This window comes from Pseudonaja textilis, chromosome 3 (assembly GCF_049901715.1).
Source record: "Pseudonaja textilis isolate UNSWEBS1 chromosome 3, rPseTex1.2, whole genome shotgun sequence".
Lineage (NCBI taxonomy): Eukaryota > Metazoa > Chordata > Lepidosauria > Squamata > Elapidae > Pseudonaja > Pseudonaja textilis.
This window is the reverse complement of record NC_141992.1, coordinates 36,772,215-36,894,110: the sequence shown is the minus strand read 5'-3', so window position 1 is coordinate 36,894,110 and position 121,896 is coordinate 36,772,215. Positions and strand designations below refer to the sequence as shown.

The 121,896-nt window shown below is 37.4% G+C and overlaps 1 protein-coding gene across 1 annotated transcript; it reads right to left on the bottom strand.

Moving 5' to 3' along the window:
- Positions 1-1,812: 1,812 nt before the first annotated feature.
- TSPAN2 (tetraspanin 2) lies at positions 1,813-58,578 on the bottom strand. The gene is made up of 8 exons (XM_026712996.2): positions 58,390-58,578; positions 40,010-40,112; positions 17,881-17,978; positions 16,970-17,044; positions 16,309-16,404; positions 13,192-13,263; positions 9,810-9,893; positions 1,813-8,506 (listed from the first exon to the last, which is right to left on the bottom strand). The coding sequence occupies exons 1-8, from the start codon at positions 58,456-58,458 to the stop codon at positions 8,441-8,443; spliced, it is 663 nt and encodes a 220-aa protein (XP_026568781.1). The 5' UTR covers positions 58,459-58,578; the 3' UTR covers positions 1,813-8,440.
- Positions 58,579-121,896: the final 63,318 nt, after the last annotated feature.

The window sequence follows — 121,896 nt, the reverse complement described above, 5'->3', positions numbered from 1 at the left end:
ATTCTACCAGTTTGCACCTATTCGCTAGCACCGGTTGTTAACATTCTAAGCAGTTCGAAGAACCGATTGTTAGAAGAAATTACTGGCCTAATCCTGTAACGAAGGCCTGAAGGAAACATTCTGGTGTTGCTTACAGAAACTGCCTCTCCTTATTACATTCTTGGCAGGACTAGACTTCCTGTCTCAGGAACGTCTCTGGAGTTTTTTCCCCTCCTTTGCTGGTACTTTGCTTGTGTGGAGTGACCATTCAAAGTTACAATGGCACTGAAAAAAGTGACTTATGACCATTTTTCACACTTACAACTGTTGCAGCATCCCCAGAGTCATGAGAGGCCAGGCGAGGAAATGCATGCCTCGATGTGAGTGATATTGAGTTGGCCACACCCAGCCAATAACATGACCACCAACCTATGTCCACCCAGTCACATGAGCACCAAGCCACGCCCACCATCTAAGCCACACCCACAGAACTGATTGTTAAAAAATTTGAATCCCACCCCTGCCCAACTTGGTAATGTCTTCAATGCCAGAAGGGAGTGGGGTTTGCTGTTTATATACAGTAGCTTGCAATGAGTTAGGGATGTTTTCTTCAATATCTGTATAGAATATTTAAGGGTACCTTAAAACTTGCAGTTGTGTGGTCTACCAAGCTCCATTTAACAAGGCATTCTATAAGTACAGAGTTATAGAAAGGTTCATTTTCTTCTTTTAACGTAGGGTTTTTAATGGTACTGTAGATAGCAGCAAACAGAATTTTCTGCCTTCTTATAAGCAAGGCAAGATAAAAGAATAATTATTTCTGATCTTAATAGGTGGACAGGTTGATACCAAACAATATAAATGAAAAATGATTAACAATCTTCTAGGAAGTGTAGAGAAATGCATATATACAAGTTTATTTCCATGTTGAATTAAACATTCCAATTACAATTATCTGCCTCTGTTACCTATATATTTGAATTCTAGTAGGAAGAAACCAAGAGAAACTTCTGCAATTAGTTCATGACTTCTCTTTTTTGTCGATTATAAATAAGAGTGTTTTATATTAACCTCTGTAGACATTTGTCATTTTATAGATAGAATGTATGTTGAGGAACCATTCATTTGAAAAAGAAGCACCCAGCTTGACTTCTTAAAATAATTAGTGTATTTGAGGGGAATTGTGCCACAATTTTCTTAAGAAAATGGCAAAGCAAAACATTCAGGTAATTTATGTTGAAAGAACAAAGATAATAAATGTAGCACACCTACACCTTAACTAGTGTAAAACAATGTTGCCCCAATACTGATTGTAAAAACAATCAGCTCATTGTCATTTTGAATTTACAGGAGAGCAATCAAAATGAAATTGTTAGAATAAAAGCTTGAAATGCCTGTGAGGATCTTGCACAGCTCTATAGCATATTTATCATAACACATCTGCTCTCCCCTAACTTGTCTTTCAGCACAGCACATTATATCTTAGGAGTCCTGGTGGTGAGATAGTTAAAATAAAGTATTGCAGTCTAACTACCCCCAGACTGTAGTTCAGTCCTAACACACTCAAGGTTGACTCAGCCCTCCATCCATACAAGGTCAATAAAATGAGGAACCAGACTGTTGAGGACAACATGCTGGCACTGTAAACTGTTCAGAAAGTGCTTTAGAGCACATTGGGACAGAATATAAGCCTATGTGTTATTGCTATTTCTATCCTCTTTCATCCCCAGAATATTATCTTTTATGGAAGAATACAGTGGATATATCTGAGAAAGGAAACTGCACATGCGACACATCTTGTAAAGTAAGCTAACAAATACCCCAACTCATTACTTTTTATTCAGATTATTTTTATTAGATTTTTGCATCAACTTCAGTAGAGAAACAATGATAAAAATGCATTAAGAAAACAGAATATGTTTCAATAACATCAATTGCTAATAACATTTACACAATGATTACATGGGAAAGATGCTTAGTTCCCCCATGAAAACAGCTTGATGCATGATGCTGCTAGACAGCAGAAATATCAGAAAGGAGTATGTTTATTTACATTTCTATCAACATTTGGAGAATTAATGAAGTCTTTTGCACAAATTTCAAAATACACATTTCAAGGAGTGGAAATTCTAGTTATGTACAACTACTGCAACAGAAAGTAATGCATTATTAAATAGAATAATGGACTCCACAAAGGAAATCTGCAGAGTAAGCATACAGCTATCTTCAGATACTGTATCTTTCTGGTCTTGCTTGATCCATGCATAATTGCTGGGAGGAAATGAAGCCCAGTTTTCCAGCAGATATAATCCACTACTCCCTAAAGACAGTGAAAGGTCTGGAACTCAATATAATAATTCCCAGAGTTACTGAGAATTTGTATTAAGCAGGACAGAGCATCTATTAGATGCATAATGTGCCCATGGCTTTATAAAGAACAAAACTAGGACAAGCTGCTATTCAAAAGAAGGTTTAGTAAGTGCTTTTAAAAGGCTCCTCAATTTATTTGCTTTTTCTCCTATAATAAGGCACTGCTTTACACATTTGCAGTGTCATAGTGCTGAGGTAGCCTGTATATCTATAGGTGTAGGTATAATAAGTGCTGTTTTTTTTCCTGAAGAACTTTGGAAAAATCTAACCCTACAACCACCACATTTTTCTAAAACTGCTGCCTCTAGTATATTTATAATGATCATTTGTTAGAATATAGAAAGACTGTATTCCTTAACACAGTTGAGATAAAATAGGAGAATGTCAAATTTCAGTCAATGAGATAATAATTCAAAGGGTGTATACCTTACAAAAATCAAAACAGCATCCAGTAGTGAATTATCTGGAATATCTATATTGTATCACATAAACTGGAAGAGAAGCTGTAGGCTAGGTCTCATGGCTTTGGGCCATTCTTAGAATGTCTGACTTGGTCCTCTCAATGAAACAACTCTGAAAATTTAAATGCCAATAGCGTAGATACATAATTTACATACCATAGGAAAAAAAATGTAGCCCAAGAATTAATCCTGGCCAACATTCAAGATATGATATTTTGGAGATGTAATTCAATGTAAGGGACTCCCGCACCAAAATGACACTGGAAATTGCAAGATCAGGAGAATAGAGCAATGGTGTTTTTAAAGGCACTGGTAATATTTTTTTGACACCTAAAGAATATATTTAATTCTGACCTGCATGTCAAACACATATTCTTTTATTATTTTTAGGAGCAGATAATCTTAAGACAAGTGTTAACAATCATATTCATAAAAATAGTGTAATTTATGCAAGCAAGGAGATGGGAACTCACTTCAATAAACTTCATGTTTGATTTCAATTTCAAAATCCTATTGATAGAATTGGTATTTTGTCCTGTCCCTCAAAAGGCACTTAAAGATAAAGAAGCAGCCAAACAATAAGGGATAACGTTTTAGAAGTAAGACTAGTTTCTCGAATAACATGAGTGCAACAACAACATTTACCATATACTGTATATATTTAAAGAAGCAATGGCATGTATGTATGGAGGAAGGTCTCTGCTGCTGTTTTTCCATTAACAGACAGTGCATGTGTTTTCAATCCATCTTCATAGCTATCATATTCCTCTCCCTGCCTTCCCATCCTGGTGTTTAAGCCACAGCTTACTTATCAGCATTGTTCAGTTAAGGAGGTCTAAGGTCTACAAAATACAGTCATTTTATGAAAATCATAAAAGGTCACCACCAGACAATTTGGAACAATTTATGACCTGGTACTTGCTCAGTATTAGTATTTTTGGGCTAGTACAGGTAGTTGGTGTACTTTCCCAGCATAATAAAGGAGAATATTTGTAGTTCAGGGTTCACATGAGGGGTCCTTGGTGCTCTCTGAGCTTTCTTGTTTTCTTGCATACGTTTCATTACCTGAACTAGGTAACATTGTAAGTGCACTGATGATGTTATCTAGTTTGGGTAATGAAACAGCTGAAAGAAAACAAGCAAGCTCAGAGTTTCCCAGTATAAAAATGCAACTACCAAAAAAAACCCAGGGTTCTCTTCTTGCCTGTATTTACAGCAACAGCTTACCCATCTCTTCTAAAACCCAAATGAAAAGAGAAAAACAATAAAAATGAAAAACAGGAGCACAGATTAAATAAACTTTGTCTTCTTCTGGAATATTTGGAACATAGAAGATTTCTCAAAGTCTTTCCCAAAGAATTTTCCAAACTTATCTATACCAATTACATAGACTGACATGAAGCAACTTCCCAAAGACATCTGAAAGCTGGAACATAGAATGGGAAAGTAGTGCAACAACATTGCCATATGCTGATGCGTGATTTGGCTGAATGAGCCCTCAGTCTGCATGAAACACAGGATGGCAAACAGAAGAAGCAGGAACAAAGCAGAGCTGAGGGTTGTAGGATATCTACAGAGACTCAGAAAGTACTGATTTTTCCAATGTTTTCACATCCTGTTTTCATTTTTAGATTGGTTCTGGTCTCATTTGAGAATGGCTGGCATAATAATGGAAGAAATGGTCTGTTCTTAAGGACATTTTATAGGTAGTCCCCATCTGACAGCCACAACTGAGCCCAATATTAGTGTTGCTAAGTGAGATATTTGTTAAGTGAATTTGCCCCATTTTATGACCTTTCTTGCCACAATTGTTAAGTGAATCACTGGACTTGTTAAGTTAGTAACATGGTTGTTAAGTGGATCTGGTTTCCCCATTGACTTTGCTTGTCAGAAAGTCACAAAAATCATACGACCTTGGGACACTGCAACTGCCATAAACATGAGTCAGTTGCTACCACCTGACCATGGGGATGCTACAACAGTCATAGAAGTATGAAAAAATGGTCATGTCACTTTTTTCAGTGCTGTTTAACTTCAAATGGCCACTAAATGAACTGCTGTAAGACTAGGACTAACTGTATTTAAAATAAACCCTAACTTTATGGGGAAATCACTAAACTAAGTTCCATTTTAAATTCTTCAATTTTCAAAAAATCATTTTCAAATCAAAAAGCTAGCAGAAATTGATTCCGGAGTCTTAATTTTATGATAGTTCATACCAATGACATTTTTAAATTAACAATTATTATATATTTATTTCTGTTTCTGTTAAACTGTAAATTCCTGGTAAGAACTACTTGCAGAACTGATGAAACAGCTTCTTAAATAACCAGACAGTCCGTTTAGTTACTCAAACCTCTAGTGATGTCTTCTCCATTAAGAGATCCTCACCAGGAGCTGCCAGCATCCAATTGGTCTCAAGGGCAGTTGGTGAATTAGGCATTTGATACTTCTATTTAGGTATATCCCCTATCGCTTGAGTTATTTTCTAACGGGTTCAAATAACTTATCTGGGCAAGCAATAGAATTGAAATTTGTTGGAGAGATGGGAGTATACACACAATAAAAGGTTGAGAGAATGCAGGGAACAATTCACACAACTTGGGGCACTTGCCCCTTTCTGTCTTTGGCATACATATTTACACACACACTTGAGTAATTCCCTTTTTACAACCCTGTAATCCCTTAATTCGGGTAGAGTCAGGCAATTGGATGGAGCTAAGCATTTACTGGCCAGATGCCTTTTCTGACATCTAAGTAGAGTTCTCAGTACACTGAATTTCAAATGAAGACCTTAATAAAAAGGCTTCCCCTGAAATTATATATGCTTTAAATATATTTTGATGAAAAATGTGCATGAAACACATAATTAAGACAGTGTCTTATTAACAACTGAAAATTTCCTAACATATTGTTTTAGATGGCCTATCTATTTAAAAGGAAATTAAAGAACTATTTAAAAGAAAATTAAACAACTGAATAAAAAGAGACAGACTGAATTATTGCTTGAGTTCTGATTCCTAAAATGATAGCTTGTCAGGAAACGGCTATTTAAAAGTTCCCACAATGCACTTTCCATTTAAGTCAGTGGTAGAATCGCATTGATTGTAATACAGTATATTAAGACTGCACCACAATAATTTCCCCATCTAGCTTAATTTTGCAAAATTATTTTTAATGTAATTTAGCAAAAATAAATATAAATAATACAAGCACAGTTATAATTTGTAAACTTAGCCCTGAGGTTTTTTAAGGGTATTATATCATTTCTACATTTATCCAATTTTAAATAGCCATGCCATGACTGGATAAAAGTTTGATGTTAAAATAACATGGAATAATTAGATTTTTAGAGATAATAAAAATGGAGATGTATTAAAGTACAGCTGCTCACTTCTCAATGTTTTAACTTTAGTTCTATAGCCAGAACACTAAAAACAGGGTTTTAATTTTAAGACCTTTTGGCATGTGCTGTACACATTTCTGGCAGGAACAAATAGCTTTTCTTTGAGCATTAATTGGCTGCACTGACTTCTATCAGTCTGAGAACATAGAAAAAGCAAAAGACTGACCTCTGAAGGTTAATTTGTCTGGTATCACTTTTTTTTAGGTACAGGATGTAGGACAACTTTAAACACGTAGGGTTTCTCATCTTTCAATATCTGCTTCATTCCAAATGTGTTAGTGCCCACAGTTCAACTAGAAGTGTGAAGCTTGGCATGAATTCTGTGCCTGGGATGGTTGCATAACTGTCACCATTACTAGTTATTGTTCTTGACATCATTAATGACAACTCCTCCTTATTTTTAAATGTAATGCTGAATATTTGTTCAGGGTCTTCAGGGACTGTCTGTATTCTCTTATACACATAATCCTGTTCTGAAGTACTTGTCTCATGCTTTTGAAGTTTGCTTTGAACTTCAAAATGCCACACAGCTGCCTTGCATTAATTGTGGATGGATATATTATTTTAAGGACATTTCTTTTAAACACACAAATATGCATACACAAATTGAGTTAATTTTTACCCAAGCTTGAGAAGTATTGATTTCAATGAAAGCACATGGCTAACTTTGACTGGAACATGAAAACATTTACAAATATTATTTGCATATTAGGTATGTTCCCTATTGTGTAAAGCCAGCATGCAATTGTTATAACAACTAAAAGGTTGCAAACAGCATGATGGTTATTATGGTCCCTGCAGCAAATAACTAAACTGCATTTCTAAGGGCACTAATGAAAGAGGATGAACAGGAAAGGACTTTTATCAACATACTTTAACAGATATGCTACAATGGCATGAAAAGATATGGTGTGCATTTGGGGACTGAGTAATCATCATAATAACCTTATAAATAATTTTGGCATCAGATTTAGATTATGTTACAGTAATAATAACTTTTTGGTCCATATTAAAAATAATTAGGACAATAAATACTAAATAGCATTTGGAAAAAAACCCAAGCAAGAAACAGTTTTCTGGGTAAAATTAAGTTTCTCAATGAGGTACCTGGACATGTTTTAGATTGATCCTACATAAAATCATGACTGGACAGGATGTCTCAGTTGTAAGAAAGTTTGTTTTGAACCCAAAGCTTTAAATGCTCTCTGCTAGTTTGGTACTTCCTCTTGGTTTTTGCTCTGCTTTTCTTTAAAAAGGTGAGTTTCCCATCAATCTCTATCATATAAATAACTATGCATATAAATAAATATATAAATCACAAACACACACAATCCTCCAAGAGAAAAATTGCCTAGAAGCAGAACACATTTCTTTAAATATAGGTATCTGGAAGAGGAGTGGCAGAACCTGGGGGCAGAGTCAAAAGAGGAATCAGCCTAGAGTCTCTACATACCCACAAACGGACTAAGTGCAACTCTTTTGACTTCCTTTGATCCTTATCTAAAGCCAAAACAGTGCTAACCATTAGTTGAGTAGATTCCTGTGCATTGGCAAGAGTACTAATAAATAGCTTTAACTACAACTTCACATGTCGTCCTGGTCTTTTGCCTGGCATTATCTTAAATGGGACATTCCAAAGACTGAAAGAAGATAGGACAGAGTACTTATTTTCCTACAGGAATATGCTTTTCCAAAAATGATTAGTAAGGAGGATTCCATTTTGAAAAACCCTTCATCAAGAAATGTACCAGTTTGTGTGTGTGTATGTGTGTGTATACACACAGATGTGCATACATGATATATATAATGCAGAAATATGCATACAGATAGAGACACTCACAAAACATATATACAATCAGAGGGACTGTATATACAGCTATAAGTGCATCTGCACCAAAACAAGCACACATACATGCAGGGCCTATTCCTCCATAGCTGTGCAAAGTCATACTTCAAATAAATTTTAGTTTAGATGTCATTGTTGGCCTTGAAAAGGCATTGTTAGCCTATCTTACTTGTTCATGTCATAATTGTTTTAAAATTTTAAATGCAATCACAGGAAACTCTTGAATTCACCAAACACTTCCCTTTACTGTCAGTTGATTAACACCTAATTAAAAAATGGATTACACTTGTTAAGTTGAGTGGGCAAGCTCTTCTTCAGAACTGTGTTGCAGCTTTTCCTTCAGTCCTGGGTTCAAAATAATGTGACACAGGAAGCATTCTAAAGCATGTCTCTTGTGTTTCGGATTGCACAACAAAGGACCATGCTGAAGACCATGCCGAAGATCTGCAAAATGAGAACATTATTTTAAAGGATGCAACTTTTGTCACATAAGAACAATGCTTCAGAAAATTTGTGTGATTGTTCTTCGGAATGAATCTCTGTTCACTATACATTTTAGTTACTTCAAGATCACAGTATGATATCAAGTATTTCATAAAGTTTTTTTCTCTTTACTTTTCAGGAAAAAACAAAAACAATTCTCCAAGTATCTACTTAATTCTATTTTATTACTATTATGTTCCCAGCCAGGCCCATGTGAATCATTCTGACTGGCAAATAAAACTCAGGGGGTTCTTGGTGTTCTGTGAGCTTGGTTGTTTTGTTGCAGATATTTTATTACCAAATTAAGTAACATCATCAGTGCTACTAGGGATTTTGCTTTAATGGCTGATTTAATATCCCTATCCCAGAATCTACCTGCATAGATAGATAGGTAGATAGATAGATAGATGAATTAAATTGAACAGCTAAAAGAAGTTAAAATATATTTTTTATTTATTTGATCTGTCAATTGCTTACAAGATAATTGGTATAAGAATAAACATGAGTATGAATACAGGAAATAGATATGAATAAATGGGGACAATAGGACAGGGACGGTAGGCACGATTGTGCACTTATGACGCCCCTTACAGACCTCTTAGGAATGGAATATGGAAAACTTTGAAGAAAGCCCTTTTAACTTTTACTTCCTAGGTCCTGCTCTTGGTTGTGTGTGCGAAATTAATATCCATATTTCCCCCCTAAAATATGCATTTGCAGAGAAGGAGCAGGATTGCATATTTTAACTTATTATATGGGGTATATTATATGGCATATGTTTCAATAAAAACACAAGGGATAAAAATACAAAATATGAAAAAAGTTCTAAAATATTATAAACATATATCTTCAGATATAATTTTTTGCTTCATTTGTCACAGCCAGAAAAACCATCAGTTTCACTATTGGTTCTATTTTGGCACTCTGACACTATGTGTTGAACAGTTTGCTGTTTGACCCCACAGTCATAATTTGATGATGGTATTGTGACTACAGTGGAAAAGGAATCTAACATCTTGCATTATTTCACAAGCAGTACTTTTCAATCTCAGCAACTTTAAGATGTGTGGACTTCATCTCCCAGAATTCCCCCAGTCAGCATGCCAGCTGAGGTCCATGCAGTGATTCTCTGTTCTCTTTAGTAATCTGCTATAATTTAAATGGCTTGGAAAGATTTCAGGTTTGTGTAAATACAATGTTGCTGTTGTTGTTGTTGATGATGATGATGATGACAACAATAGTCAATACAATCAGAATTACTTACTGTGATTCCAGCAATTGCAATCCCAACAATGCCAAGTAAATGAAGATTTGAATTAATGAGAGTCTCTATTTCAGTCAGACAGTTCTGTTCAAGACATGAAAGACATTAAAGTCTTCAATATCTACTAATATGAATTCTCAATAACCACCTCTACCTGTGGCAGATATATTTTTAAAAATCCCGCACCTTATTATCTCCATTTCCTTTTTTCCTTTCTCTGATTCTAATGGATGCTAGAACATCCTTTCTACTCCGAATTTCTTCTATATTTTGCTAAGAATAATAATTTCAGCACTGTCCTGGGAACAGCCATCATTATTTCTGTCTGTATCCTCTCTTCCATCCTGCCTTTGCTATAGCTGCAATGCAAACCCTGAGCTGCCAAATATATGAGGAGGGATTCATTTAAAAAGTTGCACATTTCCCCAAACACATTTGAATTTGTGTAGAATTGAAGGATCAGATGATGGAATGTATATACAGAGGAGGCCCTGGGGATCAGAGGAAGGGTCATATGTGGCTATAGGACCCAGGTATGGATGGAATGGACACGAGAGTGAGTAATATGAATTCTGATAAAACATTTTCTCTTGTCTTGGGCAAGCCTTGCTCCTTCCTATCTTCTCTTTCTCTACAGAAGGAGGGGGGTCGTGGAGTGGGGGTGCTACCTCAGACAAAGTTAAAACTGTTTTACTTTTCTCTATGGAAGGAGGGGGGTCATGGGGAGTGGGGGAGCTACCTTGAGCTGTTCTGCAATAATAGAAAAGCGGTCGGAACTGCAGATTCTTAGCAAGGCAGAAGTTAGCACTTTAAACCACTAGCCAGGATATCAGGAACAAGAATAGTTTGCTTATAAGAAAAACCTCATAAACCACATAGCTGGCCCATGAAACTAGGCCACTTTGCAAGATATCTGTGACCTGGGGTGAAACACAGGTGATGCGACATTTAGCTATGTTGGAGGCTGAGATCCAAATAACCAATCAATATTATCTGTTATGCATGCAATATTAGGGGAAGGGCAAAGGGCTGAATGTGACCACCCCTTGACTATAAAAATTGCTGTAAGATTCTCATCGAGGCCCTTGGTTAGCTTTTGAGCCAGGGTCCTTATATCTTGGTACCAAAATAAAAGTATATTGTATCACACCTTGTGTCCGGTGACTTATCAGCTTCGAAACCAAGCAAGAGCCCAGTTTTGGGGTCAACAGAATCATAAATACTTAGCAGTTTTGTGGCCCTCATGTCATATATAATTTCATTAAAATAATTTCATTAGTCTTTATTTAAATCAATGCAGTTTGTAAAAACTACATCCAAAAGTTGGTTTAACATAAGGATTTTTTTCCCAATGAAAAAGGATTGATAACATGTATATACAAAGATGGAAAAATACTGAAATCCCCACAAAGGAAGGATGGTTTAGAAAGATGGAATTTGTGGAAATTGCAAAATTGATCTGTTTGATCAGTGATAAGATAATACTTTTAGTAAAGATTGGAAACCTCTTATGCACTTTTTACTGAAAATGAAAAAAAAGAACTGGTGATTTATTGATTTGTTGAAAATGGTTGAATATGGGATGAAGGGACAATGAACTAATTTAATGAGGGAGGAAAGATAATAGGTTTGTTCGTCACTGTTGTAAAGAAAATCAGAAATAATTTCTTTATATATATTTTCTATTTGTATTTATTTTCACACTTTTTGTATATTTTTTATTTTAAAAAAATCTTACTGTTTATTGTTTTTTATACTGTTGTAAAATCTTTATTTTTTAAAAAATGGGTCATAACAAGATGGCTTTTGTTTAACTTTGCTGCTGTTCCTCTTATCAACACAGCAAAGCAGGCTTGAATCATTGGAATAGTTGTATACATGGGCATCTGCAAAATACTGTATGATGCTTTTATCAGAATGACATAACTATCACAATGTCAGGGTGTAAGTTGTGCCTCTTACGTTTTCAGTGCAAACTTCCACATTTGCCTTCCCTGCAGATGCCTGCAAATTCATTCTCTTCTTTCCCTGGATTTCTGCCTCTCTAGTTATACAGTGCAATCTCCAGGTCTCCACAAAGAGTCAGTTTATTAATAAAAACACTGGAATACAGAATTGCACCGCATCACAAAGTAGTGTAGAGAAGCTATTTTTTCAGGCAGGAAAATTGGTGAAGAGGAACTGAACTATATAGCATACATTATCTATGTAACTATGTAAGTTATGTAACAGTCACATAACTTAATTCTATTTTCATTGAAAATAAAATTAGACTGTCAACTGTATGTTTGTCTGGTTTATCTTGTCTGAACTAGTATGAAAGTTCACATAACCAAAATTCAGTTCATTGGATTAGGTTTGCCATATAGTTCTATTTGGCCCGAGCTCGAACTGGTCTCTAAGAAAAGGTCAGCCGGAAATTTTGGCTAAGGAGTGGAAACCAGATTAAGGTAAACCTCTCAGGAAGCCACTCAGTAAGGATGAAGGAATCAACAAGGTCTTTTAATCCAGCAAGCTGCATGAATAATGTAGGCATCCTTGCATGTACAGGTAGTGCTTGATTTACAATAGTTCATTTAGTGACCATTCGAAGTTACAATGGCATTGGAAAAAATGAAAAAAAAATGACCTCATAATCATGTGATCAAAATTCAGACACTTGGCAACTGACTCATATTTATGATGGTTGCAGTGTCCTGAGGGTATGTGATCATCTTTTGTGATCTTCTGACAAGCAAAGTCAATGCGGAAACCAGATTCACTGCACAAGTGTGTTACTAATTTAACAACTGCAGTGATTCACTTAACATCTGTGGCAGGAAAGGTTGTAACATGGATCTTAACCACTGTCTCACTTATTAACAGAAACGTTGGGCTCAGTTGTGGTTGTAAGTCAAGCACTACTGTACATGGTTCGTATTAACTGAACAATAGAATGTATGTAATTATTTTCTTTAAAAAAATTTTAAACTGCAAACTATATATATGATCACACTGGGGATGTTAACCTTTTCTTCTGCATTATGAACTTGATAACTCTGCTAAGGTTTTTCATTTTATGGAAACCAGGGAATGGTAATGACCAGTTCTGTCATCCCAGAAGAGTTGCAAGCAAATCAGAAGGGCCGAAGAAGCAAGTGGACTGCAATAAATACTGCTTGTTTTATTTTGCAGTCTTCTTCAGATATATTTATGTGTGTATAATTGGCAAAGCAAACAAATTGCTTAAAAGTCATCTTGCTGGCATGTTACTGTGGTGCCAAATGGCTCCTGTTCAAATCTCCTCTGGCTCTGGGGATGATATTCCTACCACGTCTTATCCCATTCCTAGGCTATTTTTGACTTCACTGTCAGAATGACATGACACAACAGAGACACTTACTTTAGACGACCCAATATCTTTTGGACAGGTGGGTTTCACTTGAACGTCACTGTCTTTCCCACAGCATTGAAGCTGGAGGGAGAGAGAGAATATATTACAAATCTTCCCAAAATAATCATTTTCAAATGATCCAGAAAACCCAAATATGTTTACCCCAATTTATTATTCTGAATTCATACTTATCACAAAGTATAACATGTACTAATAAGTTCAATTTATGGATGCAAAGGAACTAACTTCAGTTCAAACATGTCAGTGTGATTATGGATATTAGAGCTGCCTAGGTCTGGATATATTCCATCTTTAACTTTGGAGAGGATAGCAATTCTCCATTCAAGAGCTCTGTGCAATTCAGGGGATCCTTCAGGACTCGTATCTCCTACCTGTTGAGTAAGTGGTGGCTGTGGCCAGGAAAAGTGGTGGCTGTGGCCTTTGCACAGCTTTATCTGGGGTGGTAGTTGTGTCCTTTCCAGGAATAGGAGGTCATTTCAACAATCATATGCCCCCATTATCCCATGGCTTGATTTCTATGACACACTGTATATGAGGCTGCCCTTAAAGAGCACTTGGAAGCTTTAACAAATCCAGCATGTAGCAAATGCCCTCTAGATTTCTATTGGTATTGTGAACATTTATTTGCTTCCCCATAAGGCCATAGATTTTTAAAAGCAAGCTGATAAGAATCCCCCTTCAATTCCCCTGCTTCCAGTTGTTTCTCATTTCTGATGTAGCTGCCTCAAGAGGGACATCTCTTCCTTTTAAAAAACCTTTGCTAATTTGAGGTTCAGTCAGTCCTGGAAGGGTTTGAAGCATGAGCTACCAGCATCTTGTATAAACTATTGATAGCCAACAGAGAAATGTATAAACATTCAAAAAATTTTCAAAGCACAGGGATGACCTTCAACACAAGCCTGCCCAGGAAATGAGCTATACACTAACCAATGTAATAGAGGAACATTAAGCATTGCCTGTGATTAAGGATGGGGCTCCCAACAGCTGAAGGAACATGAATTTATGTATTCACATTCGTCTTTTGAATGTTATTGTTTCTTGGTTTTTTGCTTTATCTGTGAATATATCATGTATATTAAACTTTGCAGTTAAAGTTATTCTTTTGGTCTATTTTATAAAAAAATAAAATAAAAATCCCCACCTCAGCTTCTATCTCATTTGTGGTTCTGTCATTTTTGAATCCAGTAACCTGTTGTCTATATATTGCTGTGGCAAAGCAACATGCTATTTTAAATTGTATGGCACTGAAAATAAAGGAATTGGTGTTTCTACCTGAATATTAGCTACTGAGTGGCAGTCCAATATTATGCAGTAGAATCAGGTTGGATTGGATTAAGTTCAGTTTCTAATAAAGTCTCTTAAAAACTCAAGCTCAGCCAAGCATACAAAAGAAATAAACTGTGGGCTCTCTTGGGCCTTCCCTAAGTCTTGCCCTCTGCCATGGATTTACTAATTTATCACAAATAATTGAGAAGGATCAGTAAATGGTCACATGTGTGATAAGAGGTTATTTTAAACTTGGTGTTATACTTGCTTCTGTGGTTAACAAGACTGAAAAACCTACCAAGGCATAGATCAACTGATCAACTGACAATGATTCACTGGGTGTAAAGAAAGACACATATTTAAGACTCAAATAAATACTTAGAGTTCTACTTATATTAACCCTTGCATTGGATAGACTTGAAAATGCTGATCAAATCTTTTGTATGTGTTCTTTTAAAAAAATATGACTGTGTTTAACATGTTTATCTTTTTAATACTTTTCTGTTCTACCCCATATATCTCATTTCTTGGTGAGTTATAAGGTGACCTTATGACTATGATCTCTCTCTTCTATATGTCTGTCTGTCTATTCCACCATCTCTTCCTTCTGGAGCTCAAGGCAGCTTACATGGGACCACCTTTCATTTTTTTTGCCCAGTAGTACCTTGTTTGTTTTGTTTATGTTTTGTCAAATCTGGAGGATTCCAGATTTCACCTGCACAACAATAACCTGTGAGGTGGCTTTTGCTGAGTGTGTGTTACTGGTCCTTAATTTCTATGCTGAGGAAGGCCTTGAACCCCAATTAACCTACTATTCCTAGAGCCACATAACTACCAAACTATACTGGCTCTCATATAGGTGGGTGCATATGTGCTTAGTATACAGTAACCGTAAGGTAACAATATGGATAAAAATAAGCATTTAAGCCCTCTTTTAATTATAAGGAAGACAGCTCAACTCCAAATCTAAATGTGGAAGCAAATTTGTTGTGGTGTTGTTTGTCTATTTTTTTTAAAAAAAAATCTTTATACAAACTGGGGGATAGACTATTGCATGCACTGAAGTGAATTTGTAATACTTAGCAACACTCTGGGTAGAAACTTCAGAGAAACGTTTTCCACTTTCCCTCTCAATCAGAGTGTTTGGCAGACAGTATCTAGCAGTTCTCCAGAGAAGGGAGAGAGCATTTGGGTTTCTTTTCTTTTCTAACAACTGTGAGCAACAGACCTCGCTTTAGAAAACATTGATCTAGGCCCTGCTTTGGAAAAAGTAAACTTAGCAACTGATGCCAGAAATACACATGGCAGCGCTTTATCTCACCATAATCATGAATAAAACAGACTATATTGGTATAGATAGTCTTGCAAAAACCAAGAGAGTTATAATAAAGATTTGTTTTAAGGAACGGTGATGACTTTGACTTTGAGGATGATTATAATAAATAAATATAGCCTCTGTGCCAAGACTCTCACTATGCCTTCCTGCTAATGATGCCCACAGTGCTTCCAAGATATCACATGTGATTTAATAAAACTTCAATGTTTTACTAAGGTCTTCTAGAGGGAATTTCCATATTTAGGAAGTTTTAGAAAGATGTGTGTGCCAAGCCTGGAGATGTTGCTGACCATTATAGTAAGTTAAGAATCCACAGAAAGGACTGAGAAATTGGGTGCCACATTGAATCTTCCTTGATTTCAATACAAATAAAAACTCCAGAAGAAGGAGAAACACAAGCATTAGGCAAACTGAATCATTGGATTGATTGTCCAATCATGGGTATTCTGAAATCATCCAAATGCAATATTGGTGAGCAAAATTTCTGAATTCATTTTACTCACCGCATCATGAAATTTGATGAGTGTTTTGTTTTTGCTTTGATCACTGATGTAGTTTTCATAAGCTTTCTCATAGATGGCTTGGACTTCGTTGACAGCCTGCAGAAATAACAACCACAACAAGCAGACATCCTAATTACATATGAAGGATTGTGAAGAAACCAGCAGAATTTCAGTAACAGGAAACTCATAGCTTTCCTCCAGTCCTCTTGTTCTTTTACCACTTGAGAATGTGGTAGCAAAAAAGAGGGCTGAAGTCAACCTTAAGGTAGAAAGATTTAGCTATTTACAGAAATAGAAGATTGAACCCACAGCAATTTGGAAGAACAAGAAAGCAAGCTCTAGGCTTTGGCCCATGACTAATGGATGGGCCATGGCTGACAGGGTACAAAAGGAAATTTGGGCAAATTTCTGGGCAACTTGAGCAATAAAAAACATTACCACACTAGAATATGAAGTTAGGAAATATCAGATATGTAAATTAGCCTAGGAAGTAAAGGAAAATGTTCTCCAAAGAAAGCAATAAAAACTCTTTCTGTATATTTGTCAAGACACACCCATGAAATCACTAGGGGTTGTGCTTAATTTTAAAGTGATTTTACTCTTTTAAACTATTTTTCAATTTAAGATATTTAAGGTAGCACACATTAAGCATTTCACTTACCGTTTTTTTCCCCAGAAAAGCAAAAACCCCTGCAGCGATTTCAGCAGCAAAAATCACCAACAAGCAAGTAAAAAACTACAAAAGAATGAAGATAAGATTACAGATTAAATTTTTATGGATATTTGAATGCAACATGTAAATCCATTCTCTGACAATTAGAAATAGCCATTTTAATAACAGAAATACTTTACATAGGACAAGATTAATGATGCAAAAGGTAAGGTTCTAATTCAGCTTTCCTTAAATCAGAATAATTTCACACTTTAAGGAAAGGATGGGATAAAAAATATAAAGAAGTATTTCTAACACTGCAACATATCCAAAGCTTTTGCAATAAAATTCTGTTTATGCTTTGCTCAAGTGGTAAATCTCACAACATTGAAAGAGGCTGCATTCTAATAAACAAATACAGAATTGCAAATTAATGCTTCATGAATTCTTAGATAGGAATATGTCCTGTCTAGGACTTAAGGATCATTAAGGGTAAATAATAAAGGAACCTCCAAGTTACTGTATTTATACAAAAGTTTTACATGACCCACCTTCCTCTTCCTTCTAATGTACAGCAGGCTGATTTCAATATAGGTGTCCTGGCTTAATAAATTGTAATTTATTTAGCTGGATATGATGTTAGATCGACCCACTCTTTTTAAAGTCTCTTTTCCTTTTATGCCAACTTTGATCTGTTCTCTGTTATGTCAGAAATAATTCTATTTTTAATACCAGTCTGCTAACTGCAATCTTAATTGACAGTTTGATATTTGAATTTAAAAACAGACTTCCTTATTTTGGACTTAGAATAAAGCAAAATACAAAGACTTTAGCAAAGGGATTTTAATTAATGTTTGACTTAATGATTTTGTATTTGAGAGAGGCCTCATATCACCTTAGTCTACATGTCCATTACTTACTGCTCCAAGCAGGCACTGAGATTCTCGTGCTGCTCCACAGCATCCAAAAAATCCTACTGCCATCATCAGCACTCCTGCTCCTATCAGTACATACATTCCTGCAAGGAAAGACAGAATGATCATATTATTTACAAACTCCCATGTGTTAGTTGGGAATCAGATAGCGCTTTTGTCGCCATGGAGACCCACAAGTCCTGTTTTTTTGTAATGAAATCATTCTGAGCTACCCAGTTACACTGACCAGTTACACTGGACCACTGACCCAGTTACACTGGAAGCACCATGTGACCAGTTTCCTCCTTTACTGGGACTTTTCAGGTGCAGTTGCCAAATTCCATGGGGTTCAAACCCTCTACTGGCAACTGAATGCATCAACCTTTAGATCAGGGTTCTCCAACCTTGGCAACTTTAAGCCTGAAAAACTTAAACTCCTAGCATTCCCCAGCCAGCTGACTGGGGAATCTTGGGAGTTGAAGTCCACCAGGCTTAAAGTTGCCAAGGTTGGAGACTCTTGCTTTAGATAACTACATGCAGTTCATTGGCTTTAGGAGCAACTCACATCCTGTTGCTCAGTGATAGCAAGAGGCAATATCTAGAAGTTGTCAAGATGTATATCTAGTCCAACTATCTGGAACAGAGAAATACATGGGGATATTTTATAATGTAACATTTGTATCTAAAACCATTATCATTCTCACCCAACAGAACAGAACAAGTTCCTCATTTACAACTGATCAGTTACAACGGTAATGAAAAAATAATCTTACAAATAATTCTTGCAGGTATGACCTTTGCAAGTCTGTAAAAGCTGAAGGAAAGCTGAAGTAAAATCATAAGAACAATCCAGATTTCACTTGCTGACTATTTCGCTTAACAAACAAGTGGCCAGCTCCAAATGTGGTTACTAAAGAACTGCCTTGATATATATTTAAATGTATTCACAACCATGACAGACAGCCTTTCCCATCACTTGAGTAGTTAAAAAAAATTACAAGAGCACATTATAATATTCTAGATCAGTAGTGTTGCTGTTGGTTTTTTATTAAATAATTTTTGTAGCAACAGTGGTATCTTAACTCCCTTTCTCTCCTGAAATAGCTGAACAGAAGACAATAAAACCATTCTCAGCAGCAGGGCTTGGTGAAATAAGAAGGAAAGGAAAGATTTGATAGATAGTAAAAATCTTTTTATTACAACCAAACAGTTTTAAATAACTTTTTAAAATTCCAGAATTACAGACACAAGAGTTGGATGGATGATTTCTCCAAGGAAAGAAGACATTTTCCGATAATTTCTATAAGGAGGACCCCGCTTGTCCCATTCAATCAACACTACGATTGAAATTTGAAAAAATCCAGTGGAAGCCCGGTGTCTTCCTAATGACTTGTTTTGGGATTTAATCGAAGCATGGAGAGCTAGGGAAGAACAGGTCAGTGAAAGACAGGGCACCCAGGCATGCCTCTAAGGTACCTTCTTAACTGAACAATTCAAGACCACCACTCTGCATCCTTAAAATTTCTCTGTATTGTTCTTTCCTGCAACTCAAGAAAATAGGGCTATGAAGAAAATATGTCTGCTTCAAATTCCTGCTGACTAATATATAAAATATAGCTAAGAAGAACCCACTAATTTTTTTTCATAGTTCTGGCTTCCATCTTTACAATTTATTTAATGCTCTCACTTGAGTAGAACTATAGATCTTAATTTTTTCCTTCAGCTTCTTTTACCAAATATATTGTTCTTTAGACCATTCAAATATATTTTCTCAAAAAGAGAATAAAAACATAGTGCAGAATTTTAAGAAAACAAAACTGGTGAAGAAAATGTTCAGGAATGTTTTTACAAATATTTTAGTTCAACCTACAAATAGGAACAAATGTCAGTATTCTGCCATTTAGAAAGGAAGTGAAGTCTTCTATGTGAAATTAATTAAAACATTTTTAATTCTGCAATGTGTCCCCATAGTTAGTTCTTGCCAATTTATTGTATTGTTGTATACCACCCAGAACTTATTTGTGAGATGGGCAGTAATAAATTAATTAATCACTCTTTAGAGAGAAAAAATATGACAAGTTGTGAGGAAAAAAAGATAAAAAGTAAAACATTCAAGATAATTCAGAGACTATATAAATTAGATAAAGGCTCAAAATCTGTCTTGCAATAAAAAGTTAGCAAAATTATTCTGAACAGAGCATGTGGTTCCCTCTAGATATATTCTGAATAATCAAAGTGAGTTAATGAATAGGCCCCAAACACTTTTCCTAATAAGAAACATCTTAGTACTAAATATTTCTGAAGCATAAAAGTAAAGCAAGCATTAAGGACTTGCAGGAATACAATTTATGGTCTTGGACATGAATAATGATTAATAATTAACTCACTTGAAATGAACATCTCCATCCACAATTTTAGGAATTGAATGGTTCAGCAACTTGATTTAGGATATACAATAATTATTTTTCAAAATCACATAACTTTGGAAAAAATGCTGCTATTAAGTAAATGACAAACCATGTTTTCACTAATCAAATTTCTAAGAGATAATTTCAACTTTCAATTTGCAATTATGCTGAATATCACTGCACTTACTTGTTCAAAAGAGTCATGTGGTATTTTCCTCCTGTTAATCACATTGAATGGAAATATGATAACTGAGCTGATTTGGGAGTATACAGATTGAAAGGTGGGTGATTAATCTAAAAATACCTTTTGTGGTTGGAGGTGAAATAGATGCAAGGCTCCATTGTTCCGCAAGAGGGTGCAATTTACTAACTCTTTAAGAGGTTATTTTCATGATTCTTTAAAAATTATAAATGAATTTGTTAAAATTATGTCATTCTTTCAAGGACTAAACTTGTTACTGTAACACAGAGAATTTATTTTGATCCTTCAAAATAAGTTTTCTATCTACCTACGTTATGCATCAATTAAATAAAATTATTCTGAAAATGTAATGTAGAGAACTTTATTAACTAAATGCTTACAACCTGAGTTTTGAAGTCACCTTAAAGCATATGCTTACTCTATTAGATATCTTTGGTATATGTATACCTTGTTATTTTCCAAAAAGGTCTGATCTTTACAGAATGAACCATTTTTCAAGACGTTTTTACCTCTTATCCTCTTTTCCTCCTAATTACTCTGTAGAATCAACGGCACAAACTTCTTTTTAATCACATGCTCTCTCTAATTACCAGAGACAAAACCATGATATATGAAAGCATATAATTCGACCAGATTTTTAAAAAAATAATATTTAGTTATTTAAAATATGATGAATCTTGGACAAGGATCATGGGAGCTATTAATGAAGGTAATTTTTGTGCAGGTGTTATAACAGTCATGCTCACAAAGAACGTATTTTAAAATATACCCTGCTTTTTGCATTCTGTAAACCAGGGAGCCCAAGATGACTCCCTTATCAGCAATTTCATTTGAATCCAATTAATTCTTGAAAGCCAGCTATGGAGCATGGCACTCCTTATATGGAAGAGAGGTTCAGCTTGAACAATCTTGCTCCTCGGCCCTTCACTGTGGCCTCTTAGAATACATAAGCTCACCATCTGTGGTTTAAACACACTGTGAATGATAAAAACAAAATGTATGGGTCCAAAATGACTTTATCTTGTTTGAGTAATTCTCTCATTCATATTTTCCAGATGATGTCACCATGAATGAAGGGAGGGATGCAACTCAGTACCAGGCTCTATTAGAACTTTGCAAGGCAGGGTCAAACCTGTTCAAGAGTGCTAATTTGCCATTTTTTTCCATTTTCTGGAGGCATAGAGCATCAGACCCCTGCATGCCATTTGTCAGAAATGGTGTAGGGTCTCCTGCTTGGGTGGGTGGGGGGTTGGACTAGATGGCCTACAAGGTCCCTTCCAACTCTGTTACTCTAATCTAATCAAATCTCCCTGATTCCTCCTAATTTCTTATGTGTCTTTTCTTCCAGGAGAGAATGGGGTGAATGAGATTCCTATTGCTTCCTGTTAGCAAGCCTTAAGAGAAAGCTTTACCTAAAGAGGACAGTTTGGCTTAGTGACTTGTACCAATGAAATGCCAACAGCTCCACCATTGAATGTCAGCCTGGTAACTAAAACTCTGAGTGGAAAGAGTGGATAGAGCAGGCTATCCTGCATTAAAACATCATTCAAGGGAAGAAAAGAACCCCTGACTGTAGGGAAACCAAGGTAAGCCTAAGAGGTTTGCAGGGGCTGCCCTGAGCAAGGAGAACAACATAGGCCATTGAGCAATTAAGTGCTATACTTTCTGTTCAATGTTTCATAGATTTAATGAGCTAGAAACTATTTTCTTGAGCAGCTACCTTTTCGTGAGCAGTACACAATCAATAAAAATTATTTGATGCATGAGAATAACATTATTTGTATTTAATAAGTTTAATTATATTCAGATTTTAATTTAATCTAAATAGAATTAAATTTAATTTTTCATTTGCCCATTTCCTCATTTTTTTTTGTCCTGGTTAAATCTTGCTTGAATATTTTTGGCTCCTTTCATTCTATTCAAGAGCTGAATGTCTCTAAGTAGGTCGCTATGGTGAAGATGCATACCCTCTGTGTGATAACATCCTTAGAAGAGCCTCTACAGTCAAATAAAGTTGCCTCATGACATGACCATCTCAACTCTGTTTTTTTCCTCAAAATTTGCCAAAAAACAGGGGCAGGGGTGGCTTTATTTCTTCTTATTTGAGGTCAAAGCTTTTTCCCCTTTGATTTGCTCTTAGCAATAAGAGAGTCCCATCTGAGTATGGCAGAGACATCAGTTGCCTTGCAACAAGGCTAAACATCTAGCAAGAAAGAAAAAGAGTACATTGTATGACGATTGAAGATGAAGACTGTCTTTGTCTCAAGTGGTGAATGAAGGATTCCATCTCACTGCACTGCATATGGGTTGGTTAGAGAGGACTCTGCATTTGCGCAGAGTGTGTAGCATTGTTGGTGACATGAACTACTATATTACAGACAGAAAAGCTGGGCTTTCTTTGTTTCTTCTCTGCTTCAGAGCCCTGTCTCTAAGGTGACATGCAAACTTTCAGCTAGTGTTTCCACACATAATTAACCTCAGAGGAAGTTTCCTTGTTTATGCAGCTGATATCTAATTTACTTAAATCCCGCAGCACCAATTACACCATGTCTAATGATGTAAGTCCTTCCCAGCAAAGCTAGTAACTGCAACCATTATGAAGAGACCAGACAACAGACAACTAGATAAGGAGCTCTCTGGTTGGTTTATATACAAGATGATTTAAAACAAAGAAAAGCAAAGGTGAAGAAATCATAAGACATACAATATTTATTGTAGCACCTTTATAGATGCTTGGAGACAAACACCAACATCAACACTTCCAGTGTTCTTATGTTCCATCAATAGAAAAAAAAATGGAATATGAAAGGAACCATTTGTCTTTGTAATTTGGAAACAATTTGAAAATATTGGAGACAAGTTGCTCAGAGATGGGCATTGCAACCTATTGACTTCTTGGGGCCTTCAACTCATCATTGTCATCATCAGTTACTATTATTATTTCAGTACCTGCTGTCTTCAGAGTTTTCAGCATAAACCATTAAATAATAAAGATACATTTTCCAGCCAGTTTTTGGATTGAGTAAAGAATGATAATTTAAGGCACAAACCACAAGTCCTGAACCCACAAACCAAAAGGGTCTCAAGTCTCATCTTAGTTTATCTAATGACATCAATATGTCACTGTCCCCACAATGGCCCTTGCTCCGAAAATGATGCACATGGAAAAAGTCTCCACATCTAAAAAGTTCCAGGGGGCTGTAGAACATTCACTTTTCTTGTTAGACCAGCTATTCAAATTGTAAAACAAAACCTTTCCAGAATTAGACATCTGGAATAACATGTTATTCAAAACATAATTATGGATATGCTTGTAGGTCCAAACTCTGCAGAGTTACCTACTACTATTCTAATAGCCACTCTGTAAGGTCAAATAGCACTGAAGAATTGATGCTTTTGAATTGTGGTGCTGGAAAAGACTCTTAAGTGTCCCTTGGACTGCAAGAAGATCAAATCAGTCAATCCTAAAGGAAATCAACCCTGATTGTTCTTTGGAAGGACAAATACTAAAGCTGAAGCTCAAGTACTTTGGCCACCAAATGAGAAGAGAGGACTCACTGGAAAAGACTCTGATGTTGGGAAAGATGGAAGGTAAAAGGAGAAGGCGCTTAGGAGGATAAGATGGTTAGATAGTGTCATTGACTTAACGAACATGAATTTGGGTAAACTCTGGGAGATAGGAGGCTTTAGTGTGCTGTGGTCCATGAAATGGACACAACTTAGCGACTGAACAATAATAACAAAAGGCCAAATTGAATAGAAAATAAATTGCTCCAAGCCACCCAGTGAAAGGCTATTTAATAAAAGCATCCAGACTTGGAAAGCGCACAGCTTTAAAAAAATCTTTCTCCTGCCCAAAACAACATAACAAAACGATCAAAATCCCCAGAGGTTTGAGGCTTGAACACAAAAGGTTTGTTTTTGCTACTGAGACAAGAGGTGTATTGCTTTCTTTATGTCTGAAGTTCTGACACTGGAATGTCTCAGGCAGCAAGAGCGATAGAACTATAACTCCCTCCTGAGTTTTTGCACGCTCATGTTTTATCATGGCAATGCAATGAAGCTGAGGTTTGCTAGTAGCATGCCAAGAAAGAACTGATACTAGTATCTTAAACTACAGGTTTCAGCAATTATTTTCTTTGTAGTGGATACTTTTCCAAGTTTTATTGCCAAGAATTCTAAATAGGTTTTTGGAGCACAAACAGCTCCCACAGATGCAATTGCATACAAGAAGCAGATATTAAGAGAGAAATTAAGATTAAGATTCAAAATGATTCCTCATTTTGAAAGAGAATCCAGAGACTTAATGCCTCAAGATAATTAGAAGCAAGATAATTATATTTCTTTTTTCTTGTCCCTCACAATTTTGCCAGTGAATTGGAGAAAAGGATTATATAGATTTATTTAATTGCAGCAGGATTTGAAAGCATTTTACAGGATCAGATCACAACTGTAGAAAAATATTGTACACAAATTATATTAAAACTTCTTTATGCCTACTAAAATGTCTCCAATATAATTAAAAATTTGGAGTATAGGACTCTAGCATGTGTCCTAGTTGAAGTGACTTGATAGGGATGAAAGTATCTGATTTCTCTACCTAACCAGTTTTATGGCAGCCAGATTTGCTCTATTAAAAAAAAAGTTGGACCACTGAGAACTTTCTATATCTCTGTGCTGTTATCTAGTAAAGTGTTTTTTGCAGCACAAAAAGTCCATAAGGAAATTTCTGCATTGTAAAGTCACCACATAGTAGTAGCTTTAAATTATTAATTAATTTTTATGTAGCTCTTTCATTGTGGAAAAGAAGGAGGGCAGACTGGGACAACCTTAGCAGGTTTCATCTCTTTGTTCATCACCAATCAGAACAATTCAATCCATCTTTTCAAGTAGGCACTGTGACCCAAACAGCATGTTATGTACATTTGTTTGAAATGACATCATTTCTCCCTCCCATCCATTTAATTGATTCTCAGAGACTGCCTAGACAAGTCCCTGCAGTTTGCTTGGTAAGATTATTTAGAAGAGATGTTGCCTCTTTCCTTGGACTGAGAGAAAGTGAGTAGCCCACAATCACCCAGTTAGCCAACCTAGGACTCATGATTTCCCAACTTACAGAGCCTGGGTTAAATCTCAAATGAAACTTAGGTCCCAACCAAATACCTTGTTTCTTTTCAAAACACTCCTGTTATAAAATATTAGATTTGTTCCTTATTACCTAAAGTAGAAAACTACTAATTTAAGCATATGTCTACAGGAATTACCCTCAAAACCTTAAAGCTGATTAAATGTAAAACAAGTATGACAGTGGGAGATCTGAAAGTAAATAATATTTATTACCAGATTCAGATATTGTGCTAAATCCTGCCACACCACGAGCCAATGAGTTCCCAAACTGTACATAATACAGAATAAACTCAGACTGCCTGTTTATTGATGCCACTTGCTACAATTTGCAATCTATAGGGAGGTAAGTGAGGAACCCTCTACCTTTATGAAAAGGCAAAAGGAGGGAGACAAACATGGGTGTTTTTTTTTTCCTGAAGTAGAGGCACATTGGTTGAAAAAGATCTGTTTACTGGTGGATTCATTTCCTCCTTTCAAAATGCCATCACTGCCACCATTGTAGGTGGTAGCTAAAAATGCTAGGAGTTCCCTTAGAGGTCGATATTGGTTTTTCCTGCTTAGCCTAGCATGTCATAGCATATGACTTAGTGTTGTATGTTCAAATGTTCTTTCAGATTTCATTCTCTTGTACTCCATTTTTATATGCTCCTTTCTTATAGCAATGTTCCCTTGATATAATTCACAATCTGGGTAGCAAGAGAGTTGTTTCTTCTTCTCCCCTGCTGATTTTATGTGTAACTTCTTGACTTCTTAGAAGAGCCAATTCTAGTTTCTTTCCCTTAGTATTGGATTTCATTTGGCTTTCACAGTTTGCAAAGTCAATAAGCAGGGTTTAATCAAAAGTAGTAAAGCACAGAATATAATTTTAACTTCACAAGAGAAGGAAAGCTGCAGCGGGCCTGGATGAAACAAGATGAAACTTGCTCTTATTTTAGCTACACTTTTGTGTAGGCACCTACTTCTAAGGAGGAAATCTTCTAGCTTTGAGGGCAGACATGACTTCATATCCTAAAAGCACAAGCTGTCCCATTAAGATTTTTCTAAACAAACAGCAACAGAACAGCCTCAGAAAAGAAAGGGTAGCCACTCCCTTCCTAAAGTTTTACCCAGAGAAAATTTGGCACCAAGAAATAATAAGGTGGCAGAGAATCATGAGGATTCTTCTCAAATAAAACCAACAGAGGAGGTAAGATATGTTAAGGAGGCTAAGAAGAAGATTGTTTCTATTCAAGAATTACCAAATGTTTTGGTTTGGTTTGTTGTTTAATGCAATTTACATCTTTCAACAAAATGGATACCCACACAACTTTATCAAAAAGTGCCTGACCACTCAACCCCCCAAAGCACAGCCAACACAAGCTGTCAAAAAGATAATACTGCCATATATCGAAAACATTTCAAAAACAACCACCAGACTATTACAACCACATGGCATCACCGTAGCACACAAACCAAGTGAAGACTTCATTATAGTTTCAACTAGGAAACAGTGAGTATCCTAGACTAAACTAATAATAGAGTGGAAAGTTTGGAGAGTAAGACAACAGTTATAGACAGATGATTGGAGAAAGAATTGGGTAATTGACAGGAAGAAGACAAGGATCAAATTCTGCAACAGCATATTAATACAAGATTAAAGACTGATAATACAGAAATAATTGTCCTAAACAATATTCCTATCAGACTTCTGTAAAAGAGAAGAGAAAATTCTCTGATTATAATCCTGTGAGTTTAATTTACAAAAAGAAATTCAGTTCTTTTAGAGGAAATTAAATGAAACATTACAAAAATAAGCAAGGCAATGATTCAATAATGGTTTGGGATACAACAAAATTTAGATGAAAGGTTACTTTATACAACAAAAACTAAACTCAAAAAGAAGATGCAAGAGAAAACTGGCTATTTTGGATGAGATAAAAAGAAAAAAGAATTAAAGAAATTTGCAGAGAAAATAAGTATCTCTTATCAAATTAAACTTTTATACAGTGATGTTAACAGTAAGAGAAATGGAAATAACAATGAAGTGTGTAAAGGTGTGAAGTGTGTAAAAGGAATTCTATTTTACAGGAACTTTGAAAGAGGCTAATATAGTACTCATGTCTAAAGACTGATATGATTTGTCTTTAATAAGAAATTACATATCAATATCATTACTGAATAACGATAATACGTTTTCCACAACAATTGTAGATGACAGATTCAAAATAATTTTTCAGGAACTTATTCAGGAAGATCACGGTGGGCTTTTAGCCATATTGTTAACTGTGGTTTTTAGCTAAAGGACCAAGTATAATGTTAGAACTGTGTTGGACATTCTAGAATATTTGACATACTATAAAACAAGTTGCATTCCCTTTTTTCAATGGAGAGAAGCAGAGGTGGCATTCAACCTGTTCGCACCAGTTTGGGCAAACCGGTACCGATGATTTGGCATAGGTCGCTGAACCGTTGGTGACGCCTGGCTGGACATGCCCCCGACCTGGTCACCTGGTCACTCACTTGTCCCGGTTGCTCTCCTAGCTTTCCTTACCACGTGGTAGCTGTGGCGCAGCTCGGGTGGATGTCCCAGGGCTGCTTCACATGCACATAGCATCTGCAGCCGCTACACATGCAGTGAACATGTGCAGCAGTCTGGAACATACTTCCGCCTGCCCGCCCTCCCGGAGCACGGTTTCTTCCTTATCCCAGCAGACATGCCTTTTTGAGCCCAGCCCAGCCAGCCAGCAGGTGGCCATGTCCCAGGGCTTCTCGCTTCCCCTTGTCACGAGATGCCTGCAGCTGCTGTGTGCTTTTTTTTGGTGTGGCTGCAGTGCAGCAGCCGCACTAAAAAAGCATGCCCTGTTCTATGTGCCGGGCCCGGCAAGTCTGAGCAGCCGACACATAGAACAGGGCAGTGCTGGTCTGTTGGAGAAGTGGAGCAAAGCTGGAGATCAGTAGCTGCCTCTTTTGCAGCTCAAAAAGCCTCCCTGAATCAGCTGGCTGGTGTGTCCTCTTTCTCTGCCTGTTTGTTCTGTATGGCCGAGGAGGAGGAGATCAGTTGGCTGGTTGGAGGAGGCTTTCTACACTGGAAGAGGTGGCTGGAGGGACCCATCACACGACCCTGTTAGCCCCACTGCTGCTACTTTTGCTCTCATTCTCAGCTTCTTCCATGGGGGAGCTCTTAAAGTCAATCTTTAAGAGCTGGAAAATGTTTTGTTAGATCACCGCCAACTCATTGTTGGGAGAGGTGTAGCCCTTGAATACATGAGAAGTTTTGGGCAAAATTCTCTGACTTTTAAAATGCATCCGTGCGGTGTCTGCCTCCCTTTACGCTCCATGTGCACACCAGGAGCACCTAACTGGAGCGAGAGAAAGCAAAGTTGTCTACTATGAGGCGAGTGCCTTGGCTTCCCCTCTTGCTCCTCACAGTTGCTTTGAGCCGGTGTGGTTTAGTTGGGCAGCCAGATGGCCGCAGCAGCGCCCGCAGCAACAACAGGCAGCACTGCAACAACGAGGTACAGTAAAATTTGGCAGTGCAAATTTATCTCCCAGGAGCTTCTGGCAAAAAACAAAACAAAAACTACCCCAAAACAAAACCCATTCAGCAGGCAGACTTGGCAGGCAGTCACGATCTTTAGTTGGGCTTTTTTTTGTCAGCCCAAGGGCAGAGGAGTGGGGGAGAAGGTCCGCAGGAAATCACCCTGTCTCTGCAGAATCGTTATGTGACTGAATGGGCATGGCCAACTCAATGTCACTCACAGCAAGGTGCTGCACCACCTTGCCGAGTTGGCTACGCCCACCCAGTCACATGAGCACCAAGCCATGCCCCCAAAACAAGCCACATTCACAGATCCGGTAGCAAAAATTTTTGAATCCCACCACTGGAGAGAAGGGTTTCGGCAATTTGAACTGGACTTTCATCATTAAAATTTTAGAGAACCTGTTTTATTCAGCAATGCTCTTGTGTTTTTTTCCTTTTTTCGTGACATCTTTGTATTGTTTGTTAATCTTGAAACCTGCTAATGATCCAAATTCTTTTTATTTGCTCATTATAGTTTCAATTTCCTTTAAAAGATTTTCCAAAACCCATACGAAATTGTCATGTCATCACCTTATTTAATTTTTACTCCTACAATCCCCTCCACATCGTATATCCCTATTCAGAGTTTTAGGAACCAAAATAAAGAAGAGAGGAGACAATGGGCAGCCCTGTCTTATTCCTTTGGATTTTTTAGATCTCCAATAACAATAATTTGTGCTTTCTATATCAATCAACTTCACTCATTTCATAAATTTGTCTCCAAAGTTAATATTTTAATATGGAAAAGAAAGTAAAATAATTGGCTATTAGTATGATAAATATGAATTGTATATTATTTCAAAACATACATGCTATGTTAAAATAAGGTAAATGAAGTAAAAATGTAAGGTAGGAGAAGATACAATTATCATAATTGGGGAGAATTTCTGTGATTAGGATGAAATTTTTGTTATTTTTGTTTCATACCTGTTTTGACAACTGATTCATAGATAATCCTTGACTTATGACCAAAATGGAGCCCAGAATTGTAAGTTATTGTGCTTGTAAGTTGAGGTATCACATGATTGGGTTCAATTTTACAATAGTTGTAAAATCAGTTGCTGTGGTCAGAAAGGAGATCATGTAATTGTTAAGCAAACCTGTTTTTCTAAATGTTTTTTTATCTCAGAAATTGGCAGAAAGCATAGGAAACTGGCAAAAAATGCTTAAATTGTGATAATGTGACGGTGGAATGCTGCAACTGGTAGTAAATGCCAGCACCCGAAATGCAATCACATTACTGTGGGAGGAGGGGAGGAATTGTAACTTCATGGATGTGCTGTAAGTGGATTTTTAAAAGTTGTCATAACCTTAAATGGTCATAAAATCACCAGTTGTAAGTTGACTACTTGTATCAGTTAATGGCAGAAAGAAGTTTTGGTTTGGAGCAGAGTAAGACTCAGTTTAAAATGTACATATGATAAGCATGTTATTGCTAAAATGTATAAACTTCAAATTAAAATTTGAAACAGAACAACTGGAAGAATATTTGATAAAATGGACTAAGAATTTGGGTTATAATATACAAATAGAACAGTGGGAACAGATGTGGTTGAAAGGACATTTATACTATTATAAATATTATGTTGTAATTTTTGTAAAATGATGGTAAATCATTGGAGAAACTGCTAAAATGCATAAAGGTACTTCAAATTTATGTTGGAATGTGAACAATGTGAAAAAAACTGTTAGATTTAAATACATACTAATATATTGTATTAAATAGATAATAATTCCGGAGATTTGAAAAACTAATATACAATTAAATCAATCTTTTTGGGACTGATCAATAAATATTTTTAAAAAGTCATGGCATTTTGTTTTGATAGATAATAACTGCGTCGAGGTTATTGTATGGACAAACTTGGAAACACTTGAAAGGCCCCAAAGACCTGGTTTTGCTAAAGGCCCTGGGAAATCCAGAGTGAGATGGAGCCCATCAAATAGCTTGTTTGATTGCTTGTTGTCATCAAGGGGGATGGGGGTTTTACTCTTTGTATATTGAGTTTTTATTTTTTGTAAGCCACCTAGAGTCACAGAAAGTGAGTGGGAAGCAATATAAATTCTCTAAATAAATAAATAAATTCTCAAATTAATTGAATAAACCATAGAGTAAGAGATAACTTTATACTTTTAACTTCTGTAAAGTAAATGGAAAGTTATTTTTATATATATTTTCTTTCTTGTTTTTTTACATTTTGGGTTTTCTATTTTTTCTTGCATTTTTTCTTTTCTTTATTCTAGATATTAATTTCTTTTTTATCTTTATTAAAATCTTAATATAGTTACATCAACAAAATAAAGAGCATCGCTTCTAAGGGACCCCAGACCACATAAATACTGGTGCCAATCTTCCACTCTAATGATACCTATAGTTGCCAAATTATGAATAAAATTGTTTCTGCTTCTTGAACTGGCAATCAGTTGTTTACTCGAAGTAGGGTTAACATACTTGGACTGCAAACCTGTGGAGTTTTCTGTCTCCCTTTGCTGCCATTTCATGGATGTCCAGATCTGTGCAGCCCAAATACAGCAGCCTTTATTTCAACATCTCTTTCAGACAGCAAATGAGAAACCATGAGTGCAGGGTGGAGTCCTAACTGGTTTATAAAAAACCAACTTGTGCTCCCATAATAAAGAGTTGAAATCATGATGCTGTTGTTGTTACCAAAAACAGCTTGAAAGTGGAGCTATGTGCAAAACGGGCGAGTCATTTCAAGTCAAGATTCATAAACTGGAATGACCGTATATGCAAATCCAAATGTATAATTTATCATTACAGTTCTGTCAGTGGTTGTCTCTGGATCAGAAATAAATGCTCAGAAACAATATCAGAAAGGAACTATCACAAAGTTTCGTGAGGTTGGCTGTTGTGGGTTCTAGAAAGTTGGACTAGCAACACTAATATTGGATTAACAATGAGTACAACACTAATATTGGATTAACAATGAGTACTACCTCCTCGGATTAGTGTCAGATCTTTGGAATTTTAGGAATAAAAGTTTAACATCTTACTCTGTGAAATCTAATTTAACTGTTAAATCATAAGCTCCTCTGACATTTTAAAGAGCTTATTAGAATTGGTTGGGATGGATGGCTAATTTATTTATACCCATCTTTCAGAAACTAAGTTTGCAAAATAATGTATAAGCACTGAGACTCTGTAAGTGGGCATGAGAGTCCTAAAGCATTGATGATAGATAGCCAGTTTAGCATAAGTTTGTTATTTCCCAAACACAAATCTATTCGTTTGTAATCTCTGAGGTTATAACTCGCACGCCGTTGACAGGTGGAAAGATTATGCAGAGATCAAATGGTGGGAGCTCATACTGCCGGACAATTTGGGTGGAATTTAATTGAAGTCAATAAGGAATTTTATTTCACCTGGCATGGCTTAACTCCTACACTGCAATGCATGCTTGAGCTATTAGCACAGCTGCCAGCCTGTTTCCAAGGGGACGGAGCCAGTGGATGGAAAAGATGAGCAGAGACCAGGTTTTCAGAATAAGACCAGGAAAGAGATCCAGCAGCAAAAGCTACCCTGTGGGCAGTGATGGGATTTAACACAGCAGGCGTGTGCCAAGTCAATGGAAAATACAGGACTATAATTGTAAATTATTGTAAAGTTAAAAATAGGGCTGATCTAGCAGAACCTGTTCAAAAATGCACAAGAGACCGAAAGGAGGAAGAAAATTCCATGCAGTTTCTAGCAGTTATAGCCAAGTCTTCGTATTGCTAACCAGAGAGTAGCAAAATTGACTTGAGCAGCAGGAAAAACTACAGGTAGTCTTTGACTTACAATAGTTCATTTAGAGATGGTTTAAAGTTACAATGGCACTGAAAAAAGTGACTTATCACCATTTTTCACACTTTGACCATTGCAGCATCCCCGTGATCATATGATCAAAATCTGAATGATTGACAACTGACACATATTTATGATCCTGGGGTCATGCGATCACCTTTTGCAACCCTCTGACAAGCAAAGTACTTAACAACTGTGGCAAAAAAAGTCATAAAATGGGGCAAAATTCACTTCATAAATGTTTCGCTTAGCAACATAATTTTTGGGCTCTATTGTGGTCGTATGTCGAGGACTACCTGTAGTAACTTTTTAAATCTCACATACCAGTATCTCATTTCATAGCTTTTTCTGATAGCTGTGTTTTGTTTTGTCCTTCAGCCATAGAAGTTGCTCCAAACTTTTATTAGCAGACCAAGAAAAATTGATAAATCTGCTTATGATAAAAAAAGAGCAGAGAATCAATAGCCCCAAATGCCAGCATTCCTCAATTACTGGATGTCTGAGAGTTCAAGTTCAGCCTTTGGATTGCCATAGTTTTCCCATCTTGTAGTAAATAGAGTAATGGTTCACAGCAACATGTGAAATTCTCTGCAAGGTTTTGCAAATGTAAAACTGCATTCATGCCAAATATCAGCATACAATTTACAAACATTTGTAAGATTAAATTCAGTCTAACCTGGACTGTATTTTTTTAAGAAATAGATGCTTTTGTTGGTTTATTAATTTATTTATTTCTTGACAGTCCGGAGGACAAAGGCACAGGTCTAAGTGTAGAAAGAGTTATAGTGAAAGAAAGCAATTGTCCCAAAATTATCCAATGAACTCTGTGGACATGTCTCTATGGGAGATTCAAAGTCAAGTTTCCCTTTTCATAGGAGTCCAGAAAAAGATACAGCTGCTTTAATGATTTGGAGAAATATGGTTTTATTTTTACATTGCAATGATTTATTTCAAAGAATTTGGCCAGCTCTACTTTACTAAAATAGCTACTATGAGAAAAGTTCAGGTGGAATATACATATTCTCCAGATACTTCCATGAGTCTTCAAATGGCTAATAAAACCAGGCACCTGACAAATTTGTCCCCTCAGACCCATGTTTTTGTGAGATGAGTGACCATATAAACATGATGGGTGCACTACCTTGTAAGATACCGGGCTTGTTGACCAGAAAGTTGGCAGTTCGATACCCAAGCACCACATGATGGGGTGAGCTCCTGTTCTTGCCACAGCTCTTGCCAATTTAGCAGTTCAAAAGTATGCAAGTGCAAGTAGATAAAATAGGTACCAATTGGTGGGATGATAACCACCAATTGATAGCATTCCATGCACCTCAGCATATAGTCATGCTGGCCACATGACCACAGAAGCATCTTTTGACTACGCTGGCTCCTTCAGATAGGAAACAGAGATAACCACTGCCACTTAGAGCTGAACATGACTGGGCAGGGGAAACTTCTACCTTTACCTTTATAAAAGTATGATACATACATAAATTCTGCAATGTCCGGACCACTTCTGCAGTTTTTAACCTATTTGTCTTTAAGGATAATGGAACTAGAACCCAAAACTTCATTGTACACTATTGCTTGCCTTGGGGGGGGGTGGGGAGAGACTTTTCATGCAAAAAAAGGTGGGAACAAATGAAATATACCCAGGATTTAATTTCCCTTTTGAGGAGTTTGCTTCAGAAAAGTCACACCGTATCAAAGAGGATCCATCTAAAACTAATCCATCTAAAACCAACCGTATAAATATAAAGTCTGTGATTCTTGAAAACATGTATCTGATCAAAAAAGATGCCCAAAGAAGGAAATGTAACATTATCTTGGCCTAATTTCATTGGAGGTGTTTGGCTCTGCGAAGCCAGTGAATACTGTAACACTGCCAATGTAAATAACTAGGAAAAAAGATATTTAATATAACTCAGCAGAATTACCTCTCTCTCTCTTGCCTGGATTGCCTGTTTTTCTTTCTTTCACCAAACTTTTGAATAGAAGCCTTGCAGAAATGTAACCACAAATAAGTCTTACATCAGGCTGTTGTCAGTTGTAATGGGCCAAAGAACATGAAACAGCACTGGCATTAACAGTGGTAAAATAGTAATCTTGCTAAGTTTCCCATTCAGATGATGAATGGGGCTGTTAGGTTCCAGAGAAGAAACAATAGTAGCCTTGGTGAATTAAACAGGTGGCCTCAAGACACTGAATGCAGCCAGCTTGCCCAACTTTTGCGGGATTATGGATTGTGATAGCCATCATGTGTAAGCATCCTTATAGACTTTTTTAAAATAGACAATTTTATAAAGCCTTGCTTCAATACAGCTAATAGTCAAGGGCAAATTTCTAAAATTGCTGTTGATGGAGAAAAATGTCAAGAGATGAATTTGATTTCTAATTATGCTTTCTTCCAAATTTTCAACGTTGATGAATTACATTAAAACAATTTTCCTCCAGGGAATCATTAAATAGCAATCTTGCCAGATGGATCACTATGACCAAAATGAGACAATGCAGGGAATATTTTTTTTGAACCTAGTCATACTAAAATCATTTTAAAAGAACCCCGTTCACTATCTCAATGGATCTAATGCCTATCAAGTTATTGATTTCTTTACAAAAGTAGTCTGCCAGTCTACTATTAAGAATTTTGTATTTCGTTCAAACTTTGCCGCTAATACATTTTTCTTTTAGTTAATATAAAATCTATTAAAGGAGCTACAAATCTGCTTGTTGATTTTCTATACTTTATCTTTTTACCCTTAAACATTCCTATCAAATACAAAATTAATAGGACTATATTAGCTCTGACATCTTACCTTTAGATCTCACTATCAAATTTATCAAGCATTGTTTTAAAAGAATCTCACTTTTTAGTTGAGTTTTATCCTGTTTTAATTTTAATTTTTTATTATATAATTTTGCTTATTTTTAAAACATCTTCTTAGTTATCTCTAGTGTCTCTGGCTAAAAGTAAGGAGAAAAATATTTTAATAGTTAAATACTATCTGGAGGAAGTGTAATTACCCTGGACTCCAAAGTATAGTCCACAATATAGTCCACAATAATAGAGATGCCCTTTGCTGAGCTTGGATGACTTACCTTGCTTAAGAATAAAACATTTATCAAGCTAATATCTTTATTTTTGTCAGGAGTGTCAAGATACTGAAATGATTTGCTGCCCTAAGACTTCTTTCTGCAACATCACAGCCTGGAGAATGAGCTTTTGTGCTCTGACATACCTATGAAATAATCAGGTATTACATTTGATTTTGATCAGCACTTAATATTACATCTGAACATTAATGACATCTATAATACCAGCTATAATCCATTGGAATGTCACAAACTTGCCTCAGAGGGATGGAGGGATGGAAACAAACGTACCGTAGCCATATAGTAAAACCAAGCCAATGTGTGTTACTCTCCTTTTCTTGTTCTCAGATTTTCCCAGTAGACTTCCCTTGAGTTAAAGAAGGTTTTCAGTCTATAGTTCCCTGAAAGCAGAATCCTGCTAACAGAGTAAATAGTCATTGCTGTGAATAAATTTCACAGTTCCTAACAAAATATGGCTAGAAAAAATATTAATAGAAATGGTTAAAATTGTGGAATCTTGAATTTAAAGCACCTTATTTTGGAATTTCTTTGGGGGCTACACTTAAGAATATCTATATTGTGTGTGTGTGTGTGTGTGTGTGTGTGTGTGTGTGAGAGAGAGAGAGAGAGAGGGGGTGGGCGGGTGGGATGTTTGCTAAAGCATGAATGCCTCTAAAGATATTCACAGTAGACATACAATATTTGGTAAATAAGGTGATATACAGGGAACCGATTGTCTTGTGCAGCACACCTCCTTTACAGATAATCAAGTAGAGGTATCTTCTAGAATCACCATTTTACCAGTAAAATAGGTCCCCAGGTGTACTGGGCTACAATTTGCATCAATCCTCAATTTGCATCAATCAAAATGGCCATAGATGTCACAGAGCAGGACCAGCTGGAGGTGCATCTGGTTTTAATCTGGAGATCAAACAATCTGCATCTAGGGAGGGAGGGACTTTTATTCAAAATACTCTTGCCAGCAATGTAGCTCTCTGTTTCAATAAGGCAGGCACAAAAAAAGTAAGCAAGCAAACAAGGAAAGCATGGGTAAAATACAGGACAAAAAAGGACAAACTTCAGAATGCCTGAATGCTAACAACCAGGAGTGGGATTCAACGTTTTTAACAACCGGTTCTGTGGGCATACCTAGGTGGGCATGGCTAGGTGGGTGTAGCCATGTGACTGGGTGGGCATGGCCTTTTTTTGCAGCACCCCCCAATTTTTTTTGCTCCCTGGGCCTCAGGGAAGTCTCCTGGGGGGGTGTTTTTGCTCCCAGAAGACTTCCCTGGGGCCCAGGAAGGCAAAAAATGGAGTTGGGGGGGGTGCTCCATTTTTGGGCCTTCTGAGCCTCAGGGAAGCTTCCTGGGGGACAGTTCTGCTCCCAGGAAGCTCCTCCCCACACCCCTTTTTGCCTCCTGGGCCTCAAGGAAGCCTCTTGGGTGAAGCAGTAAGACAGCGAGGGGGATCTGGCACAACTGATAATTGGAACAGCTGATCATCAGGAGGGAAAAAAAAGAAACACCTTATAAAGAGTGACTGGGCGGGGAAGAATGCAGTCAGTGATGTGGGGCATGCATGCGATGTCGTGTATGCACGATAAGGACTGACTGGGTGGAGAGGGGAGGGGCGGGTGGAGAAGGGAGGGGCCAGCCAGGGGCATGATTTGCCAGTACTCTGAACTGTGCAGAATCATAACAACCGGTTCTACAGAACCAGTCTGAACCAGTAGAATCCCACCCCTACTAGCAACTACTAATATATTCTAGGGACTTTATATATTTCTCCCTGCCAGAAGGTTTACAGTCAGATTTAGAAAGATATAGAAGCTTAAAGTGATGCATAATAACGGTCCATGTCTCTGTATGGCTATTTAAGTCCCACTGGGTTCAATGAAGCTTGATCTCTAGCATATATGTATGGGACTGTAATTTCAGGCTCAGATAATTCAAGGTGTTAAAAGGAGGGAGATTTATTTGAGGCTTAATTAAACATGGAATTCAAGAACTGTGTAAACACCCCCCCCCCAAATTAAACAAAGCATATCTTACACTACCATATTGATTAAAAATATTTGGACTACAAGACATTCTAAAACAATTCAGTTCAATATCTGCCTATAAATCAAATTATGTCGAGAAACTGGTGCTAAGGGCATATGTTAGAGAGGTGCCAATTATTGGATATTTTGGTTTGTGTAATGCGTCACATCTGATGATCTTTATCCCTGAAAGGCTGGGCTATGAGCCAAGACTTCACTCTGTAAAAAACACTTAAGCGCTCTCAACAGTGCTTAGAATTGGGCAAGAGAAAGAAAGGCTTTGTTATAGATGCTTTAGTGTATTTTACACCCTCCGTTATATCAGTCTATCCAGGACTCACTGGGCAATTTTGCCTGTTAAGAAAGCTGGTTTATACATTTTCGTTCAAGCTTGGATTAAACAAGTAAACATTTAAACAATCTTTAAACAAGATTATGCAATTTTGCAAGATTTCACATTGAGTGAATGTTACTTACATATTTAAGTGTCTAGATCAGTGGTGGCTAACCTTTTTGGGCTCCTATGCCAAAAATTGTGTGCGCACTTGCACGCTCATGCCCGTGTGCCAGCACCCAGAAGGCAATGCCCCCACACACACCCTACACATGTGCGCGCAATCCACCCACCCCCGCTGCCCCCTTACCTGCACTGAGCCTCACAGCTGATTTTCGGCTGGTTTGAGGCCTTTTTCAGCCTCCCAAAGGCTTAAGGAAGGCTTCTGCAGGCTTCTGCAAGCTTTGCAGGCTGAAAACTAGCCCCATTTCATCACTTCCCATTTTCCAAAAATACTGGAAGTAACGAAACGCGGCTAGTTTTCGGTCTGCAAAGCTTGCAGAAACCTTCCTCAAGCCTTTGGGACGCCGAAAAAGGCCACAAACTGGCTGAAAATCAGCTGTGAGGCACGCACATGTGCAATGAGGTAAGTTTGCCTGCAGCTTGCATGCCGGCATAAATGGCCCTGCGTGCCACCTGCCATAGATTTGCCATCACGTGTCTAGATTCTAGTGCTCATTAATAGCCTTGATATTATCACTGTTCATTATTTCAAGATGCCTAGTTTTAAAATCCTAATTTCACTTTATTCTGCATTGGTCAGAGTTGCTCTTCAGCAGAGTGTCCAGTTCTGGACACCACATTTAGACATGTTCAGAGAAAGAGTAATGAGAATAATCAACAGACTAGAAATTGTCCTATGAAAGTTCTGATTAAAACAGGGAAGATAAGAATACGATAGAATTTTTAAAATCCTGACAAAAGTGTCATCTTGAAGAAGGTGAAGATTTTTTCTCTATTATCCCAAAGGACAGGATATGGAATAATGGATGTAAATTACAGGAAGATGGATTTAGAGCAATTCAACAATGAAACCTATTACTAGGAAGGTGATAACTTAAGCTCTCATAGAGATTTTAATCTGGATTCCTGCACTGAAAAGAAGTCTGAATTTAACATTTTAAAAGCTATCTTTCACCTCTATAATTCTCTGTTAGTGGTGACAATCTCTACACATTAATTTCATTGCCTTAGGTAGAATTAATAATCATAACCCAGTTTTGATTTGGTGCAGGCACTTTATGTAGGGTCATATAAGTAGTTTTGTTTGTTTGGTATTCAAGAGGACACCTCATTTTTAGGTCTCCACAGATATTTCAGTTATACTTGGTGTACTGGATGTGCTTCAACAACAAGTTTTCGTATGTTTCTTTCATGTGTGCAGCATAACCAAAAGATATTATGTTTACAGCCATTGTACAAAACAGACGATTTGATTAATAGCCAAAAATCTATAAAATATACCCCAAAGTGTTCAGGAAGCAAAAGCTTTCTTGTCCAGCACGATTATTGTTGGCTACTGAACAAAAATTATAGTTATACTGTAATACTTGATATGAAACTTACCCATATAAAAATATTCTGGGGAGGCCTCATCAGTTGCTAAATCTCTTATAACATTTCCAAACCGCAGCCATAGCCCAAATGCGATAACAGCTGAACCTGCCAACTAGAAAAGGAAAGCAAAGGTGAAGTGCTGAAGGAAGATGGGTGGCAAGCACAGAAAAATCTGCAAACAGTTCCTTGTTTTTCCTGGAGATTCCCCCAGCCATTATTCCAGGGCCTCATCTTCTCCCTACAGTACACAGATGGTTCACAGGCCAAGATCATGCTCTTGTGCTCACCAGGGTTTATTATCCTTTTTGGTCCAGAGTATTCTTTGAAATTCTGATAAAATTATAGTCTATGCAGTAGATAAAATATATACTGTATATACAATATATACAATATATACAGTAGATAAACCCATCATAGATAAGCTGTGGTGGCGCAGTATTGCAGGTTAATTCTGCTGACTGCCAGCAGTTCAATTCTCACAGGCTCAAGGTTGACTGAGACTTCCATCCTTCTGAAGTTGGTAAAATGAGGACTCAGATAATTGGATGAAATATGCTGACTCTTTTTAACCATTTAGAGAAGGCTGTAAAGCACTATTAAGAGGTATATAAGTCTAAGTGCTAATGCTATAGCTAAGCCAATCCTCTAAATGTTCATATAATTTTCACAATTGCCTTATCTGCAAGAAAACCACAGATTTTTCATTTTTCATAGTATTTTGATTAAAAATTTGTGTGTAAATTTAACTATAAGTTGGGCTTAGGCATGGGATACAAGCATGTATGGGATATATGGGTATTTCAAAAAAAATATTACAGTAAATAGTATACTTGCAAAACTCATACATGGATAAAGTAAACCCAACTTTGGAGATGCATTTTGGCACCTAAAATTATTTGAAATTATATAATATATAGGTTAAATTTGTATTACAAAGGAAACCAACTGCACTGTTAAATATTCTTAAAAATGATATACATGTAACACACAGTAGTAATGTGTCTGCTTCTTTATTACTCCATTAACTGAATAACTCTATTAACTGAAGAAACATGGTAGCTCATAAGGTTAGAATGTTGTGCTGAAGATTGACAGGCTTGCACTGCTGTGAGGTGGGGTGAGCTCCTGTCACATGCGCCAGTTCCTGCCGACCCAACAGTTTGAAAGTGGGTTTGAAATACACTGCAAGTAGATACACGGGTAGTTGCCTTTGGTAGGCAACTTCCCAGGGACACAAAAGGAGCCTCGAACTGGGCATCCCCCAGGCAATAGTGATATCACTGGAAAATCCTTTAACCATGGAAACACTTTGGTGCTTCCAACATGGTAATAGTAGTAGTAACTGAATAACAAGACTATAAAGGTAGTCCTCAATTTATGACCATAATTGGGACTGGAATTTTAGTTATTAAATGATGAGGTCATTCAGTGAGTGATCATATGAGAGGACTATTTTACAACCATTTTTACTGCAGTTGTTAGGCAAATCCAGCTCCCCCCACTGACTTTCCTTGTCAGTAGCTAGCTGGGAAAGACACAAATTGCAATTGCGAGATGCTGCAACCCTTATAAATTCGAGCCAGTTGCTAAGCACCCAAATTGACACCACATGTCTGCAGCCTGATGCAGTGGTTGTAACTTCAGCCACAGGTTGTAAATCACTGTTTCTCAGGCCATTGTAACTTCAAACCAAAATTATACATATGACTAAATTAACTGTATGTTCCTTTTAGCTATATAATCTTTCCTGCAGCAGAAACTAATCTAGACTGGATTTGCATTTTTATCCATCAAGTTCTTCCCAAGGGTCTGGGACAGGCAAATATTGTTATTCAGTAATAAAAGGTATCAACACAGAATATAAAGCTGCCTTTTGCAATTGACTGATGGTGATTTTGTCAAATGGTGATCCAGATGTTTTGAGATTGCATCAAAGGTGTCTATTACCATTGGTACTATGCTCTGACCGCCAGTGTGATTAGCTCTCGTTTCTTTCGCCATAATTCTATTTCTGTTTGAAGGTCTTTATATTTCATGATTTTCTCCAGTGTTTTCCCCTTTTATTCTGTGCCTCCACCAAACTGTTTCTTGAAGCTAAAGCTATAAATACAAATTTTGTTGGAGCACAGAGGTTGATTCTGTTTTACACATCCTTTTAAAGTGCCCACTGTACTCACACTGGTGGTCAGAGCTAATGCCTCTGCTCTTGAGTTTGATAAGCTCCACTTATGAAGAAAAGACTGAAATCTTCTTACTAAATGATCAGTACCCAGGTGCCTGGTTTTATTAGCCAGTTTGAAGACTCATGGAAGTATCTGGAGAAAATGTATATTCCACCTGAACTTTTCTCATAGTAGTTATTTTAGTAAAGTAGAGCTGTGCAAATCCTTTGAAATAAATACATTGCAATGTAAAAAAACACATAGTTCTCCAAAGCTATTGCCTTTATGGATATTCCTTTCTCATTGTCAATAGGGCTAGCTTTGATTTTTTCATTTTGCTAGGAAAGCCCAGGCAATCCTTTGATTATCATAAGGACTTCAGACAGAGAATATGCCTTTTCTAATCAAATGAAATGGAGGAAGGGGGGAAGGAAAGGGAAAGAGAAAAAGAAGGCAATCCCATTTGCTCTCATGGCACAGGGTGACTGAACAAGAAACAATGGCTTGTGCTTTTGCAAAGCCAAACAACACACCACTTTGTGCTGCTGTTGGAATCCCAGCTGCAGCTGAGTGACACCAACCTCACAAATCTGTACTTCTGTACATTGCGGTAGAGTTATGTCTTGCCCCTTTGAGAAAGGACGGCATCACCCACTGAGGTAGGGATGGGCCTATAACTTGGAATATGTCCTTTTATTTTTACTGGATTGGTACAAATACAGGATCACTAGCTCTGTCCTGAGGCCAGGAACACATGATGTCATCCTCCATGGCTTACCGGAGACTAACAGATTTTTCCATCTATGCATCAAAAGTAGTGTTTTATGACTTGTGCCAGCACCAGCAATGCTGTCTGGCTCACCCTCTCCATTTCATTTCATTGTAAGCAAATGCTACCACTCCGGTTGACTGCCTTGTGCTGTGACAGGAAACCTCTTGTGTCTAGTTGTTATCCCCCAGGGCCATTTAATGGTGGCTGTCTGACCCCTGCTGAGTGGATCTCAATTGGTGAGCTTCTTTTTTCCTCCTCACTTTACTTTAAACTTATTGCAGAAGTTGGTGAAAAGTGAACAGCTTGGTACAACTTGTACAATCTGATACAAGTTGCAGAGTGGTGAAATGATGTATGTTAAAAAAATTAATAGGTGGGTATCAAAAGATGGATTATTCTTTTCTTACAAGATTACTTGTAATCTTGATGCTAGTGAAAATATAGTCCTCCCTCCCTCCTGTTTTAGCCCAAATGATCAGAAGAATGGAAAAACAATAGCTTCCCCCCCAGATCTACCAGTAGACATACCAAACAGGAAAGTGGAGTTTCACTACTCAACTAGGTAATATCTTCAGTGCTAGAAGGGAATTGGGTTTGCTCTTTTATTTATATACAGTGGCTTGCCCTGGCAGCAAGGGTGGACTTCAGGGGTGGGATTCTACCAGTTCGCACCTATTCTCTAGAACCGATTGTTAACATTCTAAGCAGTTCAGAGAACCAATTGTTAGAAGAAATTACTGGCCTCATCCTGTAAGAAAGGCAGGAAAGAAACATACTGGTGTTGCTTACAGAAACTGCCTCTCCGTTAACTCTTATTGTATTCTTGGCAGGACTAGCTTCCTGTCTCAGGAATGTCTCTGGAGTTTTTTTCCCCTCCTTTGCTGGTACTTTGCTTGTGTGGAGTGACCATTCAAAGTTACAATGGCACTGAAAAAGTGACTTATACCATTTTTCACACTTACAACTGTTACAGCATCCCCACAGTCATGAGAGGCCAGGTGAGGAGATGCGTGCCTCGATGTGAGTGATATTGAGTTGGCCACGCCCAGCCAATAACATGACCACCAAGCCACACACCCCAACTAAGCCATGCCCACAGAACCGGTTGTTTAAAAATTTGAATCCCACCCCTGGTGGACTTGTATTGTTTTCTCCTTGGTATCCTTGATGGAGCCATTGTTCCCTGCTTCATTGTTTGTCTGGTGTTAATCCTGGCATTAATCCTTGTTTAACTGGGTGTTGATAGCTGGTGAGGAAATGTTCTTGTCTTTATGTTTTCTTTTTAACTTTTAAAAAAACGTTGTATATACTGTATGCTTTTTAATATCTATGTGCCTGTTGATGGCTAATTTGTCTCAGTTCAAAGCTTCCAGGAATTCTCTAGGAGTTTGGGATTTAGCTTGGTCTAAGAGGCTCAGTTTTCCAGTTGAAACTATGATTAAACCTGTCCACGAGCTTTGAAATTAAGGAGCTTCATAATGTCTTCTGATTGCTAATTAGTATTCATGGATTTGCTCTGCTAATCTTCTACATATCTATCCTACACAGTGACTGTTTTAGTCCTTACACAATATGTTGTAGATGACTTCTGTTTTTTTTTTCTTGGGCTACTGGGCCTTTTAGTTTCTTATGATGGTTGGAGGGTTTAGTTGATTTTTTGTACTATTATTATACTATGTGGCTGCTTGCTTTGATCTGAGATATATAAGTTAACTTTTTCATAGCTTTAAAAACAAGCACTGTCATACATGAAAAACATGATTAAAATGATGGCTTCGGTTATATTATTCATAAACCATTCATACATGAATTTGTGAATAATTATTTATTCCTATTATTCTCCAAACTTATGAACTCTATACTTATTCTCCAAAGCATCTGAGGGCAGGACAAGAAGCAATGGATGGAAGCTTGTTAAAGAAAGATCCAACCTAGAACTAAGGAGAAATTTCCTGAAAACCATTTGTAGGGACTCCTGTCTTGACTGGGGAAGGGGAGATTGGCCTAGAAGACCTCAAAGATTTCTTCCAACCTCTTTTGCATATGAAAACCATTCCTGATTTTCCCTAAGGTTTCATTATTCCAGCACTCAGATTTATAGGGCTTACATCTTTATAGTTTTTGTCTTACAGGCATCAGAAATCATTGTTGATCCAGATTTACCAATATACATTATAATCTTCCTGTCCACATGAAGTGGAACCTCATTTTTTTCAAACATACCACAGCACTTCAACTGTGTCAGGTACCATATTTTTTGGACTATCAGACGCACTTCCCCACCCCAAAACTGGGTGGAAATGTCTATGCATCTTATAGAGTGAATACGGACCTGTTTTTTTGCCTCCCAACCCTCTGCACATACTGTTTTTGTCCTCCCTGGTGTCCAGAAACACTCTGCAGGCCAAAAACGGCTCCCATTTTTGCCCTCCCCAGCATTGGGGAAGGCAAAAACGGGACATGCAGAGGGTTTGAGAAGCCAAAAATGAGCCCATTTGTGGCCTGTAGAGTGCTTCTAGATGCTGGGGAAGGCAAAAATAGGATACACAGAGGCCAAAAGCTTGTTTTCCTTCTCTAAAGTTAAATGCATCTTATGGTCTGGTGTGTCTTACAATCTGGAAAATATGGAACATTGTATGAATGGTTGCTATTCCTTGAGAAATGGATTATGTTCCAAAAATAGAAATATATGTTATTGTCTATAAAGATGACCCTCAAAATGACATAATTCTAATGGAACAATACATGTTTGAATCCAAAATAATCTTGTTGGCTTATCCAGGCAGAAACCTGCTTGGAGAGCTAAGCTTTTCTAATGCCTTCAAAAGATACTTCTATTTTTCACCAGCGATGATTACTAATTCCCTGAACACAATAAAAAAAGCCCAATTCCCTCAACTGCAACTTAATATGTTTATTTTGCTTATAGGAACAGAACTCCTTGGTGGGTAGACACCCAAACATTCCCTAGTTGTATAAGCAGCAAATTTGTCTAAACGGATTATTATTACTACTATTTCTCACACAACACTATGGTTCTTTCATACTCTGCTACCCTACTAAACTCTAAAGGCAACCAGAGCTTCCCTACTATGCAAGTTATTTTGTTTGGCCCCAGGGAAGTTTTGATAAATTTTATCTAAGGGAATCCTTGTTAAGGAAACTGCAAGCAAGTTGCTGAAAATATGTTTGTTACCTTTGCCAAGCACTACACTGAAAGGAATCTCAGATTTCCCAGGAAAATGAAAGGTTTATTCATTTAATGATTCCAATCACCACAATTCTCACAGGATTCTACCAAGGCAAATATGTGGTCCATTTAAAGTGCAGCAGATTTCAAACCTCTTCACTTAGACTGTTTTTCAACCCTGGCAACTTCCAAATTTATGTACTTTAACCCCCAGAATTCTCCAGCCAGCACTGACTGTTGAATTCTAGGAATTGAAGTCCACATATCTTAAAGTTGCCAAGATTGAAAAGCACTGTCTTAACATCTGAGATGTAAAGATTCTCTTTCTTTTAATACAAACTTTTCATTACAAAGAGCTTTAAGCAGATTTTTGCTTCAATCTTCTCATTAATACAGTAAAATGGAAATTAACTACGGAAAGGGCAAGCCACTAGTATATAAAATGAGAGCAAACCCCTTCTAGCACCAATGTTACCTAATTTGGTAATGAAATGTCTGCAGGAAAACAAGCAAGCTCAGAGAGCCTCGAGGATCCCACAGTTCATTCCTGAGCTACAACATTATCTTACCTTGGGAGATTTAAACTCTGATAGTAATAGAAAAGACATAATTTCCCTCACACAGTCCCATTATTCCTGTTTGTGATAAACCATATTGTTTTGTTTCTTTTTAAGCTGGCTAAATCTTCCACTCAAAGAAAGCCCTGTTTTCTACTAAAATTTCAGGCACAATCTCTTCATTCTCATTCCACAACTCCTGCACACCAATTGCAACTAACTTTGTGTGTAATGCCTTTTCTTCAATGCAGCATTTTCCCCCTCATATTTTATCCTCACAAAAAGCTTTTTAAAGTAAGCTATTGGTTTATCCGTGAGAATTCAGATGATTTAGGAATGGGTCTATTGAAATTGGTATTTTCAACAATAGCCAAATATTCTCCCCGCCCACCCCTTCCCCTTTAAACATACTAATGAGGTGCACTTTGAGAAGTCAAATCTGGTCCTGCAAAGACCTTACATTACAAATATCCATATCCATCCATTTGAAACTTTTAAAAATATCATTTGGCAATATTATTTTCTGGAACTTTATTACTTATTTTATAGAATCTATTTCACCACTTATTTAGAACAGTTTGTCCTTCCTGCCTCTTCGTTAATTTGCACAATTAACCTATTAAACATAAGAATATGACTGAACGTGGAAGAGAAATTTTTTTGCCAATAATGAAAGATTCCATTACATCATCTCAAATCAAGCAAAAAATAAACATTCTTTATGTCAGTTTTATTATTATATTCTTAGAGAAACTGAGGAATCAGCAGGGGCTAAACCTTCTTTTCTGGTAGGCTTTTGTACAAACCCAGTGTAGAGTCATTTGGGCGAGCACTAAGTGGGGGAGGGGCTGGTTAAATGTCCAGTCAGCTCCACAGCAAGTACTCTAGGCATGTGTGGACATATAATAAACCTCCTTTGCAGGCCTGAAATCATGGGGAAGGTGTCTCTCTACTCAGTTGCACCTGAAATAAGCAGAAGTTGAAAACTTACTATCTTTAATTTTATTTCAGAAAAGCTCAACTGAGGGAATGCTGCTCTGTTTATTTTTTTTATTTAAGGCAGTATGTGTCTTTAGGTTCAGAAAAGGAAGAAAAGGCAATCTGTAGTCCCCACCTCCCCTCCATAATTAAAGTGAGGTAGTATGCTCATGTTTCCAGTTAGATTTTGCAAAAACATTTGTTTTTAACTTTTCAGAAAAGACTAGATTTCAATTATCTTTCCCCCCATTTTTCAGGCACTGATTTTAACAGTTAAAATATAAAGTTACAAAATATAACTTTATTGGGGCTTTAGTTATTTCAATAAAGCATAAAACAATGTGAGGATTATCCATGGATGATATATTCAAGAAGAGAGTTATGTTAATCATTAATTATAGGGCAGGTTTAATGGCATTAATTAGGGTTAGGCCTAGTCAAAAATAAATAAATGAATAAAGGCTGTAGCTTTATTTTTTCATGCATTGCAGACACTGATTTTAAAACCTCCACAAAAATTAAGATTTCATTAGAGCTTTCTTTATTATAAAAGTGCAAAAAAAAAGGGTTGCTTAAACATAAAGGCTTTCAATGCAGCTAAGCCCTAATGTTACTAGAGGTCAATGTACTGCAGGGGAAAGTTAGCTTAATCATTAACTTTAGGGCTGGCAAGCAGCTGTTCTTGATGGCACTGAGTGGTGCTTCATATCCAATAGGCATGTGACCTGGTAGACATGGCATTAGATGGAGTTTATTTTAATGATGTCACTGATTAAATAAACAGATAAGCTCTATATACTATACACTATTTAAGAATATATTTTTAGAGAAAAAAGCAAATTATACCTCTGTTCGCTTAGTATAGGTAGTCCTCATCTTACAACCATTTGTATAATGATCAATCAAAGTTACAATTGCACTAAAAAAAGTGACACAACAGTTGCAGCATCCCAGGGTCATTTGATCGCCATTTGCAACCTTCCCAGCTGGCTTTTAACAAGCAAAAGCCAATGGGGAAACTCTTTAATGACTGCATGATTCACTCAACAACTGCAGTTATTTGCTTAACAACAATGGCAAAAACGTTCGTAAAATCAGTGCAACTCACTGGTAACTGTGGTCATTAAATCGAGAACTACCTGTAACTCCCTTGATATATTATTATTTTTCTTATGTGCCATCCAATTGTTGTGGATTCTTAGCAACTATATAGATAGATAGATTTTCTCCATGATGATCTATCCCTAACTTGTTTTTTCAGGTCTTTTCAATTGGGTACTCATTGCCATTGCAATTGAGTTTATTCACCTTGCTGCTGGTCATCCTCTTCTTCTCTTCCCATCCACCAATCCCAGCATTAGAGCCTTCTCCAGAAAGTTATGTCTTCACATAATGTGTCTGAAGTAGGATAATTTGAGCTTGGTCATTTGTGCCGCAACTGAGAACTCTGGATTGATTTTTCCAATGATGCATTGACTTGTTTTCTTGGTGGCCATGTTATTCTCAAGAGTCTCTTCCAACACCAAAGTTCAAAAGCCAATATTCTTCCTATCATGTCATTATATCAACAAACCTTCACTTCCATAGGATATCACAGAGAATACCATAGCTTGTACAATTCTGAACTTTTGGTACAACCTCAGGCTTATTAAAAAGCAATCTTTGTGTGCCAAGCAGATACAAAGGGAGCATGCCAGGTCAAACGCACTTAAAACCAGCACTTTCGATTTGGAAGCAAAAGATTCTTTGGAACAGGTGGGGATATAAATCTATCTTCAATTCCTTAACAGAATCTATCTGCAACTTCTTAAATAAGAGACATCTTTTCCTGGAATCATGTGGCTGCTGCAGTATTATCCTGGGAAAGGAAATGGTCCATATAAGGACTTAACCATTAGTGTTGTGTGTGAGTCTCCACACACTCCAGAATACCTTTTTGCTTTTGAATCCTAACACAACAAACAGTATAAGAAACAAACATTAATGTTTAGTAAAAAAAAAAACGTGATCTCAGGTAAAAGAGAAAAGGCACTGTACAAAAATGTATTTCATCAGATCATAAACCAATAGGATACAGGCATCTTTCCATACATACATAGTAGCAATAGCACTTAAGACTTATATACCACTACACAATGCTTTACAACACTCTAAACAATTTCAGAGTCAGCATATTGCCCCCACAATCTGGGTCTTTATTTTACTAACCATGGAAGGCTGAGTCAACCTTGCATATCTTTCTAACAGTAAAAAGAAAGATCATAGATTTACACAATCATATACTTTGAGAATATGCAAAATACTCCAAATTGTATTGAAGTGCAACTGAATGACAGAGATAATGATTTGTCTAACACTGCATCATGGTTATTAAAAAAACAATTGTACAGATAATCCTAGTTTAACCACCCTAACTGGGATTTGAGCATTCATCACTAAATAGTTGTTAGATGACACATCATGTGGCCACACCATCTGTCAACAACAGCTTTGGTACTCATGAATGAAGGCAAATATACATGTCCCAGGATAACGATGCAGGATCCAATCTGAGATGGACTTGGAAGTCCAAAAGCTCAGAAGATTAAACCTGTGGCCCCAGTGACCCATCCAAATTGGATCATGCAGCATTAGTACTCTCAGTTGCGATTGTTAAGCCAGGATCACACTATCATTAGGCTATGGCCTTATGTTTCTCCTATCTTGCTGCATTCACTTCCACTTCAAGTCCTTGCAACCCCATATCTGACCTTTTGGCTGCCCTATGCTCTGCCTTGCACCCCTACTACACTATGCTCCACCACCCCTATTCATGGCAATCCATGAATTATAAAGTAGGAATTTGGGTGGCAGATTCTTTTACCTTCAGAATTAAGAAGCTTTATTCTCAAAGAAGATGAAAAAAAAAATGGCTTCATTCCTTCCAATGACATCATCCTATTGCTAAATGCTTTCCTGTAGCCTTGCAGAAGATCAGAAGGCCCTAATCCTCAAATGATGCCCACATTTGTTAGCATACCAGGTGAACCAGGTTATTATATGAATAATGTAATATATTCCCCAGATAGTGGGGGCTGGGGGAGCATTTGGATGTCCTTCCTTCTTATCAGATCTTCAGGTATAGGGAAACAATAAAAAAACCCTTCTGGAAATCTTTGGTCATCACAATAGTTCCAATAATATTCATCCATCCATCCATGGGTCCATCCACCCATTCATTCATTCATTCATTCATTCATTCCTCAAAGTCTTAAATGTTTCTATGTGGGTGGCCCATTTTAGTAATAAGCTAAGTAGAAAGTTTGAATTAGTTCTTACATGTTTTTTTTTCTTAAAAACAAACCAAACTTGACTTTTTCAAACCTTTTTACCTCCCAGGTTTCTGAATATCACATACTATACATCAAACACATACAACTTCAGCTGAGTGCCTGCTTCTGAATGTTTTATAGTTCTAGGCGTGCTTAAATGGATTAATGTCATTATTTGAATGAGGTGTTGCTGCTCTTAAAGCAATGTAATTAAAGGCTCCTTTGCCACAAAATATGTAAAGCACTTTGCTTTCAAGAACATAAGAAGAACCTCAATGAATCAGGTCAAGGGGTCCATCCAGGCTAAATGTCCGGATTCACACTATCTACCTGCCCTTTAACAGCCCTTTTCTACTGTCACTTTCTAGCAAAGATAATCTGAAGAATGTTACCTGTGATTAAAGCTAATTATCTTCCAGGACAGCCATGAAGATTTCAAAACATGAGGCTTCACAAATAACTAATAAGTGTCATAAATGCTTTGATTTATAATATTTTGTGTAAAGGCTCATGCAGACTGGTAGTGATTTTCTCAGTATATGCTTTGAGAAAAACAATAGAAGCATGTGTGAGACATGTGTGAGAGTCATTTTTTTAGCAGCTACTCAGCAATTTCTTTTTTTCCTACAGGCAGTAAGTCTTGGTGCTCTAAGTGCTCTAAGATTTAGGACAGGGGTCCCCAAACTTGACACCTTTAAGACTTGTGGACTTCAATTCCCACAATTCTCTAGCCAGCTGGCTGGAGAATTCTGGGAGTTAAAGTCTACAGGTCTTAAAGGTGCCAAGTTTGGAGACCTTTGATTTTGGATGTCTCCAAATGATACCTAGAAACCTTCTTTGGAATTAAAGTAACTTTACCAAATACTTTAAAAGCACAGGTGGAATTTATTCTCAATCCTAGTGTCTAATTTGTATTACCCTATTGTTTCATAACAATTCTTGTTGAGACTTTATTAGGAATCCTGTTCTGAGAGTTAGACTTTTTTCCCTTTTTTTTCAAAGAAGCATATCCATTCTGAAAAGATATCTGGTATGGTTTAGTGGTTAAGGCACTGGGCTAGAAAATAGGAGACTGTGAGTTGTGTAGTCCCTCAGGTGTGAAAGCCAGTTGGGTGGCTTTGGGCCAGGCAGCCCAATCAACTTCACAGAGTGATTGCAGGGAAAATAGGATGAAGAGGAATACTATGGATGTTCACTATCTTGAGTTATTTATAAAAAATAATAAAGGTGGATAAAAATAAATACAATCCAAAATATAGATCAGATATGTATACAACTTCACCATAATAAAAAAGATCATTTAGAGAACACCCACAGAACCATCAACAACATCTTTAAAGCAGCTCTGAACAGCAGAAAAGGGAAACAGAGCATGTATATAACATATTCTAACAAAATAGATTTCCATGCAACTTTATCAAAAAGTGCTTTACCACTCAACCCAATATAGAAGAACCAACAGAAGTGCTAAAAAGAATAATACTGCCATACATCAAGAACATCTCAGAAACCCACTACAAACTACTACCATGTTTCCCCAAAAATAAGATCCTGATTTTTTTGGGGGGGTGGGTCTAATATAAGCCGTACCCTGAAAATAAGCCTGGGGGGATGGGCGTGGCCAGCACAAAAGCTGGAAAGCATACAGGGGCTGACGGTGTCTGGCACAACTGCAGCCCTCCAGCCCCTTGAGCAGTCCAAATACCAATAAGTCCCAGCATGGAGGCAGAGGCGTGGAGGTAGCAGACAGGTGATCAGGATGTGCTGCACAACTGCCTGACTCATGGGAGGCTCACGGGAGGCTTCCATGGTGGCACCAGCAGCAGGCAGAGGCAGAGGCACTGGGGATGGGGAGGCAGGTGATCCCAATGCCCCGTGTGGGAGGGTGTTTGGTGTGCCTGTAGGCAAGCCAAGAAATGGTGGGACGGAGTGGGCAGCAGGTTGGGATTGCCTCTGCTTCTGCCTGGCTCTACTGTGCACTTTTTGCCCCCAGGCACACCAAGTCTGCTTACAAAGGGGATGCTAATTGCTTCATTTCAAACCATCCTTTTTGCAAGCACACGAAGCTTTGAGTCTCTGTCAATTCTCCATCTGGGTGAAAAGTGTTTAGTCACCTATGGCAGGGGTCACCAACCTTTTGGACCTCAGGGACCACCAAACTCATAATTTTAGACCCCATGGACCACTAACTGGTTCTGTGGGTGTGGCCTAATTTGTGGATGTGGCTTGGTGGTCATGTGACTGGCTGGGCATGGCTTGTATGTAAATATTATAAATATTTATATAAATATTGAATGTTTTTATTAAAAAAGAGCAACTTTTACCCCAAATCAGGCAAAGCAGGCAGGCAGATAGAGTAGCTCACAGAATCACAGATTCATTCAGAAATCTATCTATGTGCCATCACTAGCTCAGTCTGTCACATAAAATTTGCTTGCAAGCAAACTCACAAAATTAACTCACAACACACCATGTATGTAAATATTGACTTTTTTATAAAAAAGAGAAACTTTTACCCAAAATCAGATAAAGCAGGCAGACTGAGTTGCTCACAGAATCATTCAGTGATCTATCTATCTGCCATCGGCTAGCTCAGTCTCTCAAATTTGCTTGCTGTGAGTCTGCACTGAATTTGCTTCCAAGCAAACCTTCAGTCCTAAGGGAGGTTCGGCTGTACTCACAAGCAGAGCCGAAGAGCTAAAGACTAGCTAGAAAGCAAGAAATCCAACCATTTTCTGCTTCCTAGCTAATCTAAATCTCCTGGCACAGCAGAACAGCTGATGGTTGGAAAAATAGCAATTTAGCAGGCAAGTTTGCCAGGTAAGGAGTGAGTGGGTGGGGAGGGCTCCTGCGGGCCATGTGGGTGGGGCAGCCTTGTGTTTCTGTGCAGCCTGGATTAATTGCTTTTGGGGGGGGGTGCTCTGGGGGGTGAGATTTCTCTGCAGCCCACCAAAAAATTTTTGTGGCCCACGGCCTACCAGTTGGCAACCACTGACCTATGGGGTGCTTGGGAATGGACCAAATCACTTTGTTCCCAAATGCCCAACAGACAACCAAGCACATTTTGCCCAGATGGAGAAATGACAGAGACTCAAAGCTTCGTGTCTTGCAAAGGGGATGGTTTGAAATGGAGATATTAGTTCAGTTCAAAGTGTCCCCTTTGAAAGCAGACAAGCTGGGCGAAAAGTGTTTGGGCAGCTACCACCGGCTCTGCCCTGTCCATCCCATTGTCTGCTTGTCTGTGGCCTCAATCGGGGCCAAGCTCTTGGCATGCCCCGCCCTCCACCCGCCCTGCCAGGAGGGAGACGAGCCCCTCCGAGGCCAGCAGCAGCATGGGCAGCCGCTTGGTGGCCAGCACGGTGCCTCCCATGGCCAAGAAGTGCCCAAGCTCTGCCAGTAGAGACAGGAAAAAAAAGGGAAGAGGTGGGCCTACTGCTACAAAAATGTGACAGTGGGCAGAGATGGACAGCTCATGTTTTGGACAGCCCCAAAGTTACTCCACTTTTGGTACATTATGGGACCTTACAGGTATTTTTTTTCATCTGAAGGAAACAAAATCCAAATGATTTAAAAGCTCAAGTGGCAATAAGCTGATCTAAAAGTATTAATATCTCTCTACCTGACCAAGGCTTCCATAAAAGCACAAAGTAAAAATAATATTACCTGTTGTTTTCAAACTACTAGTCCCTGCCATGTTATCAGATTACATAACTTTCTAATTGTTTCCATAGCACAATGTTCTTCTCCATGCTATTATAACAGTCTGACTGTAACATATTGTCAGCTATGGTTCAATGGCAAGTTCTTCTCCTGTCCACACTGCTGTGAGGTAATAAGATCAAGCTGAGCAGTCATTCTCCATGTTTTTGTTTAATGGGGTGTCAAATCCCACCTACAGCTTAAACTTCAGTCTTTTTGCTTTCAGCAAGGCTTTGCAAAGAACAAAAGGAATGACCAAAAGCCTTTGCTTTACTCCCATATTTCCTCTCTGCAGACATATATTTCAAAAAAGCTGTTGAAAAAAGAAAGGCCTGGGTTTTCAAAGGGATAGCTGTGATTGCTTCTGAAAGCAGAAACAATGTGGTGTCTTGTATACCTTAACGATAAACAAACTGATGATGACAGTGTAAAGGTTTGTGATTGACATTCCACTTCATCAGATAAATGGAGCAGTTAGTGAACAGGAGAGAGGATGAATACAAGAGCTACTGCCAAGTTTCCAAGGAGGTTAAATGAGAGCACTGTCTGTACATTAAGCAGAAAAGAGTTCTTACGAAGAGAAAAGAAGAAATAGTAACTATTAGGAATCCTGGAATGATCAAAGGATGTAATTTTGTACATGGCAATAGTAGGCAGAGCTCTGGAAGACTTTACATTCATATTTCAAAACACCAGCTTTCTAGACTTTTTGAGTAGGACTGTAAGCTCAAAATATATGGAAAATAAATTGTTAAACAATCGCAACCAGGAATGCCATGCAGGATTTCCACATGTGATGTGCAGGGGATTTGGTACATTTTCCCCTCTACAGTAGAATAAGCTGTATTACCTTAATTGGCATCACTAGCTGAGCAAACTTAAGTCTTTGTTTAGCTTTCTAGATTTGGGGTGCCTGTAACTGTATGTGTCTATGTGTGTCTATAAAAATGCAAATCTTTGAACAACTCCTGTTTAAGATGTCATTGCAACTGCAGTTCTCAGCTAACCTCACCACTGCAAGCCCATTTTCAAGAAGGGAAAGACAATACAATAAATAGAGTATATCAAAGGTCAGGTCCCATAGACTAATCACAATGTTTTATTATTTTTTCAGAGAAAATATTCCTATTTTTAGGAATGATCAAAGGCCATCCACTAAAGGAAATTCATAGAAGAAAATGGCAATGAATATAAATATTGAGTATAAATAGTTATGGTATTCCCTTTTGGTATATACCCTTTTGAGATCTTAGAAAAAAGTTTTGCATATACATTCAGGATGTTTTTCTTTGTTGATCCTAATCTAATTATCTACTTTTTAAGGGGTAAAAAGGGAATAATAAACACAGATTCATTTTAGTTTACCTGTGACAAAATACAGACTTTTCTGGATATGGATCTTGGTTTATTGGCAATAGCATGCTGAGCTTTGAGATATTTTATGTTCCTATTTTGTAAATAGAAAATTAAGGCTATAGTCCTATATCAATGAAAATGTTCCTTTGAATTCAGCGGAGGTTACATTTGATTAGACATGCAAAACCATATTCTGTCAACCTGTAATATTTCTATTTACTCCATTGATCACTGATATGATGCAAAGAGCCACAATCAGGGCCTCCAAATCTAATTATGTAATGAAAAAGTCACACTGGGCAAGTGCATATTTATGCAATCCATACTTATGTAATGTATAACCATATTTATAAATTCAATGATGGCTTCCTTCAGAATTGTTTGTTTTTGTTTCTCTTTAAATTGGTGATTAGCTGCACTGCTCAAGCACAAAAAGCCAAATAGCTGCGGAACATGTTAATAGAAAAGGGTGTCAAGGATTAACAAATGCGCCCCATTGTGGTTGTTTATTTCCTTTGTTGTTTCTATGGTTTCAGTGAAAGTCCCCCCAAGGTTGATGTTAGTATGAAATAAGATGAATACACAAGTTATAGAGTGATGTTTCCCAACAATTAAAGTGATGCCTGTTTCTTCAAAATTGGGGATAAAAAGTGAAAAGACATTCTTTTATTAATAGAAACAGTCTGGCTGAGATTTCAAAGCACTGGATTCTTTCATGCTCACTGGAAAATTTCACAAGCTTAAGTCCAACACTTAGCAAGATAAAAAGCAAACTTATGTTAATTATATAACTTAAAATGAACTCGGCCTCATGGTTATTCCTCTACTCTGTCAATAGAGCTGTTGAAATTAGCAGATCAGAAATGTGATCATAGTGCCGGAGGCAGAATATTAGTCCACCGAACATACGATTCTTAAAAAAAAATCTTGCTGTCCCCAAAAGCTAATAATCGATAACAGAATTTGATTGCAGATTATAAATTAATGATGTTATCTGGGGGCTGAATAAAGATAACCAATTGATGCTACTCAAGGAAAGAGCCTTGCATGCTTATTCTTCTCCTTGATCCAGAAACCCCTTTCAGTTTACATAAAAAAAAAACCCTACAAAAATCTAAAATTTCAGTTTAAAAATGCAGAAATTTTAGCTAATGTGGGTGGGTTAAACAGTCATGATGGTGACCACTTGATCGAAGTTCCACCTCTTTTTTTTTTTTTACTGCATGGGAACTATTGCAAGAACTCTGTGCAGTTGTGGCTGCCATTTTGACTTTTTTGACCCCTCAAATATACCCTTAACAGAGATATTTTGGACAAGAAAGTATAGTAGTAAAAGGCACACAAAAATATTTCGTGCCCAAACTTCCAATAAATCATAGAGCGCTAGGGCAGTTTTCCATATCTACCCTTCCCTTAAGTTTTAAACTATAATTCACATCATCTCCATTTAGCACTATCTTAAGGTAAAGTTATTAGTCTGGGTTAGCATTATTTAAGAGAAAAACAGCCATCAGAAAGAATCACCAAGCTAATAAATTGTAGCTTGGCTTCTTTGTAGCGTTTTGACCAACACTTAGATACAACGTATTTCTATTTAAGACTTGTAAAAGTGACTTTTGACCACTTTCAGATAATAGGAAGAGTAATCCTCTACTCCAGTATTTTGGAAACACACCACTATTGGGTAGGTGTTGGGAGGTCTTGGCAAACTGACCTATATTGCCCTATGAGGATATTATTGTTAATGCACCCAGATTCTTGGCATTCCCCCTTACTGAACTGGCAAGCATACCTGTGCCCAGCATCTTAGGCAGCCTCTCCCTGCCCTGGCTAGGGAAGATGGGAAATGTTATCCAAGACAAGGAGGCTTTTGGCATCTGTGGGATCCCCGGTGTTGCTGGCTTCCGAGGAAGGCCACTGCACACATCTCAGTTCACCGTATGCAAACGCTTATTTCCAGTTCACCCCCTAGTCTGAGTGTGCAACAGCTACCCTTTCGTTTATTCCCTGCGGAGTCCCGAGGTTCCAACATCGCTCGCCTTTGTTGTTCTTATTTCGGATTATAACCCAAAGGCGAGGCTCCGGGTGGGGAAGGATGCTCGCCTGCAGGGAGCAGCGGGAATTCGCGGAGTACCTGCACAACGGAAAGCGCCGAACAGGTAAGCCCGATCAGCAGCCGCCCCACGCGGAGGAAAAGCCTGGCACGAAGTCGTCTCTTTCAACATCACAAACGCCACAGTTCCTGCTCAACACCGCGCGCACACGCACGGATACACATCCACAGAGCAGAGCTGGCACCCTGTTCCCTCACCCCCTGAATCTTTAGCCCCCGGCCGCCTTCCGCTCCTCCGGCCCCGCACTGACCCAGAAGATGAAGTTGAAAAGGAAGAGCAGGAACTTGACGCAGCGCATCCCTCCTTGCACTCGCCCCATGGCAGCAGCGGCTCTTCCTCGCGGGCTTGCTTCCTCCTCCTGCAGCAGCCAAGAACAAGCCCCGCGTCCCTCTCGTCCAGAAGCCGCGGCAGGCGCCTTTACCGCTTGCCGCTTTCCAGCCGGGGAGGGCGCAAGGGCGGAGCCTGCGAGGAGGAGGCGGGGCGGAGCTGCGGGTTGTTGAGGGCCCTTTGACCTTCCGCTCCCAACAGAGACTTCGCCGGGACTCGGCTTCTAACGTTAAAAAAAGGCTCGAGGGGGCCGAGAAATGTGCCAGCCTTTTCTTTTGTCTTAACCGAGACGAGACGGGACGAGATGCGCTTTGGCGGGAACCGTGTCCGCCTTGAGGCAAAACTCTGCTCGTGGGAACCGCCTTCAAGATTACATTTTGGCGCTAGACTCGTCCCTTGATATCGCACCTCCTTTGCTCTCTTCAGGATCCGTTGAAAATATATATATATGGTATTCAGCTTTGTGCGAGTATTTTCCCACGTCATTATAGGTGTGCTTTTAAAGTTGTAGCAACGTTTCGGCAGAATCTCATCTGCCATCATCAGACTTCTGTATTGTGGTTGTCTGTGAGTCAGACTTTCACAGCCGTTGTGTGAAAGGCTGTGAAAATGACTCACAGACGAACACAATACAGAAGCCTGATGATGGCAGATGAGGCGGGGAATAAAAGCTACCCAGTCCACATAGCAGTTGTGCTCCCACAAGACAGTCGAGCAAAACAAATTCATCATTTTAGCCTATGCTGACACCGGGAGGTTTATAGCTCCGAGCTGCAGAAAACTGGATTATTTAAACAGACCGTAGTTAAATTCACGTGTCCCAGGAAATAGAAGAAAGTTTGCAGCTGCAAACCTTGATGCTGTTTTAAAGTGCTTTTCTCATATTAAAAATAAAAGCTTTCTGCAAACTGGATTTTATTTTCCTAGGGAGAAAAATTGGTTTACAGCATTATGCACAGCATCACTTTTCTATTTGTAACAAATTTTCATTTTACCCTAATACTGGATAGTACTAAAAGAGGTCACTGCTTTTAATGAATGTTTTTAAAAGGGGAAATAGTCTCAGAATATAGTTGGATTTGTATGCCTAATTACCACAATAATATATTAAAGTCTGTGGTTTGATATCTAAATTAAAGCAGCAATTGGAACACTATTGGTTTATTTGGGGACTTATAATAGCATTTGGGGAGGGTGCCTTTGAATCGGTATTGACTCCTAGTGATTGCTTAGACAAGTCCCTGCAGTTTTCTTGGAAAGATTTTAAGAAGTGGTTTGCCATTGTCTCCTTTCTAGAGCTGAGAGTGACTGGCCCAAGAACACGCAGTTGGCTTTGTGCTCAGTGCAGGGTTAGAACTTCTAGTTTCTTGCCTGGTACCTTAAACACTACACCAAACTGGCTCTTATAATAACTTAATAACCACATATTCCCTAATTTAAGAAAAACTTGACCCATGAAGACGAGTTCTGCCACCATGCTTTATCACAAGGGGCTGAATTACGACTGCTGAATCAGCCTGTTCTCACCTCCGCTGCTTTTAAACCATGCGCTTGGAAGGCAGGGCATAATGGCTTGAATTTCCTCTCAAAAGGGAAACACAGGACAGGAAAGAAGGATGCAACTGCTTGTCTTTCCATCATCAAGAGGGAAGAAAAAAAAATCTCTGTGGTGGCTGCACAGCTGGATAATTGGACTTGCTTGCTTCATGGTGGGACATGGTACTTCCTGGATCAGGTGTGGCATTTTCCCATCTCCGAGAACAAGCAATTCCCATTTAGGAATCAGCTGTACTAAAATGTTCTCATGCTCACACATCCCTCTTAAGTACTGTGGCAAAATAAAGGCTAGTATGGAGCTTGTTGATATAATTTTTAAGGGACTCTGTAAAACAGATTATTTTAAAAGATACTTCAAATTGTTATTTTTCAAGGTCATAGAAGGCAGCTCAATGAGAATATGAGATGGCATGAACTAGATGGCATGAGGACTAGAATGCCTCAGTATAGTTTAACTTTTGCTTATCTCAAAAAGCTATGAATTAAATATAGAACACATGCTTTGCTACCAAATTAAAATTCCTAGAAGAAGAAATGCTTTCATATATAAGATATAAGTATTTGGTGTCTGCACATAGAAATGACAGGACATAATCTGAAGTGGTTTATCTAGGAGTTTTGTGTTTTGTGCTCTAACGGTTCTATGTGGTTTGCTTCACAGAAAGGTTTTCTGATAAAAGTGTTCTGCAGTCTGGAAAGTTTCATCATCTGGCATGTAAACTTTGTTTACAGCCACATCCTTATACAAACTAATTATCATTAAAAGATCAACTCAGTCCTTGGTGTTCCTGTATATACATGAAAAATCATTGTTGGATTATTCTTAGTAAAGGCACAATTTTAAAAATACACCACCCTTCTAATTTACAGTTTAAATTAAAAAAAGTCTTGGTTAAGGGAATTGAAGAAATATGAAAGACATGAACGACTTGCATCAGTTACTGATATTTAATTTGGTTCTAATAAACATTGCTGAACAACTGAATTTGGTAGATAAATTCTATAACTTTTCCCACATGATGAAATAATTAAAATCCACTTTCTGAACCCAAAAGCTTATTCAGATGATCAGTTACAGAATACAGAATAACAAAGTTGGAAATGACATTTTCTAGTCCAAAGCCTTCCCAAGCAAGAGACCCAATATTATTCAAGAGAAAAGGCTGTCCAATCTCTTCTTAAAAACTTCCAGTATTGGAGCACCCATAACTTCTGAAGGTATGCCATTCCAACGATCAATTGTTCTCACTATCAGGACATTTCTCCATAGTTCTGAGTTGGATCTGTTGTCATCCGTTACTTGTCTTGCCCTCAAGTCCTTTAGAGAGTAGGTTATCCCCCTCTTCTCTGTGATGTACTAATTAGTGGTACTAATACATCATGTGACCTTGATACTAGTCTCTGTTGATGGACTCATTGACTTTTTTGGCAGCTGTAGCACATTACTGGCTAATATTTAAGTGATTGTCCACTAGGACTCCCAGATCCTTCTCACAGTTACTACTATTGAGCCAGGTACCACTTATTTGTACCTGATTTGGTTTTTCTTGCCTAAGTGTAACCTTTCTTTCCATTGAATTTCATTTTGTTAAATAGGGGGCAGTGTTCAAGTCTGGCAAGACCTTTCTGGATCTTGACCCTTTCTTTTAAAGTGTTGGCTATTCCTCCTAGCTTGATGTTATCTCCACATTGATGAATTGCCCTTCTACCTCTTCATCTAAATGGTTTATGAACATGTTAAAGAGTACTGGGCCTAAGATTAAAACCTTGGGGTACCACACTGCATATTTTCCTCCATGTAGATATAGTTCCATTGAGGAGTATACATTGAATGTAGTTTGTCAGCCAGTTACAAATCCAGCTGGAGGTTGGATGCTGTCTATCCCAAATTTTCTATCTTACCAAGAAGTAAGTTGTAGGCTGTTCAGTAAGTCTACTTTGTCAAATGCCTTATCAAAGTCCAAGTATACTATGTCCACATTATTTCGCTGGTCACTAATTTATTCACTTTGTCAAAGAATACAATAAGATTTTTTGACATGATCTGTTTTTGATAAACTCATATTGGCTTTTAGTAATAGCTTTGCTTGTCGTCGCAGATCTGTTGCTTAATTACCTTTGCTAGGATCTTGTAAGTGCTAGAAGATGCACCATTTCTTATCCTTAATACAAGTGCTGAGTCCTATCATAATAAAGTGAAGTAAACTTCTTGTTGCATAAAAAGAGAACATGAGAGTCAGTTCAACAGGAAGTTGAAAAGAAGCTGAATATGAAAGTTTCCTGTTAATGAATGTGGTAGGACTTTCCAGCCCTTTTAGTTTGCACAATTTATGAACTATCTTTTGAGAGAAATCAATGCATTATCATGCCTGAGATGGAAATATAGAATTGTTCCTTCCTTAAAAGCAGGTGATACATTTATTCAGATACAACACTTCAGAATAAATTCTGTATACCTACTGAATCTTTCCTGTTTCTAATTATTTGATTATACCTTTTCATTCTGCTAAATCTTTCAATTTGATACTTATTTTATTTTATTTTATTTTTTTTATAAATTTTTATTATTTTTTTAACATAAAAAACACAACAACAAAACATAAAAGTATCAGCTCCCCCATATTTTTGTACACACCGTAAGTCGGTTGGTCCATCGGTTTTGTGCATTCACCTCATAGTCACAATTACAGTTACTTTATATAATACTCTTATCAATACAAATTTATAAATCCTAGTATCGCTATTAAAGAAAAAAAAAAAATTTGACTAAACTTTTATTCGGTCATGCCTTTATGAGATAACTATATTTTAAATATTTTATTCTAAAACAAATCTTATAATCATACCAATTCTATCCCAAATATGAAAAAGAAAGAAACAAAGAAAACTATTATATAGATATAGTATCAAAAACCAATAAAAGGAAAGGGAAAATAAAGTCATTATTATTCCTTATTATCTAACTTTTATATTTTAATATTTCATCATTCAACCATTGATAGAAAAGATCCCAAACTAAATAAAATTGTTTATCTTCTTGCTCTCTAATTTCAAAAGTCAATCTACTCATCTCAGCACATTCCAAAATTTTCTTTACAACTTCTTCTTGCAATGGAATTTTCTCATTTTTCCAATTTTTGCAAATACAATCCTAGCAGCAGTCAATACATTTACAATCAAATATTTCAACTCTTTACTATAAGTATCTGGTAGTATTCCCAATAGAAAAACTCCGGTTTCAAGTCTATATGCTTCTTTGTCATTTTTCCAGCCACATGTGGATTTTAGTCCAATATTTTCTAGCATCCTCACAAGTCCACCACATGTGATAGTATGAACCAGGTTTCTGATGACATTTCCAGCATTTTTCGGATTTGTTCTTGAACATTCTTGCTATCCTTGTCGGGGAAAATGCCACCTGTAAAACATCTTATACAAGTTTTCTTTATAGGCTGTAGACATTGTCATTTTATAATTTTGCGACCATAATTTCTGCCATTTCTCTAAATCAATCCCATATCCAAAATTCCTCCCCCACGCAATCATAGTTTCTTTAACTTGTTCTTCCTCAAGCTTAATTTGCAATAAATAACCATACAATTTTTTAATCACCTTTTCATCAGTACCCATCAAAATCTTATCCAAGTCAGTTTGCTTATCATAAAATCCCTCTGCTTTGGAATCCTCATAGTACTTTGAATGTATTTGCAAATATGAAAACCAATTCATCCGTATACCTTGTTCTTCCAATTTTTGCATCGATTTAAGTTCACCCTTTTCATCTAATAATTCCCCATAGTTAACTGTTTGTTCCTTTTTATAAATTATAGGATAAGAAAACGCTTCTATCGTCGATAACCAAACTGGAATTTTCAAATAAAACTGTTTTTTTATCTTCTCCCAATTCAACCACAGAGACTCCCGTATATAATGCCTTCTAAAATACCCCCGTGTTTTAGTTCCCTTGTACCATAAAAAAGCATGCCAGCCCAACAACAAATCATGACCTTCTAATGTCAACAATCTGGTTTTCCTTAATGTTATCCATTCTTTAACCCACGTCAAGTTTGCAGCTTGGTAGTACAACTCCCAATTAGGCAGTCCAAACCCTCCTCTAAATCTAGCATCCTGTAAAAGCTTTAACTTTATTCTTGCTTTCTTGCCTTGCCATATATACTTCAAAACAATTTTATTTAAATCCTCAAAATATTCTTTTCCAAGCCTAATTGGTATTGTTTGAAACAAAAATAAGACTCTGGGTAAAATGTTCATCTTGATTGTTGAAATCCTTCCTATTAATGACAATTGTAAGTTCTCCCATTTTTTCAAATCTTGAGCTATCTGTTGTTTAAGTTTAATATAATTATTCTCCTTCAATGTACTACATCTTGATGTCAAATATATCCCCAGATACTTAACCTTGTTTGTAACTTGAATTTTTAACAGTTCTGCCAACTCTTCCCTTTGTTTCAGCAACATATTCTTTGACAAAATCTTTGTTTTATCTCTATTTATTTTCAAACCAGCCACCTCCCCATAGACCTCTATCTTTTCCAACAGTTTCGAGGCTGTTTCTATAGGGTCTTCCAAGATAAAGACTAGGTCATCTGCAAAGGCTTGTAGTTTAAATTCTTCCTTTTAATTTTCATTCCTTTTATAGTTTTATCTTCTCTGATATTTCTATTCAACACTTCCAAAGTCAATACAAATATCAAGGGAGAAAGAGGGCAACCTTGTCTTGTGCCTTTTCTTATATTAATAGGATCTGTAAATTCTCCCTCCATCATTACCTTAGCTGTTTGTTCATTATAAATTGCTTCTATTGCCTGAATAAATCTTCTAGCAAAGCCCATCTGTTCCATTAAAAGTAACATAAATCTCCAATTCACGTTATCAAATGCCTTTTGAGCATCTAAAAATATCAAAGCCATTTGCTTTTCAGGATGTGCCTCATAGTATTCCAGGGTGTCCAGAATTACTCTCATATTGTCTCTGATTTGTCGCTTTGGCAAAAACCCATTTTGGTCTGGGTGGATAAAATTATTCAAGTACTTTTTAAGTCTTTCTGCTAATATTGAAGCAAAAATTTTATAATCTGCATTTAGTAAAGAAATCGGTCTATAATTCTTGATTTGCAGTAGGTCCGCCTCCTCTTTTGGAATAAGTGTAATGTAAGCCTCTGACCATGTTTTAGGTATCATCTTTTTTAACATAACTTCATTCATAACTTCTAACAGTGGAATACACAGTGATTCTTGAAAGATTTTATAAAATTCTACAGGAAACCCGTCTGGACCTGGTGCCTTTCCATTATTTTGTTTCTTAAGTGCTTGACTTAACTCCATCATTGTTATATTACTTTCTAGCATTTCTTCAATCTCTTTAGGTATCTTAGGTAGATTTGCATTCTGTAGGTATTGTTTAACTTTCTCCTCATCAATGTCTTCTTTCTTATACAAATGCTTATAAAAATCATAAATAATCTCTTTTTTTCTTTGCTGCCATAACAAATTTTACCTTGGTCGTCTATTAACTGCGGTATTTTCCTCGACTCTTTCTCCTTTCTCAATTTGTATGCTAGCCATCTACCTGGCTTATTTGCATCCTCAAAATAATTCTGTTTAGCATTCCTAATTTTCTGTGCCAGTTCTTCTTTCTCTATTAAATCCATTTTATGTTTAGTTATATCCAGTTTCATTTTAACATCTTTTCTGTGTGGCATTTTCTGTAATTCTTTTTCAAGTCCCTTATATTCATCATCCAAGGCTTTAAGAGTTCGCCTTTTCCTGTTGTTCTTTTTTCTTGTATAGTCTATTATCAAGCCTCTAACATAGGCCTTCATTGTGTCCCAAACATTCTGTATTGAGGTGTCTTCTTTTCTGTTCTCTTTAAAGAAGAAGGCCAATTCTTTCTCCATCCATTGTATAAATTCCTTATCCTTTAAAATAGAATTATTTAATGTCCATCTCGATCTTTTCCTTTGTCCCTTCCATTCAATTGTCAATGGGTTATGGTCAGCCCAAGTACTTGTTTCAATATTTACTTCTTGAATACTAGACATTAAATCTGTTGAGATCCAAATCATATCCAGTCTGGACCATGATAGATGCCTATTTGAATAGAACGTAAATTGCTTAGATTTATCATTTCTTTCTCTCCATATGTCTTTTAAAGTTAATTCATCTATCATTTTAAAAAGGATTTAGGAAGAGTTTTCCTGTTATGCTTTACTGTTGTTGCAATATAGTCAAGTCTATTATCCACAATTCCATTAAAGTCTCCCATCATAATTACATTAGCATAGTCAAGTTCGGCAGTCTTAGTATGTAATTTTCTATAGAATTCTTCCTGTTTATCATTCGTGCATAAATTGCAATCAAAAGTATCTTTCTATTATTGTCCATTATTTCTACCATTAATATTCTCCCATCATCATCTGTATAAATCATTTTTGCTGGAATGGCCTCTTTAATATATAAAACCACCCCTCTTTTCTTGGATTGTGTCAAAGAGGTAAACAATTTCCTAATTTTGGTTGTAATAACAATTGTTCATGTTGCTTTTTAATATGAACTTCTTGTAAACAAATTATGTCGAACCTTAATTTCATTAATTTATGGAAAATCTTCCTTCTCTTAGCAGCTGAATTCAGTCCATTTATATTCATTGTAATCAATTTTTTTTCTTCCATAATTATGTTTTATATTTAGATTTAACCACTCTCGTGGGTCTTGCCTCACGTTGATCTTTAATATCCACTTGTCCACCTACTGCACCTTCTTCTTTTCCAACCTCCATTTGTTCCTCTTGGGATTCAATTGATGGGACCTCCTTTCCTGCTCCTCCTTCTCTGCCTCCAAAACCTCTGCACAAAACAGTTCTGCTTTCTCAATTGAATCAATTCTATGTCTCTGTTCCTGCCACGTAAACATCAATCCTTCTGGAATCAACCACCTGTAAGACACCTCTTTTTCCAATAACCTTTTAGTCAGGAATCGGTATTCTCTTCTCATCTCTCTCACTCTTCTAGGTATTTGTTTTAAAACCAAAATTTCTTTACTTTTGTATTTCAGTGGCTTCTCTCTTGCTACTTGCAATATTTGTGTCTTCAAAGATTTTTAATAAATCTAATATGAACTTCTCTGGGTAGGTTATTTCTCATCGCATATCTTGTAAAAACTCGATATATCTCATCAATTCCATCCATCATCTTCTCTTCTGTTATCTCGAGCGCCTCCGCCAGAATTCCTACCATTATCGCAACCAAATCTTGTCCTTTTTCTTCTTCTATATTTTGGAATCTAAGATAAAATTCTGATCTATCCAACTCCCACTTCAACATCTCACTTTTTTCTTGTTCAATCGCTGTTAATCTATTGTCGATATTTCCAATTTCTCCTCTCTTTGTTTGCCTCCCTCTTCAACATTTTGGAGTCTCTCTTCATATTTTTCCATCATCTGTTCCATCCTACCTGTTCTTTGTTCAATAGTATCCATTTTTACCTTAAGATCTTGAATTCCTTGCATAATCATCTGGAAGGATACTCTTTCTTGTTCTTTTTCTTTCTCTTTATCTTGCTTTAACAATGTCTGAATTGAGCGCTGTCCAGATGGTGGGGAGGCAGAAGCAGACATAGAGGCACCCAAGATATAAATTTCTTACTCATTTTAAGTGGTTCCAACTCTTCAAGTTTTTTCAAATTTTAATCCACAAAAAAAGAGAAAAAAATATGAAATTATAATCCAAGGTAAAAAGGCCAACAATAAAAAAGCCAAAAGTGAGAGAAAAAAAAAAATTCTTCAAATTCTTCCTGACCTTAGTCCAATAAAAAAAAAAAAAAACCATAAAAAAAAGTAACAGTAAAAATAAAAACCCAATAATAATAATAAACAAGACAAAGCCAAAAAGGAAGAAGGGAAGAAGAAAAAGAGAAAAAACAAAAAACAAAACAAAAACCAAGAAAAATAAGTTTCTTCAGATTCCACACCTTAGTCCAGCCAGAAAAAAAAAAAAAAAAGAAAAAAACCTCAATTAAAAAAGAAAAAGAAATAGTCCGCTAATGTACATTAAAAAAAAAAAGGAAAAAAGAGAAAACAGGATCCAAATAGGCAAAAGAAAAAATAAAATCAGTTAAATCAAAATAAAATATAAGTAGAAAAAAGAAATTCAGAGGCTTCCCTTTGCAAATAAATCAAGCTTAAAAGTCAGGACCTTGATGTTAGTGAAGGGGTTGGCAGAACTCAAAAAAAACAACAACACTGCACTCTATTTAATTATCCAAGGCTCTAATTATAACTCCCTTCTCTTTCCCACAAGCTTCAAAGCTGAGCCATGTATATCCAGAAAGACACCTGTAATAATATTCCACAAAGTGCTTTCCTCTATCTTATCAGGGATGTCCTTGAGAAGAAGAGTCTATTTTTTTTTTTAAATATTTCCGAGCCTCTAGGTGGCAGTGTTACAAAGTATCATAGTTCTCACTTTCCCCCCTCCTCTCTTAAGGGAAAGCCGGCTTGCAATACACAAAACAAAAACCGAAAAATCAAACAAAATCAAGAGAAGCCTCTAGCCCAGAAAAAAAAAAATAAAAAGTCCAGAAGAAGAATAAAACATATGAATATATAGAAAAAAGAAAACAGTCCAGTTATCCAATAAGTAACAATAGAGTCCGGAAGCAAAGAAAAGAAAAAAAAATGGATTCTCTCTTTGACGTTTCCCTAAAAAAACGCCGCTAAATCAATTTTGTCAAAAAACAAAACAAAAATCACACAGGTTTCTTCAGATAATTAGAGTAAACTTTCCAAATTCAAAAAATTAAATAAAAAAAAGAAGTTCTCACCCAACCGACAAACTCTTTCTCAAACTCTTTCCGTCTGGAGTCGCCCCGGCCTCAGCAGCATGGGGGCTGCCTCTCCGCCGCTGGCAAGAAGAGCTTCACCCGGGCTCTCCAGGGATTTTGCGGTATCCCCGGAATCCTCAGGATATGCTCTTCACGATGGCTGTCCCTACGGGACAGCGTAGGTCCGTTGGACCGGCCAGTGGCGGAGATATCGGCTGCAGACCGTATCGCCACGGCGCAAGCTCCTCCCATCTCCATACTTATTTTATTTTATTATTATGCACTGCTTTGAATATCTATATGCATGAAATAATACACAGATTAGTGTAAGTATAACAAGGTAAACAAGTCTGAAATTTCAATTGTGGTGGCTTATTTAATTTTTTTCTCACATTTTCTTCAGCAAATGCTGAAGGGAATGTATGTGCCTTTCTTCTCCATAGTTGATCCCTGTTAACAATCAACGTGTTCATTAACAGAACACAACTGCTGCATTTTCATAACATGCTATGTTCAAGTCAATAAACCACAGTATGGCTTCACAAAATGGCCTGATACACACAAAAAGCTAAATCAGTTGCTTAGTTTCCACACAGTCTGAGGTATATTTAGCCCCATTTCACCCTGATTGAATATATTGTATGAATCTGGGCATGTATGCTTTTTCCTTTTAATAGCCTATGAGATGGAATGGTGGAGATGGAGAGGGAGATCCATAGATTTACCTAGTGAGTCTAGTTTCATGACTGATTAGATATTGATTCTGGATGTGGATCTGATTGTTGCCAATCCTGGTCTAGTATTTCAGGCACCACTAGTAATTCTGGTAATGAATGGGATGCAAGACTTATCATGAAAAAATATGAAAGTGTTAGTTTCTTAATGTGGTGTTGTTCAGCTCTGTGGTGGTCTTACTACTCTGAATCTCTCTACATATGACAGATTATAATTTAGACAGTGCAGATACATCTGCTAAGTAATGTATGTAAATGAGACTTTTCAGATTTTATTCTGGGAATAAAATTATTTATGAAAAGGCCTATAATAGCAAAGTAGTTTTCCCAAAATAAAGTTTTCCCAATTACCTTGTTTCCTTGCTTATGCACAAGGGAAGAAGAATTTGGCTTTCCTGGAAGAAATGTACTTAGGGTTTAGGGAACAGCTATAAGCACTTCTCATTACCATCCGCTTTTTTTATTCCTTTCAGAAATTCTTTGTGAAATGTGGCCTTTAGTAGATACACTAATGTTGAAAGGGCATAGTAAAGTCAAATTAATACTATTAAATATGGGCTGAAAAACTCTGGATGCCCACAAGATGGCAGAAAGAGATGCAGAACACTTTTAATTCCTCATTTGCATCAAATGTGCCACCCACTCCTTGCACTTGAAACATATGATGGTATGAAATTTGTTGCTTTGATGTCAGGGCTGGTGCTGTCTTTTTTATTTTAGTGTGTGGGGAATTAAGAAAAGCAACAAATGGATTGCTCTGGCTGTTTCCCTCATGCCAAGCATTACCTGCTAACCGAAAAAGAATGACCAATCACTCTTCCCTAATGGGAGGGTGCTTGGAATGACATGTTTCACCCCCACTAAATTGCCTTAATAATGAGAAAAGTAGTTCATACTTATGACTTATCTGGCTGTTTTTGAACACAAGTAAATTTTTGTTCTAAACTAGTCTGGCTGACAGGTTGCAGAGTTGGAAAAGACTAAGCCTGACTAAATCCTCCCAGAAGATAAGGAAAGGCAATTGAGGATCACTGGGGGAATCTCTTGCTGGAAAGATCATATCTACTGTAAGCATCAGAACCTGCAACATGTTGTAGCCTCCAAGCCTTTGACGATGGTGTCATTGCTCAGTGGGAGAGCAATGCCTTAAATGGCATAAAAGCACAAGCAAAAAGGCTGGGCTCCTGAAAAGCGAAGGGATTCCTCAGAGCGGATCACTCCCTCTTAGGAGGTTAAAAGCACCAGCTGTGGTGCCTCTGCATAAAAGACTTGGGCAGAAGGCAAGTGATAGATTTGTATTAGATATGTTAACTACTGTTCCTTCTGCTTATGTAAATGCCTGAAATTTAGTTTGCTTTTGGACTCTTTACATTTGTTGTGATCTTCATTCTGGTCTCTGCTGTTTTAAATCCTGGGTTGGACTTGGATCAACACTACCGCTTTCTCTACATCTATATTTGCATTCTTGGTTTTGTTTTTTTATTGCATCCCTTAAAATTTTTATAGGTTTGGGAATATGTTGGGGTTCTGAGAACAGAGCTATTTGCATTTACTATATAGATCCCCAATCCATTAATAAGCAAATGCATTTAGTATTATATATGTATCTATGTATGTGTACATATATATGTATATATCTGCATATCTTTGTTATTTAAGCCTTTTTAACCTCTTTTTTTAAATCAGCTTTGTGATTGGATGGGTAAAACATTTTTACTGGCCTTTGAGAGTTTCCTAAGAACTGGGCATTGCGCCATTGTGTCAAATGAATAATCCAGTCTTGTCCCTTTGGCAGGACAAAGGCCACCTTATTCTTTCAGTGTGTCTTGGCTTAAATTAATGAATATTAATTCTAAATGCATGTAAAATTAAAGCTATAGCTTTTCTTCCTAAACATAAATAAGAATTCGATAAACTTCTTAGATTGGTTTCAATGGTATAGAGCTATACCTCTGATCACATGTATTTTGTGCTTATTTTTTCTTTAAAAAACAACAACCACATAATCTATAGCTATAAGTTACCACTAGCATTGTTATCAAGCAAAGGAATTTGTGGTTTTAGTTTCCATTTTTGTAAGGCAGGCCAACCAGATTGTTATTTCTAAAAATAATACCTGTTTTCAAAGCCTGCCTATGCACATACAGTGTATCACACCTCACTAGTCTTCAAGTGTGCAGCAGGCCCCACAGGCCAGATTTAAGCACCCTAAGGGCTGGATCCAGCCCATGGGCCTTGAGTTTGACATCCCTGGTGTACAGGCTTAGGAATCTGGGTAAGGATTCCTGTCCTATTTCTTTCTGTACATTCCAAAGAACAGGTTTTTGCCTAAGCATCCAAAGGACTGCATCGAAATTGGGCGGAAGGGGGTCTCAAAATGGAATTCTATCATTTAATTTTCCTAAATCACGAAGACATTCTGCTTTGTTCGGGTATTTTCCCATGTCATTATAGTTGTGCTTTTAAAGTTGTAGCAACGTTTTGGCAGAATCTCATCTGCCATTATCAGGCTTCTGTACAGTCTTCGTCTGTGAGTCAGACTTTCACAGCCATTTCAGTTTTAAATTTGGGGCTAGCCCACTGCTGTGCCAGAATGTTTTTTTCTTCATCCTGATTGGTTGGGAGTCTTGGTCTGTGTTTATTGGTCTTGGAGTTTGTTGTGTCCTGCTTGATTGGTGTTTCTAATATCTTCTGTCTGTTTTGTAGCTTTTTTTGTCTTGATTGGCTAGCAACAAACAACAAACTCCAAGACCAATAAACACAGACCAAGACTCCCAACCAATCAGGATGAAGAAAAAACCATTCTGGCACAGTAGTAGGATAGCACCAAATTTAAAATAGAAACGGCTGTGAAAGTCTGACTCACAGACGAACACAATACAGAAGCCTGATGATGGCAGATGAGATTCTGACAAAACGTTGCTACAACTTTAAAAGCACAACTATAATGACGTCGGAAAATACCTGAACAAAGCTGAATACCATAAATATAAATACCCGCAAAAACTTAAGAAAACATGTAGATAGATAGATAGATAGATAGATAGATAGATAGATAGATAGCGCACACCAGCCACCACCATCAGTATTTATAGAGAAATGGCAGCTCCGATCACACACTGCTTGCACTGGCATGAAGCCGAAAGCGCCAGCCTGAAGATGGCGAGTGGGACCTCGCCGAAACCTCACCAAGATACTCTTAATCTGCCTCCATTTTCAGGAACTGGATACCAACCTTTGCTAGTCTGGTTTTTAGCAGACTTGCTGCATTTAGTCTATGGCTAAGAGGTTGTTCACCTCTTTGCAGTGTTGTTGGAAAATGAACATTGAGAGATAAGAATAAGATTTGACAAATGTTTCAAAGATTTGCATGTATGTGTGTGGGAAGGGATAAATTTAATATTCAGGAAATTAGGGGCTGATCTTCTTGACTCAATTTTAAGTTAATATACTTGTGTTAACATTGATATACAGTTTCTGTCAAAATGTCCCTGCTTCCAGAATAGTTAATGTTGGAGAACAGGACCTTCTTACAGACGATCACTTATTAGGGATATTTTAGCTGCACTAATCTTGAATACTCTTTAATACCGGAACTCCATAACCATTGCTGAAAATTCTGGATGTGAAATCCACATATCTGAGGGTTGCCCAGATTGAAGAAGATTGACTGTATTTTTACATTCAAAATGCTAATGATGCAAGTCTCATCATTAAACAAATAATTTAATTTACTTAATTTTACAGAGGAACATTGCTCCCCCTAATCTTCATATATTCATATTTCTCTGATGCAAATCATTTGGTTGTTCACATGTGTTTTCATAATACTTCTTTATACTGTAACTAAATAAAGCAAGAACCTCATTCTTTGTCCCTAGAGATTTATTTTTAAAAATTTTCTAAATGAAATTCTCCTTTGTGTAATGAGTGAGGAATAGTAGATAAAACATGTGAGAGCTCAAGCCAGCACCTGTTTTATTTTACTTGTGTGGTGAAATAGCATGAGGAGAAAGCAATTGCCCCAAGGTGGACCAGAGAAGCTCTTGGCAAGATAGAGAGATGGAGAACTGAATGTGGCTCATCTGAAATTCAACTCCGTGGTGCTCTGCACTAGGAATATGTCACATTTTCAAGGCCCCAAAATTTGATCAAAACAGTACTGTATAAAATCCTGTATTATATAATCGTTAATAGTAATAATATTATTATTACATGAGACACACTTGCTAAGGAATGCATTTCTTACTGCTTTGGAATTAAGGCTTCTTTTAGCTTCCTTGCTAGATACCAAAGTATAAATTTGTTCCTACACTCAAAAACTTAGCAGGGACTTTCAGGCCATTTCAGACTATGCTTGATCATATATAAAGCAGGTCATTGGAGGTATCCATTCTGGAATCCCTGGAGCTGCATAAGATTAAACTTGTTTAGTGGGATGAAACAAAATTGTATAGGATTAATTGTCAATGAGATAAATGTTGGTTGATTTTAAAACAGAGCAGTGTAATGTTTACATTTATGTAGTATTTCTTAGAATGTAAAGAATGGAGGAGATCTTGGAGTTCATCCAGGTCAACTCTTCCCAGCGTAGGAATCTACTTTTATAGCATCCCCAACTGATGGCCATCAAGCTTCCAATTAGAGCAAAAGGAAGCCCCTGGCCTTCCAATGTAGTTTTTTTTCTTCCTGCTAGGAATTTTTCCTGGTGTCCAACTGAAGTAAGAATTTAAACCCATTGCTTCTTCCCCAATTTTTATATGACAGCCCTTGATCTATCATGTTTCCAGCCAGTCTTCTACAATCCAAACCATATCCAATACTTCTGTTTCTCATTGACTTTTCCTTCCTTCTTATCATTTTGGTTGCTCTAATTAAATGTAATGTCAGTAACTGGACAGGAGATTCTAACATTGATCTGACTGCATCAAAATAGAGAGGAATATACAGTATAGCTCTGTGATACAGAATTAGAATTGCATTTTTTTGTGTGCAGTTGCATACTTGCTGGATCATAATCAGATTATGATCCATGAAGAGACCCCCATCCCAACATTTTGAAAAAAGTATAGGTTAGGTCAGTAAGGACCTAACCCCCTCATCAATGTGCAAGCCTTGTTCTTTCCTTGTCCAATGTTGACTTCCCTGATTGTGAGTGTAAAAAATGTAACAAACACATTTTTGGATTCTCTTCATTTGAGAAACCACACGATAGCAATTTTTGCAGAAACCTTTGCTGTTCTTTGGTGCTAGCAAATATCAAAATCACTCACAAAGCATTCCAGTTCAGTTTGACTTTTTAAAAGGATTATAGTTTATCTCATAAGTTCCAGATAGGCTTGAAAATGCCTCCCTTCAAGTCATGTTGGGACTTCAGCCAATGTAAACTCTATGACAATAAACAACATAAACAACATAAACATAAGCAACATAAACAACACTAGTATTCTTTCTAATTTTAAACCTTCCCACTAGTTCTTCTTTAGTGATTTGTAGCATCAGTCAGCCAGCCTCTTTCAAATTGTTATATTAGCACAGTGATACTTTGATGCCTCCAGAAGGCACTATGAATTATCATTGGTTTTCCATTGTAGATGCACCAAGGAGAACCGAGGCATAAAACTGCAGACTGACATTTTACTTAATCTATTAAGTTGGATATGTTTATTATGTAGCACAGATAAAAAGCTAATAGATTATAGCAACAATTTTAGGTAATTTGTTCAAAGATTTGAGTATCTTGCATCAGATATTTATTTGCAACATATATACTATATTCTTCAGCTCAAAACTGTCCTGGAGCTGTAATGTCAACAAGGGTTAGTAAATGAACAGTGGGTTATTCATGTTTTTCAGGTGATGGCACGAAGATAAGATCCAAGAGTGATCACAACAAAAGAAATCCTTCTCACTGAGATGGATCAGAGAGTGATAGGTGTTCCTTGACTTTATTCACATTGGGACTGGCCTTCATTGGGTCATTGTGGATTCCTTCTTTACTTCCTAAAACTCTTAAAGGGAGTGATAGCTTCCTAGTTGTCTTTGCAGTGGCTGGGAGAGGATATAAAAATGATTGGTTTCCTGTGTGACAAGAATCATGCCCTTAGCACTTTTCTTAATATAGAATAAGATATAATCATATGGTTAAGGCTGCAGTGTTAACATACTTAGTAAAACATAACTTTATATGAAGCAGTTCAATATTTAGGTTTAAGATTAAAAAATACTAGGTTGCACATGAGATCTAGCAATGAGCAGCAACAGAATAAAGGGGAAAATACAATAATAAATAAAATTAGAATTTCAGGAATAGTGGCAGACAGAACATATACCAGCAATGTAAATGGCATTCAGATAAGGCAATTTAGGAATAATATTCATAGAACAGTTATAACTTGTCTAATACTGATCTGCATAAGCACTGCATAAAACATGTATTTGGAGAGCCAAGATGGGCAATAGAAAGAAATATTACTTTAAACAAAAAAATAAGAGGGTAATTCCTTCAAAATAAAAAAGTTGGAGTGACAAGAAATTCTGCATCAAGAAAACTGTATTGAAATCTGCATGTTTTCCCCAGAAAGAAAATGTAAAAGAAATAAATTATGGTATTGGGTAATTAATGAGAACGTATATGAAATTTTGAAAATGGGTCCTTGTTATAGGCATCCAAATCTAGGTCAGCTGAAGATCTCTACTTCTGGTGTGTTAAGAAAGTGTTTTGTGTTAAGGTTCTTACTTTTTCCAGAAGTGAGTGTAAACAGCCTTGGTGAAAGCAGCATATTAACTTTGTACATCAGCAGGGTGTATTGAAGATAATTTAATGCTGAGAGCAGGTTATGAACATTTATATTCTGTCTTAAAGGATATTTACAACACATTAAGAAGTCACTGAACAGTCAGTGGTGAGAAAAATTAATCCAGATATTTCAACATAAAATAAGTATTTTTCCACAAGTCTGAACCTCTTTAATTTTAAATGCAGCTTGAGATTTGAATTTTTCTCTGATGATCCACACTTTAACTGCTGAGCTCTGAATATATAAGAAAAGGTTGAAAAATATTACATTCTTATACCTTTCTATTTGTTTTTTATGTGTTTGCAGTATCTGTTTATGTGCAAATTAAGCTAGAAATATTTCTGTGTGTCTATGGGTGTTCTTTTTATCACCTAATTATACACCTGAGACTCAGTAGATGTTTGTTATAATCTAATGCTAAGCTTATTAACTTGAAATTAATCCTCATTTCCCTTCAACTTTTTATCTAGTGTTTCTAGAAATGCAGATATTAATGTTTACTTAGTTGTAAACCCATTATGTTCAGTGAACATACTCTGTAACCATGTCTTTATTGTATCAGTCATATAAAAATGAAGTTATAATTTGCTAAAACTAGATGTTAACTTTGAGAAACAGATGCTTCTTAAAGTATAATAAAACTGAATAGATAAGTGTGTCAGTGGAACAACAATCTACACATCTAAGCCTATTTATCATGACTTCCCAAGGGCAGAAATATACATAGAGGGGATTAGTTAACTCAAGAAGCTAAAAATGCAGAAAAAATGGCATTTGTTTTGAATGTTACAGCTTCCTTGCCTACATTTTAGCAAATGGTTTGATCAGGTGTTGCATATATATTTTTTCTGAAGTTCTCTGAAGTTTAATACTATACTAGTGATTTTACTCTCACAACAGCTCTAAGGGTAGGCTAAAGTCCTTCTGTTTTACAAATAGGTAAGTAATACTGAAAGGCTGCAGTTTGTTCAATGGCATGTAAAACATAGTTTTCTCAGACTTTGTTTGATTTCAATAGCAGAATTTCTCAGCCTTGGTTTGCTGGCTGTGGAATTCTGGGAGTTGGAAGTCCACACACCTTGTAAAATCAAGAAACACAGCTCTATAGATATCCTTAATCAAGAATCTTATTCTGTAGAATATTTTCTGATGTAATATGTCAGATTTAACTTTAGGGCAGACTAGAATGAAGTCATAAATGCACAATTTTGCCATTTTGAGTTTAAATTCTAGGTTTTGCCTTTCTGAATTAGCAGTTTCTTGCTATTCTCTTGATGGTTTGTAAAAAAGGTTGATCTGATCTAATAGTTTCTCTAGCCTGAGAACTGCTCCATTTCTTACAGACTCGCAAGTACAATAAATGTGATTTTAGAATGGTTTTATGTATTCATTTTTTTTTGACCAGTAATTTCTGGGAATTTCTGAAGTTACACATTAGCAATGAAATAAACATCTGTGTTGTTACCCATATGGGAGATTTGCACACATGAAGCAACTCTAGATTATCCTGTATATGTGCACTCCTAAATTATGAAATAACTTCAGAAACTCCTTAAGGAATATGAAAAGATCTGAAAAGCATAGTGACTGCCTTTTCCTAATTGGATTGCTTCTGATATGCTATTGTTCGGCCTAAGATTCCATGGGATAGATGTCCTAATTTTAAATTTGTAAGTCATTTACTTGCTGAAGGAGCCTCCAGCTTGGCAAAATCTTTAAAACTTAGGTCATAGATGCAGCCTGTTCCTGGGTCACAGAAGACCCTTGGGAGAAGCTGAAAATGTTTTTCTGCCCTGCCTACTTAAAAAAACAAGGGTGTTAGAATGGGGAGAGTATAGAAGTAGGAAACAAAACAAAGGCAGGATGGAAAGTGTTCTACTTTGGTGCACAGCCGTTCACTTGTTTCAAAACAAGCTTTGGCCACAGACTCCAGCCTCCTATTTCCCATGGGTGTGCATGGAATTTGTCACTCCCTTGGTAACATATGATTTTGTTTAAACACAACTCTTTGACTTAGTCCTAATAAGGCCAGACTTCAGATTTTGTTTTATGTGCTGCTGCTGCCTCTCAGTGTTAAAAACCGTCACTGCCAGAGGTCGAAATAAATTTAATATCTGTCAGTTTGTGGTTCTTTGGCATAATCATATTCCCCAAACTTTGTAAAGCAATCCAACACAAACAGAGGAAGAACTATTATTATATACAAATACAGTGACTAGAGACACAATGTCTGCTATAGTTTAAAATGATCACACTTATTTTAGGATTTTAGGAGAACAGTGTAGTAATTCAAAAGCACATTATGGGTTGCTTGGGGAGGGTACCAATGTAGCATTAAACATTTCTTTTGCTACTTGTCTGGCTCTCTGCCAGCCAAGATTCTTTCAAGTAAAAAAAAACACCAAATAAGATGCTGGAATGTTATAAAATATCCAACACAATTATTTGTAACAATGCTGATTTGCCCTGTGCAGCTCTCTTGGTTCCTGCTATAGAAGAACTATGCAAAGGCTTAGAAACTACTAACTAAATGACATAGCTAGAGGTCTTTCTTTTGGGAATGATGGACAAACAATTGGAAAAAAGCCTTTGAACTTTATTTTTGTATACAATAACTGCAGCAAGATCATTGTGTACACAAAAATTGAAAGATTCAGCACTACCCACAATGGAGGAATGGTTAGAGGAAATGATGGAATTTGCTGAGATGGCTAAATTGACTTCTTTAATCAGAGAAAAGACAATATTTATATTTATTTTACAGACTTTTTACAGCATAAAAAGAAAAAAATGACTTTATGCTATATAGTTGTGATGATTAGATAGGATAGATTATAGAAAAATGAGAACCAAATTGTAAGCATAAAGTAAGAAGAGAAATTTATAACTGTGGTTATAACTACTTTAAAGAAGATTGGAAGCCACTTCTTGGATCTTGTTTCTTTCTTTTCTGTTTTTATTTTCCCCCTTTCTTCCACTTTTACCTTTCTCTTTGATTTTCTTTTTTCCTTCCCACATTGGTTTATATTAGTTTAACTTTTTAAAACAGCTTTAATAAAATTATTTATATAATTTATATGCGTATATATAAAAGAAACTACAAACTGAGTGAGGTATGAAGGTGGGCATGTTGCTTTGTGCAGCCCTTTCACTTGATAAACATATTTTCTATGACTCTGATTGTGTAGAGATAAAAAAGGAGAGGAAAGCACTTCTATGAGGCTTCACATAGACTCACTGCCTCTTCATCTCATAATTATCTTGGAAGAAATCTGCAAAATAAATTTACAACAAGAGAGCCCAAAGTGCAACTATAGATGCCATCAAGCCCCCAGATATAATGAGCCTTAAGTATGAGACTCAAGGGTTTAGTAATGCTGATTTAGAAAAAGAGGCCAAGTAGTATGAGATCAGATAATCAAGAGTCCAATTCAGTCTAAGTTAAGCTTATAATTAGGGGTGGGATTCAAATTTTTAACAACCGGTTCTATGGGCGTGGCTTAGGTGGTGGGCATGGCTTGGTGGTCATGTGACTGGGTGGACATGGCTTGGTGGTCATGTTATTGGCTAGGTGTGGCCAACTCAATATCACTCACATTGAAGCAAGCATCTCCTCTCCTGGCCTCTCATGACTCTGGGGATGCTGCAACAGTCGTAAGTATGAAAAAGGGTCATAAGTCACTTTTTTCAGTGCCATTGTAACTGTGAATGGCCACTCCACACAAGCGAAGTACCAGCAAAGGAGGGGAAAAAACTCCAGAGACATTCCTGAGACAGGAAGTTTAGTCCTGCCAAGAATATAATAAGGGTCAACAAAGAAGCAGTTTCTGTAAGCAACACCAGAATGTTTCCTTCCTGCCTTCCTTACAGGATTAGGCTAGTAATTTCTTCTAACAACCAGTTCTCCAAACTGCTTAGAATGTTAACAACAAGTTCTAGCAAATAGGTGCGAACTGGTAGAATCCCACCCCTGCTTATCATGAAAATGGAAAGGCTGCCATGTAAACAGATCAAGGGGGAGGTCCATCCTTCCATTCTGGCCAAGGTGTTAGATTTTACTGGTGAGATCATGAGAAAAATCTCCTGTAATCCAAGGGTACCGTAAATTCAGGGCTCTTAACAGTTATTGTTTAAAGCTGTGCAGATGTGCATCCACCTACATGCACACTGTAACCCTTTGGATACGGCCATAACTGGGAGCTGCTGTTATCCTTTACCCGTCCTTGCTTAAGGAGATATCTTTTGAAAGCAGCACAATTAATAACAGCAATTACACAAAATAACAAGGCAGACTTAAACTGACATTATGAGTGTTTTGCCTCATGGAAAAGTGGAAACTTTGCAAGGAAATAATATCACCACTGGATTCCCTTCACCATTTTTTTTGCAATAAAAAAAACTCTTGGCAGTTCTTAGTGGCAGAAAGATCTCTGCCTGAAGGCTTTGGACAGCTCCTTGTTCAAGAATGTGGTAAATATGGATGGAAGACAGGAATTTCAAAGGTATTTTCAGATTGTGGACATCCTCAGTGCAAGCCTGCTTAACTTTAGATCATGTGATGAGCAGGTTAAAAATAAAACAGTAAATGGGCTGCTATTCTCTGCAGCACTTTGCATGACAAAACTATTCTAGATGCAGAGATGCAGATGACCTGAGAGTAAGTATGAGATTTCTTCTTCCTAGGATTAGAAACAATGACATTGTTGTGGTCTGTTTTTTGTTAGTAAGAGTTTCACTTTGTAAAAGGCTCTTTTACTTCCCTTTCACGTCTTTCTGTTGGCAGGGACTATCACAAAAACAGTGAAAATGTTTATGCCACAGATTGCTTCTTCAAGGAATCTGAAAATTGTGAAAATAAATATTAGGATTAGCTCTTTTTTCATTCAAGGCACATGAATGTAATGTGGTCAGTTATGAGATCAGTTATAAGTTATGAAAACTTGCTGATTCAGCTGTGGTGGCTGCATGGTTTTAAATCACTTAAGCTGGATCCCCATGTTAGTAGGGAGTTGAAATAAAGCAATGGATTGTCTATATGTGACTTATTCTGCTGCACTGGCTTTTGTTTCAATTTTTCATCTGCAGAGGGAGCCATCAGGCAAGGGAAAACTTTGAGGGAGCATGTGAATTTATTCAGTGTTGCAGAAGAATCTTTCAGTAACCTTTTCTAATCCTAAAGCCTGGTAAATCACGAGATGTGACTGGAATTGTATCACAGCAACACCTGGATGACTACATTCCTCAGCTCAGCCTGACTGAACACAGCCTTCTTTTCCCTGGTGGAGCTCTCTGCAATAGGTCCCCATTTCTGGCAGTACTTCTGGTCTCCATAAATATCCTATGTCTAACATAGACTTTCAGACTTTTTGTTACTGTAAGCATGTTATATGGCTTCACATGGCTCTTAGGTGTGAAACAATTACAGGTAACTTGCCTCTTTGTGTTATAACAAGAGTAATGTATATAAAGGGAAGTCCTGGAAATAAATTGTGCTGTTAAAATTACCCCATTCACTCTACCACATGAAGTAGGCTTCAGGTTTTGTGGTGGAGAAAGAAGGAAAAGCAAAGATCCCTATTCTTACTGTGGTCAGGCCAATTCCTCAAAACACACCTTTGTTTTATTTAGCTTTCAAATGGTGACAGCAGCAAACATTTCCCTTTCTCTTGAAGTGTTGAGTAGCAAATACCTCCTAGGTGGAAGCTAAGTGCCTATAAGCAGATGTGTTGCAGCTGGGTAACAAGGAACAGATGCCTACCCTTCCAGTGAATCTCACATTTCTTGGACATGATATCCAGGGGCCCTTCTGATTTCTGGAGCCTGGCCCTTGGACCCTAATCCTAGCAACTGCCTGCTTAACCAGCTGCAGGATTAGGTAGCATCACAAAAGCCATCATGATCCTGCAATCTTTGCCTTTTTACTTTCCCAATCATGAAAGGAGCTGATGATCCTCCAATATCCAGGCAAATAGCCTGTTCTCCAGAACATGGTGGATTAAGAAGTGATGAGTTAAACAGCCATGCCTAATCCAATAGAATAAACCCCCATATAAAAGGAATGAGAAGAAAGAGAACACTATATCTCTGGAGGCAGCTTGCCATGGTACTTCGGTAAGTAGACTGCATAGGCAGGATCACCCAAGATTTCTTGCTGTCTGAAGCAGATCAGCCAGTGGTATCCCTCACATCTTAACTCAGTACATCCACCCAGATTGGCAAGTTATTTTACCACCTGCAGCAGATACTAGAAAATAAATGAAATTTTTAATAATTTGGTTTCTGTCTGAAAACAAGAAAGAACCAAATCAGTTCTTTTGTTATGTTTAAACTTTAACACCTTTTACAAAGTTATCACAGAAGTTCTGCAATGGAAATTCCATCTCCAATGTCAATTTCCATTTTATTACATTATATAGAAGTGAAGAGGATATATACCACACCTACAAATAAGAGTACAGAGTAGTTTGTGTCTTCATTCTGGGACACATTTGGATGACCTTGGAAATACATCCCTGGTTATGAATCTGTTTTCTTTCTACCTTCCATCTGAAAATCTAAACTTACTATTAATAGAGACATTCAATTAAAGATAAACAGGGCATATGAAAAAGTGTTAGTGATTTTCATAACATCTGCATATTCAATGCATTCTTAGGATTGTGACTTTTAATCCTATACTGCTTTTAAGTGAGATTTTAGATTCTTTTAAAAATATTTTTGTGAGTAACCTAATATTGCACATAACTGGGACTCTCCATTGCACAGGATCTCCCGGGTTCCTGTTTTGATAGGTAGTGTTACTAACTAATTTATATCTTCCAAGATTATTCCCTCCTCTGAAGGAAAAGAAAACAAAACAAAATCTAGTTTCCCATCTCAAATGAGCAATTTTCTTGGAATTGCAGGGTAATCTCAAATTCCAGGCAATCATGTGGAAGCCTTTGGCTCCTGGTTTAACTTTGCTCAATCACCTCAGGCTCTCTTCTTCTGTTTTCCTTGGTAGTGCCAAATGTGTCAGTCTGCTGTCCTTAAACTGAGGATGATTGTGCTTTGCACACATAGACATATACAGATTTATTAGGAATATTGGCTGTTGACCCTAGGGTGGTGACTGTGCTACTGTCTGGCAACCTGATTCTTAAATTTGCCCACAGGATACTCAATCCTTCCAGTCTTTAGAATCCTCTCCTTTCTTTCTCAGTATGGCCCTGATCCAGCTTTGGAATTCCTGGCTCATGAACTGAGCAACCACCCAAACTGAATATAGCTAACCAAGTCCTTTGTACAATTATTTCATTCCAGACTTAGGTAAGGAGGACTGAAAGTCCAAAGCGAGGGAAGCAGCAATATGCGCAAAGGTTAGAAATGGCAGCTTGAGAAAATAGTCACATTAACTGGCTTATATACTATATACTAAGTCATTATTTCTTTTTCCCATGATGTGTTACCTGAACCACACATGGCCATTATTTAAAGAAACAACACAAACAACCAGTCTTTGGCTTAGTGTGATGTATTAGTCGAATTTCAGTGTGTGAAACCAAGTATTTATATTTTTAATGGGATGATAGTCAGATTGATGGACTGAGTATGTGGAAAATGGTTAAGAACCTGGAAAAAAAATACTTCAGCTAGAAAAGAAAATTTGGTGGGGGAGTAGGCTTTTCTAAACAATCAGTTTAAATTCCTAGCTTGATTTTTCTAACCTTTGCAAGGTAACTTAACATTTATAGATTGCAGTATACTTCTAAATCCAACATAACAGTGGGGGACATTTAAAAGGAAACTAGAGATGAAAAGAAATTAAAAAGTATTTTTAGAATTGTGTTTTATATTGAATGGTATTTTAAATGGAAAAGCAGCAAGGGGAAGAACAGAAGATGTTGTACTTAATATTCTGTCTGGCAATTGTTTTCTTTATCTAAATGATCTTTGCTTCTTTCCATATAAACACATCTGGATTTGTATATATGTAAAAAAAATATAACACACCACACACACAAAGTCTCAATAAAAACCTATCAAGTTTCCAGGGGTTTAATTGGCAGATGTGGTGTCCCCTAGTGGCTTGATCTGGAACATGAGCACAAGCAAAAAAAGTAGGTTCTGTAAATTCTTGAGACTGTGTTTGTGGAAGCATTTTTCAATCAGAAAACAATGGGGATAGTTGTGTACCATTTTAAAGAGACACTGGGAAGGACAAGAGTAAAACAACACTTGGTTTTCACAATTTCCAAGCAAATATACTGGTGAGAGTTAGAAAGTGTGACATTAATTATGTCCTGCTATTAAATAACAATCCTCTCTTCACAATTTTAGAGCATAAAGGAAATGAGTTTCAGAACAAAATGTTTCAATGCTAAATACTCTATTAGGATGCTGGCAATCATATTTTCTTCCAGTTCATCCATTTCTTTTCAGATATCAGTTTTGGTCAAAGTCAGTCATGTCCTTGTTGACTATTGTTACAAAATGTTTTTTTATGGTTGTTGAAAAATTGCTATTGAAGGCACCAGGCTGGAAAAGGCCCATAGAACAGGGTCACATGCAAAACAGGTTATTTTGTGGACCGAATATAGCTTTCCACTTCTTTTTGGTAGCACTAATACAGCCTCAGCTTTGAAAAGCTTTGCCGTGAAACATCTTCCAACGAAGATCATCCACCAATAAGAAGGACACAAAAATATTCTAAGGGGGATTGGCTCTTCAGGCAGGAGTAGGCATTTGCCTACTCAGACAATGGGCACAACTTTTAGTTGGCAGAAGAATGTGGTTATGATTAGTCCTGAAGATTAATCACCTCAATATATGGTGTGCTCCAGATTCTCTCTAATGGCTGATAGGCCAAAGGAAACAATAGGTCATAAAATAGGAGAAGGCTTCATAAAATGTTAAGTTTGGCTTCAGTTATTTATTTGGGATAAATAGAGTCCTAGGGATATTTTGTTTTCAAGAAGGCTTTGGAGCCAGAGGGCACCAAAAGGACCTGGCAAATGCTCAGAAAAAATAGGTTCAAAGCTAATGTTGAGAAGTACTTTATCCGGAGTCAGTTGTGTATGCATTAAGGGAACAGGAATTTTTTCTTTTTTCCTGTCCCAAAATGTTTTGACAAACTCAGGACCCCCAGATGATTTATTCATGTATTTGTATCCTGCCTTTATTATTATAAATATCTAACTCAAGGCAGCAAACATCCAACACTCTTTCCTCCTCCAGTTTCCCCACAACAACAACCCTGTGAGGTGAATTGAGCTCAGAGTGACTGGCCCAAAGTCACCTAGCTGGCTTTCATGCCTAAGGCAGGACTAGAACTCACTGTGTCCTGCTTCCTAGCCTGGTGCTTTACCCAATGATCTAGTTCAGGGGTGTCAAACTCATGTCATCATCATGGTGTCATCACGTGATGTATAGTGACTTTTTCCCCCTTTGCTAAACTGGGCATGGGCATGCCCAACACATGAGGTATCCAGCCCTCAGGTTGCGAGTTTGACAGCTCTGATCTGAGAGGCCCTGCTCACAGTAACTCACGCTCTTGTACTGTCCAGGTTAGATTACTGTAGCACACTCTACATAGGACTGCCTTTGAAGATCATTTGAAAACACCAACTGATGCAGAATCTGTCCATATGGGTAATAAATGGTGCCAGATATACAGCACATGTTACATTATTCCTATGTTAGATGCACAGGTTACTGGTATGTTTCCAGGCAAATAAAGGTGCTGGTGGTTAGCTATAAAGCCTTACATGGTTTGGGATTGAGGTTACTGAAGGATCATGTTTTTCAATTGTTTCTACCATCCAACTGGATGAAGCAGAATGGGCGTGCTGCAGATCCCATCAGCCCTAGAATGTTAGCTGGCGGAGACCAGAAGATGAGCCTTTTCTGCAGTGGCTCCTGGTCTAAGGAACATCCTCCCTCCAGAAATCAGAATGGGCCCAATCCAGAGGTGGTATTTAGCAGGTTCTGTCCAGTTCTGGAGAACCAATAGTGGAAATTTTGAATAGTTTGGAGAACCGGCAAATACAACCTCTGACTGGAGATATTACAGTATCCTTCCCTTGCCACGGCCACCAAGCCACGCCCACATAACCGGTAGTAAAAAAAAAAAAGAGTCCCACCACTGGTCCAGTCCTATTAGTCTAAAAACCTGGCTATGTTTCCAAGCCTAGAGTGTGGAATGTGCCAGGGGCACCATTGCTAACTGGCCAAATATCTTGTGTTTCTTGAATTTGATGTTTTTAATGTTTTTTACTGGTTTTACTGTTTTTAAAATGTTTTAATTTTTTTAATTTTTTTAAAAAATCATTATATATTTTCTGAATTGTAAGCCTCTTAGAATCATTGAGTTTGAAACCAAAATTGAACTAATTCACTCAAAAAGTAAATGTGACATATTTGTCATTTTCTGGATTGTTACAAGCTGGCTCATAACTGTTGTCTCGTAAGATAAAAGAAACCAATCATATTCCTTGAAGAGAGAAACAGTGAAATTCTTTTTCTGTACATTCTAAATGTTGTTGCTTTAACATTTTAGTGGCAACTGCATCTTCAGTGCTGCTTGATTGAGTAAGGATCCCTCTTTGAACCCATCTTTCTTTTTCTGGAGGCATTGGGATGGTGGTGGTGGTGGGGTGGCGGCTGTGATTTCCATACAGTAAGTAGGAAGCTTGTAAGTGGAAAATTGGACCCCTGTGACTCATTTATACTTCATTATAAATCAACAGCAGAACTGCATTTGCTCATATCCCAAGAGTAATTCCTGCAGCCAGTTAAGCTTCATTTCATCCTGTCAGCACCATGGTCCCACAAGAACTCAACTTGCTGCCTATTCTCTAGAGCAAGCCTGGGGTGGTGGTTGCTATTATTGATTCTGGGGAGGTTGGGAAACCAAAGAGCAGAGCGAGGGGAGAAAGTGCCTGGTTCCAAAGTGTACACTTCAATGTCAAGGAAGTTTATGAGACAGATTTTAAAGTATGCATTTCTGTGGTCCTCCAAAAATATGCTGAGACTGGAATGCGTAATGAGAGACCTCAGCAGGGAAAGGGGATTGCATACTTGCCTGGGTTTCTTTTTATTTATGTAACAGAATAGGTTGATTGGTGATGTGGTGAGAAAAAATGATACACTGGAAGGTTGTTTTCCTGGGCAATGGCCACCCAGCTACACTATCATCTTGACAACTGGCCGAGTTTTTAAGGTTAGACCTGAGATTTCACTGGGCAATGATTTTCTTTTACCAAAAGGAGCCTCTAGGATCAATTTGCAACATCATGCTAGGTCAGCACAGGACTGGTACTTGGTGAATTATTAAAATTTGGCTGGATTTTGGGTCTCTGCTGTTCTTCAACCACTTTTGCATCTTGTCTAGGGGATACTCAGCTGGATGAACCAAAAGCACAGCTCCATGAACAAAACAAATTATCATTTCAGGTGCAAAAAAAGAGGTTATAATCTAGGCATGGTGCTTTAGGGTAACGCTTGCTGCTTGGGAGAGCAAATTGTCTTGGGTACTACATTGGATTAGCTCAGTCCTAAACCTACAATTTCATAGCTTTGTTACCTAATGGATTTTTGACAGAGAACATAGCAATAACCAATCTTCTTTCCTTTCCTTCTTTCCTTATCCAATACACGTTGGAAGTCCATTAAAGTAATATATCTCCTGCCGATGCTCCTTTTAATGATAATTATTGACACATGGATGCAAGCTGGGTTCTTTTGGAGACAGCTCACTGGATCTCCCTTGTGTGAAGCCTAGGATTGATGGCAGGATTGTTTATATGGTATGATCTGTGACCCACCTTGGACTGTATTTGAGAGGAGAGACTATGTAGGAGTATGCTCCCCATTGGCAGCATAGTAGCCTTTAGATTGCTGAATGCCTGGGGGCAAAGGCAATCAATTGCTGGGTTTGTAATAGAGGGAAAGTGTCATTGGTTAGAGTTTGGGGTGTGTGTTGAGTATGGTTGATAGAGGCCATAGACTGAGAAGTGGAATGGGGTGAGGAGCAAAGAGTGCAAGTAATGAGAAAAGGACAGAATGGAGAAGACATGATGAGAATCTGAGAACAGGATGCACACAGGGACAGTGAGTCTGGTGGTGATTATGCAGCTAAAGTTCATTTGTAAAACTTTAGGATTTCTTAGTGTGTTAGATTTTCCAAAATAAATAACATTTACAGTACAATCCTCTGTACGTGTATTCAATCATTTATAGAGTTTAGTTGGCCTTACTATCATGTAATCATATATAACACTGTATCCTTAGTACTTGTTTATTTAAACACAAGAGCAACCCTGGACATACATGGTAGCTAATACAAAAGGTTCTTGAAAGGATTTGGGGACACTAGTTGCTTTTATAAATTGTTGAGAATCTGGAAAACTTAAGTTATGTTATTTATTTTATTTAATTCAGAACAGGATTGGATTTCAGAGTTAGTCCAAGGAAGGAGATTAAATGCAAAAGGGATTTAGAATTGGAAAACACAAAGAAGGAGAGAAGCCAACGACTGGGAAGTAGGATTCATGGATTCAGAGTAGAAATACAAACAGAACCCAAGCAAGCCTTGAGACGCCAGTTATGAAGAAGGAAGTATGTTAAGTTCTATGCATAATTTAAATGAAACTCTTCAGGTTATTGTCCTTGCAGATATTTTAGAATTACAATTCTCAGAACATGCCAATAAGTTGGTAGATAACTCATTAGGTTGAACTAATATTTTTAATTGTTTGGGATTTGTCAGATGCAAAAGATCAGGACCACTCATGAAGTACCAATTAAACTGATTTATTACTAGCCATGACTATGAACAGGAATCTACTCAGCTAACAGCACTATGTTGATATTAGATAAGTGTCAACTCCACCCACTGGTTCTGTCACTATTTTTCCTACAGGGTTCTTGGTGTGGTCCTAAACAACTTTGAATGTAAAGCTGCATTCCTCATTTGGCAGTTTCTGTTGCGAGTGCAGATAAGGTAGTTTCTTTTACTCAATGGGAACAAAAAATAGTTCTGATATATCTCTTATTAGCCTAGCTAATAGATTAATATGCATTCTTGCTTTTGCAGTGTCCTGCATATTTTCATTGTATTTTCAGTTGCAAGATAATATGACCACTGATGGATTTTCATTGACATTGGAGCATGAGTTTAAAGGTATGGCAAAATGTAAAGTGTTAGGGCATCCCTAAGAAATAAAGCTTGTAGGAGAAAGAGAAAACTAAAATGAACAGTGGCAATTATGGTCAACTATATAACTGACTATTTCAGAATTACAGTATACATCAAGATAAATAACTCAGAAGCTGGAACTTACCCAAGTCCCTCTTCTTATGCTTGTTACTGTCCATAGGAATACTTAGCTTTTTAGAACCTTAGATCTTTTCACCTTTTTTGTTATGAATTTTTTTGGGTGCAAAAAATGAGGAATTCCTGTTGGAGGATATAGATCAGTGACCTTTTATGAGACCACAGAGACTCTGGGGACATTACTGTCCATATTAACTGATGATATGAGCTCATCTCATTCCTTTGCAGGGTGCTTAGGGGGAAAAAAACAAATCCTGTGAAGAAGTAAGATCAATGAGAGATGAGGTATTAAGGATGTTAGTGTATGTGTGAATGAAAGGCAGCTTTTAAAGTCTGGCTTCATGAATTTACGGTAAGTATCTTGTTTTTTTTTAATTGGAAAAAAAAACTTGTTCTGGTAAGTCAAGTACTGTCATCTTGAATCACAAAACAACTGTTCCACTGTGGGGACTCTGAGTCAACACCACTGACCCATTCCATTAATAGGACACATCTCTTAAACAAAGGCTGCAGGAGCCCTGCCAGGAAAGCTTTAGACAGGAAGACCTAGCATAGCTTTCTTTCAACCTGATGCATGTTGAGACTACTGGTCCTGGAATTTCCAACCAGCCTTTTGGGAAGACCTCAGGAGGCCTTTGAACTGGAGAAGGCTCACCTCGAAACTTTGTAGGAAAGAACCAATACATTTCTTCCCCTCCAAATGACTCTCACTAAGGTTTTACAGGAATATTTTTAAAGAAAAAGGCCTGGGCTGCCTGAGCTACCTTTTGCATGAAATGTTCACATGTAAACAGAGCAGTGAAGGGATGTGAAAGCACCGTTGACACTGCTTTCACCAATAAACAAAGCAACTGATTAAAAAGCTTGCAGTGTATTTACATTTAAACACAGCATGGCATTGACTTCAAGAGATGACACAGAACTCCCTTATAGGGTATCTGAAGACCCCATGGCAGATTGAAGTATTAGAAATGCAAAATGTGATTTTTCAGGTTTAATTTCATAGGAAGCCAGAGCAGCTGCCTTCACAAACAAGAGCGAAGTAGCAGCAGACTGCAAAAATACCAAAATTTTGAAGTGGGGAAAAAGCTTTCCAAAAAATATGTATGTATGTACAGTATGTATGTATGTATGTATGTATGTATGTATGTACCGTGTTTCTCACAAAATAAGGCTGGGCCTTATTTTTTTTTGACCCCTGAAAAAATGGCTAGGCCGTCCTTTTGGAGGTGACTTAATTCCCCCGCTTGCATCCTCAGGCGGGCGGGCGGCGATGGCTTGGATGTTGACCTTGACGTTGGTGGGGCACTTCGCATCAGGACACCTTCCGCCACCGTTGCTTTCCCTTCCCCCCATGCTGCCGTGATGTTTAGAGTAATGCCACGGCGTTTGGCGCAGCCACGCACTGACAGCCTGGGCTCCTCCCTGCAACTGGAGCCTGGCAGAGACACTCGGCTTCAGGCACTCCTGTCACCGCCTTCCCTTCACCTTTGAAGGCAAAGCCAATTCTTTTAAAAACGACATCCTACTACTGGTACAACAAAGCCCCCTGCCTGAAAGGGCAGCCCAACCCCACATAGGGAGGCAAATCTCCCGGGGCTACAGTGCAGGATAGGCCCACCCCGGGAGAAGTGCCCAGCTGCCATCCTTGCCTGGTGCTGGGCAGAGTGCAAAGAGCTTCGCCTGGGGTGCCCAGCACAGCTGACAGGTGGGGCCTCCTGCTCAGTGGTGGAGCTCTCACCAAGGCAGCAAATGCCTCCCTGCCGCACCCTCCGCTCATCCTTCCAGGACCGCGCCAGAGCTGTGCCGGCTGGGCAGAGCTGGGAAAGTGAGCCGCAGGTGTGCACCTCCTGCCAAGTGAAAGAACCGGGCCGACCCAAGCTTGGCTTCCTTCCTAAGTCCCTCCAGTCCGAACCTGAAGGGGCCACCAGGAGAGGCCACCTGAAGCAGTGTTAGTGCCCACCCATCTGTGGAAAGGGAGGCAAGGCGACGGCCTGCGCCGTGTCCTCCTCCAAGCTGAGCCCCGCTGAGTGAGCGCCTCTGCCTGATGACCGTGCTGCTGCAGCGTTTGGAGCTGCCGGCACATTTGGAGATGCGTGGGGATGGGGACGGGCTGGGCGAGGGGTGGAAAGGACGGGCAGCTTTGGGCTCTCTCCACTGGACCGCCGGCCAAGGAAGCAGTGCTGCTGTTCCCTCACCTCCCTGTCCGCGGATGGGTGGGTAATATCACTGCCTCAGGCAGCCTGTCCCAGTGGCCCCTTCATGTTCGGGCTGGAGGGACTTGGGAAGGAAGCCAAGCTCGGGTTGGCCCGGCTCTTTTGCTTGGCAGGCAGGTGCACATCCGCAGCTCGCTTTCCCGGCTCTGCTGAGCCCACACGGCTCTGTTGTGGCCCTGGCAGGATGAGTGGAGGGTGCGGTGGGGACGCGCTCGCTGCCTTGGCGAGAGCTCCGCCACCAGGCAGGAGGGCCCACCTGTCAGCTGTGCTGGGCGCCCCAGGTGAAGCTCTTTGCACTCTGCCCGGCACCAGGCAGGGATGGCAGCTGGGCGCTTCTCCCGGGGTGGGCCGATCCTGTGCTGCAGTCCCGGGAAATTCGCCTCCCCACGTGGGGTTGGGCTGCCCTCTCAGGCTTTGTTGTACCAGTAGTAGGGCATTGTTTTTAAAAGAATTGGCTTTGCCTTCGAAGGCGAAGGGAAGGCAGTGACAGGCGTGCCTGAAGCCGAGTCTCTCCGCCGGGCTCCGGTTGCAGGAAGGAGAAGGGAAAGCCAAATGCCGGCAGCACGGGGAGAAGGGAAAGCAATGGTGGCAGAAGGTCTCCCGATACAAAGTGCCCCACCAACGCCAAAGTCAATGCAGGCAGCACGGTATGTATGCTCATCTATGTACATACAGAGGAAGGAAAATTAAATCAAGGGGTACTGACAATTGTTGGGTCTAAAAAGATAGAATGGAATATAAAAACAGTTAAGCATTTTTTGTGCAAAGTCAGATATACAAAAGTTATAAGGGGATAAGCTTTCTCTGCAATTCTGTAGACAGAAATTACTTTTAGAAGTCTTGGTAACATATAAGCTTATTATTCTAATTGTTTGGCATGTTTTACAAAATAATCAGCAGATGAGGAGCTCTGTGTCCATTTCTAAAATTCCTGGCTAATTGTCTGAGGTTTAAGTCTAGATATAAACATTCCTTGAACAAAGGTATTGGCACATATATAGGAGAAGAGAAGTTCATCGGTTTAGCAGCCAGATTCAAAAGAAGGACGTTTTTGGAAGAAACATACTTCCAAAAAGGACAGAAGAGTCCAAAATTATAGTTCAAAAAGAAAATGCTGCAGTTTACATATTAGGCTTGTGAACAATACACACTTTAATATCTGCTAGCAGGATAGAGGGAAGAGAATGAAAAAAAAGTGTTATTCTAGGTTTCTGTTATGCCAAAGATTTCCTTACTGTATTTGCATTCCTGATGAAAAAATGAGGATTACAAATGATGAGTCCAAATCCCTAATCCTTTAAAAGTACCATCTCCTCATTTAGTATATTCATACAAAAATGTATTTAGATTTAAGTACCATATTTCCAGGACTTTTCCTTAGTATTAAAATGTTTAACTTGTTTTTAGACACGTTAAATGCCTCCTTCAAAAAGTCTTGCTTTGTGGTTTTTATGGTAACATATAGCTTAGGGGTTTTTTGTTGGTTGATTTAGCATAGCCTAAATCCTTGCAAGGCTGTCAGCATTGACACAATTCACCATGAGATTCAATTTTGCCTCAAGAATCATTTAGTATAGTGAAATGTTAGAGAAGGTGTTAAGTTTCTGAAGTTGTTTATGCTTGTCTAGGAGGAAGGGGGGAAGGAATCATACACACACACACACACACACACATTCTTATTTTTATATTTCTTTTTTACTTTTATTTTCTTTTTATATTTTTCTTAGTTTGTACTAGTTTTTTACCTTTGTAAAAATGCTAATAACATTACAAAACAAACAAACAAACAAGGATTCATTCAATATACAGGTTTCTATCTAAGTTTCAAACACTTCATCTTTGGACTTTTTGTGCTCAGTCTCATGACCCTTAGAATTTTGTACCCTTCATCTTCCTAATTGTCTCATTATCTCTCTCGTGGATTAAAAATATATGGAATAATCATACACTAATGCATGTGTAAACATAGATTAATTTAGCAACCCTGCACATAAAGTTATTTTAATTACATCAAAGCACATAACCAATTTGTCAGCATAAAACATAAAACACAGGTTAAATAAAACACAGGCCCTTGCTAGTGGCCATGGGAATGGTTTCTTAAGCTGCACTTATAGTATTGACCTGTTTCATTGTAAGATGCTAGAGGTCGAGTATATTTAGTAATACGAAATAATACTCTATCTAGACTATTAATTGATATTTATATATTTATGAATATCAAATAATTCTTCCTGCAGAGAAAAACCAGAACATTACTTTCATCTGTTTATTCCATTTCCAGAATCTGTTGTCTCACTAGAGGGCGCTTGAGCTGTATTCAGCTAGACTCATGGAGGTTGCAGAATAGTCAGTAAATATTTATTGTTTATATTTGACATGCAGTCATATTTGCAAAAAAATAACCAGTGAAATCAATGTTCAGCAACTGAGTCCTGGAGCACTTGGTAGCTGATGCACAATGACATGATTGGCTTGTGAGAAATAAGATGTTGTCTTCCATTTGATTATGATACTACAGTGATACTTTTTATTTAAATGCTCTTGATGCATGACAGTATATAATACTGAAGAGTATTTGGCATACACATCATTTAACAATTCATATCTGATGTCTGAGAAATCATTCTAGGCAAAACTTACTATTTGCTATCTTTCATTCCCAGTACTGATTTCTGATCTTTTTTTTAACATCTCCAGTCTCCTTAAAAACGCTGTTTAAAACATTACCTTATATTCATTAGTTTCAACTAGTTGCTAACCATTTACATCAGGGGTGTCAAACTGGATTTCTTTGAGAGCCAGATCAGCACTGCAGTTCCCTTCCGTGGCCAGGGGGCATGGAGGGAGATGGAACGGCCGGCCTCTTGCAGCACTTTGCAGGCCAAAATGAGGTGCAGGGGTCATGCGTGGCCCCCCGTGGCCCATTTGTGGCCTGGATGGCCTCCTGCAATACTTTGCCGGGCAAAACAGGCTGCAGGGAGCACACATGCAGCCCCCCCCCGCATTTGGGCTGCCAGAGGTGTTGCGGGCCAGTCCTTTGCTATTTCCAGACCGGCTCCACAGTCCATATTTAAGCACCTCCAGGCCAGATTTGGCCCATGGGCATTGAGTTTGATACCCCTGATTTACATGCTGTGAAAGCTCAATATCCAACTATTATCCCAATTAAGAAAGGCTTCACAATTTCTCTCAAATTGGCAAGAATGAGTGAAATTATAGTACAGTGTTTCTCAACCTTGGCAACTATAAGAATATGGACTTCAGCTCCCGGAATTCCACAGCCAGCATGCTGGCTGGGGAATTCTGGGGGTTAAAGTTCACATATCTTAAAGTTGTCATGGCTGAGAAACATTACTATAAGAGATTTTGGGAGAATAGTGGCAAAGAGTTGGATAAACACATTGCAAATGCTTCCAGAGGAAGTGAATTCTTTCTTTACGATGGCCAAAGGGCAGAAACTTAAAGTAGCTTGCACATTAAAATGCATGTTCATAAGCAATAGATAAAACCAGATAACATAAAATCTAGAGAACCTTGTTTGCTGCCACTCTTGTGAGAGCTGCATTATCAGTGTTGCTCATTTCTGTTGCCCCACACTTTCTGCAGTGTTTGCAGATTATTATCTTTTGATATTACCATTCAAATCAGCAGTGTGAAACTCCTGGCCCAGGGGCCTTATGCAACCACAAGGAATCATTTTTCCTGCAGCTCACAATCATGCTTAATTAGTCAGCATTGAAATTGTTATCTAGCTAGTTCAATCTGGTTTGTATGACTTGATTGTTAAATTTTGCTTGGGGAAAAATCTGAAGAATTGGAGAAAGCTTAACCTCAATCTTTCTCTCTCTCCCCCTCCCCTTAAACACCCACACCGCAATTATTTCCCAACCAATGTATTAGTTGTCCATCATTGGCAAGTCAAATCTCATTCTTAGTCTTAAAAGCATAAAGAACATATGACTGTCTTCTGTTGCTGCACACACAGCATCGCTGCCCAGCAACTTAAGTGGCTTGTTATTTTCATTCTGCAGCATAAAATGCCCTCCAGTCAAGTGAAAGGGAAGCCTGAACAACTCCAAGTCCTCAGATATCCCTCAACTACTGCAGTCCCATTTATTTGTGATGTCTCTACCACCATATCAAATGCAAGGCAGAAGCATCTGGACCCAAAAAAGGAAGTTTTCCGTTTTGGGATGCAGTTTATTCCTTGCTTTAATTTTTGGTATCATTCCCATCATTTAGGTTTGGTATCGTTCCCAAAGAACTAGTTCTTTTTCAGGAAGAATAGATAAATAACATGTCTGTAGATATTGCAGGAATGCAAAAGACATTGTGGCCAAATTAGGTGCTTTATTCTGTATAAGACAATAAGAATAAGATCCATCAGAAAGATGTTTTCCACGACAATCTTGTTTATATTAATTAATTAATTGTTTTTAAAATGTATTTATTTATTCTATATGCTGCCCATCTCTGTAATGGCTCTGGGTGGCTTACAACATCATAAAGGCAAGAGTATAAAAACCATTAAACTGTTAAAAAACAATAAAAAGTTGGAAGTTCAAAATAGTATAGCTTGTCTTGGCTCAAAAGGGCAATAGAGGGGGCATAGTTTCATACATTTAAATGCCCTATTTCAAAATATGATTGCTTCTTAAGAGATGAAATTTAAAGGAAGTGGGATAGGATAATTCCCTATCTAGTTCCAGTTTGGATTTTCTGTAGGGGATAGATGGCTAGCAGGATGGATTAGTTTTTTTTTTAAATTTAATACATTTATGGTTAATGAGATCTCATAGTAATCTTTCATTTTCTTTATTTTTGATTTGCCAGAGACTTTTCACCAAGTCATAAAAAGTTTAAAGGTTTGTGATCGTTGTGCAGGTCTTATACTGATTTGAGACTGAAACCCTAATTCAAGGGCAAATGGATTTGTTCATATACTTATTTAGGTTTCTTTGCACTTCAGTTGTAGCTGAAAAATTCAAAACAATACACAGTAATAATATTAATAACAAACAGTCTAATGTGCTGCCAAAAGAATCTCCCACATAAACAAGCATTTCCTTTACCCCTTAAAGTTTTCCTGATAAGGCAAGTCTTGATGGCCTTCCAAAATTTCAAAAAAGTTGGGAGAACCCAAACAGTAGGAGGAATGAGTTTTCATAAGAGAGGGGAGGGTAACAACAGAGTAACAACAACCCTTTATCCTCCCTTCATAATAGAATTACATAAATTAGACAGAATGATATACAAAGAAATCTTGGCTGGAAAAGCTTTGGATTTGCATTCAGGCACAGCAATTCTATCTAAAATTTCCTTGGTTTATGCCAATCTTTCTAAACCCTTGAACTCTAGATTTGTTGATACTAACAGTTCCAGAATTGCAAATTTGTTTAATTTGATGAACTGCTGGCAGTTCTACCTTGCAATACAGAGGCCATCAGATTGGGAAGATTAGTGAATATGCTTCTATAACAACATAATATTTTCTAAAACATGTTGATGATCATGGTCCTATTCAGAGGACCAGTCTTTTCACAATAACCCAGAACACTTAAAATATCCACTGTATATATCACCAGTACAACAACCACTGTAAGAAGATTTCAGTAAATTAATATATTAACTTGCAATCCATTCAAATCATTACATTAAAGTTAAATTGATGGAGTTCTCTTCACATCTTCATCTAAGAGTAGGGCATCTTTAGGATTGGCACTGGAACTTCCACCTTGGATCTGACGGGTTCTTGGAATGGATTTCAGCCATGGAGTAGCTGCTTGGCTTTCTTTCTTTGTGCCTTGTTTCTTTTTGGAACATGTAATCTCTGAATGGTTGAAACCAGATGTAATCAAGGATCACAATTCCAAAATCTTTTTAAATAAATGATTCTAATACAATTGGTAAGGCAAAATAGGCAAGTGGACCTGAGCTGGAGGCACCCAACCTAGGACTGGCTTTCCAACCACATTCTCCTTCCTGTGATGGCAAATGTAACTGTTTCTAATTCACTCTTTTCTTTTTCTGCAAGTTGGAAGATGAGGCCTTTACGTAAACATTTTAGACTCACTTGAGCTGTCAGCTACTGCCAGAGATATTTTCCAGGAGACAAACAAGAAAGGCAGCTTTCTTAAACTGTTCAGAACATTATCCATCTCTAACCCATATGATCTACTTTGACTGATAACAATTCCACATCCCAGGGAGAGCTCTTTTGCATCACTTGCTCTGTGATTCCCTCTCCCTCAATTGGAGGTGGCTGGGGTGGAAACTTCAGACTTCTGCATTCAACACATATGTTGTTCTACTGCACTATGGTATGAAGGAGGTTTTTTAAATTATTCTGTCATACTCAGAGTAATGAGGGTAAGGAATACAGTTATAAATGTCTAGTCTGCAAGATACTTATGAAAAAACCAGGTGTTTTCCTCCCTCGCTATATAAAACGAAGAGGCAAGTCTTGGAAGTTCTTTTGAGAATTCATGAAGCAAGCCCAGATAATTTCAACAAAGGTCACATCAGATTGTTGACAAACAAATACCCACATTTTCTGTTCCTCCTGATTTTCTACCAGTTCACTTTATGTTCTCAGGTTGGTTCTGTAATAAGCATGAGTTTCCAGCAATTTTGACATGGAGTGAAATGAGTTTCAGGTTGAAGAATGATGGCTTGGGTGAATGTTTCGCCCTTTGGAATATCTCGTATTTAGAGGTCAGATTCTGAATGTGTTCATTTGTGGCTCTTTCTCTGACTACAAGAATGATAAATGGCTCACACTTGGCTGTTTTGTAGGTCTTGTTCTTGAAAATGTCTGATTTCTCTTTTATCGAGACAGTATTCCTGCCAAATAAGATAATATAATTTGGAATTCAGTATAGCTGTCCAAAGTTTATTCTTGGGTTAAAAAAAACTGATAGGAACTATTGGTATTTGATTCAGAGCATCACACTGCTTTGTGGTCAGGGATTGGTTACATCTAATCAACATTACTCTATATAAGAAAGTCAATTAATCAGACCAACTTATCACAAAAGCTGAATATTACTGAATAGTGCAAAATATACCTTAGGAGCAGATCAGGAGAATAGCTATATACTAAATAAAAGCAGGGAAGTGATGGGAGCATCAAGTTGTTTTCTGCAAGAAGATGGGGTCTGGTTTCATTTTCTTTGAATAATAGAGTTGAAAAGGACCATTTAGGCTATCTAGGCCAATCCTCTACTCAATGCAGAAATCCAATATAGAAGATCACTGGTAGAGATTGCTGCCCTAAGAGCAAAAACAGTGCCCTCCTGGATTGGACCTCTGGCCCATCTAGTCCATCAGTCTGTTCTCACAGTGCCCAACTAACTGTATAAAGAAGGCCATTAATCACCCAGCAGGCCTTCAGGTGCAGTCCCCAAGAGCTAATAGCCATTGATCTCTATCTAGTCACTACTCGAACACAATATTCAATAAAGGAACACTTTTCTTATTAATCTATCTAGTTTTTGTCCTCTGCAAACTATATAGAGATGTGATATAAAAAGATACAGTTTGATGAACCCTAAAAGATGTGAAATAGAAGTAACACTTACTACTTCTAGTATTTCAGGGTCTTTGCAAATCAAGTAGCCTCTGAAGAAGAAAGTATTTATTTTTATGGTGTAAATCTGGAAACAACAGGGAAAAGCCCTTCAGGCCATAAAGGCTGATGAACTCATGAAATTGTATGAGTTCTCTGGCAGTGAAATTCATTATCATGCTAAAGGAATGTAAATGTACAAATGAATCTGAGCAATCACTCTCCCCCAAGCCACAGCTGGATTGCACATCAGGGACAACTGAAGCAAAACAATAAACTGGCACTGAGTAGAGAAAGGAAATGACAACTAGGAGCATGTTGTGGGCAGACTCTCAGAGCAGCTGAAGTGAAAGTGCAAGTTGGAGGCCATAGGCAGCCTAAAAAGCTGGTTCAGGAAAGAAGCTGGGAACACAAGCAGATATTCCTACATTTGTTCTAAGACAGTATAACCTAGTAAAGCAAAGTGGGAAGGAGAGGAAAGAATGATAGGTAGCTATTTGTAAGTTGCCATATTTTTCCTGACGTATTGAGGCTCATCTGTAGGAATACTATGTATCTGCCAATCATCCTAACATTAAAAATGTAACCAGCAATGAAATGACTATACACATATACAACATACACTAACCTTAACATTAAAATACCTTTCTCTTAATGTCTAAGGAGATTCTCAGTTGTCCATGCTTAGAATCTTTAGGTTCCTCTAGTTTCCAGTTTCTAAAATCATCACTTACCTCAGAATAGCCAAAATATTTTTTTCCTATGGGGAGCTGTTTATTTTTATAGTTAATTTCAAAATCTTATAGTAAAAATTAATATCTTAAATTTATCTACATACTTGAGAGGCTGCCACAAAGAAGAAGGGATCAACCTATTTTCCAAAGCACCAGAAGACAAGCCAAGAAACAATGAATGGAAACGAATCAAGGAGAGAAGCAACTTAGAACTGAGGAGAAATTTTCTAACAGTGAGAACAATTAATCAGTGGAACACTTTGCCTTCAGAAGTTGTGGGTGCTCCACCACTGGAGGCTTTTAAAAAGAGACTGGACAGCCACTTGTCTGGAATAGTATAGGGTCTCCTGATGGAGCGGGGGATTAGACTAGAAGGTCCCTTCCAACTCTGTTATTCTATTATTCTTAATCCATGTTTAAGTATTTTTGTTCAGCTTTTTGCTGTTTATTTCACATTCTTTAAGTTCTTAAACTTATAATTATTTCTTTCTTTCTTTCAGAATTAAAGATAAACTCACCCAATGAAGACACTTCAAATTTGTCATTCCAAAGATCTCTAGTAGCTTTAAGTTGTCTAATAGGCATTTTTTGATTAGAAAGTGAGATTTGTGAACTTGGTGTTCTTTAAAAGGTTTTGCTGTGAGAACAAACAAAATGGCTCTCCTGATGCTCAAAATTATGAAAAACCACTGTCCTGTGGTCTCCTTATGAGGAATATCCATCTGGAGTGCATGCCACTAATCTCTCTTATTTGGAGAAGTTCCAAGAATATAACTGGTTCCTTAGTTTTTGCCTTGGCTGTCAGCTCCACCTTTGCAGTGCCAACTTCAGTTCATCATCATCATACTTCTCCCAAAAAGCGTGTCTAGCCTCACTTTTAATTCCTTTTTGATTTACAAATATTGAAAAAAACTAAATAAATATTCCAAATAACTAGTTTGAAAAGCTGGTTGAGTAAAACTTCAACTCAAAAGAAAGAAAATTAACTGACAGTTTAAACAATTTGAACAATATAAAATAAATGGCAAAAAGCTAAGTAAGAATTAAATTTAAGAAAGTTTTCAACAAATTAAGTGACCAGTTTTGGAATATTAGGACTTTTTCTAACAGTTTTGAAAAATTGAGTGAACAAAACAATATTTTGTGGGAAAATGAGTTGTTTATTCTATTAGGAAAGAGATCATTCATTTAAAACTGAAAATAAGTACTGTACAAAGAATCTTGAGACTTTGTGAATACAGAAATGGGACACTAGAGGAGACTACAGTTTCAGGTAGGAAAAAGAACAGTGAAATTTACAAAATAAAGACATTTCAAGGGATCTTTGAAGAATTGGGAGAGAGATTGATTATTAACTTGGTAGCAATAATTTCTGCACCTTTAAGCACATTTTTTGAAAAATGGAAGGAAGAAATAAAAGATATGAAAGAGAACAACATGGGACAAACATGGAACAACATACTGACAAACAGGATGAAAAACTGAAAGAAATGCCAGAAACACTGGAAAATAAAGCATTTGTGGATTATAAAACAGAGATGATAATCACACTGAAATTACAAATGATAAACCAAGAAATAAAATATGATCTGGGCAAGAACTTATTGTTAGATTTACTAAAGCCTTTAAGAAATTATTGAGGAAGGAAAGTTTGAATGGGGATTCAATCCTATGACAGCAATTTAAGATTGTTAGAAGCAAAAGAAAGGAATATATAGTTGATTTGTTTGATCGGGGTTAAAATAAGAATTATTTCTATAAAACTCAGGAAATCATTTATGAACTTTTTGTTAACACACAGAAACAACATTAATTTTTGGACTATGAATGTATAAAGGGGGATTATGGAAAAACTGAATTATGTATGTAATCTTATAGGGATGGTGGAGATATTAATTTGTGTATACGTGTTACAAGGAAGAAAGAAGCTGTTCCTTTATTCTTTTTTTTAAAGTTTTTTTTTTGAAAAATCAGATGCTTTCTTTAATATTGAGATCACCATAGCTTTAACAGGAACCAGAAGAAAGTTTGAAAGTAGTAATTCTAGATTTAGATGTGAGATAGTTTGTGACTAAATAATTGATCTTTTGATCTTTTGCTGTTTCTTGAGCCATAACTGAATCTCTAAAGTCTGCAAAGTAGTATTTCCATTGTTTCAGAAAAAATTCCAGGGATGTGGTTTTTGTATTATTTTCCTCATATGGTTCCAGGAGAAGCCTGTTATGTCATAGAGTTTTGTCTGTTCCAGAAATCTGACTAATGTAATGTCATAAACTGGAGTGATATAAAGACCACAAATAATGGATTCTCTGGACAGTGAAAAAGAAAACAAAAAGTTTATTCTGGCAAGTGAAATAACCAAATGGTTATGGGGTAAAGGAATAATATAATCATATTCTGGAGCCTCACAGATTTCTAAATGACTAGTGTACATCATTAATAAATATTTCTAAAAAATAAGAATATTCATAACTTTGCAAAAAATATTCATTTGATTATCTATTTTTGTGTTTTATGCATACAATAGTGTGTGTGTGTGTGTGTGTGTGTATAATATTCAATCTATTATAATAAAATAACTATAATTATATTTTTTCCAAGGATCCCAGGTCCTATGAGATATTAGTTCCATCAGTTGTGCTACTATTTCATATTTTCTTCCTTAACAGAAGTGGTGCAGAGAGAACATGAGGTTTACAAATGGGCAACAGCAGGATCTGACATCTGACCCACCTGGGAAAAAATCTGTGGGTGAAGCAGGCAACTGCAGAATCAAAGTCACATCTGGAAGCATTTTTTGGTCTGAACTATGGAGTAGATTTGTACAAAGAGCAAGATAGAAGTTCCTCCATATTGGGAAATTCTACTGGATTATTGTGTCACAGATGGCCCCATTTGGCTAAGAGCCTCCTGTGGAACTTAAGTCGTATAATTGTTGATCTAACTAGAAGTAATTATGAAAACTTGAAAGTAAAAGAGAAAGGAGGGAGTAGGAGGTTTAGTTTTGAGGCCTCATGATGGTAAATCAGGAAAAATCTGTCTTTTTATGACATAAAACAGCCTATTTGAACCAAAATGGATTGGAAAGAAGTGAACATGTAGTTTCTAGGAAAGGTAAAACAAAACAAATCCAAAATCTTACAAATGTACTAAACAGATAAACAAATGCTGTGTTTTGTAGGGTCACAAACAGCTTGCCTGACCAGGATTTCTAGTAATTTTCTTAAATAAATATTTGGTGCTAAGGCAAGTGACTCTTTTTAAACTTTGTACAGGACATTGGACTTCTAGCTATGTTTTTGGCAGAGGGATGCATAAGGAGAGCCAAAATAATGAGGTAATTTTCTGTCAAAATGAAAGTTTTCTTGCAACAAGCATTTGTGCTAAGTTGCAAGATTCATTCAGATGCTCCTTATGTATCAGTGTTTTATTAGCACGTTGTTAATCATTAAGGAACAGACCAAAGGAGAGACAGGTAGACTGATTGTGTGAGTTCAGAAATGTTCTTGCCAGCTGGATGGAATGCCAGGTGCAAGTAGTATATAAGCTGTAGCAATCTACATGATATGTTCTGACATCATAGACCTAAATTGCTAAAGTGAATCCCTAACATCTCAACCCTTTTGGATAATTCCCTCATGTAGCTGTTAAAAATTCTGATGAAACGGAAATGGGACTGGGAAATTGGAATAGAGAAGTTAGAATAGCAGAGGTTCACCATAAGTGGTTGTCATTATTTGCAGATGGTTGATCAGGTTTACTTTAACTGAGCTCCAGTTACAGACAGATCATTGGGAAATAATATTATCAACTGCTTATTATTTGGATTCTTTTTGGTTTGCAGATCTTGAGGACATGGGCGGGATGTGATAACTAATGAAGGTGATCAGTTGTTTACTTCTTCTTTGCCCTTTCTGGCTGATTAAATTTGCCAGATTAGACTGAATTCATGATGGGTGATCAAAACATCCTTGAGAATTGGATTTGTCCACTCGAAATTTTACAACTTCTGCCTACTTAAAGGAATAAAATCTTTCCTGAACACATTATGGGCTAGCCTCAAATATACAATTACTGGACATGAAAATTGAAAAGGTGGTAGTCCACAGCTCCAGATGCATCTGGATAAAACCTGGAAGTTTTCTAGAATTTAGTTCAGAACATGATATGGAGACTACTTTCAGACTCCTATCTGGAAGCCAGATAGGAGCATAACCTACTATTTTTTCTGGCCCTCAACAGAGTGAGATCATGTTGGTCATCATATCCTCCTGGCCATTCCTTTCTGTCAGACGCACCAGAAAATGGTGATGAAGAACTACTGTTAATAATATTATGTCCCTTATGTTGATTTGACATCTATGTGAAACCATTAGGATTGATTATTTGGAGTTCTGGCATGGGATGCCATAAATATACCACTAGAGCCTGTTTGGCCTGAGTGATTTTTGGCCAGTCACACTCTCTGTCCAACTGACTTCAAAGGTTTGTTGTTGTGGATAAAATAGGAGGAGGAAGGAGCAGTAGGTATAATATTTATATACCTTGAATTACCCTGAAGTGCTTTTTCTAAGGTTTTTTTTTTGAAAATGTTTTGCTTCTCATCCAAGAAGCTTCTTCAGTTCTGAAGAACTCAGCTGAAGCTTCTTGGTTGAGAAGCGAAACATTTCAAAGAAAAAAAAAATCAAGAAAGTCTAGTTGCCTTTTGGAAAAAGCATCTTTGGGACAACCATGACCTGGATGATTGAGAATCTCCATAGACAAATAACCTTGAAGTTATATATAAAAATAATAAAGGTGGGATAAATAGATAATATGCTCATTCTGAAAACTTTGCTATGAATTGCTTGCCAGGGATTTATTTGGGGTGTCCTGAACAGATAAAGGCCTCATTTTCTCTTCCTAATATGAGCCCATCTAACTGGATCCATAGAAAGTCTTTTCAGAGATGCTCCTGCTGCCAAAACATGAGCTATCTGACTATGGGAAACAGCTTTCTCTCAGGTGGTTCCTTGGCCCTCCTCAAAGAGGGACTTTTAGCTCTCATTCTTGTATACTAGGCCAATGGTAAAATGCTTAACAGACTTTCTTTTTTTTGGTTCATTTGATTCATTATAATTTGGATTTTAATTATTTTGTATGCAATCAAAATAATTAAAAATGTATGCACTTTTCTTAATTAAAAAGTCAAAATTTCAATAATCCATGTTTTAAAAACATTGAGTCCATTCTAAAATTGGAGAAGGGGATTTCTCCCAGACGGATCTATTTTTCATCTCATTTTGTTAATGTTTTTTTAAATGATACCTCTTTGAAGTTTTCCAGTGCTAATCAGTGGTAGACCCTACATTTCATGTCTTCTTAAACTTTGTCTTAAGGGTCTGACTCAGGTCTGGTAGCTTCTGATTCAGCCTGAATCAAGATGGGCTATTTGCTGAATTAGTTAAGTGTTCTGAATTGAATTTTGTGATCCCTGCAGGCCCAAAATATAACTAATGATGAAAAAAAACACATTTAAAATCTCATCAATCAGCCAAAATATGTGCGTGTAATCTGCTTAGTTACAGCTGAAGGTACTAATGTTATGCCATGATCAACATTTTTTTTGTTAAATTTAGCAGAATATTTGATTTTATTCAAAGGTATAATATGTGTCACAATTTCCTGTGATTCCTAGACTGATTGGAGTTTTGCATTTACCATGAGCTTCTCTTAGAAGATGTACTTCTGAACATAAATTGAAAGAATATTGAATTGAAGGTTGCAAGAAAGGGCCCATTATAGTGGATATAGAATAGCTTAGTTCAATTATAAATGAAATCTAGCTAGACATTCATTATATTAGAAACAAACATCAGATTTATGAACATCTCAATTTTAACCAAATTGCATCTTGAAGAGAAAGACACATAGAGGAAGAGGCAGTCAGGAGCTCACTGTCAGTCTTAAACATAAAAATTATGTTAATAGTTTGCCAAGAAACAAACCCAGAGACAGGATGTGAAGACCATTTCCTTCCTCTTTCTTTCTCTTGCCACTTGCCCTAGTAGTCAAAACAGCTCCTAGGTGTAAAGAGATGATACTACTGCCAACATTCCCAGATGTGTTCAGAGTAGCTGGCATTGTTAAATTACCCCAAGTCTTCAGTGACCTATGGCAAACTCATAATATAGGAAAGACCTTGTGTCAGCAGAGACTTCTCGAAAGCAGATGGTATTCATTGGTGACAGGAAGCTCTGCAATTGCACAAGCTTTGACAAACAGGGATTTGACATGTTGAGAAATTCTAAATCTTTTATCAGTTCAGACTGAATGTACTCTAAGCACAGAGTATGGGTATTTCACACCCAGTGATGTTCTTCTGTTGGTCATTATTTGAGCCTCTTCCAGACATGACATCAGGTGATTTATGCTTGTCTTCTCAACCTCCCTGCTGTCCCAGAGAGCAAGAAGCTCCCTGATCTATATCTAAAAAAATGCATGAAACAAATGTTCCAGTTCTGAAGTGCAAATGCATGCTGAAAAACTGAAATAAAGTCAGGAAACGTAGAAGGGAGGGAGAATAATGTCCATGGAATGGTTGGTTCAATTTATCCCCTCTTTGTATTTTGTTAGAATTGAACAACTTTTGGGTAGCTGTATGGGTTATTACACTGTTTTGGAAGCTCTGAGGATCCTAGTGGATGATATGAAAATACAGAATAAGGGGTATCAGTTCATATATATTTACTTTGTTTTCTTTATTTTAATCTTACATGATGATTTTGGTTTGTTTAGTCTCAAAATGTGTGGCAGTTACTTTTGTTGACTGTGATAGATGTGTGTCATGCCCCTGGTGGAGACTGACTCTGAGGGAGAGGAGGAACAGCTGACAGGGAGAGGAAGTGTAGCTCCGGAGGTTGTGGAGGAGACTGGGGAAGGGCAGAGGCTGGCTGGGCAGTCAGAGGAGGACTCAGGCCCATCCCCTATCCATCCTAAGGCACGCAGAGAGGAAAGGATAAGGGAGAGACGTGGCCTACTTGGGAGGAGAGGGCCTTGATCCTTCTCATGGGCTGCAGGTGTGAGAACTGCATAAGAGTTTGGACCTGCGTTCTCACAAAAGTTGGAAACAAAGCGTGTTTTATTTTGGTTTGAGGTTATCTTGGTTGGCATCCTTCCTGTGCCTTGTTATCTCCTTGAATTTGGTAAATACTTCTCCTGTTCCTTTGTGGAAATTTCATCATTGTAGTTTGTTTGATTTTTATTTTCATCTCTATCTGCTCATTAAATTCGGACTGTATTGTTTTCTTTTGAAGACTATTTTTGAGTACGTTTTACCTCCAACTGAGAATTGGGTCCTAGAATGCTGCCTGGGGGGACACCGCTGTTAACTGGACCTATTTTTACTATGTTGCCTGTTTGACAGGAACACAGTAATCCACTTATGAAGGGATCCAGAAATGCCATAAGAGTTTAATTTTAACAGTAGTTTGTCATGTACCACTGAATCAAAGGCTTTGCAGAAATCTATGTAAATTGCATCTATAGCTTTATCCTGGTCAAGTAGAGTAGTCCATATATTTTTGCAGTGTAGAAATTGAAGGTTGCAGGACAATTTTTTCCTGAAACCAAATTGTTTTTTGGAGTGTAGGTTGTTTGACTCTAAGTGGAGGGTGATGAATTGGTTAATGATTAATTCCATGACCTTGCATGTGACACAACACAGTGAGATTGGTCTGTAGTTATTGTTGCTCACTTCCTCCTTTTGTCCTGCATGTGTCTCTGATCCTCTTTAAGTCAAGAAATTGCAAATAAATGTAATTTTAAACTAACAATAATGAATGTATAGCTCAGAAAGAATAATCAACTGGTAAGTCAGCCTTCCCAGTTGTGCAACCAGATATATTGGATCATAATTGTCATCATCCCAAACCAGCACGGCAAAGATTGAGAAAGGCTAATGGATACTATTCAGATTTTTTTTTAAAAAAAATATCAAATTGCTGTTTTGAATTTATAAGGGGGTAATTCACAAAATCACATATGCATATTGCCATAATTTTGCTGACTCTTCATTATGATATGCCAAGGTATAGAACACATTGCATGAAATGCCATAGAGATATTTAGAAATGGTATTATATGCAGAAGCAGCAGTGTTGACTCCTCATGCCAGCACCACTGCTTATGCTTTTTACTACTCTTTTGCCAACTTTTTTTTAATCTCAAAGAATTTTGTATTTGCCTCAAAAGCCACCTCTGACCATGCATGGTTGCCAGCCTTTTCATAACTTATGCATTCCTGTTGTAGTACATTTATAGAGTAGCTAATTATCTATTATTTAGGTTGATATTTATGTTCAAAGTTAGACAAATTCTGCAGACCAAGGAATTAGAACTGAAGGAATCTTTGTAATCACCTGGTTCCTATTTCAAGTGTAAACAAACAAACAAACAAACAAATAAATAAATAAATAACTATCCTTAGGCTAGATTTTTAAGTTTTAAAATAAAAGGAAAAGCATTAATACCTACAATATGGAAATAAAATTTTTACATGAAGAGGTGAGAACAGACAAGGAAAGATGGGGAAAAAAAAAAAAGAAAGTCCAGAAATATTTCACAAGAAGAGTTCTCCACTCCTCTACTTGTTGCAGAACACCTTATGCCACCAGACTTGAAATTCTAGACCTAGAAAACCTAGAACTATGCCGCCTTCGGTCTGATCTAAGTATAGTATATAAAATCATACAGTGCAATGTCCTACCTGTCAATGAATACTTCAGCTTCAACAATACAAGAGCACACAAACTCAAGGTTAACCGCACCAAACTTGATTGCAGGAAATACGACTTCAGCAACAGAGTGGTCAATGTCTGGAATACTCTACCTGACTCTGTGGTTTCTTCCCCAAACCCCAAAAACTTTAACTTTAGACTGTCTACTATTGACCTCACCCCTTTCCTAAGAAGTCTGTAGGGGGCATGCACACCAACGTGCCTACCGTCCCTGTCCTATTGTTTCTTTTATTTTTTATTTTTCTTATATGTATCTATGTATTCATAACTATGTTTTTACTTATACCTATTATCTTGTAAGCAATTGACAAAATAAATAAATAAACTAATCAGATAGTTCAATCTATCCTTTTTCACTGATCCCCATCTTAGCTTAGTATAGTATTGTTATTTTTTGCAGTCAGTGCTTTATATTGTTATTTTTCTGATCCTTTTTTGTGCACAACTCTCTCCTAGAAAGAAAAAAAATGGGATTGTTTTTTTTAGATTTCATTCTTTTTTGCCTGCAATGTTTTAACAATGAGTTAGAGATATTCCCATTCTATTTTTATCACAGGCTTCCTTCCTCCTTTTAATAGCTTTAAAAAATTTTTTTTTTAATTCATTAGGTATTTTTCCCCTTAGGATTATTTTTGCATAACATTTTGTAACCTCATTAATCATTTCCTTTGGAAAAGAAAATTTGTTCTTTTTAATTTTTTTATGCTTACTTAATATGTTTAGTTAATGCATTAATAGGTTACTAAAATGCATTTCTTAAAAATCCACAACCGTATGTATCTTTATGCACTAAAATCCCGTCCTACATATTTATTTATATAGTATTATGTTTTGTTGTACACACACACACACACACACACACACACACACACACACACCTTTAAGTTATTTCATTTAATTTCTTGCAAAAAAAGGTCTGAAAAAGTCATCTGTCTATTTTAATACCAGGAATCCATACTTATCCATACTTTAGAAACTTATGACAAAGTCCCATTGATTTCAATGAGCTCACTGTAAATCTGTATTGACAGTGCTATGCCAGAAGGGGCTAGCTATGGGACAAACTTTTGGTTGTGAAGCTATTTTTGAATAAATTTAGAGCTCTTAGATTTCTTTCTGCTTCCCTGTCTTTTATTTCCTTCTATTTGCTTTTTTTCTCTGTCAGATGCTCAGATAATTTCTAAACATTTTAATCAATTATTATTTGAACCAACTCTTTCTTTTGATTCTCCCGAATTCTACATTTTGGACAATCCAATCTGAACCTGTCACCAGGACTAGTGATTTAGTCTCCCAGGCTTTTGGACTCTTGCTGGAGCCCATCTTCAGGGAACTTCTCTCTCTTCAAAATGTCTGCACTAGGCTGTTGTATGCATTTAAAATGGAAATGTATGAGCAAAGAAAAGGGACACCCTTTTATTTGTTTATATACTTTATCAGGGGTTCCCCCAGTAACAAGAGTCATTGAAGAAACAGTCTTATGCAAACTAGAACACAGTGTATTTCAAAACTACACACCTAATTTTTGGCGCCCGCTATGCAGATGACACATTTGTCATCATCAAAAGGAATGTGCTAAAAGACTTTCACACCCCATTGAGCTCCATCTTCCCATACAATTCACAGTGGGGGAAGAAATAACTAGGCAATTACCATTTTTAGATGTCTTATCAACAGATAAGAAGATGGAAGTCTAGCAAGGCTATCAACATTCTATGCATTCTGTGTTTCAACAGTAACCATCCACTGGAACATAAAAAAAGTTCTGTCAAAACATTATATGGCAGGGTGAGAACCCACTGCATACCCAGCAAGCAAAACAACCGGAGAGCAGGTACTTATGTGAACGGTTCAGGCAGAATGGGTACTCACAAGCTTTTATGACAAAATGCCTGCACTACATGAAGGGGAGACAAAGGAAGAAAGAAGAAACATGTCCAAATGTGGCACACCATGTCATACATTAAAAACATTTTGGAAGCAGTAGAATGCAATTTCTGAGATCTGCAAGCATGTACCATCCACTGCCCAGAGGCTACCATATGAGGACAAAACATGAATTACTCCTTAATCCTTATGTATTTTATCTACAATGAGATTTGTATAGGTTTGTTGGTTGAGGGAGAATACAGTAATCTTGGAGTGTGTGTGAAGGGGGCGGGAGAACAACAGAATGGTCAATGTTTGGAATACCCTACCTGACTCTGTGGTTTCTTCCCCAAACCCCAAAAACTTTAACCTTAGACTGTCTACTATTGACCTCACCCCTTTCCTAAGAGGTCTGTAGGGGGCGTGAGCATGAGAGCACCAACGTGCCTACCATCCATGTCCTATTGTTTCTTTTTATTTTTCTTATATGTATCCATTTCATGTATTCATAACTATGTTTCAACTTATATCTATTATCTTGTAAGCGATTGACAAACCAAATAAATAAATAAATAAAGTGTTGGGTGAATTTTGTTTCTTTTTGAAATGGGAAGAATAAACACAAGTAACCCTGATGTGTGAGTGTGTATGTACATGTTTTTTACATTGCTAATCATTTTTATGAATTCTTTTTTAAGGAAAACAATAAATTACAGATGAATAAAGAACGTGCATTTAAAAAAAAAGAATTACAAAGATTGCTTGAAATTGGAGAAACTTCTAATGTAATATGTAGGACCTACAAGGAGGAAGATAACAATCAGATTGCAAGAACATAAGTAAGTGGTTAGATGAGGTCACCCAAACTCATTGGTGGGCATGCATTCAATTTTGCAGTTACTAAGATTGTTCACTGACCAGAGACAAAAATAGCCAGAGAAATAATTGAAGCCTAGGAAATGGGCCACTTGTCAGTCAACAGGACTCCTGGTTTACCACCAGTTTACCAGGTACTTAGGAAATGAGGGCATGGCAGCACAAGGAAACAACAACAATGACTTAATAGCCATCAATACCGCAACTAATAACTAAAAACAACACACAACCAGGTTCCACATAAAAACTATGCATAGACTAGCTCAGCGCATACATTTTGGAAGGAAAGAAGTTCCCTGAAGATGGGCTCTAACACAAGTCTGAAAGCTTGGAAGAATAAATCTCTGGTCCCGGTGACCGACGCAGTTTGGATCGTGCAACATTTTCCTGGGACATGTATATTTGTCTTCATTCTACATTTTGGATCCATTATATGATAATTATAGATAAAAGCCACTTGATCTTATGTTTCAGTGCAAATTGTCCACATCTGATGCTTAGTACAAACACTGCTTTATGTTTTCTCTAAGATTAATTTATTATAGGTTGTCTTTGTTTTTCTCTATATAATCTGGAATGTGTCATTATCTCATGTTGTGATTGGAAGGATCGGTCCTGTTGGGAGGTTTGACTCTGATGACTGTTAGATCGTGGATTGACGTCAGAACCAGGAAACGTTAATCCGAAGGGCAAGCCAGTTAATTAGCACGTTGCCTTAATGGGTATAAAAGGACACAGCTGAGCTGGTGCCTTTCGCCAGAAACAAAATGACTATTTGAGTGAGGACGTTACAGCAAAGAGCTCTGAGGTTGAGGATTTATTGCCAGGACTGGTTTGCCGGACAGAGTAAAGATTTATGCTGTGGTTTCTGCCAGCCGTTACCTTGTAAGACTTCTTTCCGTTTGATTTAATTGTGAAACGGCTGCTTTATGTTTGTTCGTTTGAATTTCCAAGAGGAGACATAACAATCTCATAAGCCTGGCTTTTGACTTTATTTGGTTTAATTTCAATAAAACTTTCTAAGATTTCGCACAGGGTTGGGCTTCAAAAATTTTAGCAAAGGGTTTTCTGCCTGATTGCTGGGTGGGTGTGGCCATGATGGGTGTGGCCAACTCAGCCTTCTGCACCATGGCAAGGGGGGAGTTTTTGCCCTCCTGGGGCTCCGGAAGCTTCCCTTGAGCCTCTGGGAGGGTGAAAACTGCCTCCTGGGCTCCAGAGGCTCTCTGGAAGCTGGAAACGGGCACATTTCTGGCATTCCTAAACTTTCAGGAGGCCCATTTTTCACCCTCTCTGAGCCTCCACCCGTACCCTGCACTTACCTGCATCCAAAATGGACCATGTGAGGATTCCTGGGAGGGGTGGGGTGGGCAGAGCCAGCCAGAAGTGGGATTTGGGGGTTCTCCAAACTGCACAGAATTTTAGCTAGGGGCTCTCCTGAACCCCTGTAAACCCCCAGCAGCCCACCCCTGATTTCACACCTCTAAACTGGCCATATTGGTGAAAAGAAAACTTTAGTTTCACTAGCTGTGTATTCTCTTCTGATTGCAATGTACACAGATCTCTCTCCTATTTACTTATTTTATTCCTTTCTTGAACAATGAAGTTAAACATTTCGCATTTTCTACTCCTTCCACCTCATTTCTTTACTTTTGGTGTTAATCAGTGGGTCACACAATGTTTATGTCTTTAGTTTCAGCATTAACCCCCTACCCCCAATTTAAAAATGTCCAATTTTTTGGGAATCCCTTGGATGAAATTGCTGAAGGGGTTAAATTGTTGCAGGAACCCTGTTTCTCCATCTCAAAGTGCTAAAGTTGAACTTCAAGTTTCTAATCAAAAGTTGAAACCAGATGAGAAAGAAATACCGAGATTAATATGAAAAGTATGTTACAGAAAGATCAAATGAAAGAAAAAACTGAAAATGTTTTCAATTGAGCAGCATGTTCCTTCTACAGCATATTTATATAAAAGCAAGCTTGCATCAGTGCCTTTCACACACAGGTGGCAATCAATTCCACTTTGAGGAGTGGAACAGCACTTACATAGACATTAGATTATGGTATTAATACTTTTAATCCTCTCCCCACCCTAATCTTCCTAGGATTTTCCTTGATATGGTATGTCTGAAGCAGATATTCTTAAGATGATGTTTATTTTTCTTCAGCCTAAACAACTGTGTATTTATTTATAGTATTTGTGACCCACTTTTTATCATTAACAATGATTCCAAAAGTAAAATTCAAAACTCACTAGATAGTCCTTGACTTACAACAGTTCATTTAGTGACCATTCAAAGTTACAGGGGTACTGAAAAAAGCAATTTATGATTGTTATTCACACTTATGACAGTTACAGCATCCCCATGGTCATACGATTAAAATTTGGAGGCTTGGTAACTGATTTGCATTTATGATTGTTGCAGTGTCTCAGGGTCATATGATCGATCCCCTTTTGTGACCTTTTGATGAGCAAAGTCAATGGGGAAGCCAGATTCACTTAACAACCATGTTATTATCTTTACACCTGCAGTGATTCCCTTAACAACAGTAGCAAGAAAGGTCATAAAATGGGCAAAACTTACTTAACAACTGTCTCTCTTAGGATTCTTGGCTGAGATTGTGGTCATAAATTGAGGATTACCTGTAAAACAGAATAAAATCTCATGAAAATCTAAGAAGCTAAAAATCAACAACAGCTAAGTGAATGGAACAGCAAGTAAAGCAGTAGCACTAATATGAACAAAAGTGTGGATGAACAAGTAATCTTCAGTAGACACCAGAACCTATCAAATTCTGTACCTGTCAATAGTGGTATCCCCCAAGGCAGTGTTCTAGGACCAACTCTCTTCATATTTTTTATAAATGACCTCTGTGATCATATTAAGAGCAACTGCATTCTTTTTGCTGATGATGTAAAGCTGTTCAATACCACAGACAATACTGCTACCCTTCCAAAAAAAAAACCTGACTATGTATCAGAATGGTCAAACAAATGGCAACTTCAAATCTCAACAAATAAATGCTCTGTCTTACATATTGGCAAAAAAATAAGAAAATAAAATACAGGCTGAATAGTCAAGACCTTGTTGATGATCCAAGCTCTATAAAGGACCTTGGGATACTCCTCTCTAATGATCTAAGTGCTAGAGCCCACTGTAAGTACATAGCCAAAAAGGCATTAAGAGTTGTTAACCTAATCCTACGTAGCTTTTTCTCTGGTAATATCACACTACTAACTAGAGCATACAAAACATTTGCTAGACCAATACTTGAATACAGCTCATCAGTCTGGAACCCATGTTACGTAGCTGATATTAGCACAGTTGAGAAAGTCCAGAAATATTTCACAAGAAGAGTTCTCCACTCCTCTACTCGTTGTAGAATAACTTATGCCACCAGACTTGAAATTCTAGACCTAGAAAACCTTAAATTATACCATCTTCGGTCTGATCTAAGTATGGTATATAAAATCATACATTGCAATGACTTACCTGTCAATGAATACTTCAGCTTCAACCATAACAATACAAGAGCACACAATAGATACAAACTCAAGGTTAACCGCACCAAACTTGATTGCAGGAAATATGACTTCAGCAACAGAGTGGTCAATGTCTGGAATACTCTACCTGACTCTGTGGTTTCTTCCCCAAACCCAAAAAACTTTAACCTTAGACTGTCTACTATTGACCTCACCCCTTTCCTAAGAAGTCTGTATGGGGCATGCATAAGCTCACCAACATGCCTACCGTCCCTGTCCTATTGTTTCTTTTATTTTTCTTATATGTATCCATTTCATGTATTCATAACTATGTATATACTTATACCTATTATCTTGTAAGCGATTGACAAATCAAATCAAATCAAATAAATAAATAAATAAATAAAATAAAACCTTCTAAGAGCCTGAGCAACTATTCTAGAGACATATGGACTCACTATATACCATAGCTATAGCAATGAATAAAACCATAAGTAGTACTCCCACATTGGCTAATTTCTTTGCATGGGTTGGCTGCTGGTAAGAGAGGCAGTCTATTTTAGATCTGAACTCATTTATAGCTTGAATTAGACATGCTTCAGAACCGGTGTTAGGTAATCCCACTTAGCTGCCTCCCTTAAAAATCTAGTAGCTGCATTCTACCTTTTTCAAAGATAGTTCTATGTAAAATCAAGATATAAAATTTCCATGTAATGGAAATTGTGTCGCCAAAGTACTATCTAGAGGTAGTATTCAGCAGGTTCTGGCCAGTTCTGGAGAACCGGTAGCAGAAATTTTGAGTGGTTCAGAGAACCAGCAAATACCACCTCTGACTGGAGATTTTACAGTATCCTTCCCCTGCCACACCCACCAAGCCAACCCACAGAACCAGTAGTAAAAAAAATTGAATCCCACCACTGATACTACCATTCTATAAAGTATTAAGAGTAATTAATGCATTAATTTGTTTCTATCACTCAAGAGTTCAACTTGATAAGAATGGTCAATATTATGTTCAATTTACAAAAGACAGAGGAAGATTCCAGGATGACCAGTTAGACTGCCAGCTAGACTGAGTTGGCATAGCAATAGCAATAGCGCTCTTAGACTTATATACCGCTTCACAGTGCTTTATAGCCCCCTCTAAGCAGTTTACAGAGTCAGAATATTGCACCCAACAATCTGCACCACTGCAGCTTCAGTATGCATGAATAGTGCATGTGAACATGAGAGTGAGTGTTTTTTTTAATTCAGAAAATAAACAATAAAACTCATAAAATAGATTTATGCTGAATTTCTGATTAAAAAACAAGTAACGTTGGAAGTGCTGTAGTAACTTCAGTATCTTCAGAGTGTCAATAATTGTGAAAGAAAAACGTCACTACATGACTAATATCTGAACATTTTTGAGCCCATATGGCATACAAAAACAATATACAAAACTATTACATTTTAAAATCCTATTGTTTGGAAAGTTCAAAGCTACTACATTTTGTATTTATAAATTCAAAAGAGTATTAAAAACAGACCTTAGGTTAGTGTGATTGGTGGCCTTTTTGTTAGTATTAACTTTTGCTGGTGGGGAAGAAAAGTTGGTTCTTTTTTCTCTTTTTTGGCAGTTTTAATGTTGATTTTATTATTTTGTATATGGTAAGCTATGCAATGATTAGATTGTAGAAATTAGCTTTTGATGCATGGATGGATGGATGGATAGTTAGATATATAATTATACACACACATACACACAAATCAATGCTATTCAAACTACTGCTAAGATCAACTGTATAATAATACAAAACCAAAATAAAACAATAAAATAATTGACTTGAATATGTGGCCAGAGACATATTTCAAAAATAAAAAACAAGACAGGCTGTCACATCAAATTCACTACATCACTGAAATGACATATCTTCGGTCTTAGTTAAGATGAATACTGGAACTGATGCATAACTGAACCTTACATTCTGGGAAATATTTGACCCCATACTATAATTCCTATCATCTAGGAATTGGGACAGCACTTTTGTCATCCGAATCTACATAAATACAAGAAAATCAAATCAATCCTGGGCCAAGACAGAATGCTTGAGTGAAAAGAAAGAGTCACCAATTGCTATTTATTATATGGCAAGATTATATTTATGTATTAGGCAGAATGGTAAAACAATGACAGTCAACATGGAAGGCTACTTTCCTACTGAAATTGTTTCCAAAACAAGCTCATGAGGTCATGAAATGTATAGATAAATGTCCATAGAAGGAAATAGAAAACATTTGAAACACCAAATGGTATATTTTTTTCCAAAGATTTGAAATTTGTGATTAGAAAAATGCAGCCACCGGGAAACTAGCCATAGTTAAATTATTAAAGAGAAATAAGTTAGACTTTCTAGATGCCAGAATGAGTTTTTGCTAGTCTTTCCCTGGGAGTTTCCAGAACTCTAATTCCCTTTACCTGCTGCTGTGCCATGACAAGGCAAGATTTCACAGAAGAAAATCAGCAGAGTCTTGCTTCAAGAACTTCAAAAACTACAGGCAGCATGGTGTCTCTAAGTATAATTGATGACACTAATAACTAATGAAATAGTCTGTGGGCTACTTAAAAGATTAAAATAAAGTTCTGACTAATGACATAATAATGCTCATCTACAATATCGTGTTGATCTGATATTTTGTAAGTGTTAATGACTTTTGCCCTACCCTGGATGTATTAGACATGAATAATATTTGTGGATACATGAGGTGAGCATTATCCAAGCCAAGTCACATTTTTGAAAGGATTACAACTTTTCATTCTTTAGTGGTCTCACTCACTTTTCATTTCCCTTGCTTTATGATTAAGCTGAAGCAGGAAGGAACAATGATTCAAGTTACAGTACTAGAACACTTTAAATGTGGAATGCCTGTTTATATAGCTCCAGTAATTTACAAGAAGCCTATAAGTAATTTAGGAATGGAGAATCTACTTCATATGCAAAGTCCCAGGCTCCTCTCTAGATTCTTGTCTGAAAACTTGGGGAGCTACTGCCAGCAGTCAATGATAGCAAGTAGATGACAAGTCCCATCTTGGTATATGACAGATTCCTATGTTCTTATGCCAGGATAATTTATTATGCCCATATTGCAAATCAGAGATGAAGCAAAAAGATACAATTAAGGCCACCTAGTAAGTTCTTGGAATATGTGATATTTAAATAGGAAATTTCCTGGAGCACAGTTCACCTTAGCTATTAAATTACAGCATTTTTAAAGAATTAAGAGTAGCACAGAGAAGAAAGCATAAACATTCTGTGACCCACTGGTTAATATTCATCCTATCTCTAGCCAGCTTTGGGGGTTTGAATCTGTTTCTCATGTTATTATGGTTCGTTACACAGTCATCCAGACCTTTAAAATGGATTTGGCATTTTATCTACCTATCAAATTCCATCTATCTCAAGGACCTGGGTTAGGCAGATGTGGAGGTTTGATGGTGCTAAAAGTATCATCACAGAATTTGCAACCCATCTCATGGTTCAAGGCAACTCTGAGTGGCTTATAATATATCCCTTATAACTTTCCTAATCATTATTCCATCATTAATTAGAAGGCATTTCCAAGCAGATGACTTTTGTCACCATTAAATTAATTAACTCTATATACTTGATACTCCCAATATCACCCAATGTTACATCACGCGCAGGCCACGCCACCCTGGCTCTGCAAAGGCAAAAAAGATTACGATATGTCAAGATCTGGCCCATGACGACCGAGTTTGACACCCGTGTCTACAGTATTTAGGCTATACTGAAGACTAGCAGACTTTGTGGTAATGGCATGTTAAACAAAAGCAGCTGAAATATTGTGCCTGAAACTTCTCCACTTCAGCATAGTAATATATGGATGAACCAAATATTAGGCATGTATTTTTATGTTACTGCAACTTTAATTAATTTTTTTCTTTGCTTCTATGATTAAATAAAAAATGAGCAATAAAATAATTAATTAAATAAAATCTGTAAATATTTTATTCTGACCTACACATGTAGGTCAGAGTAAAAAAAATAACTAGGTAAATGGCATTAAGAAATGTGTTTATTGGACAAAGATTCCCTCTCTGAGGGAGATGGGCAATTTAAAAATATATAAATAAATAAATAAACTATATAAATAAATATAGCTTCTCAAGCAGTAGCTGTTCATTGTTTAGCAAGCATTCTGTAGCATTTTCCCAAATTGGCACTAATTCTACTTTTCTCCCACTTCCAGAAATTCTGATCAAAAACAGATATTTGGGGGGTCACCACCTGACAAGCAGATTGTCCTCATGCAGTTCTGAGCCCATGAAGAGATGTTGCCATATGAAGAATGCTCTCCTATATTCACCTTCATTATCAAAGACACATGCTCAGTTTCACTGAAATTGTCCTGTTCTTCCATCTGGCACAACTTTTACTATTAGCAACCTTTTCTCAATTCAGAAAAAAAGAACTTTCCACTTTGGAAACTCCTTAGCCACTGAGGTTTCCTGCTGATTTATTTCAAGTTGTTTCATTGACCTAGTTACTCATGCTGTGTAATTCAGATGATGAATATCTGATAGCCCAGACATCTGAGTCATAGCTTACCTTATTGCTCATGTAACAACAGGCCGGTGCTCTTAGATGCTTGACTTGAACTTGATGCCAACAAATAAATGGCTATGCTAAAAAAGGACCTCTTCCTTGTTCATAGCAGTGTGTTAGAAAGCGGTGCAGTAGTTTTCTTCAACTATGCTGTCTTGAATTCTGCTGGTTTATTTATAATTTAAATTTGTAGATCTATCTGTCGTCTATCTATCTATATATCCTATCTGCCTCTCTCTCTCTCTCTCTCTCTCTCTCTCTCTCTCTCTCCTGTCTGACTCTGTCTGTATGTCTTTCTTTCTCTCTTTCTCTCTATCATCTATCTCTCATCTATCCCCCCTCATCTCCATACAAGATTCTGGGTGGCTCAAAAACAATTAAAAACAGTATAAAAACCACAAACCAGTACAATAAGTAAAAACATTTAAGACAATATAAAATCATATAAAGCTACTTTGCATAGAATGGGTGGCCATATAAATTTGACAAATAAATCGTAAAACAAAATGTACAGCCAGAGTAATAATCTCCATACATGACAGTCAATGCAGTCTCTGCACCAGCTGTACTGCACTTCCACTGTTTTCAATGACTCACATACAAAGGTATATGAAAAGCATGTGTTAGATTGCCCCTGATTTTTGCATTGCTTGAGGTCTCCTAGACAACAATTTTAGTAACTGGAAAGTGTAGATGAAGTTTTCAGGCAGCTATTGGACATCCATGCCAAAGAAAGAAGATCATTCTTAGTTAGACAAGGAAGTCAAGTGGTTCTTCCTATTGCCTCTTCCAGTTACTGGAACTGCTGGTGAGGCTATAATATAAGAACAGTTATCTTATTTATGCCTTTGGGTGGTGAGGAATCTCCATCAGACGAAGTGACTTCCTTGCACAGGTTTGCTTTTGAGATCCTTTGATATGGAATGCATATGACTCCAGTATTATTTTCTCTCTTACAACATCTGTGTTGGCTTTATTGCTGATACATTTATTTATTGGATGTGTATTTCACCTCTCTTTCATGATCTCAAGGTAGCACATGCAATATTTTCTCTTCCATTTTTCCCCCCACAGCAACTCTATGAAAGAGGTTGAATTGAGAGACTTTATTTGCTCAAACTCATCCAGTTCTTCGTGACTGAGGATCAATCCAGGTACAAAATGTTTTCTTTTAGTGATTCTACTTAGAAGTGGTGTTTCAAATTCACTTCCTCTTTCCTATTAAAAGAGCAAATTTTAAAAATGCAGATGTAATTCCATGACATACAAATCTGTGGATAAGTCTTTCTTGAATTGTCTGTTTTATATGGAGATGATTTCACATTTCTGGACCGGATATTATTATGTAAATGATGGTGTCCACAGATTAAACATTTCTCAAATATTCAGCTCTCATGACCAGCATTAGACATATCTATACTGGTGTCCATTATATGATGGTGGATGAAAGATAGATCTTTTTAAAAAATTGTAAGGTGAAAAATGCCATGAGGTATTTTCTATATTATTATTGTGGCCACAGTGTTAGCTTTCTACATTTTGGATAAACTATTCGTTAGTTTTTTTCTGTTCATATTCTTCCATTCAGTGGCAGCCACTGCACACTGATCTGTACAGGAATAAAGTTTTCACTTTCACACTGCTCATCCTTCAAAGTTCACTGCTGATAAAGTTGAAGACATTGTTTGCAATATAGATTAACACAATTCATCACTTTGAAATACCCAGGCATTTAGATTACTTCACTTCATTGTAAAAATAAATACCAGAAATTTTAGATTGACCTTTGACTCAGAAATGAAGTGGATTTAAACACAAGAGAATAAACAATGTGGAGGCCACAGCCATTTCAGCAGCCATGATTCTTCCAGACACCTCTTCCTATTTAAGCATTTGAACTTGATTGGACTTGATGGTGGGCCCCTTGTTCTTTTTTCAGAACAAAAAGGAATAAAAGTCCTTAACATTAAGCTAAACTATATTTAGCAGTATTAAGGAGTAACCAGCAATCTGATGTTTCTGGACGGTAGTGATCTTGATACTGAAAAACATTTT

Bases quoted from the DNA above. Each gene is read 5' to 3' on its own strand.
- TSPAN2 (XM_026712996.2), bottom strand. From the start codon at position 58,458: ATGGGGCGAGTGCAAGGAGGGATGCGCTGCGTCAAGTTCCTGCTCTTC. The intron at 40,113-58,389 runs GTCAGTGCGGGG...TTCCTTTTCTAG, and splicing joins TTTTCAACTTCATCTTCTGG to TTGGCAGGTTCAGCTGTTAT. The intron at 17,979-40,009 runs GTAAGTTTCATA...CTTTCCTTGCAG, and splicing joins CCCAGAATATTTTTATATGG to GAATGTATGTACTGATAGGA.